This window comes from Rhipicephalus microplus, chromosome 4, assembly GCF_043290135.1.
Source record: "Rhipicephalus microplus isolate Deutch F79 chromosome 4, USDA_Rmic, whole genome shotgun sequence".
Taxonomy (NCBI): domain Eukaryota; kingdom Metazoa; phylum Arthropoda; class Arachnida; order Ixodida; family Ixodidae; genus Rhipicephalus; species Rhipicephalus microplus.
This window is the reverse complement of record NC_134703.1, coordinates 112,851,808-112,995,986: the sequence shown is the minus strand read 5'-3', so window position 1 is coordinate 112,995,986 and position 144,179 is coordinate 112,851,808. Positions and strand designations below refer to the sequence as shown.

General features: G+C 43.9%; 1 protein-coding gene and 1 non-coding gene across 2 annotated transcripts; one reads left to right on the top strand and one right to left on the bottom strand.

Moving 5' to 3' along the window:
* The first annotated feature begins 35,702 nt into the window (after window positions 1-35,702).
* On the top strand, window positions 35,703-116,591 carry LOC119172281 (microtubule-associated protein tau). The gene is made up of 8 exons (XM_037423331.2): window positions 35,703-35,881; window positions 83,000-85,965; window positions 90,261-90,292; window positions 92,222-92,354; window positions 106,008-106,126; window positions 109,610-109,789; window positions 112,357-112,551; window positions 116,048-116,591. Exons 2-8 carry the CDS (start codon window positions 83,013-83,015, stop codon window positions 116,216-116,218), a joined length of 3,783 nt encoding a protein of 1,260 aa, XP_037279228.2. The 5' UTR covers window positions 35,703-35,881; window positions 83,000-83,012; the 3' UTR covers window positions 116,219-116,591.
* On the bottom strand, window positions 48,531-48,603 carry TRNAT-CGU (transfer RNA threonine (anticodon CGU)). Its single transcript has one exon. It is a non-coding gene; the product is annotated as a tRNA-Thr (tRNA).
* Window positions 116,592-144,179: the final 27,588 nt, after the last annotated feature.

Sequence of the window (144,179 nt, the reverse complement as noted above, 5' to 3'; positions counted from 1 at the left end):
ATATTGTGCAAACAATTGAGAACGAGAAAAAATCTATTTTTTTTTCACGTGGTGTTGTCGCGTTCATAAAGAACACTCACTGCTAACCAGTTCGTGTTACCTTTATTGCTGATTTTTTTAAGGGGAAAGCTCCTTCGCCGTGGGTCGTTTGTCCCATGTCGGCGTAGTCGTCGTAGTTGCATTGCATTGCATATCAATAAAAACGGTGTCACAGCGTATCCACAGAGTGAATGATGATGCGTGGGACGAAGCGTCTATCCGTGCGTGCGTTCATGCGTTCATCCGTCCATCCGTCCGTCCATTCATGCGTCCATGCGTTCATTTTGGGTGGTATGGCCTCGCACTTCCGAACGATGTTGAGCTTCCAGACGTTGGTGGACGAAGCACTTACGTTTACCGATTCCTCGTTGCTCTTGCGCACACGCACTCCTATTGCCACGAGGACGGATTGCGGAGAGCTTCGCCCCACTCGTCATCATTCACCTGGTGGATATGCTGTGATATTTTTTTTTATTTTGTGAGCACCTCGAGTGAAAACAACTCGATGCTTGTTCGTGAAAGTATGTGTTTACGCATAATGTTAACGTTCCTCTTTTTCTTCTTTTTCTTGCGTATATAAAAGTTACGAATAATTTAGTATAGGCATGAGGAGTTTGCGCGCAGCAACCGACTTTATTATAGAATGACTGCAGAGTTCTCTCTCACTAATCTTTTTAATCACTTGAGTTTTTTGCTTTCATAGTTTTTTATTTCTTTTGTCTCCACGAGATTTGTGAGTGAAGTGCGATTGAAAGCGGGGCAACTGCCTTGAATGCAGCACAATAAATACCTGCCGGCAACGTAGATAACATAGAATAATCTAATATGATCTGCCTCTTCGAGCCGCGCGCGCCACGTCCAGTTAATCTGAGCGTTCATGACTCTATGCGCTGTGTAGGTTGTGTACCAGCGGGAAAAAAATGAGACGCTATGGGAAAGATTTACTGAAATAACAAAAAAAAGAGTAAGAGAAAAAATTTGGTGATCTTCCAAGCTTCCTGCATCGTGAGAAGAACACCAATTAAGCTAACAAAATTAACTGTGAGTATACCCAACCTTTTCTAATCTTGGCTACGAAAGAAACACACGCAATCGTATTTGTACCAGCAAGAGTTCTTCCGTGTTGTTTGGCGGCTCGTGTGATGACATAGATTAGCAAGATTCTGAGCAGCACATTTACTGCGTTACGGTGTCTGCGAAAATAAGCTGCGCATCACTTCAGTAACCTCCGGTATTGTATTTTTTGTTTATTGGTTTGACCTCAGGAATACTGCAACTTCTACCTCGCTATACATCTTTAATTTTCTCATTTATGCTCTGAATCAAATGACGCGTGCTACCTAATGTGCTACCACACACACACACACACACACACACACACACACACACACACACACACACACACACACACACACACACACACACACACACACACACACACACACACACACACACACACACACACAGGGTGTCTTAGATTCATTTTATTTTTATTTTTTCTCGTTATACATTGTGTGCGAACCAGGCTCATAGCCAGAAGTCTTGAAACCTTGAAGGATAGGGTTGTTTTCCCGTGCACAAATGAAAACTGTAGTCGTTCTCGAATAGTGAAGGCCTTGGATAGGCGCACCACCCCCCCCCCCCCGCTCCCCGAGAAAATTTCCATACTGCACGTTCAGTCAATAAACGTATATTTTTTTTAGTGTTCGGTGCTAAATAATGAGCACCCAAATACAGTTAGGTTATTTATAGGTTAGGAGAGAAATTTTGCTTACAACATAAACCTGCCAACATTTAAGCTTTTAAACTTGATAACGATTCAGCACTTAAAGCTGCTCGCCATTTAAGGTTTGTGGGTTTTGCACCTGCAGTTTACCATGCACGATACAGCTCTAGCACACTTCTTTTTGTGGTTGAGGGCATACAAAGACTTCGCAAAGTTCTCCACGTTGAATTGAATTCTATAATAACATGAATTGAAGCGGGCTTACCGGTGGCCGCAAAACTAAGCCACCCTAAACCTTGCGTGACAATACGGTTTCTTCTAGAAATTTTCACCCGCATCTATCGAACGAGCCTCTATATCCAACTTCTTTAACAGCACTAAACAGACCCATAAGCATCGCAGCTTCCATAAGTGGACTGGGACGTCTGTGCCGCTAACGAAGTCGGCTGTGTGATTATGGAAGGAGCGACCTAAGTAAAGTGAGTGTGGAAAAGAGAAAAAATGAATCAGTGCCCAAGCGGAAGCGTGGTGCGGCTTTTATCGCCCGTTTAGCCTGAATAGTTCATTCATGTCTTTTTTCAATCATTGCTTACGTTTGTCCAAAAAGAAAAAAACATTCTGTATTTGGCACCTTCGTCTTCCCTTCTTTATTCTAGAGTGTATGTGTTCAGTAGTGGGAATTGTCAAACTTTTGTTGCGCGTACGCGCCACAAATTTTCCTTTTTTTTCGCGCATAATATGATCGTAGTTTGGTTGCGGAAAACGTTTGTGTTTTGAGCATCGGGTGCGAGTTAAGGAACTTCATAATCGGTCTACACTAGTCCAGTGTGCGCCCTTATGAGATACCGGTCTTCTATCCTACATCATCCAAAGATAGCTGGAGTCATACTCATCCTTCGTCTCAAAGAGCCATTTATTTACAAACCAATGCAAGGAGCAGGCTCTTTGTCTCAACCCTAAATGCAAATGTAATTACTACTACTGTTGAAAGTTGGCAACGCACCTCAAAAAGTCAGCAACTCACTCACTAATATGAAACCTACGAAATCCCTGCTTTACGCGCCTCCTAGCACTTGGACGTTATCGTTGTTGCTGAGAATATTAAAATTGCTACTACTACTACTACTACTACTACTACTACTACTACTACTAATAATAATAATAATAATAATAATAATAATAATAATAATAATAATAATAATAATAATACGGGAGTACAGAGAGTAGTAGTAGTAGTAGAAGTAGTAGTTGTAGTAGAAGTAGTAGTTGTAGTAGTAGTAGTAGTAGTAGTAGTAGTAGTAGCGGTAGTCACCGCTATTGCCATTGTTGATGTTTTTTATAGTTTCTATTAGATTTTTTCTCTATGTGTGCCTGTATATTGCACACTGGCTGCTCCAAGACTAATGATCTTGATTGATTGACAAGTTAATTTAATGGATTCATTTTTAAAGGTACGTGAGGCGGTGACAGTCACAATGCTAACAATAGCAACGGTACTCTAGGAAAGGGTCACGCCCAGCTTGTGATTGCGAATCCTTTTTTAATTTATAAATTAAAAAAACATGTCACCTAAAATACTACTCACTGTAGTGGGCAGCACGATAAGCAAGCGATGCGAACGTGACTTGTCACTACCAAGGTTTAGCGTAAAAATTTATGTTATACTCTCTGTCGAAGGAAAGAACAATTTCTTTCTTTCCGTCATCGAGGGCGTCACCGAGGGCGAAACGCTCACTGTCGCGCACCAAAAGGAGATAAGCGTACTCATCCATCGAAATCTAAAGGGTCTAACACTTCTTTTCAATTTTAGCTCAGTTTCAGAAAAAAATATTTCGAAAAAAGTGGGCAAAAGCTGACAGGGAGGCGGAGCTGATCTAATGGAAACCTTGAAGGTTTTTGAGCATGAGACCGACGGGCAAGTTTAGAACCAAACATGTATGTAGAAAAAAGGTCTGACTTATCGTGTTGCTAAGGTGAGTGTCGGAGAAAGTAAAAAAAAAAAACGACAGTATCCTAGAAGAAAGAACAAACGAAGCTCTGAAGAACGGGTAGGTTGAAAACTGTTTTGGGATTCTTCGGAAAAAATGACACGGGGTAAGCCGAAGAGCGATGGAGGGGACGATAAATTGGATGCAAGAAACACGGCATAACGTGGATCGGGGAAAAAAGTCTTCTAACCTTAACGACTTTTGCACCGTCACTATAAAACATAGAGTAGACGAGAAAGGCGGTCGGATCGTGACTTTGGGAGACGTTGGTGCACGGCAGCCGCGCGGAATGCTCCCTAACCATGATGGGTGTGGGAAACAGCAACTGCAAATGTACGGCAAAGAGTGCGGCATAACTTCTCCTGAAAGTAGATTCGGCATAAAGAAATGTCGATGGGACAAGCAAAAACGAGAAAATTCGGGAGGTCTTGTCCTATCGGGGAAATAGGGGCGAATGAAGTCAGGCGCATGCGTGACGTCCTGCATTTCTTTCTTTCTTTCTTTCTTTCTTTCTTTCTTTCTTTCTTTCTTTCTTTCTTTCTTTCTTTCTTTCTTTCTTTCTTTTTTTCTTTCTGTCTTTCTTTCTTTCTTTTTTCTTTCTTTCTTTCTTTCTTTCTTTCTTTCTTTCCTTCTTTCCTTCTTTCTTTGTTTCCTTCTTTCTTTCTTTGTTTCCTTCTTTCTTCCCTTCCTTCTTTTTTTCTTTCCCTCTTTCTTTTTTCTTGTTTTCCTTCCTTCTTTCTTTTGTTCTTTCTTTTTCTCTTTCATTCTTTTTGTTTCCTTCTTTCTTTTTTTATTTCCTTCTGTGTTTTTCTCTTCTTCCTGTCTTCTTTCTTTCTTTTTTTCTTTCTTCCTAATTTTGCAATGCTATACCTCCAAATTTTTTTGCTTCTATCCCGCAGTAAATTGAACCTTCAGCCAAGTGCTTAGCAGCGCAACACTTCTACTGTTACTGCAACAACGACTATTATGTTTCATAACGAGGCAGCAATAAAGTGTGGCAACGTGATATGAAAATTGGCATCGATTAAAGATCACATTACCGCATCAGATAGGAATGATCACCGAGGAGCCCACGATGAAGTGCAGCCGAGCGGCAGAAGACCCCGCATATAAAGCAAGGTCAATGTCAAGATATAGAAAACTTACGCTTGCTGGTATAGTTAAAGAAAAAGCGCACCCGTAATGCAACTGAATATGTAAGCATAATTGTCGTCAGGCTAGGACCGATTCCTCGCAAAACAGTTATGGCGGGTTCCGTTTAGAACAATATGTGTACGCTAATAAAGATAACACACAAGTCATGGTATCTTTTGGAAAATATTTCAAGAATGGAAATAATAAGTGGTCGATTTTTTAGATAACACATAACATTCGTGAACACCACCATTGATTATCTTTCTCAGTTTGGGTGTTATTAATTTTGCTATAAAAGTTTAAACTTCATGCGGGTATTCCTTTCGTTCATGGGCATATATTTTCTCCCTCGGACACTGTTAGGCTTCGGTTTTATTACTGTGTACTGACAATTTACAATTCGCACTAGAACCACGCTGCTCGCACGCAATCTTCGCGTAGCGATGAAACTATTGCACTCTTGAAAGAGCGCCTATTTTGCGAAAACACGAATTTTTGTTTTTTTTCTTTGTTTTACCGACGTTTTTTAACGACCTAGATAATCGATCTTCTCCAGCTCCCGCTGATAAACACTGAATATATAATTGCCGGGACGGCGCTATGCTTCTATTTCTAGTCTTGACGGTGAATTCAGCGGAAAGAACCACCCAATTTCGGTTTACAATCCGGTTCCCACAGAGTGAAATTCGTTTTGCCTCTGGCCATTACGCATGCAGTGAAGAAGGCTTCAGGGCCTTTAGAGCTGTTTCAGGTGGAAGCATTGACTAGGAAATCGATTCTTCTGAGTTAATATATGTAAACCTTCTTTCGCTATCTTTTTTTGTTTCATCTACATTTTAGAAGTATAGCAACTAGCAGACTTTTGGAGTTTGTATAGGGACATATACTCTATATTTGCATATTACAGCAGGTTAAATTCTCGACCGCCACAGATACTACTGCTGCCAAAACTTAAATAAATTTTTGCGTACGTGAGACATCACAGGGAATTGTCTACGACTTCACTCAATCAACACCCGCTGTTTAGCTACGTCCATTACAACGCCATCGTTTAGCACAAAGTCCTGCGCCATGAGTGTACACAACCTGTTTCAAGAAGCAACAATACCAGCGCATGAAGTCACTTTAACAGCTGCGTAAAGTTCAAGTTTGCAGTGCCCATACTTACAAAAAGCAGTCAGGCTAGAGTTGTTTGCGGCAAAAACTGAAGCTGGTGCTTATGCGGCGCCTATCGTTACCGAAGCTGTTTTACCCGTGAGAATAGCAGTTATGGGAGAAAACCTTCAAAATCTCTACCTCATAAACGTTCTTACAAATAGAGCATCGCATGAGTCGTACTTATCGAAGCCGTAGAAATAAAGAACCATGACACCATTTTCAATAACGCATCAAGTTCACTGTTGCCAAAATCCCACGGGTGCTACTGTAGATGCGCTATGCGTGAATAGCCTAAATGAAAAACACCACACTGTTTTCAGTACGGCACAAGAAACGACAACGCAAGCACTACATATAATAGTAAGAATGAAGATAGCGACAGAAACGTCGGCATTGCTTGGGTTTTGTGCTTTCTGTAGGGTACATCGACATGTAAATGTTGGCCACAAAGACAAAGTAAAAACAGAAAAATTAGTTACCTTTTCAGGCTGTTTTATGCTGCTCACTTCTTTTTTGCCCCGATGCTAGCTACAGTTATAATGTTTAAATTAGTTTAAAAACAATGATCTATTCAATATACCATCAGTTAAAAGGAAATAAATTGGACGTATCGTGAAGGCCCGTTTCACTTCCTCGAGATAAGGGTTCGAATACATAGGTGGCTACTCATTTACGTGCCTGGAAACATTCTTGAACATGCATGGTAAAAGACCACTGAATATGCTATTAAAGAAAGAATGAAGTTTACACAAATACTTTGAAGATCTCAAGTAAGACAGGAGGATATTAGTTTTTTTTTTTTCGAAGCGTACTTCAACTTCGTTAAGTATGATACACCACAGTGATGTCTCTCTCGTGGACCTTGAAGTAGATAGCAGTTGAAAATTCAAAGTTAGGCGTGACTAAAGTGCAGACCACCCGCAAATGGCCCGCGAACAATGCATCCGCCTTCGTTGCGGCAAATACCGACGCTCGACAAATCGATGCATGCGAACGCAGATAGGATAGACCCAGTTCGGCCCTAAATGTAAGGCGTTCATGCGACATAATCAGCGTTGAAGGTCGGTTCGAACTTTGCGAATCGATTACAAGGCTCTCGATCAGTGACTACGTTCAGAGCTCGCATTCTAACACGAGATAATGGAAAGCCATTACGACGCTTTGGCGATATATGTTATTGTTTACTGAAAGTAATGCACGAAAACTGTTATGATACCGTCGTTTATCACAAATAGAAAAATAAAACAATATGACGTCAAGGATGCATTCAAGCAAGTAGATATGTTTGACACGCGTTTCTGTGCTTTGCTAGCATTTTTATTGATTGAGGACGCTGAAAAAAAGTGGTAGATGAAAATGCACTTACACCTAAATGGTAGCAAGAACGCAAAGGGTCGTGATGTTAGTCCAACAGTATCTAGACATGTATGAACGACGAAAATCTATCAAAATAATTGAAACCTAAAAAAGGCGTAATCTACAGAAAATTTGGATTAAATCTGCTAATTTCATTTCATTTCATTTTATTTTTTTTTATGTACACACTTGTAACTTGTGAGCAAGCATGAATAGTTTCGAAAAATGGCACAGGATGAAAACTGAAATATGGCGAGACAAAAGAAGAGATGCTTACGCAGAAAAGACATTGTGGCCACACATTAAGAGGAACACAAGGATTAATTTACAAGGTACTGCATAAAACCTTTTCGAACTTGCCATACACTCACTACGTGGCCTTAAATAATAGGCGCAGAAGCGTGTGTGTCTTCTTTGTTGTGGGAGTGCCGGGCTTTACACCAGAAAACTGAACGTAATAGTAGATTATACCCAGTATACTCTAAAGCATTAACCACTTCTTTAAGCACAAGAACAGCGCAACCTAGAAGTAGTTCTTTCGCAACTATGGAAGCGAAAAAACAAAGAGAAAAGAGAACGCTGACTTCCAAGTAAAAAAAACATACATTCAGCTATGCCTACCAACTTGCCGAAGTTTCCACGCTTCATAAACGCAAAGCTATTATGCAAATGTTCTGACGCCTGATAGCAATGGGTGTTTGTACCACGCGATATTATTGAAATAAAACATGTTTCTACGTGAAGCATGGATACAGGACGCGCGCGTTCGTAAAGCATGAAAGCTACTTTCGCTGCGTTTTTAAGCAGAGCGCGTTTTTTTTTTTTCACTGTATTCACATGCAGACACGTGGATTGCATGCTTGACAGACATGCTGAGCCACTTCGCTCGACAAGATCTGTTTTCAGAGAAGCAGCTAATGTGGGTAGTGTTGTACAGACTTTCGACCCTATCTCGGAGTGGCTTGGACTTCTGGACATGTGTGTTTGTTTACCGGACTTTTGAAGGTTCGTTGGGCTGTATAAAACTGTGTCTTTCGCATGTGCGGATGCTAGCATAATTTTAAAACCATCAGTTGTGTACATATAAGAGACAACGTTTCATTGCATTTTTACATTCTATGAATAAGAAAAAAGCAGACGTGTAGCCAGGCGATAGAACACCCGCTTGACACGCAAAGGACCCGGGTTCGATCCCCACACGGACCCAAACCAGCCTGGTTCTCTACCCACTCTGACACAGGATATCTTATATTTGTTTCATTTCCATCGCTTTCAATTTTTCCGTCAAGCATAGGATGGTGATTTTTTGCTCACGACTGCCGACGCTCACGCCAACATTTCTGCGAAACTGGGTTTTTAACGCAGTCGCGTTAAACAAGAAGGTACAACAATAAGAATTGAGTACCAGATGATCTGTTTCTCCATTTGGCGGTTTATCCTAATGCGAGCAGTTGTGTCGACGCACGAAAAAGGTTTCCGACGTATTCAAATGGCCGATATAAATTACCTGCCTTCGGTGCGGACGCTGCTTCACCGCAAGCTAACGCGTGCCGCAAGGCATTACGGGTAAGCACTCCGTGCGGACTCGGCGACAGGGATGAACAATTCCTTTCGCTCTCCGCTGCGATCATTTTATTTTTCGTTTTCCAGAACCTTGTCAGTGCAGCACGCAACCGCAGCTGCGGCACACAATAACAATGGCCTGTCGCCGTGAAGTGAAGAAAGTGCTTTCAATGGGAGCCTATTTTACGAGCTTGTGCGGCAACACGGGCCTCTTATTCCCAAGCAGCAAGCAGTGGGCCGTTGGGTAGGAGCGAGCCGGGACCGTGAAAAGCACAAGAAATAAGTGAGAAAGATAGAGATAGTGTCAAAGGGAACCGCGATAATCCAAACGTTATGGGCCTCTGTTCCCGAGACCAGATGCGAAGAGCGAAGAAGGCTGTAAGGTGAAAAGAGCAACATGGTTGCCTGCGCGCTCCTAGTCGAAGAGGGGACGAAAAATAAGAAAAAAAGAGCGAAAGAAAGAAAGAAAGAAATAAAGAAGGAAGGAACGAAGGAATGAATGAAGGGAAGCAATAAATAAATAAGGAAAGAAGGAAGGAACGAAGGAAAGAAATTAGGAGAGAAGAGAGAAACGAAAGAATGGCACAAAGAAAGAATGAAAGAAATATGGAAAGAAAGAAAGAAAGAAAGAAACAAACAAACAAAAGGCAGCGTCGTGCTTGCTTCCTTCACCAAGCGTGGGGTGGAGTGTTGTTGAAAGAGGGGATCGAAAAGCACGCCAGTGATCGACGTACAGCAGCAGAGCTATAAAGCAAACTGTGGAGAGAGTCATTCGAGTGATGGAGATGAGAAGTGAGCGTGTGTGGACAAAAACCACGTCACAAGGCAATCGTATCTGTACGAATGAAAGAGAAAAAAAATTCTGAACATGATATTGGTTTTTCACTGCACTGTTCGATATCCTGTCTTTTTTTTTTTTTTTCGTCTGTGGTTCGCGGAAGTGCTCTTGTCGTTTCAGCAGTGTTGTTTCCGACACGTCAGTGCACTTGTTCACTTAGTGCGGAGCGCACGTACGCTTAAGTGGGTGGTGTGCGTGTGTGTACTGCGCGATTTGTACTCGCGCTAAAGGTTGCCACAGAGAGAGTACGTGCGTTTGACGATGAGTGGCGTTAGTATCGCGTTACACGCGATTCTTTTTTCCCACCCTGTTTCTCTACGCTCGTAGGACAGGCAAGAACGATCTTATTAAGTTTCAAACTTTTTCATGTATAGCGTTTTTCTTTTCTTCGCGCACCACGATGGTTCAGTGACTGTAGCGTTTCCATGCTAAGCTGGAGGGCGTGGGTTCGAGTTCCTGGCATTGTGGCCGTATCACAATAATCTGGAAACGCAGGCACACATCTGTACTTACATTTAGTTGCCCTTCACACAAGCTCAGGCATTCTGAAATAATCTGGTGTCTACACCAACAAGCGCCTCGTAATTGTATCGCTGTTTCTGGCATGTGTAACCTCCAAACTCAATGTAAGCTTTTTTTTTTGCACGGATGTGGCGGTTGCATACAACAACTGAAGTATATTGACGTTAAAAACAGTCCTGGCCTTTAGTCAAACTGGCTGAATTTTAATGGGCTTTCTGAAAAGTGTTCTTGCAAAGAAAAATGGAATTGACAAGATTTTCTATAAGGCATGTCACATTTCCCCAAATGTTTTACTAAGTCGATTATGTGACCGACGTAGCGACAATAAAGCAGCTTTCTTTCCTTGCGAATAAAAATGCGTTTCCGTTATCTCATGCAACGTTACAGGATTGAAAATCTCCATAGGCGAAGCATCAACAGAGTTCATTAAAGTACCCATGATGTAACAAGCGGCTTACGTTAGTATTTGATTGAGCGGTATGCCTGGCACATATAGCTCATAAAATAAAAATAACTAATAGCGCCAAAATCAACCATAATAACATGACAGCCAAAATCAAAGACGCCATCAAACGTGCAGCTATGCCAAAAATTAGGATTATCACATTTCACATCTGGGAACATTTTAAAATACATCGCCTTTCTTCTCACTGCCTGGACGGGTTGTTCGTAATATTCGAAAACTCCAACTGCGCAAATATCTACTCCTGCTGTTCTTGAAATGAAGCCCAGCGACATGATCCACATGGGACAAATTGAAATCCTATTTTAAATAGACGGCCATTGGGGGCCTATTTAGTGAGCGCTCTTCTGACTACTAGATAATAGAGATTTTGCATATTAGAGATTTTGATTATTTTAAACGACGTGTTGAGAGCTGCGTGCATATTTGAAATTGAAAAGCGCTTTTGTACAATGTGGGTGAGGAAGATTAAGACGACTCCATTAGAGCTGCTCTGGCTCCTTCCCCTCTTTGCTCATTCTGTAACAAGGATTAAAAAAATCCAGCAATATTTTTTATCGCGTAATCGCTTCAAGTCACCCAAGAAAAACATTCCTAAAGTGGTTTTTAATCGAATTAAATCACATTTCATTATTTTTTATATTCTTTCCTTGGGAGCCTCCAAATTAGGCCATTTTCACCGGGATATCTGTTCTGCTGTACAAAGACTATTGATTGAATCAAGGCGGTTTTGATTGCAAGTCTCTCAATTACTAAAATTTAATTTCTTTTAACCATTTTAAAATACATTAGATTTAAAAGTAATATGTGATCCACTTTCTAAATTATTGTTACTAGACCTATCTCCCAGGTGGGTGTGAGCCATTCGTTTCATCCATCATCATCATCATCATCGTCATGGAGGTTTCGGCCAGAGAGGTTTTCAGCTTTAAATGTACGAAATGATTACCTGCGTTGCAGCTTAGGCTATCTTGGTTTTTTAGGGGGGAAGCTCCTTAAGGCGTGGGTCTGTCCATCGTCCGTCGTTGTCGTACGTAGCCACCGGGATGCGAGATGGGAGATGGCGGTACTTGGAGTGTTCACTAGATGGACGCACGGATGGACGGACGCGTTGACGTATGGACGGATGTAAACACGGACAGACGGACGGACGCATGAGTGGTCGCTAGGACAGACGGAAGCAAGAACGAACGAACGAACGAACGGAAGCATGGATGGGCTGACGGACGCTTCGCCCCACTCATCATCATTCACTCCATGGATTTTTAATTCTTTTCTGTGCTACGAACGTAAGTATTAAAGTTTTGAAGGAGAAGATCAATAAAAAAAACCCCTTTTCTTATAGCTCTTCTTATTTACTTTTCTTCCAAGCCTACACATAAGAACACTGGGTAATGGTAGAGCACTGCATGGGCCCGAGCTGGCACGAAAACCCGGGCCGGACTGGGTAAGGAGTTGTTAGATCGGGCCCGGGCCGGGCTCGGGTACGTGAGCTTCGAGCTCGGGCCTAAGTAAAACCTGTATTAGGCACGGGTATCATACATATCGGTAAATGGCGTGTGTACGCTGCTTTGCTTTGTTACTTGAACATACTATTTAACTTATTTTGTCGTTTTAAAAGCTGAAACCTTCTAAAGTGAAGCCTACTGAAGCAATAGAATACGCCTAATTCACGTGAAGTGACCTTTCTCACGCGCGCTAGTCCAGTTGAAAGTTGGCCTTTTCCTAATCTTCTACCTTTTCTTCTCTGCCATAGTCCCAACTTTTTTCCTTGTGCAAGAGATCTCATTCTCCTCCATTTTCGCTGCCGCGAGCTGGCCTGCAACCACAACCGCAAGCCGCAGACAGCCAGACTTGCTTGTTTGCACCGAGGCTTTCGGTCATCGGCGAACCCACTCTCGGATTTTTGCACTCCGCACACCCCACACGCCCCTTTCGATGGAGAGCACTAAAGAAGCCGCCGGCTGGTTCACCTTCTAACATAGAGTTGTTTTCGAAGCCCTTAGTCCACTCTTGCTTCAAGACATAACACTTTCAATGATCGAAGGCTGTTGCACGAAGACGATGCGATAAGCATCTTCAGAGAACAGCGAGAATGGTGGCTTGCTTTGACTGATTTATGGCACTATGGTAGCAGCGACTCGGGAAGAAGGGTGGGTCAGAGAACGTTCTTCTTTTGAGCGTTAAAGCGTAGTGTACGTTGGTTACAGTTGCCTGCCGCTCAAGAGTCGACACGACAGCGTTACTTTATGTAGCGGTACCCAGCCCGGTTCCTCCCAAATGCAATCAGAGTGCGTTTTTGTTGTTGTTGTTGCATTGTGCAATGAATCAAGTTTGCAAAAGACTTGATACTTTTACTCAACTGCCCCCGCACGCATGCAATTTATGAAGATGAAAACTATAAATTTATGGCATTACTTTGCATTTTATGTATGTAATATATTTCGTACTCGTTCTTTGGAATGCAATGCTAACACTGCATGGTTAGCAGTGAGCACGTGAGACAGCCAGCTGTAACTCAGGTTACAGTTTATATTGTCCTGCAAATATTTCGCGAAGATGTTACGGGCGTAATTAGTCGAAAGTATACACAGTATCAGTGAAAGCTGGGACACTGAAAAAAGTTCTTAAAGCACTCCAGTAAATATCCTGTTTCCGGCAGGACAGCCCTCCCTTATGCGCAAAGCATAATTGGCTGAAACGGGCCGGGCCATATAAACAACACTGGGCTGAAACACGAAGTTTTCGGGCCGGAAAGATCGGTCCTCGCAGTGGCCCTATGCGTCCCATGCATTTTTTCTCGTTTTAGTGACTAAACGAGATATATACATATTTAATGCATCATTTTCTTTTAAATTTTCAGCTTTTTTTTTAACAAGCACAGTTATTAAGTTTGACTGTCATTATAATTTTGGTGTTTTTTCTCTAGGACACAGCTTTTGAGTTATTTAGCATCCACGAAACACAGAAACAGTAAAGTGAATAACTTCAATTCTGCTTCCGTAGCTGTATGTATTATGCGCAATAAAAAACAAATAATCAAATTGCCATCCCTAAATATGTAGGAAATCATGGTACATAAGTAATAATACAAAACATGGTTTTGAGATAATTGATTGTAATGTTTAAAAACGGCTGAAAAGCAATCACCCTTTGTCTTAAACACCATTTAAATATTTCATTTAGTAGCTACAAGCTTGGTAATCAATGCCAAAATCAATTTCTCGGATTATAGCTTCAAGTAATGTTTGCGTTGCTTCTTTTGTGAAATGTCAGGCAGCTCTGTCCACAATGTATTGTTGAGTGTGGTCAACTTTTTCTAGCATATTGATTGCAGTTTGGCCAGGCTTCAACCACATTTGAGAATTTGGGTTCGTGTGATACTACCATTATTAAATGCAAGGACATATTCACTGTGGCAATTTTCAAGACACTGAACCTAAACAAAGAAGGCAAAGACTCTGCGACTCAATACCTATTAACTCAACGCTTACACCGGGTTGTCCTCACCCGCTATTCGTTCTAATTGGATCACCAATAATGGTCATGTTCATTACAGACCATACCCGTCGTCATCATGCGCATGATTCGCCTCTAAGAACGCTGAAAACGCTGAGAGGTTCGTAAATAAAAGGCTTGCTGATTTAGCAAGCTCCTAATTGTTGAAGCAAGCCGCTGAGTACGTAGCTGGCATAAGAAGCGCGTACTGCTTAAGCAAATGGTCACAGACAATTCGACCCACAAGGATGCTACCGAAACAGTCCGGCGTTGACAGCGGCGTCGGTGCCATCGTTCGACCTCAAAGACTGTGCAAGCTCGAAACAACTGCGCCACCTCTACTGCTGCAACATTGAGTAAAGCCGCAACAGAAGCGACAAATTCAAAGAAGACTTCGGAGAGGACTATCTCTACAGAGCAATGGCCTATTCTTCCAAGTGTTCCGCTAACTATAGAACGTCAGCAGACCACGCCCACTCAGGGGTCTTCACCAACCGCTGATGACACACATAAGAAAGATGGGCAAAGTCATAACTATGGTTCGTTCTCTCATGTATGCCATCCGGGAGATCTTGTTGGACTTGAGGACAACGTCTGCTCGAAGCGTTCTTAAAGTACTGGACGTCTTAAGCCCAGTACTTGATTCGCTCGTGTATAAATATGGCTAACGATCACCATCATTTCTAAGAAGTCAAGGAAGCATCCATCATTCAGTGCAACTACAGTGGACTAAAACCACGTCTTTTCAGACTTTCGCTAATTAGTGTGCGTCAACATGTTCCAAGTCATCAGCATTTGTGAACCCAACGCGTGTGCGAGCTCTCCTTTCTCTCATTTTTTCCCGTCTTTCAAACTCCCTCATCCCTATCGCCTATGTATGGTAGCATACCGGTTGCTACAGACTGGTTAAAATCCCTGCCTTTCCTTTCGCTCCTGTTCCTCCCCCTCCTACAAGAAAAATGTACGAGTTGCCGTAAAATTTACACTTGCTGAAGACCCTCTTTACCCCGAGTATATAGACTTACCGACAAGCACAACAAACACAAGGTGTAATGAAGCTAGAAGCTGAAAGTGTTCAAACCGATGACCACCGAAGATAAAGTGTAGAAAGAAAGGCAAATAGTGTATTCGGACTGCCTTATAAGTTAGATGGCGATTTTTTATACACAGCTTACTTTATAATCATTTTGATTTTCGTACTTGATGTTTTTTAAGAATGTGACCCTAAACAGTGATCGCACACGAGGGGCTTGAGCTGGGGTTTGTTTTTACTATTTGCGTTCCTAAAAACCGGTCTTGAACCACACACACAAAAAAAGGCTGTTCAGAAGAAGCACGAATGTGGGAAATACACCCGAAGGGACAGCCTTTCAAAGTTGCACAGAAAAGAAAAAAATTCTTTTTTATTTAAAATGTGTTCTAACCTTTGCCCTAAATACTTATCGTTAATAGACATTATGTTTCTATGGAACTATTCTGATAGAGGAAAGAGTGTTCCAAGAATACTACGTTTATTCCCTTTCTTCAGTGAAAGTGAACATCTTTTTGTTAGAAGATGGCAGACGTGCAGAGCAGTGTGGTTCTGTAATACACTTCAGCAATTCAAACGTACATGAATAATAAACTAAATGTATTGCTGCTAAGGTGGTACTTGCAGGCAAGTTGGTTGTACATATTTTTGGAAACAGCACAGCTATACAAAAAAATGGCAGCATATCCATGGAGTGAATGATGGAGAGTGGGGCGATGCATCCGTCCGTCCATTCGTTCTTGCTTCCGTCTGTCCATGCGTCCGTCTGTGTGACCATCCGTGCGTCCATCCGCCCGTCCGTGCGTGCGTCTGTTCGTGCATTCGCACGTCCATCTGTGCGTCCATTCCTGCGTTCGTCCATGCATCCACCCCTGCATCCGTCCGTGCAGCCATCCGTGCGTCCGTCCATGCATCTGTCTGTGTGTCCGTTCGTCCATCTATTCAACACTTCAAGTACCACCATCTCGCATCTTTTCATCATATATTCCCCATATAGAAGCACCGCCATCCAGCGGACATTCCGAGGACTAAATGAGAGGTGTTACACGCACACTTTCTTACGGCTTGCGCTTTGTGTCTACTTCCCAACTTTAGCCACCTCACGTTCATAGTATATACTAGTTCACTGTATTCATAGCACTGTGGTCCAACACTCGCTAAACCTTTCTAAAACCAAGGAGGTTACGCCCAGCGAGTATAACGTAGCAACCCTTTCTTGTCAGGTAGTGCTCAATGTACATGCCAATGGCTGCTAATGGGACATGAGAGATAGGAGAATTCGGCTTTGAGTTAACGCGCACGCTGTGAATTTTTTATTGTTGAACAACGCACAGAAGAAATCTCCCACAGGCACCACCTTGCAGGTCAAAACGTAAAGCTGGTTACAGACTATGACTACGACTACAACGAGGGATGAACGGGTGCCGCTTTAAGAAGCTTCGCCCCTTAAGAAAGGCATGACTAGATAAATACATAGACAACAGCTGTGTTCTGTATATCCCTGTTTCACTGTGAGTGTTTTCTGAAAAAAATCACTGTGGTCGTCAATATCACGTGCACGTGATTGAGGGGATAAACTTCATTTGGTCCGGCAAAACGCGTTGTAACGCGCACCTGGATAATCCCACGACAGAACCGACAGGTCTAGCCTGCCGGCTCTTTCATGGGCACGCTGGACGGCCAGTATTTGATCTTCAAAGACGGGACTTCGCAGGAGCATGTCCCACTTTTCCTTGTTGAACATCGGGTCCAGCGACCCGCACTCCCAGAGCACGTGAGGCAAGGTAGCAACCTCATCATAGCCGCGCAAGAACTATTTGTGTAAATTAGCGGATAGATACTAATAAAGATCACAGGATCAGGGTAAGGGTTGGTTTGCAGGAGTCTGAGCGTGACCGCCTGCGCTCTGTTTAGCTTGGTTTGTGGTGGCGGGAAGAGCCTGCTGTCTAAATAAAAGAATTCCGTTATCTCATTGTGCGTGCTAGGAGCTTCCCTGTGTCCAGGAGGAAAGTCGCCCGATCCGAGGGCCGTGCAGTCGGTAAAATCACGCGCAGCCTCATGGGCAGACTCGTTCATTGTGTGCCGCTGTTCTCAAAAACAGGCTGATTTTTAGGCAGGCGTGAACGCAAGATATCAGTACCTTAATACGCGTTTGCATCACTCAGAACATCATGTACGTTATAGATCGTTCTTCTTGAGCTCAGCCAAAAAAGAGTGACACATGAGAAAAATGAGACACGCGCAATTTGGTATTGTTGCCCTGTCTTCGGGTACTGGCAATGTATTTAGGCTGACGACACCGTAGTTTGAGTGTTCGTTTGGGTCGGTGTTTCAGTAGTCTAACAGGCAGCCATATTTTCTTTTTCATATGCCGAGCTACAGTTGCAAGGCTGAGAATACGTGCATAGAGTGGTGTCATAAGACACGGTATCGTTTTCTCGTGCTGTTTGCCGATGATTAGTAACCTTACGCAAACACTCTGGTGGCCGTATGAGGAAACTTTGTCTTCGAAGAAAAACGAGCACGTTCCTTCGTCTGACATAGGAGGACCGACAGTGTGAAGCAGTAGCACATAAAAATGGGATTGTGTGTCCTTTGGTTCTTTACGTGCACTGCAAAAACAAGTAACCAAGCTACGAAGGCACATATTGTTCTTCCTGCAAAAATCTTTCGGTGGAAGAACAAAAACAATACCTGATTCAAATAAAAAAAAAATACGCCATCTCCCACTGTAGGGATTCATGTGTGGATTGAAGCAGCGGAGAGATGGCGAATGGCACCCACGGAAGCTATTTTGGACCTCTACCTGACTAACGCTGCCGGCGACCATCGCTTGGTGTCGGTGACCACTGCCGGTGACCAACGCTGTCCTTCAGTACGACTATAGCACTACTTAACAGCTGGTCCCTCAACGCACAAGCAAGAGACATCGAACATGATTTCGTGATAACCAAAGCAGACGTGCTCTGTCTCGCGGAAATGTGGAAAACCGCGACACCGACGATCAACGGCTACGAAGGGATCGTGTGTACTGAGAAAACGTCTCGTTGACTTTGCCGTCGACTCGGGAGAGAGGAAGGAGGAGGGGGATGCGCAGTGGGAGAGCGGATGCGTGAGGGAAGGCTGGACACAGCCTGGAACAAAAGCTGATTCGCATCTAAATGCTATTGACCCAAATGAGATTTATGTTCAAATCCTGCCACGGCTTTGGTGAAAGAAAAATGACATCGCACGACCTGCATTTTTTTCAATTACCACTTCTGAATACAGCATAGCAAGTAATAAAATTTCAAAGATATACGGATTGTTAAAAGAAATATAGTTGAATAAACAGATATAGTTTTTAAAAATATGGGGAGGAGTGGAGGATGTAGGGAAGGGTGTTCTAGCTCCACTAACGTGAAACGTAGGGTGAGGCGAATCATGTAGGGCGTTGAGAGAGACTTCTTTGATGAGGCACGAGTGGTACCAAGCTTGAAACTGGTCTTGCAGATAAAACTGGTCGAGCCGGTCAGCCTCCGCTAACGTCGTCGAAAAACTGCGTTGGAATGCAGCTTATAGCTTATTATTCTTCTCTACAAGCCCGCTTTAGGTTTACTACTGCATGTATGGAGGGGGGGGGGGGTGATTGTTCCTGTTTCAGTAACGTCGTCGGCTATTTTTTGGGCTAACTGCGGGCTCTATCATTTTTGATAGACTGGTAGCAGCTAGTATTAGGGTTTGCGCAATCTGGTGGCACATCACCGTCGTTATGATGGACCGTGGCTACACACCCTGAACATTACTCATTTTTATTTATTTATTTAAAATACCCTCAAGGTACATACAGTACATTGTAGAGGGGAGGGACAAATACGAAGAGGTAAAAAAAAAACACACTAGATGCCAACAAGCCGAGACCTAACCTACTTACAGAGTTACGGTCTGTGTCTGAGATCTTCATCTGCGATGAAGGCCAGTTGTGCCACTCCAGAACCCGCCAAGGAAGCTTAGCGACTGAAATTTCCCACTGCTAAACTCGACCGCACGAGCTTAAGCCGAGGCTGCTTGCTCTTACGTATTTCTGAAATGCCGATGTGTCGGTTACTTTTATTTTGAGGCAACACTGTGTTAAGGTGATATAAAGGTGCTAAGTAATGAAGGAGTGGGAACAGCATACGAGAAAGCATACAACAATATTAGAAGAGCGTAGGGTTCAGTGTACGTTAGAAGTCGAACGGATTACGTGACCGCTTCTAAGCATGCAATATACAAGCGAAATCGTACCCTGTCAATGATGTCTTAATTCTTATTTTTTTTCTATTCGCCTCACCCCCTCCACAGCGCAGGGTAACAAACATATACATTTGTACATTCTAGCTAAAGCAGAAATGCAGGAAACATGAAGACATACGTTGCTTTATTTAGAATGGAATACTAAAGGCAACAAACCTTAGTTTTGGCCTTACACCTAGTGTAACTTTTTCTTTGAAGGGAACCAGAGATTAAAATGTGAATTTTTCGTTCCTTCATTCGTTAACAACATCCTGTAACAAACCTACAAGTTGACTATAAGTGTGCCACTACACTTCTTCGTTTTCTCCTCTGTAACATATTTTCAATTTCTAAAGTCGATGTTTCATCCCGACTGTCCATCTCACAAAGCTTTATCACTGAACGCGTCTTACAATTAACTGAAAAGCGAAATTACGTGGCGTGAGGACTGCACTTTTGATATAGCTGCGCCTTTAACCAGTAAGAGAAATAGGAAGGTGGTACTTGAGAAGATAGAAAGAAGACGAAGGCGAGATGGGGGTGCCATCGACGACAGTTCTCCGCTCCAGTTGTAACGCGAGTCGTTACCGAAAACGCGGATGGGTGGGACGGACGAGGCCTGCGTAGACGTGAAACGACCTTCTCTGGTTATTCTTTTTCCTGCGCGATCAACTCTGTAAAAAAGATATTAAGACAGAGCGACGAAGAGGATTCGAATCCGTAACGACAGCCATTTCGATAAAGCGTTCATAGCGATTTTATGGCGAACCTTTCGTCTGGCACCAGGGAGCAATCGATGGAGCCATCGAAATAGAAATTGCGCTGGAAAATACTGAGACGTAAAAGAACAGTTCTTCGTTTCATGCGAAGATAATTGCGCTCAGCGAATCGCAGTTTGGGTCTCATTGTGGCCTCTGCCCCCTTTTCGGCAGAAGGTTGTGGTGAGCCGGTCTTTAAACGGCAACAACAATTTCAATTTTGTAATTATTGTGAATACCGCGCCATACTTTTTAAGGGTAGAGTACGACAAGGGTTATAAATGCATCCAGCATCGTTGTTTTGCAGCGCGCCTACTAAACTGCCAGCGTATTCGAGAAATTTACTAGCAATTTTAGCTAATGTTCTATACTTGCAAGTTATGTGGCGACGACACGGTGAATAAGTGAATGGTTCTTTGAAAAAAAAAGACACTAAAAAAAGGAGCCTTTCGCTTTCCAGCCTTTACTCTGTAAATCTCCACGTTTTTTTTATGTTTATTCACTAGCGATAACGAGAGTGGAAAACGACCACTGTGAGACGGTTCCTTTCCTAGCTTGTCGTTTTTTACTTTTTTCTCTGATTGGGTGATTAATTGTGACCGTTTTGGACCATACGGGTGCGGTCATTTCGACCATGTTCTAGTGACGCCGATATAGTAGTACAGTCAGCCCAATTACGTTGCCGGTTGGGTCGATGTGTCGCCTCGTGACGTTCTGGCGAGTGCTAGGTATTCTTCGGCAAGCGCAAGCGGTCGTGCGTGACCGAATCCTCCTGGGAAGGCGTAACAGCGCCGATCATGGGAGAGACAGTCCTGCTCTCTCTTTATGCTTTTCCACTTAAGCGCAGCACGCATTTGGGCCTACAGCGGAAGACGTCGAAGCATTTCTCTGCAGTTCGCGATGACCCCACGAGAAGCATATGCTAAGCTGTATACCGGCGCTCCAGTTATGTGTTTGGCATACTTTTTATATGCCGTCTTGATAATCTCCATAGGTGGCTATGGAGGCTGCAAAACAGACTGCAGTTATACCCAATTATTTTACCAATGACGACGAAGCACGTGCAAGAAAAGTTGCAAAGCAGCCGCACGGAAACAGCACCAAATTAAAAAAAAACTACATCGGTTGCTCTGGCTACCTGGACAAAATGGCGGCTTCTGTCCGTTTTTTTTCCTTGTCCACTATTTCGCGATGTTTAGTGTTCTGGGAAAGAATAAGAATAGCCGGGACCACGTATAAGCACAAGCCTCTTAAGGCTTGTGCTAATACGTGCAGATTTAACTTGAAAAATTAATATGGCACCTGCGCAAGAGTCTTTGCAACCCATCAATATAAGCAACCTGAGTACATAATATTGACGATATCTGAAGTATTAAGTGCCAAAATCAGGACATGATTATGAGAGACGCCGTTGTGGTCTTTTGCTTAGTCCGCCTACCAGCTGCGGTTTTTAACGTGCGCTGACAGCACACAGTAGGCGTCTCTCTACCGTTTCACCTCCACCTAAATGCGACCACCATGACTGGGACTGAACTCGCGAATTCTGTAGGTGATCAGCCGAGCACCATAGCTACGGTACCAACGAGGCGGACTAACCACTCTCTTTCGTTTTGCACCTAGTGCTACGCTACGTTTCCTACAGGCTCGCACGAAGGAATTTTTTAGCATAGCGTTGAAATAGGTTCTTACCAGCTTGTTTCTGTTAATGCGAAATGGCGGTCGCTCACATGGTTGCTTCTCAGTGGTGTTTTGTCAAGGGTGACAAAATGCCCTTCGTATACATATGCACATAAAAGTTGTACTTGAAGGACCACTTGATAAGCACCGGTCTTACGACTGTTGGCCCATTGCTAGCGCCTGCATGAGATGCACGTGTTCTGTTGTGGGGTGAAAAAAGAAGACGAAGAGGTGAAAAGGAAGGCTCACGTGATTCCCTCTCTCCCGTTCTCAGGCAGCTTTCATCAAATCTCTAGATTCTTTCTGTAAGCGCTCGCGGTGTCATTATCAAAGACCCCCCGTCAAGTCTATGTTAGTGAACTTTCTCGTTGCTCTGTAAAATTGAGCTCCCCAAACTCTGTGTTCGTTGCCACTTGACTAAGATTTTGATGAAAGTTATCAATAAAAATGCAAAGTTACTTCAATAGCATGCTTTAGAGGGCCTCCTTCAAAACCATCTCAGTCAATGTTCCTGCTCACGTGGTAATTTCTTCGAATGCAACGCAAAACCTTCTGACAGCCAGAGAAGGCATTTTTTTCTCGTCAGCCTTATTAGTCTTTTGCGCTGTGACTGTCTGATTTCACACCAGGTTTTCTCGCAGAACGTCTGGCAATTTCATTTGCTGTTGACAAAATATGTTATCAGCAATCATAAGCTATTCTTATTTCAGATGCCTTGTCTGCTTGTACGCATTTGCAGCTGTGATCATGATACTGGTGGGAATGGTAATGCGCACATATTATGCAAAAACCGAATATTGAGAACGAAGTCCAGCTTCACTACTGAGTGAATTGTCCATGATCGCTCGGAGTGCCAGTCATAAATACTGAGCAACCCCGGAAATATAGAAAAGGTGATGTGGTTGAAATTACAATAAAACCACCTGCATTCCACTTAACGGGTTGTTTAAAAATGAATGTACTATGATTTCAGGATGTGCTTATGAAAACGAACCATGATACGTGAATCGCTTATGTATACAATAAGACCAATATTTGAATACAACAACAACTTTCGAGATTTAGCACGAGTGAGTTCGAGAATCTTCTGTTCAGTATGGACCAGCATTAGTCAGGGTCATTTCGAAACTTTTGAATGAAATATTCTTTTTATTGGGCATGCGAACATAGCGGAATATTAGTTACTTTTCATCTAAAGAAGTTCTGCAAGGGGCATGTCCACGGTCTGCCAAATTCATATTGACCCCGACACTCGTGGATTGGAAAATTTGATGCCACGGGGCAAGTGCCTTGAAACAAATAACCTGAGCACATGCTCAGCTAAATTGCTGCCCCGAAATTTCCTATCTAAATAGAAAGCTTTAAAAAAGACTACAATACAAGAATAACAGAGAGAAACGCAAAATAGAAAAGTTGATAGAGTCGGATTGTTCTTCAGATAGAGCCCGCACTAACTGGAAAGGAAGAAGAACTAGAAGTGGCTTCTAAAAAAGGACCGAGTGAATGCAGAAACGATCTGTTATAAGAGTTCTTTAATGTCAATAAACACGTGATTGAGTAGTAATTTCGCTATGACTGCGATGAGAATTTCATGGAATATACAAGTGAATTTCGCTGTAGGCGTTACTGTGATGTGCATAAAGTTCCGATTAGATAGGACTCTCCTTCGCACGCCGTAAGCAGCATGCGCAAGGGGAAATCTTGCGAACATACGCCGTAGAAGGCCCTGGCTCGGGCTTATTGTGCGGCACATTTTGCGCGTTTTTATTTGTTCGGGACGTAGAGAGACAAGCAGCGATATGTAAATGGGTGGGCGTGCATGCTGTGGGCAAAGGGTGGCAGTGAAGCGCACATTTTCAACCAAACAGCGACTGGTCATAGGTCCTATATCTCCGTATGTTTTCACTCTGGGTTGCAGCTTTCCTTTAGGTGAACTTTACAAAGTTGGTTTCACTTATAACAACGATCCCTGCCACAGAAGCTGCGTTAGCTCTAGACACTGACCGAATAGGAGTACCGCGTACTACTTCGTTTCAGATAACATGTGGTGGATGCGACTTACCTAGACGAAAGTGTCCCTTTTCTGGTCCGTATAATATCTCTTTTATTTATTGACTGTGAATATAACAACCGCAAGCTGAAATAAAAAAAGAGGAATAAGGGCTAAAAGGAAAGTCTCCCAGTCTCCTAGACTAGGTATGTGTCAGTGTTCACAGGCAACAAACAAACAAAAAGTATCCCACTCTTTGTTTTCTTTTTCCTGATTCTCAACCTGAACGGTGCCGAGTTTACACTACAAGAAACTAATATTTCATTTCTTTTGTCTTTGTGATGCCTTAATTTTGTTTTGTTTTTTGGCACTTCTATGAACGGATTATCGTAAATTGACAATAAATGCTGCCCCCATTTAAGAACACGTCTGCTTTCTTTCATAAATCTTCACATGAAAGAGATGTGAAAGGCGTTGCCTGATTGACACTGATCGATATAGATTTTGCACGGCGAAATGAACTCCCTGGGCTATATTCGCCACAAAAATGCAGCTAAGATTCGAACCAATGACCTCATAACCAATTTTCATTTCTCCATCAACATCATACCCTCGGGGTGCGTAATGAACACGCTTGACAATTCACTATTTCCTTCTAGTATACTTGGGAGAGTCGGCACAAACGCAAATCAAACGTTGTAACGTCCTAACACTGAATTAGGTTTTATTCGCGGGACAACTTTTATTTATATATGCCTTATTATTTTATTTATTGAATACTCTCTTACATACCGAAAGCATTGATAAAAAAAGTGTTGCAATAAAATTGAAAGTAAACTTGTAAGTGACACGTTTATGGGTAAATGAATAGTAACAGAAAAATGCAGAGCGACAAAGTTAATAGTCCAGTTCGCCAGCTTAACTTAACAATACATACAACAGCTAATCACAGCATGGTAATTAAAACACTGCACTTCATATTAATTAAAGGTTCGAAGGTTAATAGACTTCTGTTTACGCAGTGGCGTTCTAGAGAGTGTACTTGATACTTTAGAGTAACTCTTTATTACATTCATTTTCAAAATAGAACGCCTAATACTAAGAATAATCATACATTGCGCCAATCGTGCTTGCTTTACGTACCCTCATTAGTGCAAATGCAATGCCTAGTACAAGTAGCTCAAACCTCTATGAATGTGCTGGATTAATCCCGAGTCACTACTCATTACGATATGTCCAGTTGCTTTGCTAAACAAGCTAAGAGAAGAAAGAAAGAAATCCTGAGGGCCACGCGTTGTAAATTGATTTTTTATCGGTGCGCCGCAAGGTATAAGCATCTCGTGCTCGCACGACAAGTGGCAGAAACGAAAAGCGTGCAGGAAGCGCGTGATCAGCCCCATCCTCCTGCCATGCGCAGGGTAGCAAACCAGCTGCCTATAGGCTGGTTAACTTCCCTGCCATTCATTTCCTCCTATTTTCCTCTCTCTCTCTTATCTGAGCCTGAATTCGATTTAAGCTCCGGAGAACGGCGTCCCGTATGGCGAAGCTGCGATGAGTGCTCCCTCCGGAACCTCTTCTTGGGCTGGCACTGAAGGCATGGACTCATCGAAGCTCGTGAACTCGGGTAATCATCTTCTCTAGGGCGTCCTTATAGAACGCCAGTTTAAACAGAGACACTCTATACTTGACGAAGTAGAGACGAGAAAAAGAAAGCTGTACGGTCACTATTCCGGCTGTGCGTGTCTGCGAGCTTGTTTTTTTTCCCCCACACCAGTTTCGGATCACCGCGTGAAAATTGAAAACGCGAAGTTCCTCCCGGAAACACGAAAACGAGGCGGTGAGGAACGTACATAAGTAATCTTGGCAATGCTTGCCGCTTTCAAACAAGTTCTTTTTGCAGTCTTTTTGTGGCGTATGTGCTGGGAGAATCGAAGTAAAAATTAAACGAAAAAAAACCCCGGGGAAAGAAAAGAGGTGTTTATCCCAAACGTGTGTACTGATGGAGGAATATTTGAGCAAATTCCATCAGCTACACGCTCTTTTTCAGTGATTCTCAGTGACAACAGAGCTGGACTTATGTTACTAAGTACTGAGGATAAAACCAAGACTAAACAGTCCAGCAACGTATGAGACAAAAAAAACCGACTATTTAATCTTAAGAGGGCAGCATATGTCCATATAGTTTCATTCTAATTGCTAATGCAGATGCTAGCCGCTAATCATAAATTGGTGGAATTTGTAAATCCGATATTTGTTGTGTACGCCATGAAGCCGGCCTTGGCTACGGCGCCACACTTGGCTATTGAAACGCTACAATGAGTGCGACGAAGCATCTATATAAACCCCGACCAGACTTAGTTTAATAGTACAAATATGAAACATTTGCCACAGAAGAAGCAGTTGCAAGAAAATATCTTACTTCTTCCACAAACACAAACACAACATACACTCCCCGTGAAGGAATGCGTGACCGCCTCTGCTTTGTGCGCTGCTGCAAAGATGCCGCTTAGATCTCGGAGAAGTTCGTATAATTTGTAAAACGAGCTTCGCAATCCATGTCCGAGTTCCGCAAAAAGCAGAAGCACTTCGAGATACAAAACGAGCGCTGAGCTGAAAGAACCCACTCGTGCATTGTAAAGGAGAGAGCGAGTACAGAAAGATTATCGAAAAGCAAAAAAAATCGAAATTCAGAGTTAGGTGAAATTCGGCATATACATAGCTGCTTCAAGGCAGGGGCCGTCGTCGTTGCCTTCGTGCCGGCTGCGGTGCCGTGATACTAATTGCAGGCGACGCGGAACGGACACTCATTAGGGCGAGGGGCAATACACGGTGGTGACGAGGGTGCATGAGAGGGTGTCTGATAATGGCGCGCGTTGAGAATTCTTTGATCGATGAAAGAGGGCAGTTCAAATGCCTTCCGAGTGTGGTGCAAAACTTCAGCGCTGGAAAGTTCTGCAGCAGTCACGTCTCCTGTTCCACCCCTTGTTTTCTTTTCGAGCTCTGCAATACCTCTCTCCCTTTTTTTCACTCGCTATCACTTGGCAGTCGGCGATACAATTAACAGAATCTTCCAGCCCTGTCCCACAGGAGGAAAGTGAGCGTATATTGCGGTAAAAGGAAATATAATGAATGGGGAGATGAGACAAAAGAAGGGAGACACAACTAAATACCCCGAGACAACCAGATATAGCCTTTATGGGTCAGTACACGCTTCTCGATGCTCCTTTAGAGAACCCATCGAGGAAAGAGAGCAGCGTGTTCAGCAATTCTACGAACGAAGTCGGTAGTGTATCCACCATGTTACGACTCCTAAACACATTTCTTCCAAGTCCTATGCCGACTGAGTGCCACTTAGTACACGGCGCGTTTTCTTGCCCTAACGAAAGTGTCCCGTGTAGACTTCCACCCGTGAACCACAACCGTATTTTTTGTACACCTGCCCACGGTAGTGAGCGTAAGCATTTACTGTTGACTTTAAAGTAAGAAAAACCACGATAAAACACGTAAGAACAGTTCGTATTTTTAAGCGAGAGGACTTTTAACGACATAAGGTACACGATATACGCTCTTCTATGTTGGTTCATACTTAGCGCAAAAGGGGGAGAGAGACACACACAAAACGTAGTTGATTCCTCCGTAATAGGAATCAGCATAGCACGAAAGTAAAACGGGTCTTCATTAAAGTAGTTGTCTTGGTGTTTGACAGCTATAACGTCATTCGCCTTAGATTCACTCGGGTTCACGCCAAGCTTTGTCACTTAGATTCGATTCCCAGTGACAAAGCTTTGTTCTTCTATCTGTTTTTTTTGTCATCAATCGGCGTATGATTTACTAACGTCATATCCGTTACGGAAAAACATGAGTGAAGTCGTGGTGGCCACAGGCGTAAAACACTGTCGTGTTTAAAGAAAGCAAAAAGGAGGCACATTAACCAACATTTGTCTTGTTTGTCTACCCTAGACGTAGATGGCGTAAATAATATAGAGGATAGTGATGGAACAACAAGAGTAAGTACTAGAAGAATGAAGAACTGGTTTGAGTACGCTCAAAACAAACTCGAGCTGATGAAGTCAGTCGTCTTCAAGTAGCCTAATAGCGCTTTCGTGGTCTTGCGCAAGTGAGTTGTTATATAACCTATGTAGCTTGGTACAATTAAACAGCTGAAGGATGGCGCTCACCTTGCTAATTCCTCCACTTGTTTTCATTGTTTTGGGTTACATGACTATCGCCTCATCGTCAGTCCATAATTGTCAGCTACATACTGCCCCTTACGATGAGGATGAAACATTGGAGCATCGAGTAAGAAAGAAAACCCAAATCAACGGTGACTACAGTTCAACGTTAGTTCTCACGTTTGCTGTGCGTACACAGTGCATGGACTTTTAACTGTGAAATGCACCTTTACTCATTCGCTTTGCAGTGAACATATTTCAGGAATTTACGCTTCTACGCTGCATAACACTCAGGCAGTCACCGTAGCTCAGTTAATTTTAAAATTTTGTATTCTTGGACACGCGTAGCGCTGTGCTTTTGCAAGGAGTATTTTTACATGTTCCTCCATGAACTTACGCTTTGTCTCACTTTGTGTAGTCAGAATCACATGTTTTCGAAGTAGGTGAAGTGAAAGAATGCATATACACGTAGGGCCGGCGAAGAGAGATTTCTGGCCTATATAATCAAAAGATTGCTTCATCAATGCAGACCTCTCGAGGCATCAAAAATCGAAGTCAAGATGACTGGCTTGCAACGTAGAAAAATGAACGTCGTGAAGACAGCTGTGCTCTCTGGTGTTTTCTTTTGTTTCTCTTTGAATGGTGTTTGCTGCTGCGACAAAAATCCCGCATAATAATGTACAAAAGTAATTGACTGTTTGCTTGCAGAGAAGCGCAGGAAAAAACCTAAGTTTTAGGGAAGGCAATCAGACATTTCCAAAATGTGTGAAGACGTCATGCGTAAAATTTAGTGGTGGTTTGATGGCCATTTTAAGAACGCCACAGTGTTTTGCATTTAGCCGCTTTTCTCGCAATGCTCGTGGGTAGTATTTTATATGCGCAAGAGAAATCAAACGCCATGTCGGAACAAAATGTGTAACCACCTTCTGGATTCCTTATAGTACACACTTTGGCGCACATGTCAAACAATCGTCTACCTAAGATTGTTTTGTAACCTTAGTAAATTCTCTAAACTTAGTTTCGGTAAAATACTTTCATTCTTTCCTGTATATATCAAAGTTCGGAAACTATGCAAGACGTAATTTTATAACCATGATATTGTGTGGATAATACATACTATTTTCAGTAAGACGGAGAGAAAGAATTGCCGGGATTTCTAAAACTTGCGATTATTTGGTTTGCCACACTGCACTGAGAAGGTGAAATAGGTTTTTGAAAAAAAGATGAAGGTGAAGAGAAAGCAAACAAATACAAACCTTTATAGTATTGGTGTTTCGCTTATTAAGAATGACTAGGGCGACTGTTTTTGTAGTTAGTTCAAACTGCGGTTAAAACTTCAAACGAAAATTCTTTTAACAAATATTCACAGGAGCTTTCTTTTTGCTATAAATACGAAAAGCTGAGGGGCGCACGAAACATTTCATAACAGCTTTCATAGATTACCGGCACAACGCACTGCACAGGTTTTGAGCTACTCCCGATAAGAAATTAGACGGCTGGGTACCAAATAAAGTAGCGTTTGTGTCCATTCACCACATCTCTGCCGCCTTTCTCGTCATCGAGTGAGCCACGCAACCGGCTCGTCATACCACCGATCGCAACGACCTCGTGATGTAGACCCTTTTTAACGCAGCCCTACGGTTAACGTCAGATTTGTATAAGTATGGTAGCTTGGTCTAGTCGGTAATTCATTACACATGCCAATCACTAGCGCTTGTTTGTATGCTATCACTGCTATTACCGTTTCACGTCCGATGGGACGTCGACCTATATGCATAAACATGCCTCATGTCTTGTTCACATATTAGGTAGACACTCCTTCTCATACATACTTACATACATACATACATACATACATACATACATACATACATACATACATACATACATACATACATACATACATACATACATACATACATACATACATACATACATACATACATACATACATACATACATACATACATACATACATACATACATACACGTTTTATGTCCTCTACAAGACAAATCTCCGCGGTTTTAATTTTGTCCCGATTTTGCGTCAATCAAGTTTAATAGATACTTGAAAGTTGCCCTGTCTTATTCAACTCCTTAATTATTTCGTTTACTGAGTGAATTGTTTCTATTGGGCATTCATTACTTTTTAGGGGCGAGCTTCTTGGTCTGTGGGTCGATCCCTCCTCAGTATGTAGTATGTAGCCACCTCTATATTATGACTTGCTCAATAGATGACGCTCTAAGTATACGTCCTTGGGAATAATACAAAGAAGATGGTGCTAGTGGTTTTCACAGCATATAAGCGAAGTAAATGATGATGAGTAGGCTGAAGCGTCCGTTCGTCCATTCGTGTGTTCAACCGTCCGCACGTATGGACGGACGCAAGCACGGACGAACTGACGGACGCATGGACGGAAACATGGACGGAACCATGGACGGAACCATGGACGGAAGGATTGACGGAAGCACGGAGGAAAGCATGGACGGATGGATGCACGGATGGATGGAAACACGGATTGGTAGACGTATGGACACACGGACAGACGAACAGATAAACAAAAGAATGGAAAGGACGGAAGCATGGACGGACAGAAGCACGGATGGACGCACAGACGGACGGACAGACGGACGGATAGACGCATACATGGAAAGACAGATGGACAAACGCAAGCACGGATGAACCGATGGATGGGCAAACACACGGACGCACGGACGGTTAGATACACGGATGGATGAATAGACGCTTCGCCCCACTCATCACAATTCACTCCGCCAATATATTGTGCTTTTTTATGAAACACCGTAGATTTTAAAATAAATGACTTGTTCCATTCAACCTTGCCCACTGATGGAAAACTTCTACAATCAGACACATAGCTCTTCTCCAAAATTGCGCACTAAGTTCTTCTCATGTCTTCACATTAAAATAATCGGATAAATCTTCCAGTTTAGTAAATCATTCCAGACTACCCTCGAAAACAGTTTCTGAAATATCTATCATATTACGGATCTATTTTATAGCGCTGTTACAGCACACCGGGTGCTATTTTTTTTTCAATGAAGTTACAAGGACGCGATGCTATTTATCAGCCTGCGGTGTATGTTGTAAGACCTTTAGATAAATTTTATACTCCAGGAGGCATCGCTCTTACGATCAGTGCCATCTGGGGTTTAGGGGTCGAAACTTTGAGGCAGGTTCCACTGTCTGATAACTAATCACAAATACTTGATTTTTTAACACGCTACATTACATTTGTGTAGACGTCTGGTATTTTAAAATAAACACTAGCCTGAAGTTCTGATTAATTGTTCCACTAATTAATATCTCATGGCAAGTCGTGGGCCATGTTTCAAACACGACATCTGCAGATTAGAGGTGGCTGAGGTACGTTTATTGATCGTTACTCGTAGAAAAAATTCTATATTTGAAACTCATTACGTCCTCATCTAATTAGCACTGTAGTCTGACAATACTTAATAACTCACCGAAGTTTTTACTGTATTGTAATTCATCACTTGTGAAAAAAGAGGGGTGGGGGTGAGATCGTGTGTTCTTTATTACCGGAGGAATTCTTCACGTTTCGTAGTAATGTGGTTTCTTTGCTCATTTATGTGCATGATTCCGGTTTTAAAACTAACTGACAATACGTTGAACTTGGCTACTATTGCACATCCTTTTTCTAGATGAATAATACGTATTTCACTATTATAGCACGTTAAAAAACAAGTGATGAAATATTGGAGAATGCGCAAGGCTGCACTGGAATCGTTAGACCCCTTATATATTGGTTTAAAGGAGGAGAGGGTACGATGATCATTTGAAAAGCTTGAGTTTCAGCGTTGTCTCGCGTGTTGTGCAACTTTTTTGCTCAAATTTCTTTCACCGATAATATCAAAGCAGATTTGCCTATGCTTGTCAACCAATACGTGGCATGCGTTTTGTTTCTGCCTGTAGAGCGTACTTTGCCGTAAAGTGACTAGGCATGCGGCAAAGCAACTAACACAGGCTAGCAATTTTTGCATCGGAGCAGCTAACGTCACAATTGCTCGATTTTGTGGTATCTGTCCGCATTTGTCTATGAGAATAGAAAGGTCGGGTGACTTCCGAATGAGCGACGACGTCATTTAGTGATCTCACTATACGGCGTTATCTTGCAGTCACATATTTCTACAATTTGCGGCGCCATCATGAAGGCGCCTTCAATTGACAACGTGGCTCGGTCAGTCTAGACCGATCCGACAAGCAGTGCAAGACCGAATGAGGTGCACATATTTTCACGGAATGCTGGTCTCTTCAAGATTGTGTTTTAACATGGTCAGTCTATGTAAAAAAGGAATAGAAGGTGACTCCCGGAATCACAATAATTTGCTGTTTATTAGCAAAGTTATGCTTGATATTTGTAGTGTGTCGTGGCGAGAGTATGAAGCTATATGCACCGAAGTTATATTTTTAACGAGCGTGTCGATCAGTCATTTTCTCTAGAAACCATGTTTTGAAATATTTATTTAGGTTTCCCATTACGCTCTTTTCCTATAACGTTATCATTATTTATTGCTCACATTTTCTCACATGTCATTTCATCACATCTCCTTTATTGACGGACATCTTATCCACCATACGTGGACAAAAGAAGCGGAAAATAATAATTATATGTCCATAAACAGGGTCATTTTCGGAACTGTTCATCAGTAATGGCTTTCTTTAGTTTTGTATGCAATACCTAAATGTACACTATCATGTATCATGTACATCATGCACTATCATGTATCATGTACATCATGCACTATCATGTACACTATCATGTAAAGTACACTATCATGTATCATGTATCATGTACACTATCATGTATCATGTATCATGTACACTATCATGTATCATGTAAAAGTACACTATCATGTACATTTAGTGCAGATCTTAAAGTAGAAACCTAAGAACTTGTCAAACATTAAATTCTGAAATGTCATTCCTTTTTCTTATATAATGTTCGTGTTTTTTTCACCCTGCCCTTGTGTTGCTTTTTTTCATAATCTCATCTGTATGTTGTAAAACTTTACTGTCAGTGTCATCGACACAAAAGCATTAAAGCTCGAAAATACACTGTCAAGTGTAGGTACGAAGGCTCTGATTTCAATTGTAAGACAAAGTGTCTAGACCGTAGTAATTCTGCTGTTTAAATGTTTTACAAAAGTGCAGTGTATTTTCAATGATTTTAGAGGTTCCACGTGCCAAAACCCTGTTGTAATTGCAATGCAGGCCACACTAGAGGGCTCCAAAAATTTCTCTAACCTCGGGTATTTTAACGGGTATTCACATCAAAAAGTACACGGTACCCAAGCGCAATAGATTCTCGAAAAACGTAGGGTGAAATGTCAGCAGGCGATATGCCTTGGTAGATGCTTTCATGTTGGAGGACCTGTAGCTTTTAGGTTTTCGTAACTAAAACACAACAAAACTCTCTTCTCGTGTGTGAAAAAATTAACACGGCCTGTGAGGCCTGACTGCTCAAGAAATATCGTGCAAACGAGGTACAGCCGCAGACATGTCTGTGTAGAGCACGCGAGCAGCCGGTTTTCACCAGGCGGCGCAAAAGCTTGAGCCACTTGCGGGCACTGAAGTGGTGTATCAGGAGCATGCGTGGTATAGTTGTCAGGCTGACTGCGTCAAAGCCCGATACTCTCTCAAGGTTTTGTGCCACAGAGCAAGAACTGACAGCTCGCGTGCTCCATACAGACGCGGCCGCGGCTGTACATGCCCTGCCCCATAAGCGGGAATGAATTATGGAAAATAAGGAGTCATCACGAATATGGACATGATGATGGACCGACATTTCATTGAAGGGGCCATATGATTACAAAAAAATGTGGTGAACTTAGTGTCAGTCTGTACGAGTGGGTTTAACAAACCCAAACGTTTCGCTTCGGGTGCACTCAGCACGATTTTTTGGGACATCTGGCTTCAGAGTGCAAAAAAATGGCGGTAAGCTCAACTCAACCTCGCATAAAATATACAGAGCGCGCGCGCAAGAGTCTATGCTGCATATTCCCTCGGGCTTGCATTAATAAGGTGCACGTTCCACTAATTGCTCAAGCCTGAGCGCGTCAAAAAAATTTTGCAGGAAAGTACCAGTTCTGCGACAAAACTATCTTTTAAAGCGAACGGCAGTGACACTTCTGCGCTTTGAGTCGTCACCATGGCTCTGCTTTCCGAACTTTTCGTCCCAAAATTATTATGGCATATCAAGTCAAACCGACATGCGGCAGGACGTGCGCAGAAGAAATTACGCTTCCACGTCCATAATATATAGCTGGAGGAACACGAGCAGCGGCAGCTTTGACACGTGCCATTTTTATGTGTCATCAAATCTGTGGCACTGTCACTGTGGCTCCTATACCGGTGATGGAACTAATCTTTCCCGTTGCAAATGACTGCGGGATTTCGTAATTTATCACCGAAATTGGCACTCTCAACTAACATATATTTAGTAGCTTTAACACTCTAAGCTATTATAAGATTTTAAGCAACACCGTAATAGGGTGTTGAGGAATAAGTTTTCCTACCTGTGACCTGAGGTTCCCTAAAATTAAGCTCCCGGATGCCCTTTTATTTCACTTCCATCTCAATGGGACCACCATGAGCGGCAATCACAGCCGTGTCCTCGCGATTCATAGCACACTACCTTAGCCGCTGAACTTGCATGGCTGGTCGCGCTGGGCGAAAGTTTATCGGCTATTGGTATTGCTGGTGAAAGAGAATCGACGTGGGGAAATTGTCAGGAACATTGACACATCTTACTTTTTTCGGAGTGTGTGAGTATGTACAGAACCCACCAATCTCACTATAGACAGTTATTTTTGGCCAATTTGTGCATAAAAAATTAAGCAAGGCCCGTCAAGCTACTGCTGCATGGAAAATGTATACCGTCAACAATGTATAAGAACTACTGTCGTTTTGTATAAGTCTGCTGTTGCCAATCAGCTGTACTGGTTGCAGAATATCATCAGCACTGCGTTGACCACGCTGCCAGTTAACTCATTCACTTGAAACGCATGAAAGCACTCTATGAAGCTGACAGTTTTTTTTGCGTATTTAACTTTGCAAATTATGGCTGCAGAAATAGAGCTTTAGTCTTCTCTACCTCACCTCCTTCTAACTTCTCAAACGTTACCCCAAGTTTATCCAACTAAAACCGCTGGCGCTCGCACTCCATCGACCTCGCCACATTGTTGTGCGAATCTTTCCAAGCTGTAGTCGTGGAAGCACTTCTGAAAGTCTGCAGTCACCACGCACATGCGAAACGTGAAGCACACTCGAGCGCGTCGCGTGGCAAGACGCGTCCCATCAGTCGAAACCACGGAGAAGTGGCCGGAGCCCGAGCCCCGGCCGGTGGCACGGGGTGGCGCCGCTAGCTCGATTAGTTCTGCCGGTTCCCACGCTCGCGAAAGGGGCGCCCGCGGCGCCCTCGTCATTGGCCGCCAACGGCAAAGGGCCACTGCGGCATTCCAAAGCGGCACTGCAAGAGGGGCTAGGCCACGCCGCGCTGCTTGCCGTGCTTTATTTTTCTCGTTTTTTTGGTTGTCGCGCGAAAGCAAGAGGAGGAAGCGCAAGACGCCACCGGCCGCCCCCTCCTGAAAAAAAGCCGGCAGCGTCAAAACTGCGCGCTCAGTACACCGGCGAGAACACCGGCGAACTCCCAGCACGATCTCGGCGGTCGGTGAGTCGGAGAACCCCTCCACCGGCGCCGACAACGCCCGGCTTGCTTGGAGCGAGGGTCCACCGGCTTGCCAACTCTCCCCTCCCCGACTCAACTCGCTTTGTGCTCGTTTCCCCCACCCTCTTCGCACGCCGGCCGATACCGGGCGCGGCCTACAGCGAAGACGCACACTGACCACCGCTTGGGCATAGACGCTCGATTTCATTCACTTTAGAGAAGTGCGTTGTGTTGAGAGCGGCTTCTGTAGATGCCATGCTGTGTTGCCACACCGGTTCTCGTGTGCCGGTCTTCGGCGAGCAGCTGTCACGGTGTTTTGGCGCTCACCCAAGCGCCTTTCTGGAATTTCGGGTCACCGATCAGTGAGGGCTAATTGGGCGGCTCGAAGCAGTGCCAAAATTTGTGGTCTTCCCTAGTGATTGCAGTGTGAGGCTTTTGTAAGCTGTCGAACGGCTGAGTGGGTGTCTTTGTCACTATTGTTGCTGGTCATGGCAACAGACAGGTAAGATAACCGATTACCGTTATCCGATCGCCTTCTCGTCATTATTATCAGGTTGTTCATTTCTACCGGTCTTTTTTAGGGGACAGACAGGCTTGAATGACGACTTGAATGAATTTTTTGCTTTTCAGCAACATCTCTTCAGCGCAGTACAAGTTTTAGGCAATGACTTCTTTTAGTTTCTTTCTATTTTCATGGATATGGCACGTCTTCAAATTTATGTACGTATTTTTCGTTGTTCGAATGGCAATGATGTTTAACGACCCATTGACATAGCGTAGAGTTTCAAATCAAGCAAATAAATTAGTGCTTCCTCCGGCGACAAAACTCATGTTAGCTCTGCAGCGTCCCGCACCTTTCTTAAAACGTTTGTACTCTTAAATGTTGAATTTGATGCGTTGACATTGCCATCAATAGCTTGTTTCTTTTTATAAAGTAAATCAGAAAAACAGCTTTTTATACGGGACGTGAAGCGGATTCTTAAAATAGCAGTAGAAACCTGATGGCGAAAATTCGTGGCGTGGAGTGTCTACAATGCTCAAAGCGCAAAAATTATTTCTTAGTATGTATGTATATATGTGGGACACATTTTGAGTAAGTATACTTCTATTAACAGTTCCATGATTAGGTGTAAAATGGACAAAGTGCGCTCACTACGAAGAGCCATCGATGATTTTGTCAACAGCAAAGTAATGTCGAGTAGCATCGTGCTATTTACAAAGACTACGGCTTAGCGAAACATTTCACCTAGAGGTTCTTTATTTGCAACGTATTTCACTGAGCGGTGCACGCAACTTCAACTTTACCCAGTGGTATCATAACTGGGTTTTCAAACAACATAGCTCTAAATTGATGTCTGCTTGTCCTCAATTTCGAGGAATTTATGACGTCCTAGATAAACTGCAGAAATAAACATTCATAAGAGTCTTCTCAAATGTTGTTCATTTTGTCATTTCTGCGTGGTTGGCACACAAACATTGCCTTCTCCTTACCTCTTTAGTACTCATTTTCGTTAATTGCAAAACGTATACAGGAGAGTATAGCGGAGGCTATAAAAAAGGCCAAATGGTTGTTATCAGGATATTAAAAACCACCAGCACGCAGAGTTTGAAGATGGGAGTGGAACTTCGTCAATAGCTCTTTGAATCAATCAGAAGCGGTTCCAACTTTCTAGGTTGTTGTGTGCTTCTCTCTGAATAATGAAAGATAAAGTGTCATTAGGAAAGCGTGATGTGCGTCAGCTACAATAAAAGTGCTGACCAGCGAAGCACTGATCGATAGACAATGCGGTCTCGTACCCCTATTGCAAATTGTTTTATGTAGACGGATTCACTGTTATTTTCCGGTGCTCCTCAAACCGTGACCCTGTAACAGCATGAAGGCCGCTCTCAAGCAGCGCTACCAAGCGGTGGTCGGTGAAGCGTGTCGCTTTGCTTTTGCTCTTCAATCTGCATCACGCGCATTACGCTAATTGGTAGCCTGGTATGACTTATTTCCTCGACTCCGCGCTTTTGCGCATTAACAAAGAACCCGTTTAACATGTCTGCTATTTTATGTCATCATACTAGCCTTGTTCGCCAAAAGCGATACCTGCATGCTTTTCATTGTGAATCCAAAGTGTGCCTGCGTGTACGTGATGTGAACGTATATGAACAATGTTTCATGGAAATGAAAGAAAGTGGCACAGACTTCTGCTATTGCTAATAATGTTATGGAAAATAATGCTGTATCGGTGGGATTAATTCATCTTCACGAACGAACGGAGTATGTTGACCACAAAAAGACACTTTTTTTCTTGCCATAGTGTTCCTATATATCTCAATCTGGAAGCTATTACTTACAATATTTAATCAACTCTACCACATGCTGTAAAGGTTGGTCGAGACTTTAGAATCTGAGACGTGTCGTACTTAATTTTCAGCAAAAGTATTACTCTGCCATGAAGAAAAAAAATATTTGCAGTAGAAATGCACTTCTTTACAACATAAACAGAACTTTTTTTTTTGCGACAAAGCAATGGCATCGCCTTTATTCGAATATTTCAGTTGTATTTTCTCCCTATTTCTTCAAATTCCGGAGCTTGATTTTTTTTCACTAACGTATTGTTAGCTGCAGAAAACAACGTGTATTTTACATTCCTCTGATTTATTTTTGAAAACGTGAATGGTGAAGCAGGGTTCCTGCATATAAAATCAACTAACAAAATCGAGCGGGCTTCCTACTTGTACATCGAATGTCCCTGATCTGGCACCTCATCTCAATGCTCAATATTGAAGTACTAACGAACATGTGTATATCTTGTGCACTTGTTTTACAATATGATGTATTGTTGATTCAGTTTTAAGTATAACTAAAGCACTGCGCGCGCACAACGCACAAGCTCGTTCTGTTTGAAGTAACATTTTCATAGCAATACGTGCTTCTGAAGGTCACGTTCATGCATTCAAGACTCAAATAATATGAGAAAGCAATGTTCACACTAATTTCTAATTTATGGGACTTCTAATTTTTATCGGAGATATTAAACTGAATCACGGCCAACCATAGATTACTATGCGAGAGGCGTTTCAAGAAAAAAAAAACGGGACCTTCACCAATAATCACACCCATCAGTGCCCAATGCCGTATCCTGCGTTTATACGTGCGACAATTTTTTTTTTGGTCAGCCAAGCAGATTTTTAAATTCTGCCGTTGTGGAACAGCGACTACGCTGCTCTATTGCTGACTACGCTGCTCTATTGCTGGCTTGGTCTCGGTTGTGGCGGTCGCATTTTGATGGGGATGAAGTGATCGAGGCCCGCGTACTACGCGAATTCAGTGCATGTTAAATGACACCAGATGGTCGAAATTTCCGCAGACATTTGCTACGGCGTGACTCGTAATCGTATCCCGGTTCTGGCATGCCAAACTTCTGACATTATTATCAGCAGCTTTTTGAAGTACATGCATTTCTGTTTCGCTTTGCGAATACTTGAAAGACTATAGTGCTTGCGTGGCTTTTTTTTTTTTTGCATTGACACCATGCAGGCAAATGTATTTGTGCATGGACGGAATTAGGCGTGACCAGCGCGTATCGATCGTCCCTTCGTTCGTGTAGCGGGCAGCACTTTGGCGCGGCCCGTTTCGAGCGGCCGCTCAGTGTTTCCGGCGCCAACTCGGGAGTCACGGTGACGACATGTAAAAGTCACTTCGGCTGCGACCGAGCATTTGTGTAGGACCACGTCGACAGCGCACATTGCTTCGACCACCGCGCTCTCTGAAGCGGAGCTAAATTGGGGTCGGGTCGATCGCATGACGTCGGCGATGAAGTAACGACTGCCACTGCACCCGCCTTTCCCCTTCCATCACGCACGTAATGTCGCGAAGCACGAGTGACGCGAAAGGAGGAGGACCTATTTAAAACCTGAAGGCCAAGCCTTCTTTAGATACGTGGGCAGTCATTATGCGCACTTCAATGTAGCATAACATTTTGTTCTTGCCAACCTTCATACTTCTCGTTTTCGAAGCGTTAAGCTTCTAAAGTTTCCATTATTCACTCATATGCGTCGTTGGCAGGATTTAGTTTTGGTGGGTGCAAACCTATGTAGCGTGGTGGTCGGTGAAAAGGGGAGTGGGCGCTAGTGTGGCATTGTGTGAAAGAAAAATGTTGGTTTGTTTTGTAAGGAGTGGGAAAGCAAGGGCCTTTTTTCGGACCCCCCTACCGATGCCCAAGTAATCAGCAGTCATCCTTACCAAGTAGCATAAATTCTGTATACTGTCATGCGCTACTGTACGATGTCAGTGCACGTCAAAGAACACCACATCATCAAAATTTCCGGAGCCTTCTACTAAGGCATCTCGCATAACTATATAGTGGTTTGGGAACGTAAAACTCCATGTATTATATTACTCTCATCTACCGTGGTGGCTTAGGAGGCGAGGTGTCGTGATGCTAAGCTCGGTTCACTTGTTCGAACCTTGACCACGACGACGACACTTCGATGTGAGGAAATGCAAAAACACCGTGTTCTTAGATTTTAAAGCGCATTAAGGAATCCCGGGTAGCCAGAAATATTACGGAGCGCCTCATTGCGGCGTGCTTCCTATTCATTCCCTGTTTTTTGAGTGCGATACTCCAAAATTGTTATTATTTTGATAGTTGCCCATGACTGCATTCAACAGCGGTTGCACTACTTGATGAGACAGACAGATGTCCGTGCATCTGTCTGTCTGTCTGTCTGTCTGTCTGTCTGTCTGTCTGTCTGTCTGTCTGTCTGTCTGTCTGTCCGTCCGTCCACCCGTTCGTCCCTTCGTCCGTCGACTAGGGCGATTACCTCCCTGCAGAAAGCTTCGCCCCACTCATCATCACTCACCTCGTGGATATGCTGTGATTTTTTTTTGTTCTATCATTTGTTTTGATTGATGGGTGGTTAAATCCAGCTTTTTTTTCGGTGTTGTGGCCATTCATTTTGTTTGTTCTCGTTACCCACCTTTTGATCACATCAGTTACAACGGCTGAACACGAGAACGTATGCCCGACTGGTTTCCACGAAAACCGGAAAGTCGACAGTTGTTTTTTCTACCGCAAGACGCCACATGCGTTATTAGGCCCTCAGGCAATGTGACGTTATCTGGTCTCCTCAAGGAGCGAAGTTGTGTTATAAAAAGTGTTTAAATATTATGAGTACTTAGTAGTTTGTTCAGAAAAAAAAATGGCCCGAATCTACATGTCACACAGTAAACTTCGTCAAAAGACGATAGTCTTGCGTCTAGAGAGAGTGAACAAAACGTTTATTTGATGTTCTGTGCAAGAAAATCGGTGAATGGTATTCTGAAGGCGCTGCGTTAGAGTGCCTCGAGCGGAGGCGAACAAGCGCATCTAGGCACGTTAGACACGAGCACCATGTGGCGGTTATCTTCGAAAACTAAGGCATGCGTGACCTCGTAGAAAGATGCGCGCAAGATGCGCGCCAGTCGTGGGAGCTGACCGCAACACAGTGATCTGTGTTTTGGAGAACCAAATAAAAGTTTATCCAATCCAATCCGGCGCGCATCAGTTTCCCGGCGCGCATCAAAACTCCGGCGTGACCGGAGTTTTGATCTCATAGCAGCTTTCGCTGTAAAAGTAGTAAGCGATTTAGAGTACTTGGTGCTCAACTATGGGAGAGCGGAAAGCTGTCCCATGGACCTCACGCTTTATGAGGCCGCATTGACAAATATTACGCGTGGCCAGGACGTCTGACTGCCAGCTAAGAGAGCGACAAGCCGAGCTTCACCTTGCAAATGTTCTTTCCTCCGTGGTGCCGACTCAATAGAGGTATTGCTACAAAGGATACGTTGCGAAAGTTACATGTTTTCTCTGATTGATCTGCAGGTTTGATCAACATATGTGCTAAGACAAGTGGGAAAATATAGCGAAATCACCCCAACACTACTTCTAATCAAGCAATTAATGTATTCTTTAGGCTAGCATCTTTTTTGATAAGGTTCTGGACTTATAAAACACGAAGATTTTGCTTGAAGAAGGTCTTACAATGCAAGATGTTATGTCTTTATGTATAAACAGCCTAATGCAGCGACAGAGAGGGGATGAGGAAAGAAAAAAATGGCCCCGTATCTGCATGTTTTACTGCAAATGTCGTCGAAAGACGATTGTCTTGCGTCTAGTGAGAGTGAACGAAACGTTTATTTGATGTTCTGCACGAGAAAATTGGTGAATTGTATTCTGGAGGCGCTGCGTGAGAGATTCTCGATCCGTGCAGCGAAGGCGAAAGAGTGCATCGAGGCACGTTTGACACGAGCCTGTCTTGGAGGCGATAATGTCTAGAACACACAGCGATGGGCAGTGCCACCACCGTGTCGTCTTAGGCGAGCGTTGGAAACAGTTGCTTTTTTGAGCATCGCGTTGCATTGTCAGTGCAGCGTGGTAAACGCTACGGTCCTTAGAGTTACTTATGCATGCCTTCTCTAGTGTAAAGCCACTCATAGACAATATTGATTTGTTGTTTTGGTGGTTCAGATGTGCGCAATACTTTCTTTTTAATTGACAATCGCACAAATATGAACGCTGAAACTTGAGCAATATTGGTGGGCGCTGCGGATAGGATTTGTCGATTGGGATATCGTCTGGTGCCGTTTGGGGTATCGTTACGGCGGACAAACAGACAGACCAACATTTTTGCGTCGAAGGTGCCCAAGAAAGACTATCGTCTTTAAAGAAAAACCTCAATTTCTGCAGACCTAGTTGGGAGCATGGCTCGGTGCCTGTAAGAATCTGGGGTGAGGGTTTTAATGAAGAGAGAAGAACAGAAACGGCGTCCGTGACCCTGGACTTGGCGGGCGGCTTCCAAGTTCTGTAGCCGGTCATGCAGTCTAGTTTCCCCAAAGAAGCGAAGGACCGCCTTGAAGACACGGGTGTAGTGTTATGCAGGGAAAGAGGAGGTCCCTTTCTGTAACCGCAGGCAGACAATGGCGACGGAGTGCGGCGAGCGAGACGGCTCGTTGTGCGCGAAGCGCCCGGCAAACAAGCAACAGGTGGTCGATGATTTTCTGCCCCGCAGGCAGTGCAGGCAGAGGATGAGGCCCCGCTAAGGTGATAACTCCGGGCCGCATAACAGGAGCAGCCGATGCGTAAACGCAGTAGAAGGGACATGCCCCTTCTGGTGAAACCCCGGTCAGGCAGCATGGTTGTTGGTTACAACCTGGTTACACGGTCGTCAGGAGGACAGCGTAGCAGCATCCTCCTCATTGTGAGCCTCGATATGTCTGAGGGGAGCACGGCACGACACACAGATACGTTGGGGTGATGCGCACCTTTCTCCACGGCGTCTACAAGCTCGTTTCCCTAGATTCTCACGTGAGATTAGACCCAGTGCAGACAGACATCGACATCACTGGCAAGAAGGGTATGCAGCTTGGTAATGAGCAGCTGTGTTCCGAAGCCTGCCCGGTACGGTTTCACCGTGACCAGCAGCGTAGCTCTTAATTGAGTCGCACGCGACAGCCACGGGTATGATTGGGGGAGGCTGCTGCCAGGAGGTCAACTGCCAGGTGGAGACCAACCGTCTCGGCAATGGTAGAGCAGACAAGAAACGGAAGTTGACAGGAGGATGTCCAACCGAGCACTGGCAATACACAAGATGCTGTGGCCGAGCATGTGTCTCGGAGGACGGAGCCGTCCGTGTACGCACTAAGACTTTAACGCTGCCGTTGGCTACACTGACGTCTACTCTCTTAACCAGCACACTTTAATTAAATCGTTTCAAGAATAATAAAACTCTGGGTATGTTATGGTATGGGGATATTTTATCTAGGTCCGTCTGACTGTAAGTAGAAATTAAAAGTACTGTCAGTGTGTTTGTTATCATATGTGAAGGTTGAAGTCACATTGAACAGTAGTTTAATAACCTTAAAAAGGCAGTACAATAGTGTTCAGCATGTGACTGAAGCAGAAATGGCCCAAATCTGCATGTTACACTGCAAATGTCGTCGAAAGACGACAGTCTTGTGTCTGGAGAGAGTGAACATAACGTTTGTTTGATGTTCTGCGCAAAAAAAAATGGTGAATGGTATTCTGCAGGCACTGCGTTCGAGTGCCTCGAGCGTGTCTCTAACGCCTCTCTAAGCCTCTAACGTGCCTCGAGCCTCGAGGCACGTTAGACACGAGCGCCATCTGGCAGTTACCTTCGAAAACGAAGGCGTGCGCGTCCGCAGATAAAGCTACGCGCCAGTCTCGGAGGTGATAAGGTGTCGAACACAAATCGACGGGCAGGTGCCACCACCGTGTAGTCGTAGCAAAGCGTTAGAAACACTTACCTTTTTGAGCATAGTGTTGCACTGTCAGCGCAGCGCGATAAACGCTACAGTCCTTAGAGTTACTTGTGTGTGCCTATTCTAGTATAATGGTAGACATTCAAAACATAGACGTGTGCTTTTGGCGCCTCAGATATGCGCAATATTTGTTTTTAATAGACAATCGCACATCTACTAACGCTAAATTTTGAGCAATATTGGTGGGCGCTGCGGATGGGGTTGGCAGTTAGTTGCCGCTTGAGGTATCGTTTAGTGCGGACAAACAGACAAGTGTGCAGACAGACAGACAAGTGTGCAGACAGACAGACAGACAGACAGAAAACATTTTCCGTCGAAGGACCCCAAGAAAGACTATCGCCTTTAAAACAAAAGAAAATAACGTACAACACTGAATTTCTCTTTTTTTATTTGGTGAGGGGGGGGGGCTTTATCCCATCTTCCGCTCCCTCTAAACTTATGGAACAACTTCTTTGCTAGCATGTTCGGTCCGAACGTTAAAACATTTTTATTCTCTCGGGCAGCATATAAATTAACGCAGTTCTCATTCACAAGTTTTCGAAGCTTGCATTTGCAAGCCGCAAATAAAAATAAAAAATCAAGCACACTATCGCATGTGAGTGACCAAGCATTTGAACCGGCAGCAGAAACATGAACAGTGTATGTCTGTGCCGTCACATGGATAACAAAACTCTTCAGCCGAGTGAGCCTGAAATAATTGCGAGAAAGGCAGGGAGGTCCATCACGTTTGCAGCATCCGCTTTACTACCCTGCACTTAGGGAAGGGGAAATAAAGAGAAGAAGTTAAGTGAAGGAATTGTAAATGCACGAAAATAAAGAAAAAAATGGTCCCGTATCTGCATGCAATCTGCCAACGAGAGTCTTGCGTGTGGAGAGAGTGAACAAAACATTTATTCGATGTTCTGCGCAAGAAAATCGGTGAATGGCATTCTGGAGGCACTGCGTTAGAGTGGATCGAACGTGCAGCGGAGGCGAACGAGTGCATCAAGTCACGTCGCACGTGAGACATGAGCGCCATTTGGCAGTTTTTTTTTTTTTTTGAAAAACGAAGCGCGTGGCTCCGAGACGGGTGTGCGCGCCCGTCTTAGAGTTGATAAGGTGTAGAACGCAAGGCGACGGGTAGGTGCCACCACCATCTCGTTTTAGCAGAGCGTTGGAAACACTCGCCTTTTAGTGCAAGCGTTGCATCGTCAGCGCAGTGTGATAAGCGCTAAGGTCTTTAAAATTACCTATGTGTGCCTTTTCTAGTAAAAGATGCACATGCAGAATATGTACGTGTTGTTATGGTGCTCCAGACACGCGCAATAATTGCTTTTAATTGACAATTGCACAAGTATGAAGGCTGAATCTTGAGCAACATTGGTGGGTGCTGTGGATGGGGTCAGCCGTTTCAAGCACCCAATGCCGTTAGGAGTGGACAAGCAGACAAATGTACAGACAGACAAACAGACAGACCAAAATTTTTGCGTCGAAGGTCCCCAAGAAAGACTATCGTCTTTAATAACAAAAGTGGGTGTGCTATAGCCTATAGAACGAGCTACTGCCACACAAGATGTTCAACGAGACGTTGAGTGGTTTCCTGGGCGAAGACAGATCGTGTCGGTATTCCAGCACCGACTCGCTTTGACAAGGGTCTGTCATCAAGTCGGGTAAACGCAGCAGCTAGTGCTCCTGTGTCATATCATGAAAACATTGCCTAAGCAATATAGCATAACATTGATTAGCACTGCTCAGGCAACATGCAGCTTTGTCACACGCTATAAGAATCAGCCGAGCTCTCAACCTTACTGAACATTGTTTAGCAAGGGTAGAGGTGACTGTGCTATACGCAGTCTTCATTACTATACGGATCGTAGGGTTGTGCCGCATGTGCTATGAGGAACTCCTACTAAAGGACGAAGTAAAGTTTATTGATGTTTATTATCTTATGGCTTGCTCTCCCAATATGGTATATAAACAAGTTGTCGCGCTATGTGAAAGATCTATCTTCGGCCTGAGTTTCCGCTTGACTCGTTCATCGGTCGTCCATCGAAGCACGTCGCTCTGGCGCTACTTGATAGGGTCTGAAATTCATTCGCGCACGCACGCGAGCCAAAATTCGTTCTTTCAACCCCCTCAAGTTGTCAATCGATGACATATCGAAGCCGTCCCTTTACGGCCGCACGTAAACTACTATGCGTAAATAGTCGATCGCTTGTAAACGCGTCGTTTTGTTTTTGAAGACTTGGCTTAGCTCGGCTTGGCTCAAGTACAAAAAAAACAACCAGTGTACGACCAAAAGTACTTGCCTAAGAAGCCTCAGAAAAGTTCTGTAACTCCTGTAAAATAATTAAGCACGCTGGGAAGCAGTGGTCGCGGAACTGCAGGCTTGACAAACACAACATTACGTGTCTGCTCAGGGTTTCATTTTTGATGACTGCTGGCGTTACACTGGAGTATAATGGCTATCGCAATCATCCACTGTTTGCAGCATGTCTTCTTAAGACTGCATAATCGCTGCAATTCAAAACATTCTGATTATGAATGTTCTATCGCGTTTCCCGCGTTACCATTCCGTGATTACAAGCGCAGACCGGTAAACTTTCCGTGGCGCTCAAGAAAACAAGTATCCTAAATATTGGTTGCAGGTCCCTTGAAGATTTTCGCAAGCCCTCTCTTGTGCGTACCGCTCGCGAATGGTGTAGCTTTGCTAGCCGTATCTCGTGAACCACAATCAGTGACGGCCTAAAGCCTTCCTTGTTATAGTTATTCCACCCTCTCTCATTACTCTCTCCATTATACCATTCAATCTCCATTTAGTCCTTTCCCAGAGCAGGGTAGCATACCGAATATTTATTTTCCGGTTACTCTTCCTGCATTTCCGCATTACATTTCTCTCTATGTGTTTCTGCTTTTTACATGTTCTGAATAAATAGAAAACAAACAGTAAAATAAATTAGGGGTGCTTCTGTGACTCACTTCAATTTTTTGTTTACTTCAGTATTGTGCTCCTGCGTTACAAAGCAAACGCTCTTAGTTTGTCTACAAGATTTAAACATTTAATTGATTCCAAGAGAATTTACGTCCTTCTCCAAGCAAAATATTTGTGTTTTACAAATCTAGCACCCTATCACCGAACATACTAGCTTAAAGAATACATTAGTTGCTTGATTAGAAGTAGCGTTGGAGAGATTTCACCATATTTTTTTAAATATCTTAGTACAGATCTTCATTAACCCTGCAGATCAATCAGAGAACACATGTAGGTGTCGCAACGTATTTCTTGTAGAGATACATTCGTTTAGTCGCCTCAACGGAGAAAGAAGTCTGCGCATGGTGATACCGTGAATTTTGGGGGACGGCTTTAAGCTCTCCCATAGTAGAGTACTTAGTACTCTAAATCGTTACACACGCTACTTCTAAACACAGGTTGACTTTGATGCCACAAGGCAGGTATAGCCCCACGGGACGGCTTTATGCTCTCCCATAGTTGTTCTAAACACAGCTCGTCTGGAACAGCTTATTGCTCCCATAGCTGGCATTCAGAACCTTCAGGCGACGGACGCCATGGTAAACATGGTCTTCTCTGTGTCACTAAAATGTTTGTTGTGCATGTTGGCTCATATTGTGTTCATAAATTAAATACAAGTAGCATATATATATATATATATATATATATATATATATATATATATATATATATATATATATATATATATATGCTAGCGCCAATGTGATGTGAGGCACGAGTATGCTATTTCCGCGCCCGACATATATTTTGGGCGGCCACTGTATATGCCGATCTCAAAGCTCTGAGGAGAGGCGGGCGTTCGCATTCCATCTTGGCTCGTTGTATAGTTAGCTCCTCGCCAGAGCCCACCCCAACGCGGCCATAAAACCCTCGTGTTTCCTGCTACAGTTTTTTTGCGAGTTCAAGTTGGTGACGTCACCTCGCTACGTCGACAGGCGTGCGAGACGCGAAACGTGAGCACAACTTGGCAGTTCGCCCACTTCCCACGTGCGGGACGAAAACGGAGTTCAGGAATTCGTCGTCTCCCACTCCAGTGTGCGTTCTCTCTTCCCAGAGCATGCATCTGTCCTTAACACGTGGGGTCGAAGGCGTTACTTTTGAAAAAGTATACGTCAACATAAGGTCTCTCATATATATATATATATATATATATATATATATATATATATATATATATATATATATATATATATATATATATATATATATATATATATATATATATATATATATATGAGGTGTAACAGACAGTAATGCCAAGGAATGTACAGGGGAAGTTATTAAAACCAATGGAATGTAAATAAGAAGAAAGAAAAGTGGATGAAGAAATTACCAACTGTGAGCAGGAATCGAACCTACGACCTTCGAATTACGCGTTCGATGCTCTAACCACTGAGCTATCACAGCGGCCCTCCCTCCATCCACTTTTTTGGGTTTATCTGTGAATTTAGAAGTAGGAGCGACAGTCAGCGCCATCTAATGAGGTGCAACTGTCTGTTACACCTCATTAATATTGTGTTAAAACACGAAAAACGAGCCCTTAGGTATACACTTCTTTCCCTTATATATATATATATATATATATATATATATATATATATATATATATATATATATATATATATATATATATATATATATATATATATATATATATATAACAGCCAGGTCTGAATGAAGCACGTAGTAAAGTCACAACGGAAGCTAAAGAAGTGGCTTTTCCAGTGGCTTTTTCAATTACACTTAGAGCAGCTACTACAAACACACTTGCATGGTACCCGCTACGCTATAAACGATAATTTTTGTGTAGTGGGGAAGCATCTACTATATTCATCATTCTTCGGAAAAGCGTGGTATCAACCAAATACTTGTAAGGCCCTATGTGCATTTTGTGCACGCTGTGGCTGACAAAAATGAAAAACTAAGCTTCAGGCTTTTTGGCTTGGGTTGGAGCTTCCGACGATCCCCTCCTTGCGTAACTCGCATTGTGTGGTATCTGTTTGGTGCTTTTACAGTTCTAAAACGCTTTAATACACATGCTAACGCGGTTCTCCAACAGTAAGCATGCATACAATCAGTTCGAAACGAAGTTCCAAGTACCGCCGTAGCACAGCGGTAGAGTATTGACCGGTCACGCAGAGGATCCAGGTTCGGTTCCCGTTCTGTCTACGGTATTTTTCAGTTATTTACTTTTTTTCTTTACTTCGCGTGATAATGGTTATAAACACAGGTGGTGGCGGTGGACAAGTACGGCCCAGAGTGGACCCTTGTTAAGATCTCGGTACAGCTTTTGCAGTAAACGCTCCTACTCTTTGTGCATTCACATAAGGTGGGCCGGAGGTGAAATTAATTTTTTTTCTTGAGATCACGCGCCTTCCACTTTTGTTCGCCGTCCAAAGGAGGGTGCTACAACGTCTGGCGTCACATCACATGACGCCACTTTAATATTTGCAACATCATAACAATGTCATAAGGGGACCTGATCACACGATGATTTCTTGCATCACCCAACCCAGAACCCACGTGACGGTCACCGCCGACGGCCAAATTTTCTTTAATAACCTTAGTAACAAGAGGTGATTTATGACCGTGGTAAGTGCATCGTTACTATACGTTTAGAGCTGCCTAGCCCCATAAACCACTTCGCTGAAGCACGGCAAACGACACGGACTCCACAAAAAGATGTTCAACCACGCACTATAGAAACGATTGATTGATATGTGGGGTTTATCGTGCCAAAACTACCATATGATCATGAGAGATGCTGTAGTGGGTAGCTCCAGAAATTTCAACCACCTTGGGTTCTTCATCGTGCACCCAAATCTGAGCTCACAGGCCTACAACATACTAGCCTCCATCGAAACTGCAGCAGTCGCAGCCCGGATTCGATCCCGTGACCAGCGCGCCAGCAGCCGAGTACCTTAAATTTATTTTTAGTATGTATGTCCTTTGCTGCGCTACTAAGAAGCTTAAGAAATGACCTTCTACCAACAAGCCATGACTACCCCTGTTAACCTATAGAAGGCGTAACTAATGGTTTCTAATTGGTTGATTTTTTGGCATTGACAGTATCGGGACATTTTGTGACTGCAGTGTTTCGAAAACACTGCGTCTATCAAATGGATAGGACCATACAAATTTGCAACCAATGCCAAGTGCTTTCAGTCAAGGTGCTTTAATATATTGTCATGCAGCGGCCAGGTCGATACCCTTGATGCAATGTGCACAGAAATGTTCAAGTTCAGTTAACAAGACACTGAAAGGGCGTTATAATATGAAAAAAATTGTCAACAATATTGCAAATACTGACACTCTAAATACGTATATGATAAACTTGCATAAGTTCGTGCATGCTGGCTGCAAAATACGTGCAAATGAATAAACGATGAATTAACTGAATAGCCTAACTTTACCATAATTGTAAGAAATAAAAAAATTAAACACGTGGCAGTAGGCCATCCCTCACAACATATTTACTGAGCAGACATCTTTAGAAATCCTAAGTAAAACAATTACCGCCAGCAGTAATTGAGAATGTGCGTGATCCGCAGCTTCAGTCATTGACCGATTAAGTGGTGTTAATCTGCACAGCATGGTGCTGGCATTTTCATACTTCCTGTGAAAAAAAAACTGCGTTATAAAATTATGTGCGAATACTAGCAAATAGCAGGAAAGCCTATAGCATAATACTTTTCTAAGATATTTCCTTGGTGACGATATATCTGATCATTCGAATACATGAGAAATAGTAAAAACAAGAAATAAAGCTTCCTGATTTTGTTCTTTCATCAATTGGGTGGTGCAAAGTTTTTTTTTCTGAAAGGTTCGCCTGTTCTAAAATATACATCAATAAAAACACAGATGTAAAAATAAAAGAACTAATTTAGAATAATAACCCTCTCTTTTTTCGGACAAAGAAATTGTGCACCATCAAAAAAACAATTTAAGGGGACATGAAGAGCACGAGAAAACACGTTAGCACAATGGTAAAACAAGAACATTTAATGGAACATCTAGCCCTTGGGTGCGCGCTCATTTCATGCGACGTGTTTTATTACACACCGCCGCAAGCGTTCCATCTTCTGAGAATTCATATTACAATACTGGGAAAAAAAATGGAAAAATTATCCACGCACGCTTGATGTTTTATCAAGCATTATTGCACTTTTTGTAGAAGCGTAGCACAAACGAGATACCTCGGAACGGAGACTTGGAAAAACGTAATATTCCTGCGTCGCCTTCTCTCAATTTGAGAAATATTATATTAGGTGGTGCGTTCAAGACAAGGTACAGAGCGAGTAGCTACGCAAACTAAGCGGACACAATATGAACGGTACAGATTGCTGTGTAAGTGCGTTGGAAAAAGCGTTGTAGCCTTTCTCTCGGTGCAAATTACAACCTTCGTCGTTCTTTTCTAACTCTCAACTAAAACGCATTAAAATGAAGGCGCACGGTGCAATCATCACCAAATTTTGTGCGTGCGAAAAGAAAACAGCGTTAGACAATGCTTCAGAGACTTTCTATTGGTTGCGTTATAACGTCCAGCTTGAATAAGCAGGAACACCAAGAGAGAGATAAAGATGCAAGGAAAGGCAGGGAGGTTAACCAGACGCACATCCGGTTTGCTACCCTGCACTGGGGAAGGGATAAAGGGGAGAAAAGAGGCTGCAGAAAGATGAGAAGGTACACACAATCACGAGCACACTCGGGGAGCACACACAGTTTACAGGCGGTCGCTCAGGTTTGTTGACTTAAGGTAAAGTAGCAGTGCTTTAGTTGCTTTCTGCGCAACTGAGGCAGATGCCCAAGGTCCTAGTATCTTCTGCAAACAAAATGGTCCGGGGTCAAGTCGATTCAAAACCATCCGTAGCTGGCATCGCTGTGTGTCGTAGCAAGCGCAGCTGCACAGGACGTGTTCGATGGTCTCTTCATCTCCGCAGTAGTCACATGTAGGAGTGTCTGCCATACCAATGCGAAAGGAGTACGCCTTTGTGAATGCAACACCCAACCAAAGGCGACATAACAGTGTCGCATCGGAGCGGGAAAGGTGTGATGGTAGCTTTAGCTTGAGCGAAGGATCCAGTTCATAAAATGGACAACTTTGGAAGGTGGTAGACGACCAGAACGTGCGTGTGAGATCTCGAGCCAGCAGGTAAAGTTGTCTTGCTGCATCATTCCTTGATAGAGGAATCAGGACTACACGGGTTTCTTCATGGGCTGAGCGGGCTGCATCATCGGCTAATTGATTTCCGGTAATACCGATATGTCCAGGCAGCCATTGATATATAATATCATGCCCTCGTGCTAGAGCTTCATGATGGCAATGTCTTATTTCTTCTACCAGTTGGTCATGGCTCCTCCTACGAATTGTAGACTGCAAACTCTGAAGCGCTGCCTTCGAATCACAGAATATGACCCATTTTCCTGGACGTTCTTTAACGAGATATTGTAAAGCAGCCCTTATAGCAGCAAGCTCTGATGCCGTAGATGTAGTCATATGCGACAACTTAAACTTGATTGTCATTTCTGCAGCCGGAATTACAGCGGCACCTGATGAGCTGCTGGATGAGACGGACCCATCAGTGTATATCTGCGTTCGGTCTAAGTACAACTCATGTAATAATAGCAGTGTTGCTTGCTTCAATGCTACTCTGGAGTGACTGCTTTTCTTTTTGATTCCCGGAATTTCTAGACGTACTTGCGGCTGGTCGAGGCACCACAAAGGGCATGCCGTTCTCGCAGCTGGCGTATATCCTGATGGAATGCTGTTTAGGTGCTTGGCTATGACGTCTGAAAACGTAGCACGTGGTCTTCCGGAAGGTAGAAGGGCCAAGTGGTGGTCGGGGATACGGCTAGCATGTCGAACGTGCGCTCTGAGGCAATCCACAACTATATATGTCCTGACCGGATGGTCTTTGGCAAGCATGATTGTGGCATAAGTAGAAGCGCATCAGGGCAGTCCTGGGCAGATACGCAGTGCCTGACCCTGCAAACTCTCTAATGAATGAGTATTCGATTTGCAAGTGTTAGCACCGGCAAGCTGTAGCGCAATAGACCCAGAAATAGGGCCCTATACAGCTGTAGCATGGAGGCCACAGAAGTTCCCCATGCTTTACCGCACAAGAATTTCATAATATGCACAATAGATAGCAGTCTCTTCTTCAAGTACGCACAATGTGGGCTCCACGAAAGACTTCTGTCGATAATTATGCCCAGGAAACGATGCGTCCGTGCATATTTGACACTCTGCCCATTGATGTAAACAGTGTATGGCGTCATTGGTTTGCGTGTAAACGCCATCAACGCGCACTTCACAGTTGATATATTTAGGCCTTGTTTCTGAAGGTAGGCTGTTGTGAGGGTTGCTGCCCGCTGTATTCGTGCACGCACCTGAGGGCGAGTAACTGCAGCACTCCAGAGGCAAATATCATCGGCGTATATGGATAGGCACACCGACTTTGGCAGAACTTTCACCAGACCAATGAGGGCCACATTGAACAATGTGGGGCTTAAAACACCTCCCTGATGTACTCCGCAGTAGGTGTAATGTTCAGCAGTTTTACCCTCATCTGTTTGCACAAAGAAACCCCTCCCAGTTATATAGTCTTTTATCCATTGAAACATTCGTCCACCAATGCCCATTGCTGCGAGAGAAGTGAGGATGGAATCGTGAGCTACATTATCATATGCACCCTTCACGTCAAGAAAGAGTGCCACTGATATGCGCTTGCGACTTTTTTCTTGTTGAACAAATGTCGATAAATCAATGACACAGTCAATGGAGGAGCGGCCCCGACGAAAGCCTGCCATGCAAGAAGGGTATTTGGTGTATCGTTCCAAGTACCACTCGAGACGAAATAGAACCATTCTTTCCATCACTTTTCCGAGGCAGCTTGCGAGGGCAATAGGGCGATATGCTGTCAAGTCCAATGGTGATTTTCCCGATTTCAAAAGTGGTATTAATCGACTTATTTTCCATTCTCGGGGAACACTGCCGCTGAGCCAGGAGTTGTTGAAGCATGTTAAAAGTTCTTTTCTAGCTTTTTGTCCAAGGTGTCCCAACGCACTATAAGTAATACCATCAGGACCTGGCGATGACATGCGCTTAGAAGCGACTAACGCACCTTCCAGTTCTTCCATGGTGAACGGAGTGTCCATTTCTGGTAATCGCGTCTCAGGAACGATCACGGCGTCGATGCTCTCATTCATAATATTCCCGGCAACTCTCGTGCAAAATTCTTCAGCCACCTCGAGTTCTGTTTTTCCATGATGGAGTGCCAAAGCCTTAGAAGGGTGCCGTTGTTGTGGAGAGGAGCGAAGACCACGAACTGTTCTCCAGATATATGACAGCGGTTTATGAGGGTCTAGAGATTCGCAGAATGTTTTCCAGCGTTCGCTCTCCAGTTTGTAAATGCGTCGTTGAATCTTTTTCTGGAGCCGCCTTGCTTCCCTCAGATCGTAAATTGATCTTGTGCGTCTGTATTGTCGTTCCGCACGCCTTCGTATAGCTCGTAATTTTTCCAGTTCGATGTCAAACTGTGTTACTTTAGACGAAAATGGTAATTTGCGTTTGGACGCTTGCATAGCTTCCACTATGGTATTTTCCAGGCTGCAGGCGAGGCCTTCTTGGCAAGCGTTCTCAACACGCGATGCAAACATCGACCAGTCAGTGCCAATTGCAACACCGGAAGATAATTTTTTATGATACCATCGATCGTCACGTAGGTGGGTATGTGATCACTCCCATGAGTCTCAATATCGCAAAACCACTTAACTTTGTGAGAGAAGCACCGTGACACCAATGTCAGGTCAAGGCAACTGCCATACGTGAGACCCCGCAGATATGTGGGGGTACCATCGTTCTTGATGGAAAGGTCGTAATCGGAAGCGAATGTAACAAGGTTCCGGCCCCTGGCATTCATCCTAGTGCTTCCCCAAAGCATGTGATGGGCATTGAAGTCACCGGTGATGATCCAAGGCCCATCGGTTCTCATTAGGATGTCTTCTAATCTGTCGCAGTCAAATCACGATGACGGACATATATATCCACCAATAAGCGTGAACGAAACTGCATTCTTCTTCACACGAAGACACACGTACTGATTGTCGTCATTTGAACTTATTGGGTGCGAAAGATAAGTCAAGTCTGTGCTAATGTAAACAATTACTTTGCTTCGTTCTTCGCAAGCGGCTGAACAAAAAGCTTCATAACCGGACAATCTATAAGGCGTTGATACATTTGGTTCACATATGACAAGTATAGGGAATTGATTGGCCCGAACAAATTGGCGAAAGTCCGAGATACGGGACTTCATGCCTCTGGCATTCCACTGAAAAATCGACGCACTTTTAACTTTAGTGCGGAAGATGAGATTTTGTTGAGCCATTGTGCTTATACGAAGTTAGCAAGAACTGGATTCAGTGCATCTAGTATTTGCAGTGCACTCTTAGCAGACGGAGACTGTATGCTGCTCAGTAGCGTGCGAATCGTGGCAATTAATGATTGCACGATTGCAGCCACTTGCCTGTCTTGGTTGGAAAGATCTCGAACCGGCACGATTGCAGTCACTTGCCTGTCTTGGTTGGAAGGATCTCGAACCGGGAGCGCGGACTGGCCGTCATGAAGCTCCCTCGGTTCGCTTGATGCTGCTTCCCCTTGAAGTGCAGGGCACTCTGTCGCAGTTAGGGTATGCTCACTGGCTTTGTCCTTTACAGCCTTTCCCACGGCATGTGGTCTGGGAGGCAAAGGAGGTGGTACTGATGAGGGGTCACGCAAACGTGTCGAGGAGGTAGCGGGCGTCCTCGAAGACCGACGTCGACGTGAACGACGCCTTCTGACTTTAGCTGCGGCTTCTCGATGAGATGAGTGATCGCGCAACCATCTCCTTCAAGATGGCAATTTCCTTCTGAATCCGCGGGCAGTCCTTCGATGTGGCTTCATGGGATCCATTGCAATTAGAGCATTTCTTAACAGTTGCGACGCACTTATCCGCTTCATGGTGCTCGGCGCAGCGGTGGCATACCACCGAATTCTCGCAGACGCTGCTCACATGTCCAAGTTTCATGCATTTACGGCACTGGAGAGGCTTCGGAATGAAAGGCCGCACAACATGTCTGAAGTACCCCACCTTCACATGAGAGGGGAGTGATGTGCTCTTAAACGCAATCTTCACACAGCGAGACTTGCCTAGCCGGGTGACATCAACAATTGGAGTATCAGATGTTGACTTGACAAGAAGTTGTAAGTCCTTATTGGAAATAGCGACATCAATGTCGTAGATCACGCCGGTTACTACATCACATCCCAAGGGAACATGAGAGCGCACCTGGTTGCCGTCCAAGTCAGTTACAGTGCGCAGAACGCCCAACGCACTTCCGTGCAAAACGTCAACAGCCAGTATATTCTTTCTGGCGTTCACTCTTATGTCCGTGATCTCATTTGGCACGAGCGTTTCCAGAGACCTCGACACAGACTGTCTGTTAAGGCGTTTCATGCTGACGGTAGGAAGTGCAGGCAGAAACAGGATGGTATAAGTGTTCGATTTTGGCGCTTCACTTACAGTTTGAATAGTTGAGGATGAGGATGTCCTCATGTTCCTTCTCTTCGCCTTGCGGCTCAGCACAGGTTGAAAACCGTCATCTGAGAAGTTCTCACTGCTGAGATAGTAAGCATGAGTATCTTCACTGTCGCTGTCGCTCGCTTGTCTCATCCGCTTCCTGGAGGCGGTCGCCGCTGACGCCGCTGGTGCCGGCAGGCGCCCGGGGTGGTCTACTTCCATCCCCTCCAAGGTAGCAGCGGAAACTGATCAACAGACTTAATTTACAACTGAAATACGCCGGAGTTAGCAAAAGTAGCTCCTATTCAAAACACACTTCTTCGTCTTCACCAAAATGCGGCAGTAGCAGGAACACCAAAATGCGGTAGTAGCCTAGGTAGCGACATTTCTAGAGCGCTTTCGGGACAAGCTTGCTGCTTAGGAAGGTAATTATGTAAGACCGTAGGATGTTTAATTAACCCCACAAAATGCTACCGTATCCTATATTGCAACATGAAGGTTTGTAAGGGGTGTTTCCATGCTTTTGTTTTGTTTAGGTATTCCCCATTAAGAATATCTTTAGAGTGAACTAGTATGCCAGGTTCGTTTTACGGGCGAAGCACCTTAAAATCTCGGCTTGTTGGCGTGTCATGTTACCGTCATGGTTCATCATAAATGGGTAGGGGTCATAAAAGTTGTGTAAGTCCCATTACTGGCCACCGGTCTATACAAACATATCATGAGTATAGGAATTGTCGTTACTGCCTGAAACACTATGTTCGGCTTAGCAGCGGGTGTCAGAAACCGCGATGACATTTACCAAGGCTCACAAGCTTATCTGAAACCAGAGACACACACGTGCGTATCTAAGCCAAAATGATTCATTTCAAACAACACTTCTTGAAATATATTTGGTGCTTTGGTGCATCGGTGGCAAGTACAGCCATGAAAAGAAAAGGTTTTGCAGTGGGAAACATCGGCGCACACTGCTTTCTTGTTCCCAGCCCAGGTGTCACGTTAGGGGGGCTGTAACAACCTGTCTTTTTATTGAACACTGCTTCCTATTATCCCCCTCCCCTTTTTTTGTAACTTACCTTGTCATTGTAGACTTACGCGAGTGATTCATTGACCGATGCTGTATGCTTTCCATGTTGGTGAGCGGTCGGGAAATACACATCGAAATAGGACTTCTTAGAGAGATTTCTTATTGGCCATGGTTAAGAGCTTTGGTCACCAGCGTTGAATGCTCGACCAGCTGGATCAGCTGGCACAGGAATGAAAGCGTATGTACAGTGAAAAAAAAATGATGGGACGAAGCTCATTCTATGAGTCCTGAACGCATTAGGTTATACTGCTTGCTATACATCGCATTTGACTGAGAGCATGTAAATATTCTGTAGCACTGTTGCAAAATCCGCGGTTCAGGAAGACGCATGCACGGCACTTTTCCGATATAATGTATGCCACGGATTCCTTACAACCGCGCAGTTAAGATATGTACCGCTCTCTGGTCGGATGCTCCGGGTGACCATTGACGTGGAGTAAAACAAATAAATGTAATGCTGCCACCTGATTGCCAGATGAAGTGCTTATTCACTTACGCAAATTTTTCTAACAAGATTTCAGGTTTCCTCGTAAATCAAACCTTCGCAACCTCAATGTTTTGAATAACCCTGCACAAAGGATCAATGTATCGCGCAAGTGAGTTTCATATGTGCAGTTGTGCGTTACGTTACGAAGTTGTGCAGTTACGAGCAGCCTTGCGTCCCCTTTCACCTACAAAAATATTAACTCTGCAATCTTTACGAGTCCACCTGTTCCCAGTATGCTAGGATTGGAGTTAATCAACCGTCATTAATTTCAAACTACATTTGCCCAGCGGGCTTTCAAACAGGCAGGTGTGTCGGACAGTCTTTAGCGGACAAATGGTGCCTGATGATGGGCTCTCGGATAGTTCCTGTCTTTTCTTTCTTTTTGCTTTGATTCTGGTTAACCCTGTGCTATTCCATCACGTGCGCCTTTCTTTCTCTCTCGCTCTCTCCTTCCGCTGTCTAGAGAGAGAGAAAATAAGCAGAAAGGCGGGGCGGTTAACCAGGGCTGAGCCCCGGTAGGTTACCCTGCGCTAAGGAAGGGGAGGAGGAAGGAAAGTTATAGAGGAGGAGAAAAAAGTCAGTGACTGGGCCGACTCGTAACAGTTTCGCATCACAAACGATGAAACAGGCCGGTGTCTTTGAGAAACCGTAACAGCGCTTTTGTTGCCTCTCGGAATTGGGATGGGCAGTGCCATGGTCCAACCACAAGAAAGGCATGTCGTCGGCACGCTCACCCGTCGCCATAGCAACCACGCGCGTCGCTGCTTCTCGTAGGTGTCATCAGTCGAAAACGACCGTGCTGACTCAGGGGTCATGTTCTTTTTTTTTTCTGCGGAAGGGCTCCACCTTCACTAATATTTACTTGGTCTGCCCAAGCTAGACGTCGCCTCTTCTATCTCATGCAGACACGCAAGCGTGACGAGGCGTTATTTATTTATTTATTTATTTAGTTAGTTAGTTAGTTGTTTTGTTAGTTAGTTAGTTAGTTAGTTAGTTAGTTAGTTAGTTAGTTAGTTAGTTAGTTAGTTAGTTGTTTATTTAGTGCAGACCGCTGTTTGTAACGTCGAAACCTAGCTCCATAGCCAGGGGGGGTTGCTTGTTAGTCACCTCCGAGTAAACAGTCTTTGTTAGCATGAACACAATTCGATGCTATTTTTAGTATTCTACATCGCGTGACGCACGAACTTTAATCTTTGATCCCGTGAACGAATTGGCAATGAAGACAAGCAAACAATTCACGTCATGAGATCCAAACTACACTTCCTTAAGATTGATTAGGCTAATCTTATGTGGGCATAGAGAAGCTTCACCTCCTTTTCCCGACGTGGGAAAACAGATTGCCACGGTACGGGTCGAACCTACAACCTACGGATAACGCGTCCAATGTTCTCATACCACAAGAGCTACTGCAGCAGTGATTGTCTGATCTACTTTATTCGGTATTTCTGTATGCGTGATTCCGAGAGCGTAGGCCATCACCGTTTTTCATAAAAATGTAATCATTCAAACAAGATTGTGCTTGCAGCAGTTACCACGTGTCTGTGTGTAGTCTCTCCTTACTACCATTTTCAGGATCATTTTACCCAAGTTTGAGCAGACAGCAAACAACTTGTGGTTTTCTCAATGGTACTTCTTTCTGTATTTTTCACCCATCTCTCTTGACCAAGTCGCACTTAAAGTGCTAGATATAGCCAGAAAACTGGACATTTTTCGGTTGGTTTCCTGGATATAGCCAGCGTTTAATCCGGACTTGAATAGAAGTGCATACCTGCCCCCCTGGCGCCTTAGCCTGTATATTTCAAAGATGTGCAGGACCACAAACACTCGGCTTTACAAGCTTTCCCAGAGATCCTTTCAATCATGCTCACGTACCAGTCAACCACAAACAGCAACAGGGTTCTCATTATTTGTCTAGCGAAGCAACTGGTTACCTTACTGTATGTGTGTGTGGGTCTCTCCGGATATCCGGCTTATTCTTCCGGCACCTGCGTTCATCTGCTTCCGCCATTGTGTCAGCTCAAAAAACCTTGCTAAGTCTACGATGAGCCACAATTGATTGGTATGCACACCACCGGAAACGTAGGACAAGAACCAATAGAAAAGAAGGCACCTATTCGGTTACGGGCTATTCACTTTCTCTGTTAGTTCCGTGTTTCCTGCCTTGTATACGCATCGATCATTTCATGCCAACAAGGTTCCGGCAGAATATGCTTGCTTGTCATGCTCAGGGCGTGCCGCGTTATTTTCCACCAATCATCGATATGTAGTCCCACCTCTGCCTTTACGGTCTTCTTGTAAGATGCTCTTGCGGCAGCATCTTCCTTTTGGTTCTGTACGCATGGATCATCCTCTGAAGCTACGCCACGCGTGTTCCAGTCTACAAGGCACATGTCGTCTTGCACAGGTGAATGATGCGTTCCTTACACACGTAGTCTTCGTGCAATGCAGCCTGACCAATCCATTGCAAGTAGCCACTTGGCCTAAACCATGTCCGACACAACGGATACATTTGCCACTGCTAGACACGTGTGTCATAGTCACGACTCCATGTTTGCTGACGTCGAACTAGTCAACACTTACTTTTAGCACATTTTTTTCCGGCTCCGTCCAACATTCAGACGTTGAGTATTCTTTTTAAGTGCGGTATTCCGTGGTGATAGCCGAGTTTGTCTCAACCAGGAAGTGTGCACCACCGAACGCGGCGAGCAAGTGAAGTGACCTGATAGTGAGAATACTTCAGAGCAAGAAAGTGCATAATGATGATTTCTAATGTGGAGCCATGTAATTCCAGGCTAAGGCGTGGTGCAGCCGTTATCATCATAAAGCAGAACTTTTCGCAAAATGGTATTTTGTTTGGCAGATCATAACAAACATCCTCAAAAAAGAGAGCAAAGCTTTAGACTATAAGATCTAAGCGCAAGACTAACATTATGAACTTTCCTAATTTTAAGCCGACTCTGGTTCGTTTCCCGCCTGCTGCACAATTCCTAAATGGAAAGCAATGCAAGGTTCCGCGATTATTGAGAGCACGTTGCCAGGAATGAGTCACCTACGGAACGGTGTAAGACAAACGCAGCTAGCGTTGATGGCAATTTTATCAAGCATGACAATGAGAGAAGCACATATAGCCATTCACAAACGGGTGCAATAGACGTGTCAAGTAATGTTTTGTGTCCTGTAGATGTGTAGAGATACAAATAAGCGAACGCGGAGTGTTGCTGGAGCGGACGCTTCGACAAGCGGATTGTCTTGAAGGCTGCAATTTATATATATATATATATATATATATATATATATATATATATATATATATATATATATATATATATAAATTGCAGCCTTCAAGACAATCCGCTTGTCGAAGCGTCCGCTATATATATATATATATATATATATATATATATATATATATATATATATATATATATATATATATATACCTTCTTTTATTGAAACTTCGACGAGCGGAGTTGTCGAAGTTCTGACACATCTCCAGTGACATCCCGCGTTCCCGAATTTTTTTCTCTCTCCAAGCTTCCGTTTTTCCCAGAACTGACGCATTCATGTATTTAGGTTTCTCAATTCTTAGTGGTAGCTATATTCTCGAGCTGCAGCCTACGCATTGCTCTCCATTTTCAGAGTCATTGTTCGGCGCAGGCAGGAAATACAAGGTCGAACAAATGTGATAAAAACTTGCATAGAAAAACTACGTCAATTCTTTTTGTTTCAAGGTGGGTGTGGCCATCTTTATTTATCAAGACGTGTTGTAAATCTTACTGAGTATAATGATGGAGTAAATAAATGTCTAACTTCTAGGCGCTATTGCAGGAAAACATAATAAAAATAAAATCAATGAACAGAGCTATTCGAAATTCAGGTTTCTGGAAAAGGTGATCTGCCACGAAGCACAGAAACCCCACGTGCGGCTTATTAAACGCACGACCGTTCTTACTTTTCCTCCACCTCTTTTTTCCCGCCGGTTGCAGAGTCCCTCCATGTATTCATATGCACTGCCAAGCGACGCGCGTTGCTTCAATTGCGGATATGACTCCCAAATCTCGAGGTGCTGTTGTCGCGCAAGCGCACCATTTGCAGGCTCCATCTTACTTGCCCATGTTGCGGGCAGGTCCACACTATCAATCAATGGGGCGATATATAAGTGAATAGAGGTATGCAGATGCGCTTTGCAATGTGGAAGTCCAAGAGCGCGAGGAAGGGAAGAAGTCTGTGTGTTGAAAGCGGGATCATTGTATCCACAACTGCGCACAAGAGTGTCCACGGAGCAAGGTTATAGTGCGAGGCGCTTTCAAAAGTCCTCGGAATGCTCTGTCTTTCCGTGAATTATGGACCCTGTATTTTCTCGACTTCACCTCGTTTATATGCAGCTGCTGTTGTATTCGCATTGCCTTCCTACGCATTTCAAGCGATTCAGAACAGCTTTGTGGGGACGACTCACTTGTTTGCTTTGCGCAGAGTCGTTTGCCGATGTCTGAAAACGTATAGTGTTGTTACAGCCCTATATGTGTGCACTCTCTCTCTCTCTCACTCCAACTCTCCCTATCTCCTGTACATCGGTTTCCACTTAAGTGACACCGTGTTATATGTGACATCCGCTGCCCCTCGGAATTCAGTCCGAGGGTCAGCGTTCTGACAAAAGTCAAGCATGGGCCGCATATATCGAGTTTGCCTAGACATGCAGGCTTTAGCGATGAGAAAATAGCGTGTGCTTCGCTTTTTCTATGAATGCATGGACTTCAGAGAGTGCCCCGCAGTCCTGTACTGCAGTAAACGTATCTTGCAGGAGGGAGCACACAGACATCCTATATCTGTACGTAATAATGTTCTCATTTGAGTCCCTAATAAAATGAATGATGTCTCTGTGTCGTATGGTTGTAAAGCTGCGGAAGGAAACTCATTTTTTAAGAAAAGAAAAAGAAAATGAACGAAAAAAAATCACAGCATATCCACGGAGTGAATGATGATGAGTGGGGCGAAGCATCCATCAGGCCGTCCATGCTTCCGTCCGTCCGTTCGTTCTTGCTTCCGTCCGTCTAGCCCCTCTGTCCATCCGTCCGCGCGTCCATCTACTGAACACTCCAAGTACAGACATATTCCATCTCGCATTCCGTGTGGCACATACCCGCTTTCGGCGTGAATATGTCCATCCCTTGTATGTATGTAGTAGTGCGTAGCCACCGGAGGCACATACCCGCTCTGGAGCGGTTATGTGCCACCGGTGGCTACGTTCTACTACACACATACAAGGGATGGACAGACCCACGCCTTAAAGAGCTTCGCCCCTAAAAGTATAACTTCTAATGCATATGACAGTGTCCATTGTAGACAGTCGCTTTATAATAATAAAACATCAGCGGTAAAATGTACGAGGGGATGTCACAAGAAAGGACTGCACTATGCAATGTTACTTCTAATAGAATGTAACACTGTATAAACCGCAGGACCTAAGGCATAGAGAAAGAGTATAAGAGGAGGTTAACCAGACTACGTCCAGTTTGCTACCCCACACGTAGGGAGAGGGGAATAAGGGAGTAAAATAGAGAAAGAGAGTTAAGGCAAAAATGTACACTGCGTTAGGAGGTGCGAGTGAGTTCTGATGTTTGACCGCAGCTATTGTGAAATGGTGGGGCATGTGGCTTTAATGTGGGATGTAGAGTTTTGCATTCCATGTGCCGCCGAGTATTCCATTTTTTAAAGACGATAGTCTTTCTTTGGGACCTTCGACGGAAAAATTTTGGCCTGTCTGTCTGTACATTTGTCTGTTTGTCCGCCCTAACGATACCTCAAATGGCATTAAACGGTCAACCCCATCCGCAGCGCCCATCAATATTGCTCCAGGTTTAGCGTTCATAGTTGTGCGATTGTCAATTAAAAAACAAATATTGCGCATTTCTGAGACGCCATAAAAACACGTCTACATTCTGTATGTCTGGCTTTATACTAGAAAAGGCACATACAAGTAACTTTAAAGACTGTAGCGTTTATCGCGCTGCGCTGACAGTGCAACGCGATGCCCTAGAAGGTGTTTCCAACGCTTTGCTACGACGACACGGTGGTGGCACCTGCCCGTCGCTTTACATTCTACACCTTATCACCTCCGAGACTGGCGCTCATCTTTCTCCGCGGTCGCGCTCGCCTTCGTTTTCGAAGATAACTGCCAGATAGCGCTCGTGTCTAACGTGCCTAAATGCGCTTGTTTGCCTCCGCTACACGCCTGAGGCACTCTAACGCAGCGGCTTCAGAATACCATTCACCAATTTTCTTGCGCAGAACATCAAATAAACGTTTTGTTCACTCTCTCCAGACGCAAGACTATCGTCTTTCGACGACATTTACTGCGTAACGTGTAGATTCGGGCCAATTTTTTTTCCTGTATTTCTTTAAGTTTAGCGCGACCTCCAAACCTTTAATACAGTAGTGTACTTGAATACATCTAAACAAGGTGTCCCCCCCTTTCCATTTTCCTCCACAATTCACTATATAGCGTAATTTTATTCTGTGGTACATTTTATTCAGTTAAGCGCATCCACTCTTTTCAATTCTGTACCCCCATTGACGAAATAAACATGATTTAAAATTAGCGACCGTCTAATGAAAGATGTTTTCTACTTTGCGAGGTGTCAGCAATAATCTCTGCTAGGTGCTAGAAAATCTTATACTGCCTGAAATAAACACTGTGACAGAGGAAATGACACGGCGCGTTAGAATCCCTACCCATCAGCCCTCTTCCTATTTCATGCACAATGTCTTGAGCAGCACAAGTGATTATCTGGGCACATACGTGGAAGTATATGCCGCTAAGTATATAAGCACAGTGTACAAGCTGCGGAGACGATGCTAGCTCCTTTTTGCTAACGATAGCTGCAGCTTATGCCGCCAAGTGTAGCTTACAGCTGACAAAGCTAGCTGAGTAGCCACAGAAAATTATATCAGCTATACATATTCACAAACAAAAGCCTTCATTTTTCGCGCAAGACGCAAAAGTGCTAAAACAAAGCACTACATATTTTGCTCTAATCTAGCTATACTGAAATTGTTCTTGACTTAAAAATGCCCCTATTGCTTGAAATTATAATTTTTTTTTTGTTTGGAAACAACACAATAATCGGAACTGTAAGACGTTAACACATCCCTGTTGTTATCGTAAGAACTCCTATTCAATATTTGGCTTGAATACCATCGTCAGATGTGGGGCTTCCCCGGGTAAAGAGAACACGAACAAAACACACAAATAATAATTGATTGATATGTGAGGTTTAACGTCGCAAAACCACCATATGGTTAGGAGAGATGCTGCAGTGGAGAGCTCCGATAATTTCGTTCACCTGGGGTTCTTTAATGTGCACCCAAATCTGAACAAACGGGCCTACAGCACTTTGGCCTCCATCGAAAATGCAGCCGCCGCTGCCGGGATGCAATCCCGCGAATTGCGGGACAGCAGCCGAGCACCTTAGCCACTAGAGCACCGTGGCGATGCACACAAATATTAATGCAGAATTATTACGCGCTCTGTAAAATGGACCGCGAAGTAAATAAAGCCGCCGTAATCGCAGGCTTCCAAAGGATATTAAGAAGTGCTGATTGTATATCACATTTACAAGGCTCTCACAAGGAACAAAAACAAAACAATGTTCTAAGAGTACATAATTGTGAACGTACAAAAAATATCGTAATGCACTATAGGCACATTGCAATAGAGTGAACATTTGCAGCTGGTAAAACAATGCTCCAAGTTCAAATGATAAAAAAAAGGTTTTTTCGACAGCTTAGTATTTTAATGAAAATAACGAGGAAGGTTGATACCGGTGGATCTGAAGAGACACGTTCAATTTTCCAAATACAATAATTATTTGTTCTTTTTGTGACGCCGAAAGGTTGCTCTTTTTGTCGTTTTGTCAGATTGATGTTATAACAGCATCTTTCGCTACTTATTCGCGTTTATGGTGTTTCCTGCATGGTACATTGTTTTTGGTATACTTGGTTTCTTTAGATTTTTTCCTGCGTTGTATTGATCTGCTCCTTGGTGTGGTGCTGATGCCTCTTACCTGCATTTCTTTAGCAGTTATCGGTGCTATTGGATTTTGATGAGTAAACTGTTCTCTCACTTTCCAACAATACTGATTGCTTAAAATGCACACTTAATCAATCTTGAATTACGTAAAGTAAATCGGAGCTTTTTTCTCGCGTACCTCCTGCGTTATCTAAAGTATTGCATGAAGCAAACAAAAGTTTAAAGGATAAAGCTTAAAACAAGCACTACCGTAGAGCTGTCGATAGTGCTTCAAAACTTTTGTTGCGTACTCGTCCCATCCACGCATTTCAACGTACTTAGCACCAAAAAAAGGAGATAAAGGCCATCAATGATAATGTAGGCTAAGCCACATTCACAACATATCACCATGGTGCTGATTTTTGTAGCTTGCGCAACGACTTATGAGGAACTTTTCGAATAAAGGCACCAAAGGAATAGCATCGAGGTTACTGCAACGGGCGAAAGCCAAACAGCGTTTGGGGTTGGGTTGGGCGCGCAAAATTTGCGGGAGCCCCAAAGCTTGCCCTAAATGATTTGCGTCAAGCGAACATAACGGCACCCACTGAAGCGGCGGCCCTCGGTAGGGATTAGTGACCTATACAAAAGGGGGATCGTCCAAAGTGCCGCAAGCACTTTTCGAAAACTCCCATTTTTCGCTTGACCCAATGCTAGCGTACGCAAAGGGTTTTGTGGCCCCAAAAGCTGGAGACCCCTATTCGGGTACTCCTTATTGAAGGAACGCTAACGGCAGGTTTCGCCGCTCTAGATTTGGAAGTATGCATTTGAGAAGCTGCGTTGAATGACACCGAGTAATATAGCTTTCTTGTACGAAAACTCTCTGTGCGTTGAAACGTACCATACCGCGGCGCCCTCAAGTTGCAGCTAACACCACTAGACACCGGATATAATCTGCTTTGTTTTTTACGTCAATATTGCGACTTTTATCAAAAAAAAGCTCCTTAGGCGATTAAATGAGTGCGAGTGACACTCTCGATGAATTATTTCCTAGTTGGGGTGCGATGCTATTTCAACTCACAGCCATTCCTACAGAATGTCTTCTCAGTTTTCGGGGTGTCGCATGCACCATTAACACGAAGAACTAGGTGAAAAAAAAAACACCTAAGTTAAAGCCATGGAAGGAGAAGGAAGAGCAGTTTCCGGGATGGCACCGGGGCGGGTAAAATATTGAATGCCGCGTGAAAATAGGCAGCCGTTCATTTTAGATGGCCGCAATCGAGACGCGGACGACACGCCGTGCTCATGACAGGAAACACAACAAAAAAAGCCTGCAAGGCGCGCGCATCGTGTGTCCCCCTTGCAGGCAATCCGCCTGCTGTGTCGCCGAGAAGCCAACTGGCGCTGTGCTCAGCTGCAGCCAGCGAGGCGCGACGCCACTTTTCCATTATTTATGTTCGCAGAAAAACAGGTTAAAAGAAATGTGCGGCAAGCGACAGAGAGAGCTGCCGGATCAATACGGCTGGCGGCGGTGGTGGTCGGCACGCGTTGCCAAGACTGTAGGACGCGTCCTCCGACGCCCCAGACTGGAGTTAGTGACGCCGGAGATGAAGATGACAGCATGACGTAGCTGATGCACCGTACTAGAGCCGCGTTATATGTAGACATTGTCGAATTTCAATTCCCATTACATTCAAGCATTTCATGCAAAAATATTAATGTAAGGTGCGCGGACAACAACCTCGTCTTAAGGAAGATTCAAGAAGTTCATGCACCGATTGGCATACAGCTCTGAATGAGTGTACACTGAAGACATGAGTAACAAAAAGATCATTTGCATGAGCCAAATTAAGTGCGCAACTAGCATTACCATTGACAAAAAAAAACATGCCTGTGTAACAGTACTGGCAGGAAGTTATAGGTCTTCTGGGTCTTCAGTAGTCTTCTAGTTGTATACTTAGCGGAACCTCAGTGTGGCTGTGCGCTCGCGTGGCTTTATAATGGATGATAAGCATCTTTTAATCCTAGATAAGGAGACTAAAAAGCAAGAGCAAACAGCGAACGGTATCTCGCCTGGATTTACATTGGATGATAAGCGGCTTTTCATCCTAGATAAGGAGACTAAAAAGCAAGAGCAAACAGCGAACGGTATGGACTTATGCCTCCAAAGGTACCGCGTTTTTACATTGTCTTCGCTAATCTTGTGGAGAGATGCAAAAGCGAGTACTTGTTGCATTGGGGTTGCCATCCTTGCAAGCATGGAGTGACTTCACTTCGAGGCTGCGTACCTCGAGGCCAGGTTACATTTTGGGCGGTTAATAGCTCGATCTCTGCGTCTTTCTTTCAGTGTTCGAAAGCATCTTGACGCAAGCATGTTCACTGTCTGATAACTGCGCGAATAGAAGGCGTGAGGGCTCCTCGCAAGCTATTATTGGCCCTTGGGGCAGGATCATCTATTCCAAACACGCGTAGTTAAGGCCTTTTGTTTGCAGCTTGTCATTCAGTGTTCCTTGTAATGTAGAAGAGACTGGCGTCAGGTAACGTGGTGCTGCATAAAGGAATAGGAGGGTGCATTAAAGTAGCGGCTGCAGCGTACGCAAAGAGGCGCTTAAGTTGACGGGAATGTACCCTGTTTAGAAACAAAAAAAAATGTCAACACGTGGAAACACGGATGTACAAACGCTTACACAATGAAAAGCACCATTGTACGCGAAAGTAACTGAAAAAAAAAAGAAGAAGATGCTTCTGACAGGTTTCCAAGCGAACGAAAGTTCAAGCATGTTCCCCATCGTCACCCTTTTTCACTTCTTTTTTTACCTGTTATTCTTTTTCTGTGTAGAGTATAGCAGGCTAAAGGGAACTAGCTCATGACGACTTCTCTGTCTTGTGATAAATCATCCCTCTCTGTCTCAGGCTCAGGCATGTTGTTAAATACAGCCACTAATATACTTACAAGCAACCATGTCAAAGTTGTGCCTTATTCCCTCTAATGAAGGACCGTGAGAAAACTTTGCTAGAATCTTAAGATTACATGAATTACATTTGAAGCACATCTACCACACAGTATGCGCGAAATGAAGCGGAATTATGCATCAGTGCTGGTGTTCATAATTTGTCTGGGTAGCGACACTGACCACGTATCATTTATCGTTCTCGTCACGTAGAGATACGACAACAATACACGCCTGAAAGAGCTCGCGATGAAAAGTGACGCCATAGGGTTTACTACCTAGATATATGCTTACTTTGGGTCTCAGGACCAAATGTTGCACTAAGAACCACGACATGGAAGTTGCTTTCACCGCACGACAATGCTCGGATGATCTGGAAGAAAAATTTACAATGCATTATTAAATACGGGCAGAATGAATAATTGGTGTAAGCAGCAAAAGACCCCCCCCCCTTTCTTCTATTTTCACTAAACGCGTTATGTACGTTCTTTCAGCTCTTGTAAATATTTGTTGGAAATCTATCGTTTAGTAGGCTGATGATGTGAGCAGGCATCGCTTACAGCTTTTTTTTTCTGCTTTTCTCCAGTGATATGAGACCGACCTGAATTAAACCCTCGGGACGACAGACTTCTGTGGGCTTAAAACAGACAAACTCCCGAGATAATACACACGTGTTAATAAGGTCTGCCACGTGGCACTCCTTTGAAACGGTGTTGTTCAACTGGTCGTTATCCTAGCGTGCGAACAATGACAACATTAGCGACGCTTTGAAAATAATCCCGAAATCAGGGCTTCCTCATCTGCTTGGTTTCACAGAGTAGGATTATGTACGCACAGCTTTTTTCTTTGTTTTGCTTTCTGCACAGAACAGAATTATTGCTGTGCGGAAAAATAATAAAAATAAAAAATAAATGTAAAAGCACATCTATAGAATAATAAAAAATAAATACATAAACAGCACAGCTTGTATCCAGTTTGGAACTTGTGTTCCTTCACACTGGCGCTCTCGGGAAAACATCCTTTCTGGTCTGCCTGCTTTGTGCATTTTTTTTGTTTACTGATTTTCCGGAAAAGAAGAGAAATAAAAAAGACCACTCTTGCTTTGCGCAAGTGTGCTGGAGTTTGCTACGGGCTGAAACTGAATGAGTTTAGTTACAAAAATAAACTTTTTTTTCCAAATAAACAAATATCTAGTATTCAGTTCATTTGTTTCTGGAAAAAAATAATCAATAAAACAATATATATATATATATATATATATATATATATATATATATATATATAATTTTTCCCTCTTTTTTATTCCGCAACACAAAGGCTCAAATTCATTATTGTGTGCAGCAGGGTTAGAAGTATACTCGTACTTAGTGATTATAAAAGTACAGCCCCCGTTGAAGAGGCATTCACATTTGTCAACGAACCGTTGCCACTCAATCTTTTTTTTTTGTTACTGTACATACGCTTCGCCACTCCTACTTCCACTGAAGATTTCTTATGACGTACGACATCTAGGGTCGGAAGGTTCCACCCCCCTCTATGCATGATCGGGCGCGTGTTTGTACTTGCGCGTATACATGCACACACAATAATGAAAAACTTTGTTAGGCTTACCCCCCCCCCCCAGCCTTTCTCTGCTTAGTATATGCCAGTGAACTATGCCAGCGTTTCAGTGCTCCAGTACACGCAGCAAGTTGGCGCTCATTCGATTCGAGTCGAGTACGCTCCGGGGACTGTCGAACGAGCGAGGACTTTGACTATCGACCCCTGCGGGCCAATTGCGGCCTGATTCAGGGGTTGCAGCCCCCGGTGTCTCCGGTGTGACCGAGCTGTGTCCCGTCCGAGGTCGAGCGAGGTCGACAACCTGCGCAGCCTTCTGCTCTACAGCTCATTTTCGTTTATTTGCGTGGCGCGGTAGTGGGGTAGCAATGCAAAGAACTTGCAACGACAGCAAATGTAGAAGCTCTAAGGGTCACTGTAGGCTAACACCATTAGTTCTGTGGGCAATGTTGCGAAGCTTTTTTGCGAACACACTGAAAAAAAAGAATGGTTCAGCTCCTAAGCAATGGCACTGTACAGCACCGGCTAATATTGCTCATCCCGTTTTCATTATCCATCAACATTCACCATCTTTATTTTCTCTCTTTTCCACCCTCCCTCTATCTCACTTTCTCACCCCCACCCGCTCCTCTCTCATTATTTTTAAGTGTCACTGACAAGTAATTTTGAACTTAATGTCACCTAATGTTACCATTTGAATGTATGCCCTTCCTATATCCTGTATAAGAGTCATTTTTGAGAATATTCGACGATAGGGTTCGAAATGCAAATGAATAAGGATTTATTCATACAATGTCTGTTTTGATTCTGGGTTTTTGTTCCAGGATACTGTTGGAAATAATTGTGAGCACACGGGGCACCTAAATGTTAATTGCAAAAGGCGAGAAAAAAATACGAGAACTACTTATAGCTAAGTCCGAAAACATTCCGTCTGAAGCTGCAGCCCACTAGCGAATCATCCGCTGGCTGTTTGCCGCTGTAATGTAATGATTACGGTGCTCGGCTGGTCACGGGTTTGATCGCGGCCGTGGCGGTCGCATTTAAATGGACTCGAAATGGTAGAGGCCCTCGTATACTGTGATCGCCGATGTGATTGCACGTTAAAGAACACTAAGTGGACTAATCTTCGGGAGCCCTTCACTACGGCTTTTTTCATTACAAATATCCTGGTTTTGAGACTTCAAAACGCCAAATATTACTATTAAATGTAAGCGGGGTGCACGGTTCAAACTCTAATGTATAGCATGAGCGTGCGGCTCTGCAGCACTCTAAAAGGCCGAACTTGGCACAGGCGTCAAACTGGCGGCGGCAAGCTTTCTCGCAAGTAGGGAACACCAGCAAAGAGATTGGCATGAGCCATATTCAGTGCCAAGTCTAGAGAACATGATGGAGGCACTAATCCTAAAAGCATCTTGTGGATGAATGTAGATGCCTGAGTGGTTCGGCAACAGCGGGCCCTCCTCGGTCACTGACTGTACGTATATGGTTGATCAAGGTCGCATAACGAAAGCAGTTACCACCACTAATATCATAATTGTTGGAGGGTTAACTTCTGAAAACCAAGATATGATTATGAGAGACACCGTAGCGGAAGGCTTCGGAAATTTCGACCACCTGGGTTTCTTTAACGTGCACGTAAACTTCTAAGTACGCGGGACTCAATCATTTTCGCTGCCATCGGATATGCACCTGCCACGACCGAGAATTGATCACGTGACCTTAAGGTCAGCCGCCGTCGCGCACCATAACTAGAACATCGTGGCTGGTAAAAAAAAAACGAACAGAAATACCTCGCATTGTTTTGTGAGGAACTATCTTGCCAGTCTTTTTTCCTATTTTGAAATCTAGAGATAAAAAAAAAACGTAGGGCAGAGTTAACAGCTTGTCATATGTAGAGGCTCAACGACATTTATCGGATGCCACTCCGGATATGATTAGTAAGCACATACGTCGAACGCGCATACGACGAATAAAATAAATTACACACGACAGGACGGGCGCTTTATTGCCATATTCAATGAATTTCAATGAACAATTATTTATGCCCTGCACATCAGACAGATGCGCACGCATCATCATACAAAAGATCACACAGGTGATCAGTTGAAACATTACATAATAAAATTGATCCATTTATGTGTGACTATGACTTGAAAGGAATGCCATTTCTTCATGTTGGGACGCCAAAGACGGACAGCACTTACGTTTATCACCCGCTTCGCTTATGAAAATTCCGTGTTCTTGTTTTTGTAGCGTAAGCTAAACTAGCCGAGTTTAAGCATGCAGTTTCGCGTGGCTTACGGTAAGCGGTTCTGCGCAAACGCGAGGAGATGTGACGTCACGCGGCGCGAAGGTGGCGCGCCGGAGAAGGCCTGGAACCTCCTGAGTTGGGTGTCGCTAGTGGGCTAGCAGTTGACTACCGTGAGCTCGCTTGCTCGTTCGTCCATCCATCCGTCCGTCCGTTCGTAATTCACGCTACGTATATCCTGGCATTGCGGAGCTAAGCCACTGACGCTTTGAAATGCTCGTCTTTCGAAAATTGCTTAGTTAAATAAAAGGGAGCGTGGGCACTCAAACATAACAACCGGCTGAAATGTGCTTACACGAGGCAACTCCACTGTAAGAACGTTTGATGGATACTTGCCCTGGTTTTGTAGCAATAACGCCAAACTGGTCACTACCTCCCCTCTAGAGAAGCTTTCGGCGAATAATGCTCTAATAATAATAATAATAATAATAATAATAATAATAATAATAATAATAATAATAATAATAATAATAATAATAATAATGATAATGATAATAATAATAATAATAATAATAATAATAATAATAATAATAATAATAATAATAATGACGTTCTCAGAACACGTACATGGACCATGGTACATCTGTTATACGTGTCCAGTTAGATTAGTCGAAGCTTTACCGACGATTCTTACAGCTGCTTCATTCTATGAGTTGACGGTCTATGGTTAGGCGATGCAATGCTGGGGAACGCATTTGGAATTCCTAGTGATGGTTACCGATAAGTAGGCGCCAACTGTGCCATGTGGAGGCACGCCAGAATCATTTTTATTGCTTTTAAGAATGTGCGAACTAAGCCTTCAATCAATCTGACTGAAACCAAAGAATACAAAGAAGCGAAAGATTGTTACAGAGCGAGCACCCAATCAAGCTGCGATGCAGATAGGCAGAAACGTTTTCGGCTTGGGGGGAGGGGGGGGGGGGAGCGGGATCTTTTTTGACAGCGCGAGAGGGCCCCTCCTTTAAATTATCTTTTTTCGCTCTGCATGCCTTGGAAAGAAATGTGGGAGAGGGGGACAAGGGCCCGGTGTTCCTTCCCCTGGCTACAGCAGAGCTGCAATCTACCGAATGAAAGAAGTGCTGACCAAGGATAGCCAAAGTATTTCGTTCAAAGGGCACTGCCGAGGCATAAATTGCAGAGTTGCGCTGCGCTGGCCCATAATTGAAGAAAAACGATCGCTTAAATTGGTTACGACGAGCACAGCATAGAAAAAAAAACAGCATTCCTACAAAACTGAGCATAATGCAGTCACTGTCATAGGCACTGCACTATATAGACGCAAAGTGGAAAGAACTTTGTGACCATTTGCGCAATGAAAATGGACGCCATTATCTTGCACGCAAAAAAATGAAGGATTTCTTCAGTCTACGATTCCTCTCGTCTCTGAATGATACTTACGTTATATCCCTATTTACTTTGTTGTCCTGAAAAGAAACAATATACGCGGCAAACTAACACACTCCTTTCCATGCCCCGTTTCTCTGCTAATCACTTCTTAAGCTATTCGCCCTTTTCGCAATAAACAAAAGTGCTCTTTCAAGTTCGAAAAATCAATGCAACCTGAGTTCTTTAACAAAAATTGTGATGACAAATACCTTGTTAGATGAAGGCAAAGAAGTCGCCCTGCTAATTATGAACGATCTTCAGAATCCTTAATAATGGAAAAAATCTCTCGACGAGGAGTCTTACATAAGCGCTTCAAAAATGCAGCATTCGGAATAGCGGCAAAGTGAGTGCCTTTCTCAAATTGCCGCCGGCCCGTCTCGAGACGATGTGCCGCATGCCGCACGTCGTACATTCAGCGGGCGTGGTATATCTCCCGAAAGGAGCACCGCTCATATCCAGAGAGAGGTCCAGTTTTACGGTTGTCGAGTCACTCGAGGCGGGCGCGCAGTCGGGGGGGGGGGGGGGGTATGGGCGAAGTGCACGAGGTTTGGTACATTGATAACGTAACCGAGAAGCTCGGACACGTACGCACACCTGACCCGTTTACGGCACCTTATTCCGAAACGAGCGGGGCTCCGTTTGCGGCGGCGGCACCGCGCCTGAGAAGGAATGGCTGCCTTCACGCGCCGAGCACTCATAAAACCGGGCGCCACGTCAGATTTTTTTACGAGGTGTTCCGAGCCGTGCGCACCACTGAGCAGCTCATTAAGCAAATTCCAGCACCTCAGCACCGGTGCCGCCCAACACTGCAAGGTGGTTGCGTGGTGTGAACTATAGCTGGGCCATTTTTTGGCGATCTCTGCCTTCTTTGCACGCGGCGCGCTCCTCCTGACTAGCAGTTTTACCCCCGTATTCACAAACGCTCCTCGACTAGACTTGCAGCCTTCACTTGACAGAGTTGAGCACTGCGCCGCCGCTCGGCTGAAAATAGCGCTGCGCTACTTAGGAATCGCAGCAGATTATCGCTGATGTGCTGTGACTTGTCATGACTAGAGACGGCGCTCCCATCGGCTTTTTCAAGTGAAGGTGGAGCGTTGAGTGAAGGGGGACGTTCTAGAATACGAGGGTTAGGCGCGTTCCCCAAATGATGAAGTATGGCGGTTTATATGCGTGGAATGGCAGCAGATGAGTGTGCCTTGGCATTATAGTGACACTCGTAATTATGAGCCAGTGACGGTGGCAGGAGATAGCTCTTCGCAATAAAGGCGGCCTTCTAAAGTGCCGCGCACGCATTTTTGAGTGACGGGAGATCCACACTGGTGAATCCTTCTTTGTTCAGTGCTTGTGTATTTTTGTATGTGCGTGCGAGAAGAGGGGGAGAAGGAGGGATGGAAGACAATTTAATGCCAAATTCTTCCCTTCTCAGTATAGCCGCTTTCGTCAATGTTAGGCTACCGACAGCTTTCCTTTTCTGTACATTCTCTTTGAATGCACTTCCCTTCTTTCCCCACGCTCGGCTCATTTCACTGCCGATAGTCTTGCATGTCATCATTTTACTTAAAAGGCTGTGCCTTCATATCCACAGTTTTTAACTGTACTAATTCTGTTATAGTAAAGAAACATTAAAATTTCAAGGCAAGCGCTTGTATGTTCACATTTACAATTATTCTTAATCATCATGTGAAGTATTGTGTATCTTGACCGCAATAAGTCTGTATACATTTTGATGAGGGACTCCTAATTTATGCTAACCTGAAGTGGTGCTGAGATAGACGTATGAATGAGGATGAATTTATTAGCATCACAAATATATGAGACAAAGCGCCTCCGGGCGCCACATCTTCTCCCATCTTAAGGACCCCCAAAAGCGGTAATCACGTTTTTGTGCTTCTTGGTAAAGACTGGTTAACGCCATTAATTAGTGAGACCATCCGCGCGCATGCATCCACTCATCGCATCGCACTCTCTCCTCCTCAGTTCTGTTTCCCTCTCTGCCCATTCTGGCATAGGGTATGTCAACCGTATACGTTCAAGCTTCCAACTATCAGTCTTTGTTTGCTTTCTCATTCTATTCACAGCACAGCGCTCTTAACTATCACCTCGTTAAGTCGTTTAAAGTGTTTCCTCCTTCTGTACTGGAACCTTCTGCATCGTTTAAAGTAGTACACCAGCCCAGTTTTATGTTAGGCCATTGAAAAAGGCACGCTTTTCGTTAACGCGCCTCGACTCGGTTCTGAGACCATGGACGGATGCGTCAACGAACGGGGCTGAATAACTAAGCCTGCCAGGTCGCGCGTATCGTGCATTCAGCCATTAACGCTATACTGACACCTGCTAACGGCTTTGCCATGGCTTTAACCTACGCATGTTTATGCACTGTCGCTGAACTGACGCGGTATACGCGAGTTCCATGGATTCCTGAGCGTTTACCATATCGAGCGCCGGGTCTCGGTTTAGTCCACGTCGCGTTATCGCTTTTTCGTGCACCAATGAGCGCTTTGACGAGGAACGTGAAGTAGGCGCTGAACTTTTCTAAAATTCAGGACATTAGCGCATCCGAGAAGAAGGGGGTGCTTCAATGTTTGATGGGTATATACAGACGCAGACACACAAACTCGTAAACACGCGAACATATATACAGCGTGGTTTGCAATAAGGTTGAATTTGCTGCCACCCCCACGCCCTTCATGGTTCATTGCGAAAAAATTCCGGCAAGGGCCCTTACTCAGAGCATTTTATGTCACAAAAGATACCCCCCCCCCAAGAAAAAAACAATCAAGTTTTAACATCTGCCTATGCGTTCAAAATGTCAGAGATGGCGGATAGGGGAGTACCAACGCTTCCACTGACGCACAAGAAAATAGAAGGAGATTATTATTCGCGGAGATAGATTTCAATATATCAACAATCCTTCATATAGTCAAGTGGTGGCATAAATATTGGCTTCTGGCACGGTTGTCTCTAACGTATACTTTATTCTGCGTGTTTCACGTCATCAAAATAGGCCACGGTGAAGGAAGGATATAAACGGGTAAGCAGTATGCTATCCTTTTAGAATCGCCATTTGCATTCGAAAGTGCAGCGAGGTCAGTGCGCAGTGCTCTGCCTTGCCATAATTGCAGCATTCAACTGATATGGTAAAAACATCATGAACGATTCAATTTAGTGAAGCGGATGAAGTCTAGAGAAGATGTGTAACTTACGGATTAATTGATTTCAGTTATTCATAAATACATTTTATTTATTACCTTATGTATTTATTTATTTTCGACTCAGTATTTCTGCACTTTTTTATATTCAGCGAATCAGTAGTGATAATGGGGTTTGCCCAATTTCTGCTACAATTACACGTTGTCGAAGATCAGAACTTATTGCGTACGTAGGGCCACAGGATTTAATTTAACCTACCTATAGAAAGCTCAATTTGAAAAAAAAAAGACATTTTGCTGCTGACGAGAACTCAGACAGTACTACTCTTCTTAAAACAGGAGGATTGAAAAAAAAAAGACATTTCGCTGCTGACGAGAACTCAGACAGTACTACTCTTCTTAAAACAGGAGTTTTGTGCCACGTGAATTTTTCAAAAACCATCGAACGCTGAATGTTTCTGGAGCCAAATTTCAAACAATAAAATTTGTCTTTATCGCAAGCAGTAAAACGTTGACCCCTACAATATTTCTTGCTGGACAATTTCCGGTAACTTCACAAGCCTCCCGTTTCTGTGGGTCCAAAGTCGTGATTTCAATACACGCTGATACGCTAACGCTGGTCTCAACGCGCGTATCGACAGAACGTTTATACAGTCAAGCTGCTGTAGTCTAGCCTGTGCTGTAACAGTAGCAGTAGTTGGTGTCCGCATAATTCTCCTAGAAAATTTATTGACTGAGACGGCAGGTCATGTGATGTGGCCTTGGCCAACCAGCTGTAAGCGAGTGCATTTGAATTCCATCGGTGGATTCAGATCACGTGATTTCGCTGGCCAATCATATAGACTAGCTCACTTTACATACAAAACACTGCCAAAAATAAGCGTAAAGCTCTTCCATAGTAGTCATAGTACTCCGATTTTTTCCCTTTTCAAAGCGGAAACCTCAGGAGCCTCATCAAACACGAAAAGTTTACCACCGTCATTGACACGAGTTGCGAAATATTCATCACCTGATGACTTCATCATGACACCACATATCCTGAAAAATTGTGATATTCTCATGACGTCACGATAACGCCACAAACGTGACGTCACACGATGGCGTCACCGCATGACATCACCGCTTGGTCAAAGGCGGGACCCGTCACTGAGGCAGGGCGAAAATCGGACGAGCTGCAGAAAGCTTGAAATGGCCCCGATCCGGGAGGCCGTGCAAAATCACGACAGGTACGGAAGCGGTTAGTACAAGTACATCAACGGGGACGAAAGTGAAAACGGCTTGCAGCTGTCCAGTCACCCAAGGTGAATGTGTAAGGGCCTGTACACGCGCTAACTGCACAGACACACCTCACGTATTGGCTGTACACGTGCAGCTCGCATGTGGCAGGTGTCCCGGCACGTGCAGTGCGGCTGTGCGAATAGCGGGTGTAGAAGCCTTAACATACTCTGTGAGTTTCAATGGGATCGGGTAAGCGTAAAGTAAAAAAAAAAATTGTTGATTCATTTCATATAGGAATCACTATCACAGACGAAAGTGAAACGTGTCTTCCGAGAAACAGTTTACTGTTTAATGATTGATATTTGGAATTTAATGTCCCAAAACAACCATATGATTACGAAAGATGCTGTAGTGGAGGGCTCCGGAAATGTCGACCACCTGGGGTTCTTTAACGTGAACCCAAATCTGAGCGCAAGCAGTTCAATGTTTATTACACAATGATATACAATGTTTATTGGTGTTTAGTGGCAACATCACCCTTGAATATTGATGCACCCATGCTGACAGGTGACGCATCTTCTACACCACGAAAACCAACGACTTGTGACCGGTATACACTTTCCGGAGACACTGCACGCACCGAAGCATTGCGCAAGTCACACTTGAACCATAGCAGTTCGCAAACCATGCAAGCAAAAGCAAACAGGTTTTCACTCAACAGTTTTTGAAATCACGGGGCTGCTGCAGCGAAGAATCATGATTTGCGGGTTGGTGACTGTCAAGTGGATAGGCATGCAGCGTCTTGTTTGCGAGCAGCGTTCTCCTGATAGGTGAAGATATAATAATTTCAGTCTTGCATCGCTTTCTATGTTGTAGCCAGTCGGGTCGCCATGCTCACTTCGCCAACACAAGAGACAGTGCTTGGGCCGTGAATGCCCAAAGGCCTCCCGCTCCACCCTGGCATGTCTATCGCTGCACCGATCTCACATGCGCTACATTCACCCTTCGACACCGTTGTACATACGATACGCTTAACGCAACAGTCCTTGTAGTTGGTACAATCGCCGCCCTCCGTGGATGGCGGAGATACACCATTGCTGCATATCGAAGCTGCACTATATACCGCACAGGCTTGCACAACGCGTGAGATGAAGCACGTGACTGCGTCGTCATCACCGAGTCAAATTAGTGCGTAGAGAGCATCGCAATCATCGATTGCGTTAGTGGCCTGCGAAATCAGCCCCTGAAAGCTTTGTCGGAGCTGATTGCGGAGGCAATGCTACAGTTTGTTTAAAGTAGGGATATATGCCACTTTGGCAGCATTGGTAGGCCGCTATGATGCCGACATCCGTTCTAATGTTGGCATCGAGGCAACAAAGGGCTCGTACTACCGCAGCGTTCTCTCTCGGTGTCATAATGCAGTATTTCTACACTCTTAGGCGGCGCCAACACCTCAGCAAATAGAGAGCGTGAGTACACAGTGAAGGAATAGGAGATATATAAGGCGCGTCCTTACAGTGCTCTCGAAACGCGCCGACTAAGCGCTCGCTTCCTATTGCGACTGCTCAGGAGGTCGTGGGTTTGATTACCAAGTCTCATAACTATTTTAGGGGTGAAGCTCCTCTCAGTACAACTTTGTCCTGCGTCAGGCGTAACCGTCAGTATCAGACTGACAGACGGACGGATGTACAGACGAATGGACGGGCAGACCAATGGGCGGACTCATGCAGGAACGGGTGGACGGACACATAGATGGATGGACAGACAGACAAACGGACGGACGGTTGGCCCACTTATCATAATTCACTCCGTGGATATGCTGTGATTTTTTTCTTGTGGTTTGTTCCTTCGCATGCTCTTCATGTAAATTTTAACGACGTCATACTTATGACAAAAATACGTGAGTGACGTCTTAGTGGACCCCCACAGAAACACTTGCGTGTTAAAAAAGAGGTATTTTTGCTCATTCTGTATATATGGATTTAGATTGTTTTCCCCTTCCTTTTTTATATCACGCCTCGTACCATGGTACTTTTCTAAAGCCAGAAAAGACGCGTAAACACCATGAAACTAGCGATGTGACCCCATTCCCGAATGCTGCTTTCGTAGCTTTTATTCATCCCTGGTGAATTGACAAAAAAAGCCATCAATGTTGTATCCGCTTGAGTCAAAGAAAAAGCCGCCGCGCAAGGATGTTTCAGTTGTTAAGTCGTTATGGTTACGTTCTGAAAGCTGCGGTGAGAAATGCAATATATATATATATATAAATATATATATATATATATATATATATATATATATATATATATATATATATATATATATATATATATATATATATATATATATATATATATACTACGACAGTAACACGATAAGCATGGTCCACTAGTAGAGAAGCTGCAGGCAAATCCAACTACACAAATACACAAGCCCGTAGAGTGCACTAATGGGTCTCCTTAGTAATAATTTCTTGCAAAAACTTATGCATATAAATGCATACACGCATTCGCCGTGCCTTTTCATTTTTTAAAGTATTCTCAATATAGAGTGGAGATACGATGATGCGTAACTCAACGTGAAATCGCAGATTCGATGTATCACCGATGGACTACATAATCATGGGCACACGACTCATCGGCACACATGTGTGTGCCTAGCCTTCGTCGCTTTTTCAAGTTTTTAAACAAAACAGTTTGTCCAGACCGCATGGCTACGCCTTCTGATGGTGAAAGCATATCCTGCTAGAAGGATAAAACGTTCTCTCATGTACCGCTGTCTGTTTTCATATAATCTTGTAACTATGAGTGACTTGACTTACTTGTTCATTCTCCCTTCCATTCCTATTCGCAGTAATTGCCAGTCTCGCGAGCAACACGCCGTGAGCCACTCCCATTCTTGAACCATCCTTACCCGCAAAATGTTTAATAATAATAATAATAATAATAATAATAATAATAATAATAATAATAATAATAATAATAATAATAATAATAATAATAATAATAAGAAGAAGAAGAAGAAGAAGAAGAAGAAGAAGAAGAAGAAGAAGAAGAAGAAGAAGAAGAAGAAGAAGAAGAAGAAAAGTGCTAGGGTTTTACGTGCCAAAACCACGGTGAGTCCGAGGCATGCCACGATGCAGGGTCCCAGAAATTTCCACCATCTGGTGTTCATACGCGTGCATCGACATCGCACAGTTCCGGGTCTCTAGCATTCCGCCTCCGCTTAAATGTGATCAGCCAGGAGATCGAAGCCGAGACCTTCAGGTTGCCACCGCGGTGGATTTGGTGGATGGCAGTAAACAGCTAATAGTTTGCTGCGAAACGTGGTGAGAGTTGTCTACAAGGGTATGAAACATCTAAGCGAGAAGTCTATAATGACATCATTTTCCAGCCAGTTGTTTTATACTCCTCTATTGAAGTTGATACACCAGCATTTTCTGAAGAGCGTTCAACTAGACCCGAGTTTCGCCAGCGTGAGACGCAGTTTCGAATAAGCTCATCTCCTTCTTGCCTTCCGCTTCTTGATCTGTTGCAGGCTTCAAGCACTTTACGTACATTCCATATATTCGAAGAGAGTTATATACGAGGGCAAAACCTGCGTTTTATAAAGTCACCAATGTTGTGAATTAGTTAGCTCAGCTCTCCGAAGTTATCTGTGATGTATAGGCCTAACGAAAACGAGCAACAGCGTACTAAAACAAGAAACAATTAATTGTTAGCGTTATGGAAAAGCGTGCCACGCTGTCAAAAAGGTGCCATTTGGGGACAGACATTATGGAAGCAACAAAGAAAAAGTATCGAACTGTTTACTTCTTTCTTTGTTTTCGTAATATACTAAAGAAGCCTGTGCCAGTTTCTTCCCTTTCCACCAAGTGTGTTGCACTAAAAAGTTTGAAGGTGACGCGCAAAGAAAATAACGATGATAAAGGGGGCCGACAAATACTTACGTTTTTGCCTTCCCCCCTCTTCGTGGTTTTTCTTTGTGCCTAATGCTTACGCTTCATGTAGTAACTAGCCCAAACCGCCACCCTTCTGTGAGACGCCATTGTCGTTTCCAGCTTTGGCCTCTGAAAGATGTCCGTGTCCTCATTGCGCGCAGACACCACTGCCGCATGGACAAGGCTAGCGCCACGGAAGTGTACCAGCCGAGTGCCGCCCAGACAGCAGCGAGAAGCGACGACACAGCCTCAGCCGCAGCTAGCGCCAAGCCTCCCACGACAGCGGCCGACCAAGCACAAGGTCATCATGACGTCCTCCAGAAGACAGCGGACGTCGCCACCGCCCCAGACGCCACTCCTGGAGCAACTCAGGAACCAGCGAAGCCTTCATCACCACAGGAGGTGGTTGGTGATTCCGCAAGGACTGCACCGGTACCCCCAGTGATTGCCGCCGGAGGGGGCGAGAAGCCAGTGTCTCCAGCGAAGTGCCCTTCGTCTGACGAGAAGAAATTATCCGGTGACGCCCCCGGTTCATATCTTGAGCGAGAAACAGTCTCTACCGAAGTGCCAGTAAAGACGCCTGTGATGGAGGACAAAGCGGAACGAGTGGGACCAGAAAAGGAATCGCATGATGTGTCTCAGCTGGTCCCAGTGGCCGATCGAGACGGTGCAGTGCCTTCGCAAGAGAAGCAGCAAAAGCAACCCGAAAGTGATAGTACCGTATCTAAGGAACCTGACAAGGACGTAGAAGCAGTGAAAGACAGTGGTGCGAAAGACAAAGCGGCAGAAGCCGACCAAAAATCTCACGAAACATTCGAAGAGAAGACCGCTGCCAAAAGTGCAGACGTCACCGTGGCGGCCGGTGCGGCTCACGAAGAAACCCCAACGGCGCAAGCCAGTAGCGCCGCTCCGGATGCAGCCCCAAGCGAACAGGCAAAAGCCACCTTGAGCGCTGCAGAGGTGGCCGAAGGCAAGACGGAGTACGCAAAGCCATTTCTTACGGCGGCCGGGTTATCCCCCGAGACATGTAAATCTGTCGCGGACGCCGGCACTAAGCCTCCGCAGGAACATGTGAGTCCCAGTGGAGACGTCGAGAGTTTACAACCCGCTGAAGATGCTAAACAGCTGGTTCCGGACGACACTAGGCCCAAATCTTCCATTCCGCCACCACCAGTATACGAGGCGCCACCAAGGACTAGCTCGGGAAAGGATAATGCAAAACAGCGACAGGAAACTGAGGAGGTCAAACGGCAAAAGGCCCAAACACCGGAATCCCCGGTGGAAAGACTAAAAGAAAATAGTCCTCTAGTGGCAACGGGGCTGCAAGAAGTGGACGAATCAATTATGCCAATGACGGCGTGCCATACTGGCATGATGGAGATGACGTACCCGGACGCAATACGGAAAGAATCGGCGCCTAGAGAAGCATACTCCAGAGGCGCCAGTGCATTCAACGATCTACTAGACGAGGAAGCAATCAGAGCGCAGTTATACCCTTCCGATGTGAATGAAACGAAAGCAGAGGAAGCCAGCAAACCGCAGTCCGCAGCAAATAAGGCCGAGAAGAGTGTGGGCGACAGTCATCCGAGGTCTACCGTGTCAGGTGCAGAACCAGACGCCAAAACAGACGCAACGCCCAAAAAAGAGCATGATGAATCTCGAGTTGCTGGTGGTGCTGATGAGAAAGTAGGTGAGCAGCGAAAATCATCAGTGGTGGAAGTTTCCCAGGAAGAAACCGTTATAGCTAGCAAAGAGATCACTAAAGAAGAGAAGTCTGAGAAAATAGAGGCAGAAGTGTTTCCCTCACCTCCTACTACGCAACAAACGGAAGCACCTCAAAAAGAGGACAAAGCAGCCGGCAAAGTCGAAAACGTCGATGACACAACGTCAGGTGAAAATCTTGAAGCTGCTATTCAGGAAAGCAAGGTCGCCGAAATGGCTCCGCCAAAGGATAGTGTCGAACGAAAAGAGGAGAAGGCGATAGATGCCGACATTGAAGAGAAGCAGAAGGGGAAAAATGCAGAAAAAGTCGAGAACGTTGCCATGGACGATGACTCTAAAGAGGTAGGTGCCTCAGACGCTGCAGAGAAGTCCAGCGAGCCTGGTTCGGCGAAGGAAGAAACCACGCAAGTTCATGATGTCGCCGCAGAGAGTGACAAGCCGTTGAAGGAAGCCGAACGTGCTAACGAAGATGATGCAGAAAAAGACACGTCCAAACCTGCGGATTCTCTTGAACCGGGCGTCAGTGAGCAGGTACAAGCACAGGAAACCGGAGACACCTTGTTGAAAGAAAAAGTAGTGGCTGAAAACGTGCCAAAGGAGGTAGCGAGAGAGCCAGATGTGCTCGAAGTTCAAGAGCTCCCTCCAGAAGAAATAGAAAAGAAAGACGAAGGTACTGCAAAAGAACAAGCTGCGGAGCCAAAAGTTGCAGAAGCTGTGTCAGAGCCAGAGGACAAAGAAAAAGAAACTAAGTTGGTGGAAGAAACAGTAGAGGGGCAAGTAGAAAAGGCAGTGTCAGATGCTCCAGAAGATGCTACTCCGGAAGAAGCTCCTGTCACTGCTCAATCCGAAGAAGGCGTTCCAGAAGTGACCAAAGACAAAGCGGAAGTTTCTGAGGAAGCAGTAGTGAAGACAGGCAATGTTTCCTGTACTACAGCAGTCAAGGAAGAAGCAGCCCAACCCGAGTCTACAGATGAGAGCGAAAAAGAAAAGACAGAAAAGGAAGCACCTGAATCTGGCGACAACGAGGCAGAAGAAGCAACAACAAAGAGGGAAGTGGGTGAAAAAGAAGGTGAGGAGCCAAGCAGTGTCATGCCAGAGGATATTGAAGAAGTGACGGAACAGCAACCAAAGAGTGAAGGTGGTGAAGAAGCAGTCACTGCCACCGAAGCTGAACCCGAAGCTACCAATGAAGAAAAGAAAGATTCTGAACCTGCCGAAGAAAGTGAAAAGCCAGCGGTAGAAGCAGCGTCCGAGGCAAAGAGCGAAGAAACCAATGACGGGGCAGCTCCTTCCGAACTCGAGTCAGCGCCGCCTGCAGAAGCAGTGAAAAAGAAGACCGGCTTGCCCAAATCCCCGTCCAAGCGTGCGACGGGCAAAGGTCCGCCCAAGACTCTCGACAAAAAAGGTGGGCCCACGCCATAGCCCGTTCGCCAATCTCGATTCTATTTAGCGCTTACAAGTAGTACTGTTCAGACTGCAAATGACGAGAAAGCGTGGTTCCAGGCTCACGATAAGTTTAGACCAGTTGTCTGGATAGACTGCCAGTTTTAGAGCACATCGTAAATTTCACATGACCAAGTACACCCTGTCCGAATGCACATGTCTGTAGCGGTCACTAAAGTGCCTGTGTGCGCTGACACCATTCGCAGCTGCTACCTTGCGTTAGTTACGAACTTCTATTCGTGGTTTAAATATAGCAGAAGACCTAGCATGCAGTATCACTCTGCTTAGCATCATCATAGCTTTGGCCTCTGTGTATTTTGCAAAAATCAGCCCCGGAAGCAGCCAATTAGTCACTCTAGACTATTGTCATTTAGACTGCACACAAGCACTAGAGTACAGTGTGTGCTAATAGTATTTCTATATACAACGAAACAAATGTGTCGTGGTCTTAGTAGCCTATTGCGCTTTATTGTTGCTGGTCTTTGAAGGGGCTTTCTGCGTGCGACAAAACATATGCCGTGTGCTGCTCACGTACAACTCGGTAAATTAAAAGTCGTATGAAAGGCACGAGAAAATAGAGTAAGCATTGCTTGTCTGTAGTGCTTCTGCTCAGAATACGAATCAATACTTTTGCACAGTATATAGTAGTCAATGTAGGCTTACATGGCGCTGTTAAAAATGATATGAAACTAATAAAGAAAGAAAACAGCGTGTAAAAATGATATGAAACTAATAAAGAAAGAAAACAGCGTGTAAAAATGATAAGGACACCCTTTATACCTTCTCCTAAACACCGCGACTTGGCGTAGCCTGCCAGAAAACTTCAACGCCATGGCCTTGCCTCTGTTAGCGGCGAGGGTCGCACGGCCGGTGGCAGACGCGTGGCCAATGAGGTCCACTCACGACTCTGCCCTTGGTCGTTTAGGATCTCCGCTCGTGCCGGACGCGTCCGAGTTTCAGCTTCCAAACACAAAGCGCGCTCGTGGGTGGAGAATGACACGGCACGTGCGTTCCGGCAGCAGTATACCGCGCGGCGTGGTACACCTAAGCACGACGTTGAACGTCGCACGGCTTTCTCGTCTCCCGAAAGACGCGGTGAGAGTTCTTGTGCCACGATCCTTACCGACGAGTGGTACAGCGCAGGAGGAAAATGCAGGACACCGCGGTGCGTGGCTTGCCCTACTTGCTGGCGTATCCCTTTCAAAGATGGCTGACAAAAGGTCAGTGATTGCCTTAGCGTCGTAAAGAAGGTCGGTAACAGTTTTCCTTGACGCTTGTTTCTGAAGGCGCACTAACCGGAAGATGTTTCGATATTGTTCCAGGAGCCTCAGGTTTATGACATTTGCCGTCTGCTGCACGCGTCTAGTTCCTGAAATTCGGACATTCTTCTCCAAAGAACTAATATTGCACTTAATCTTTGAAGAAACAGTTTGATATGTTGGCCAATTTTATCCCTCGCTTATTTGTTGCGTCAAGTGTACCGCCGAAAACAGGTGCTGTCGTAGCTGAAGCGTAGAGCTGATGAACAATAAAAAGCTTCCTAATTTGGAGACTGCCATACTCAAAAAAGACCGCGATAATTGGTCACTGTTCGCAAAACAAGCTCGTGCATCGAGAACTTTGAATGATTGCTTCTCATCCACAATTTCAATGCAGTGGGCTTTCAGTGAATGCCTGAAATTTTTCGGATCGAGTTTGACAAATTACAAATGGAGTTATATTTACCATACACTTCATGTTCTTTTGTGGCAACATAGCTAGCCATTTTAGTCTAGACATATCAGCATTTTCTTGGATGCTTTGTTTCAGTTTGAGTGAAGCACTTACATATTGCAATAGCGAAGAATGCTCTTACAACAAAGCTCACGTAGATAATGTCGTGAACAAACTAAGCTGCACTAGCACTAGAAGAAAGTGTTTGCCAAACGCGACGCTAGGTAAGCTGCAACTGTCTTTCGCGACTACCTGTCACACTTCGCCAATAATAAAACCTACATCGGGCTAAACAGTTCCCGTTCAAGACAGCATCATCTTAGCTTGTCTAAACGGCGTGCTTTAACCACTTTAAACATTGCCTTAAAAACGTACCTGTGGGTTATAAGAATGCAAACTATTTATAGTATTGTTCCCTTTGATCTTTTAAATTTAGTGCAAGTATCTTAACGGCGAGGTTATATCACTTTTAAACAATAAATGTTGAACCAAGCCCCGAATTATTCCTTAAAACTGAACATTTTCTACGAGAATATCATACCTTATATTAGGTGATATACAAATAAAGATTTCTATGAAAGTAGTTGCTATGGTTCGAACTAGTCTGTACTGCAATAAAAAAAAGCATGCAAAATTTGAGAAAGAAAAAAAAAGATTGATAGGGGGCCTGCGCGCAGCGACTTGTGAACCCTCTAAAACACAACTATAACAATGATCATTGCTGTATGCTCACTGAACAGATCAACGCGGGAACGAATAGGAGATACGGGCTGGCTTTACACACAACTATGGTCAAACCCTACGTCTCAGTTGCATCGCCATCTACTACCTGAACAACACATTTTCACGTTATTTAGGCATGGTGTGAGAGGCAAAGCACTTACGGAGCTGCAAAAATCATCATGCGCTCTTTGTCGTCTATGACACGCCTCCATTCAGGTTACTGCAACCAGCGTATCTTAGTGGTAATGGGCGTTGAAATCGTCATCCTCAACCCGCTTTCTTTGCGTAAAGCCTTTTTCAAAGTTTCACTCGCGTGCCACATCAAACAAACGTTGGCAACTTGTCTGAAGTGTGTGTCGCAGTGCCCGAGCGCAGCTCAGTCCAGTTATGTATTTTGTCAAACATCGCAACTTTTCTTGCTAACTCGTAAATACTAAAACCATAGCAGCTGTTTTCACAACGGTAAAAAAATCTGACACGTCGTAAGGGACTGTACACTTACAGAATATCTAACGTTTACGGAGTTCCTTCTCAAGTGTTTCATTTTTTTATAGGCAATTGCTTTTTATTTCCTTATACGGCACTGAAGAATACTAGCGCGGTTCCACTCTAGTAACGTACATATCCATATTTTACTGGTTGCGACATTAAGTGGAAACACTAAAAAGTCATAGCTTTAAAAAGCATGACAGGCTAGAAAAATATACGGGATATTCCAAGCAAAAATAAATGTCATAGCTGGAAGAAGTAGTAAATGTTTTCATGCCAGCATTGTGATATTTGATAGCAGTAATGAGTTTTGTGGCATACGCTTTCAATGCAAACATCCGTTACTGTTATCTGTTCTGCTTCTGTTGCACAGTTCCGAAGTCCGCTTCAGTTTGACTTCATAGTCACTGCATGTCTTATTTTTAAGATTTAATATGTATATACCTTCGAGGCAATCAGCTTCTAGTGAGAGTATAACAATATTTCTGCTCTGTTACCAAATTTTGGTTATTTCAATCATCACATTTGTACATAGCACACGAATCTTCTACTTCAGCGTTCCATTCCACACGACATCGAAAAAAATTCTTACGTATCACATATCTATGATTAGAAAACTAATTCTCCCGCAGCCAGAAAGCTTTCTTTCAGTGTGATATTTATTTCACGTTCGTTCACTTGAAATGCTTACGCCAGCAAAAAGCAGGGACCTCAACAATAACGGTCATTTAATCCACATTAGCTGGTTCTTACGGTGTGACGTTCATACCTTTTCTTAACTGACTAAATCTAAGGTTAATCATCGTAGTAATAATGGCAAGTCTCAAACTATTAGGCCTAGAGCTTTCTTTCATCCTCAGAGGCAACACTAGTTCATTTTGGCATCAATATATAAAAGTATAAACTACCACTTTTTCTAAGATCCTAACGTCATCTCCATAAAGGCAAGATTTCGTTCAAGAAACGCTGCTCAAGTTTCATATTCTCTCGAACGCCTTAAGTGCCTCCATATTTTTTTCTCTTTTTTTGTCACGTTTGAGAGGTATTCAGTGGAAGCACTGCTTCAGATCGTTTTTGCACAAGTGTAGTTAGGGTCATTTAGGCAATCTTCGCTCGCTATATAGCCTTCCAAATTGTAATCACGCTTCGCATTCCAGCAAAACTTAATCTCACTGAGGTTAAGCGTTCCTCGGTAATCTAAAAGTCTCAAAACACGGACATAAGCAATTATGCCCCAAGAAAGATCACTCCCAAACGAACCTTGAATGCCGCGCTCTTCACTTTTAGCAGCTGGAAGGAAATTAACGTTTTATATTGCGTTTACTTTTGCAGAGACTTCAGCAGCTGCGGATGCAAAGGCCAAGGTGAGTATTGCTTGTTTGATATTCCTGCGTGCCTTGCCTGCGAACCAAACTAGAATGGTGCGTGCTACACAGGAATCAAGTTTGTTGTCTCTGAAACGAAGGCGATTATTTCTTTACTTTTACAAACTGCATAAATCTAGATGGGTGTAAGCGACGGTAATTAAATTTGGTAAAATGCCAGTTCCATGGAGTTAATAAGTTTGCAACTTAGGTTTCACTTTAACGTTCAAACTTTATTCATAGAATTTCACGCTCTATCTTACCTGTATGTTTTTTTTCTTATACACGCACGTGGAAATCCGTACAAAAGTTTAAATTTAAGCGAACTGCTCCTGCTTAGTTTGGTACCGAACTTTCTGTATCGCGTGTACTGAGCGACTCTCGTACTTGAATTTAGACATCTGGGGGGACGCTCCTGAAAGAAAAGGTGAAATACTAAAACACTAATATCCTGCACGGATGAAATCAAAATCTTCAATCGCCAACATGCCCAATTGCTCGCTCTACTGAAGTACAAAGAAGTAATGGAAGGGGTTTCAATATGATATGCAATAAAATACGCTGTTAACAGTAATTGGAAAACTTAGGTGAACAAGCTTGCTACTGAATATACGAAGTGGTTTTATCGCCACAGATTGGGTTGGTATAAATCGTTAAACACAGTGAACAAACGTGCCAATAGGTGGGAACCTTCAAGTTTATTGTTCTAACAAAGCTTCAACTGACAATTGATTTTGAAATGCTACTATATGGCAATGTAGTGCGCATCTCTGATGGCAGATGCCAGCATAAGAGAAATTTTTTTTTCGAAAGGGTGGCGACATGACCAGTTGGCATGTTACAATTATTGCTGTAAAGCGAACTTGGGGCAGGAATAAAAATGCGAGCTAAGACGAGCACTCATCTCGTATGTCACGTGTGTAGTGCTCAGGGGCGTAGCCAAAAGGCGGGGGGGGGGGGGGGGGGCTTAAAAAAATTTTCAATTTTACTTGCGCCTATATACACGCATAATACGACTGCCAACACACATTCATAAAATATGGTTGACCTCCCCTCCTCCTTGACAAAAAATCTGGACATGCTTCTAATATTGATCACCCTCGTGCATCTCTGTCCCAATTTAACAAGAAAACATAGTTCGTGGCCTATGTCCCTGTATTTCTTCTGATAGTAAATCCAACTTACTATCCACTATGAAGAAAGCAGCCTGCTGATTGCGGCCATCACAGACTGTCGTAAGCAGTTTCGTAGGCTAAAGGCCTTCTTTGACCCCACCCCCAAATTTGTATTAAAAGGGTGTTTAACCGAAGAAAATTGATAATAGATGTTTTTCAAGATTTCTGTGGACATGCTGCATGCATGCTGCGTCTTATAGCTACACGGGGTGTGCATCCTTTCTGCAGCAAGTGTGTATATACCGATTGTCCATTGGGGGACTGAACAAAGTTTGTCACATGTCTTGATGTATTGTAAATCCCGCACATCTCTAGCATTTCTGAAGAAAGAAAGGTTGTGTTGCAACTTTTTTCTTTATTTCTTTTTGTGGGGGTACAGAGAACGACACAAAACAGCCACTAGCGTCGTTCTGTGGAGTCTGCATTGAACGGTCACTAGTACCATGGATTCATCAAATCGGTACCAACTAGGCCAGTTAAACACATTGACAAGGCTTTGCATCTCTCATACCGGGCCCTGAAGCTGTACAAATCTTCAAAGGCTTGCGGGTCTCATGCAGCGTTTATTAATAGCCAGGCCAGTGGTGGCTCATATCGACGCATTCCATCAGATCATGCACCCGGGTACGTCGATCAAATCGAACGCTCGCGTAAATGCTGGGGCGGAGTACTTTTGGAAAATGGGTGAAACATTCACTGAGTCGCCATGGAAACGGCTGTTTCCTTAGAGTAGCCCGTCGACGTTCTATTGCAGACGCCCAGCTCTCCCAAGAAGCCCAGCAGCATTCAGGAAAAGGGCGGGCCATCGCCCAAGAAGACTGCGCCCACCAAGAATGGTGTCACCTCGCCATCCAAGACGGCAAGGACACCGGGCTCCGAGCAGAAAAGTGAGAGATAGTTCCGTGCAGTTTTCATAGTGATGCTTTGTCCCACTTATGAAAAACTTGACAATGGGCTTGTTGGTTAGACTAGATCAACGTTTCTTTCACAAAATAAAAAAAGAACTGAAGACATTGATGAAGGGGTGTATACTCGTGGAACCTCTCATCCTGGTGAACCACCAAAATATCTAAGACGCAAGTTTGACAGCGAAGATACTCCGCTCACGCGTTTTGTACGTCCTTCATTGCTGTCTTCAGCTCTCTCTCTCTCTCTCTCTCTCTCTCTCTCATTTTTTTGCAAAATTTATGCGAGAAGCATTTATCTTCGTTTTACAACCTCTAGAGTTTCTGTGACCATGGATATTGTTTCTACGAATATGTCACGGTTTAAAATAAAGTATCACTTGTAAGCCCAGTGAAGGAATTCAACCTGAGTCCTCTGACACAACACCCTACAACGCAGTATAGGCACTTTCGATTAGGACACTAGGTCTCCATCGAATGCGTGTATTCGGGTAAAGTCCATCCCCCATATTTAATTTATGCGTAATCATTAAATTGTTGGCGAAGCTACCTCCGAGCTGTGCACCGAAGTAGTTCATTACGAATGCTAACATGCGCCAACACTGAGCGCTGCTCCGGTTAAGGTAAGTGTGTGGAACATTCCCAGTGGAAGTAGATGGCGGAGCTGAAAGATATCGTACTGACAAGCAGACGTCGCGTCTTGATTCTATGACGTCATCACGACGGCGATTATCAATAAATTAGTGATGCTACTACAACGCCGTCAGGACGTCGCAATGGCGTGACAAGGCGACGTCATCGAATGAAATCGTCAATTGGTCAAAAGTGCGCCGGAGGCAATGCCAAACCAAGTTAAGTGCAGCAACGCAACTTGGAATGCCTCCAATTCTAGAAGCATACAGCGGAAAACCACGTTAGATGCCGAAATATCACAGGTATGTGGTAATATATTCATCTTACCACATACTACTTTACACATCAAATAAGAAAACAAAAAAAGAGAATGACCTTCGCCTTGAAGTTGTTTTAGTTGAAAGCAGTAGGGGCCTCGTGATCGATTTATTTATTTAATTAATTATTTATTTATTTAGATCACAACGCACACGGAGACACATGCTAGTGCATTACACATAATTTTCTAGCCATATAATGTTAGCTATTGTTTTCAATAGTGATTTGCAGCGGGGACTAGTACTGTTGGACCACTACTACACCCGTTGTAAGCTTGTCGAAGGTTTGACCTTCCAAATGAAATCATCCAATTGTAACGACAGCTTTACGAGTGGGATCAAGCTTTTGAGGTAAGTTATGTGCGAGCTCCATCATTTGCAAGAATACATCGCGGTGGTAATACAACCAACGAAAAATTCCTAAGCGAGATATTTTACGTAGCGTTCTAAGTCAAGGTTTAAACTTGAGGTCATTTGTGCGACACTGGCCGTGCGTTAGCAAGTGTGGAAGATGAGACGAACGATAATACGTACTGCCCTATTTCCAGTGCAGGCGCCATTTTTTATGTCATGCGGACCATACCGATGCGGTGATACTCAAGATTGCTTAATATTAACTGTGAGAGTTTTATGTCCTGAAACGAAGACATGATTTTGAGGGACACCGTTGTGGAGGACAGCGGAAAATTTGAGCAACCAGGCTAATTGTAACGTGCAGTTAATACGTACGAGCCAATGCCATTTCGCCTTCCTTGAAATGTGGCCGCCACGACCGGAATCGAACCCGCGACCTTCGTGACAGCAGTTGAGCACTGCAACCACTAGGCTACCGTGGCGAGTATACTCAAGCATATACCTTACCACAGTTTGTTATGAGGTAAACGTCTCATCTTTCTAGAGCATCTGTAAAAGATTACGACGAATATATTCCAGCATGCGGCTAGCCTTGCTAATCACCGTTAATTGTGAATATTTCATATGAGAAACGTATGCAATGGAGACACCCGTACATAGTTATACAAGAATATACTTTTTGGTGAGATGAATACCTAATAGAAGGTATGGTAGCAACCCCCTTACGCGAATCTCCTCACATATGCCCCAGTGCTGGACCTACTTACGGTGCCTGCAAAATTTCCAATCTGTTTAGAGCAGCGCACCATGCATACATGCCGTAGTTAAATAGAAAGGCAAGTATTGTTGCAGCCTTATACAACGGTATTATCGTTAACATTTACATTCGCACTGTTGTCGAAACGCTCGTCGTTGCACTACTGCTTATACTGCATTTTATATTCACACAGGAAAATATAACACACACAACCTTTTCAACAACAGCGCGACTATTGAAGTGGATGTTCGTTCACCTTACACGCCCAATTCGCTTAGTCCATCAGTAGCCAAATCGACTACGTCCTGCTGCTCTGCGTGCATGCGCTGTCGAGTGCCATAGAACATAATTAGGCACAGCCCCTCGATGACATCCGCTTTCACCCCCCGATGTGCCCTAATAGCATTGGTGGGCAAGAAGAGGTTTAGAAAATAGCCCACTGAGTTTTTTACACTTTCTTTTCTATACTTGGCAAAATATATTCAAATAAATGTTCTTTTGAGCTACATAAAAATCATGAGAGATTACCTTGAACGTTACGCACGTTTCTTTTATCTAAAAACTAAAGAGAAACATTTCTTCCATTTAAAAGGAACTTGAAAACGTGCTTTCTGTTTCGACGTTAGGAACCGGTAAGTGAGGTAACCGGATGTTTCTGGGGGACAACGCTTGTGACCTTGCGAAACCGTCTATATATTTGCTCATCGCAAAAAAAAAACGACATCGACTGGCTTCACTTCGTTCTGTACAATCTTAAGTTATTAATAAAAGTTCTGCGGCTGTGCACTTACTTAACAGTTTACAACGTCTGTAGGCAAGCATAACATTTCCTTGACTTGACTGTCGTGAAGCTTCTTTAACGTTTCTTGAGGTGTCGCTTTTCAGCAGTGCCACTGTGGAGTATCTGTAGGCTATGGTTTCACGAGGCACGAGGCAGTGAAGTTGCATTCAGCAACATATTGCATCCGTTTGTCGGGGATTTAGGAGGAATCCTGCACGTTGTGGGTGGGGTTTACGGGACGGCTTTTTGCTCTCCCATAGTAGAGTACCAGGTTTTATATATCATTAAGAACACAGTTCATTATTAATGATAACTGACTGAGTGTAACGTCCCAAAACCACCATATCCTAATCAGAGACGCTGCACGGGAGAGCCCTGGAAACTTCGTCCACCTGAGGTTCTTTTAACGCACACCGCCATTCGATCCCACGACCAGTGAGCCCCATAACCGCTAGACCATCATGGTGGTTGGGATGGCATACTTCACTTCTATAGTAGAGTCACGGCTGCTACAAAAAAAAAGTTCGGCGAGTAGCATCTCGCTATAGAACACACGAGTGTGAACGCTGTGTTCACAGTTCTGACAGCGTCGGCGCTAGTAGACGTACAGCCCCGTACATTTCGGACAAAAAAATATGTGCATCCTTAAGCTTCGCATTTAAAGATTGAACATGCTAGCGATATCCTTTCCCTACAATACATTCTGTTCAATGGGTAGCAGGCTTTAAACCACGAGCTTTTTTATTCGCGGGAAATGTTTTCGAACTTGCTGTGCACCCACTAAGCCCTCTTTCGGTAATACGTGCCAAAACTTGTGTACATCTTGTAGTAGGCGGCTGGCTTTAAAACATGAAGTCATTATGATAATCACATGATCACACTCCCAATAACAACGTACGCATGTACCACCCGTTATTACTGCCTTATTACATGTTGTATTTTGAACCGTTCATGCAGCAAGCGTGTGTTTTTAAAGCACGAAAGTTACTTTCACTGCATTTCAAACACAGGAAATTATTTCCTCTGTATTCCGAAGCGGACGTGTGACTGTGTAACAGAACAGCTGCTTGCCACGCAAACTACCCGGGCTCGAATCTCACTCAGACCCGAAAGGTTTAAAAATTATTTATTTTATTTGTATCTCTCTCAATTTTTCGGCTACGCACAAGATCATGATTTTTCGCTCACAACCAACAATGCCAACTCCAAAAGGTCGTTTCCCAGAATTTCCGGGAAGCGACCTTATTGAAGGCCTAATAAGCTCAATCGCTTATTGTATATGCATAGAATAGAAAACTCTTTGGAGAAGTGGGAGGCACTCCTAGCTGGCTCGTACCTTGAGGTACAACTAGCGCATCTAAACCACTTTCGGCTGGCGGTACAAGTGGAGCCTTGGACATGGGGCCCCGCACACCCATTCACTTTCACCTCATTAAAGTAATTCAACGTCAACGCTATTACCCTACAGAGAGTTTAAAGAAAAAAAAATGGCAGATCCCACTTACAGTGGGAATCGATTATATTCGAAGCACGAAGGATAAAGGTTGATATGTCACTTTAAAATAAGCACTACATTACGAGGTGGAGAAAAATGATGCCGTACATGACTTCCGTATGATTATCATGTTTGGATGTGTAGTTTACCTTTGTCATTTGTTCACGTCACGTGATGCCAAATTTAGTATATGTTAAACTAGCGAAACGGCCACGAGCTCGCTATTAGCATGGTATGTTGTCATGCCCTTACATGTCACGTGTGTAAAGATTATGTTTGCGCCAGTCATATATTTCGTCATCTATTGACGTCACGTAACAAAAAATTTGGTATATGTGGAGCTAGCAAAACGGCCGCGAGAACATCGTGAAGGGCCCAATATACTCCAATGTAGCGTTGATGAATGTGCATGCTGGGCACAGCGACAATATACGTTAACAAAACGCGAGCACTCTATAGTCTGACGCCGAGCGCTACCAGCGTCCGTCGGCGCGGCCCGACGGCAACCGGCGCGAAATGCAGCATGTCGCATTTCACGCCGTTGCGTTATCCAGGCAACGCTGCGTCTCCCTCTTTTTGTGACGGAGGGACGCCGAATGCGCTGAAACGCACATGCGTCAAAGAAACGCAGTGCTGCGCGCATCTGCGAATAATGGCAGGACCGGCGCCTGGGGTGGCAACGCTGGCGTGACGCGGCAAAATGAACGCCGGCGAGCATGCGCACCGCGTCACGTTCAAATGTATTTGCGCCTTGACTGAGGCATGTAGTCATGTTCTCACATGACTCGCATCTCATGATTATCATGTTTGCGCCAGTACCATACCTTCGTCATCCATTCACGTATTGTAATACCGAATTTGGTATATGTGACGCCAGCGAAACGGCCGCGAGCGCATCATGAGCGTGGCATGTAGCCATGTTGTTACATGACAGGCATGTCATGATTTTCATGTTAGGGTCTGTGTTTGTGTTCGCCATGCAATCATGACATACCATACCAGTTTTGCAACATGCCATGGGAACGAAACCACCGGAAGAGCTGCAGGAACATGAAATGTAAATCATGACATTCATGACATGAATATTACGATTTTCTTGTTATGACTACACAAATATGTTCTTCATACAGCCATGTTATGCCATACAGAGTTTGGCAGCTATACCATTATCTAAACAGCCAGGAGAGCTAAATGTCGTAGGCGGATAGATAGATAGATAGATAGATAGATAGATAGATAGATAGATAGATAGATAGATAGATAGATAGATAGATAGATAGATAGATAGATAGATAGATAGATAGATAGATAGATAGATAGATAGATAGATAGACAGACAGACAGACAGACAGACAGACAGACAGACAGACAGACAGACAGACAGACAGACAGACAGACAGATAGATAGATAGATAGATAGATAGATAGATAGATAGATAGATAGATAGATAGATAGATAGATAGATAGATAGATAGATAGATAGATAGATAGATAGATAGATAGATAGATAGATACGCTCAAAGTCGCCGAAGTTCGCTAAGAAATCCTTCGCATTTAAAAAAAATTGGCAGCATATCCACGGAGTGAATGATGGAGAGTGGGTGAAGCATTCGTCCGTCCATTCGTTCTTGCTTCCGTCCGTCCATGCGTCCGTCCTTGCGACCGTCCATGCGTCCATCCGCCTGTCCTTGCGTGGGTCTGTTCATGCGTCCGTCCCTGCGATAGTCCATGAATCCGCCCCTGCGTCCGTTCATGCGTTCATCCATGCACCTGTTTGTGTGTCCGTTCGTCCATTCATTCAACACTCCAAATACCACCATCTTGCATCTTTTCATCATATATTCCCCATATAGAGGCACCGCCATCCCGCGGACATTCCAAGGACTAAACGAGAGGTGGCACACGCACACTTTCTTACGGCTTGCGCTTCCGGTCTACTTCCCACCTTTAACCACCTTGAGTTCATGGTATATACTAGTTCACTGTATTCATGGCACGGTGGCCCAATGCTCGCTAAACTTTTCTAAAACCAAGGAGGTTATGCCCAGCTAGTACAACGTAGCAACCTTTTTCTGTCAGATAGTGCGCAATGTACATGCCAAAGGCTGCTAATGGGAAATGAGAGACAGGAGAATTTGGCTTTTACTTTCTTATGGCTTGCGATTCGTATCTACTTTCCACCTTTAATCACCTCGAGTTCATGGTATATACTAGTTGATTGTATTCATGGCACTTTGGCTCAACGCTCGCTAAACCTTTCTAAAACTAAGGAGGTTACACCCAGCGAGTATAACGTAGCAACCCTTTCTTGTCAGATAGTGCTCAATGTACATGCCAATGGCTGCTAATGGGGATCGCAGCGTGCGCGTTAACTAAAAGCCGAATGCTCCTGTCTCTCATTCCCCATTAGCAGCCATTATTGGCATGCACATTGAGCACTATTTTTATTGCTCAACAACGCACAGAAGAAATCTCTCACCGGCACCACCTTGGAGGTCAAAATGTTTTACTTGTTACATACTACAACGGCTACGAGGGACGAACGGGTAATACTATGAGGAGCTTCGCCTCTAAAAAGAAGGGGGGGGGGGTTGTGGCGTTCGTGAGACTTTGTATCTTTTTATATATGGGCATGCTGAGGGGTCGCTGCGTTTCACGGTGTCCGTAAACTATGGTAAAGGATCGCTACGCCCCATCACTACGCCACGGTGGTCCAGTGGCTAAGGTACTCGGCTGCTGACGCGCAAATCGCGGGATCGAATCCCGGCTGCGGTGGCTCCATTTCCGATCGAGGCGGAAATGTTGTAGGCCCGTGTGCTCAGATTTGGGTGCACGTTAAAGAACCCCAGGTGGTCGATATTTCCGGAGCCCTCCACTACGGCGTCTCTTATAATCATATGGTGGTTTTGAGACGTTAAACCCCACATATCAATCAATCAGGATTTCAACATCGGCTGCGCCGAACTTCCTTAAGAGTCTAAATGGGGTTAAAAGTCCTTATGATAAAATAAGACATCCTCGTCTCCAAAGAAGAAAACAGTGAATCCAGGGAGCGTTGATGACATGATTCAAAAATATATGCGCCAAGATTACGAGACTACCCGAGAAAACCCGCAACAGTAAGACATTCAAACCACCTTGGTGCGTCTCGTCGTCTGGTGTAACAGCTGCAATAAGTTTAACTGTACATGTCTCACTGCTTTTCTCAGGGCGGAGTGTGCTTCCTATTTTTGACCTCCTCGAAAGCTGGAGAATGGTCCATTCAGCAACATGCCTCAACTGCTCCCTACCGGAAACAATTCAGCATCTTGTGAAGCAATGTGTTATCGCTCGTGTTTTGTGGAGGGCCATACGAGCTAGATTTCGCTGTCTCTGCGGAAACCGCTTCATTTCATGTGGGCGTTGTTCTCGAGACCGCTTGGCCTGCCTTCCCATTGTTGCTGGTGCTTACTGTCTTTGGCACAATTGCTGCGAGGCGGTTGCAGCAGGCCGTTGCCGTCGCACTCTCTTTCCGATCTTGGAGCGACACTACACAGAGCTGCTATCTGTCCTGTCGTAAGGTCCCTAGATGAAACAAGGTAGCGTCACTCATTGTTCTCGAGCCGTCCTCCTCACTCTCTCGATTACACCTCTTTTTCTCTGCCATCCGCGTCTGTAATTGGCGCATTACTTGCACGTGATCTTGCAAATGGCTGGTGGTGTTATTTATTATTATGCAAAAGGTTCAAAACGAGTACGCATGCGCATATGGCTCCAGCCGGATTCTCGCCGTGACCAAAGACAAAATCGTAGCCAGAACATAAACTGAAGAGGAGGAGCGTTTCGGTGTGCGCTAAGTCGACCAAGATTGTTTCGCCATGCTCGTTCAATGCAACATCTGCGTTTTTCAGCAATGCTGCGTTGCCGTAAACGACAGAAAATGGTTTCGCTCTCTTCAACTTACCTCGTGCTTTCCGAGATGAAGCGCACCATGAAGTGCAACTATGAACCATTTCACGCGAATGCTTTCGTGCAACTCCGTCAACGTATGTCGACGCGGATCTGCGGAGCGAGTTCACTTGTCGGTTTTTATTGAAACGCCAGGCGCGCGTCTAATGCGTGTCTAGTGCATGCCAGTTGGTACAAATACATGTGGGTATGCACGTATACAGAGCAGCTGTAGGTTGTAAGCAACGCACCTTCAGAAACATTTCACTCTTGACCAGTTCCCGCTTGAGCCGAAACGCGCTGCTTCAAGACACCTCACCAGTAAAACCCTCACTTTTCAGGAAGTTCCCAGCACCACATCAGAATAACTTGGCATCACGATTGTCCAAATGGGCACATTTAAAAAAAACGTCATCGCAGTGCTGCTGGACGAGTGTTCGTACCAGTCTGGTTGTAGTTTTTTTTCTTGCGTGTGCACAAGCCGGTTGTAATCAATCGTCACAACGTCACGCCCTGTGGCCACTTACAGGATCCAGCAAGAAGCACGTTCACTGTGTCACAGCACGAACAAAACACAATCGGAGAAGTGGACTAGTTAGACCTGGACGAAATACCGCGGCCGTGGAAATAAAATGTACTACGCGAGACGCCATGGCTAGTGGTGTAAAGTATGGAACTGCACAACGTTGCCGGTTGAGTAACGCACATCCCGCTTGCTCTTGTGTTGCGCCATTTATGTTCATAAAGGTAACTGTTTATTCTACGTTTTATTTCGTTCCATTTTGTTTCATTTACATCTATTCACTGTAGCAACAGAACCCAAACATTCGCTTTTGAAATGAAAGTTTTAAACCTTCTAGGGGGCGCTTCATGCTAATAAGCGAGGAGGAAAAGGGAGGGTGTCGCTACCTTGGAAACTTGTTTCATCTAGGGACCTTATCCTGTCGGAGGAACTTTTCTTTCTCACTGACGAGGAATTCCTTCGACACTGGTCTTGCTCTTTTGTGTTCGTCTGTGAGCGACGCGTAAAACTTGTCTTTCAGCATGCCTGCTGGTTTTGATAGGCTGATGTCTGTTCAGTACCGGCAGAACTGCCATCTAAATGTGTGAAGTGTACATATTTACGTTTTATTTATGCCTTTTGTTTATCATAAAACTTACATATGTACAGATTTTTTTTTGTCACCGTTTTGTACGTTTGTGCATATTCTGATCTGTTGAAATGCACTGTACAAAAGTAATCGATTTCCATTGTGTGTGTATTAATTCTCTAAACATGCAATGAATCGTACCTTTATTTACTAAATGCGAAGCATTTCTTGGCGAACTTCGGCGACTTTGAGCGTATCTATCTATCTATCTATCTATCTATCTATCTATCTATCTATCTATCTATCTATCTATCTATCTATCTATCTATCTATCTATCTATCTATCTATCTATCTATCTATCTAGCCACTAACGACATTTAGCTCTCCTGGCCGTTTAGATAATGGTATCAATACCAAACTTCGTATGACATAACATGACTGTATGACGAACATAACTGACTAGTTATAACATGAAAATCATGACATGTGTGTCATGAATTGCATGATTTACATTTCATGATTTTGCTGCGCTTGCGGTGGTTTGTTTCACATGACATGTTGCGAAACTGGTATGGTATGACATGACTGCATGGCAAACACAAGTGACAGGCCCTAACATGAAAATCATGACATGGATGTCATTTAACAACATGACTACATGCCACACTCATTATGTGCTCTCGGCCGTTTCGCAAGCTTTGCATATACCAAATTTCGTATAACGGGACGTGAATGGATGACTAAGGTATGTGACTGGTGCAAACATGATAATCATGAGATGCGTGTCATGTAAAAACATGACCACATGCTACGCTCATGATGCGCTCGCGGCCAATTCGCTAGCTTCACATGTACCAAATTTGGTATTCCGTAACGCGAACGAACGACATAGGTAAATGACACGTCCAAAAATGATTGGTATGACATGCGTGTCATGTAACAACATGACAAAGTCCCACACTGATGATGCACTCGCGGCCGTTTCGCTACCTTCACATATGCCAAAATTTGGTATTAAGTCACGTGAATGGATTACGAAGGCATTTGACTGGTGCAAACTTGATAATAATGAGATGCGTGTCATGTAAGAACATTAATACACGCCACACTCAAGGCGCCAATACACTTCGACGTGAGCTATCATTTCATCGCGTCACGCCGGCAATTCCACGCTGCAGGCGGCAATATCCCCCTAGCAGAGATCAGTGGATGTGCCCACTAACCTCCATTGTGAATCTGCCTGCCATGTACTCGCAGGCCCGCGCTGCATTGCTTCGACGCATGCGCGTTTGAGCGCACAGAGTGTCCCTCCGTCACAAAGAGAGGCAGACGCTGTGCTGTCTAAATAACGCCGTCGGCGCGAAACGCAGCATGTAGCATTTCGCGTCGGTTGCCCCCGGGTCGCGCCGACGGACGCTGGTCGCGTCTTGCGTCACACTATTGAGTACTCGCGTTTTGCTAGCGGTACGTCGCTGTGCCCAGCCTGCGCGTTCGTCAACGTCGCGTCGGATTATATTCGTCACCCCCGGAAGCTTTAGACGTTATATTGGGCCCTTCATGCACGCGCTCGCCGCCGTTTGGATAGCTTCACATGTACCAAATTTGGCATTACCGGAAGTGAATATACTACGAATATAAATGATACGTTCAAGCTTGATAATCGTATGCGTTTCTTGTAAAATATGAATACATGCTACGCTCATAGCGTTCTCGCAGCTGTTTCACTAGTGCCACACACACACACACACACACACACACACACACACACACACACACACACACACACACACACACACATATATATATATATATATATATATATATATATATATATATATATATATATATATATATATATATATATATATATGTTTAGAGAGAGAGAGAGAAATTATATGTATATAAATTCTGTACTACGTGTCGTGAATGGACGAAGAATGTAAATGACATGTCCAAACATGATAATCATGATATAGGTGCCATGTAAACATGATTACATGCTACGCTCATAGAACGCTCACGAGTGTTTCGCTAGCTTCATATATACCAAAGTTGTTGTCAAGTGACGTTAATAGATGACGAAGGTAAATTAAACGTCCAAACATGATGAATCATGACATGGAAGTCATGTACGTTATAACTTACCTCCTTCTCGTAACGTTGTGCTGATTTTGAAGTTACCTATTAACCTTCCGCATTCGTGCTTCGCATATGCTCGATTCCCACTGTAAGTGGGATCTGCCAATTATTTATTCATTTATTTATCTATTTATTTATTCACTTTTTTAATGGATATAACCATTGGTTAGGCCGTGGTGGACAAATAGTCACTGAAATCGTTCACCTTTTGTTGTTCTGAACACGTCGTCAGCAAACTAACAAGGATTGTGGTTTCAAGGACTGCTTCTTGCGGCTCTCTCATACTGGTCTTTGCAAAGGAAGTATGCATATGTACAGACGTATAATACAAGATACTCAGAAACGTTTTCGACACAATGAGTTCCTCCTCTGGAGCTGTTCTATAGTTAACAGTTTGCATTGAAACTACACAATATTCGTAGTTTCCTATTGCGCTAAAGATTAGCAAGCAGACAAATAGACGATATAAACAAATTTCATCCGTTATGTTTGGCTCTTTGTGTGGTTCTTGTTTCTAGCGGTAGGAGTAAGTACAAGGTGGATACCATTTAGCCTTATTTAACGCTCTTTTGAACTGCTGCCATACAGAAAGGCTTCCTTAATTTCGATGCTCCTCTTCGAACATGTGTGAATTATTAACGGAATAAGTTATATATGTCTCATCAAATGCAAAATTTGACCGTCGGCATCCCGCGCCAATGGCGTCTCGCGTCCCACGGCGTCGGTGACGAGTGGTGAAAGAAATCATCACGAATTAACATCACGATGACGTCACAGATTACTATCGCCACGTGGTTGCGACATTGACGAAAGCAGCAGTGTGTATGTCCAAGATTAAGCTGTTTATTTAGTCTAACTTGTGGCTGGGAAATAGAAACTCACACTAGAGCAAACAACACTCGTTAGCGAACAGGGCATCGGCCGTCGATGAAACTCATCCACGACAAGGCGCCTCATCCACGGCAAGCCTAAGTGTTTATCCTAAGTCTCTAAGTAATGCGGTGACACATTCTGACGCAGTCTTCGTAAAGAATTATCTACACGTGCAGTAGGTCGGTGACATAAAACACAAAAAGGAAGGGGGCGGGTAATGCGATATCTTATGGCTTCATTGTGAAGTCATCATGGCATCACATGACGTAACTTCTCGTGATGACGTCATCACATAGCTTTCGTAGCTTGGTCGAAGCGCGTCCGATGACGGAGGCGATGCCGAATCTTCGTGTGCTTCCGATCTTCGAAGCCGTGCGAAACCATTTTGGGTACAGGAATCTTTCGATGGGTGGCAGAGCAGATTCAGCACATCGGCTGAGAGATAACGATGGCTTTCGCCTTAGAATAATCTGAGCGAATTCATAAGAAACCCTTTGAGTTTGCTTTTTCTTCTACGTGTAATTAGGTAAAAATTCAATAAGAATTGTTTCCTCCACTAACGCGTGGGACAATAGGTGTGCGCAGAGCTCTCCATAAAGGGGGGGGGGGGGGTGATGGGAGAAGTTTCATAGTCGCCTATCTCTCCTCCCCCGTACACAAATTGATCTAGCCCTAGAAAAACAATCAGGCTGCACAAATTATGTAAAAGCTCAAATGAAGCAATGTGGCCTTTATTCAAAGCTGCCTGCCTTTGGTCCCCTACATGAAGGCTTGATGGTGGGCGTAAATAGTTCTTAAAAGGGAACGTCACAGAGTCTCGACCACCATTATCTTTGGACACCAGCCTGGTCACAACACTACACTTCAAACAATGACGGGGCTGGTCAGACTGATTTAAGGTGTGAGATGACTGTTGTTCCCCACCCCTTCCTTCACTAGGTCACACTTCTGAGTTGTTGCTTTATGTGTTAAATATATCCAGGAAACCGAGACATCTTATGTATGGTTTTTCGGATATAACCAACATTTCACCAGGGTATGATTAAGCATTTAGCTTAAGGGGGGCGGGGGTGAGGGTTTTTCCCCATTGTGCGCAGTCCTATGATGTCTTGCAGGAGACTGTGCATGTCGTTACTCTAGAATATCATGCTGTTTCCGCTTGTCTAATTCGAGCAGCACATCCGCTACGTTTTTCTAGCCTGCACTTGTGCCCGTGCTTCCAAAAAAATTGAGTCATCGTCTCAAGACATTGATTTTTGGCTGCAGAACTGCCTCCGATCAAGGCACCTGTGGGACAGGCACCCAAGCCCGACCTGAAGAACGTGCGCTCCAAGATCGGCTCACTGGAAAACATCAAGCACAAGCCTAAAGGCGGGGAAGTTAGGGTGAGGAGACGCATTCATCTCTCCAAACTACACAGCGAGAATGGTCAAATCATGCGCATAAAGGAGCGATCCGCCCTCGAGAAAAGCGCTTATATTTTTTCCTGGCAAAATGCAGCCGAGGTTTTTATCATTTATGGATACTTAAACCGTGTTTCGTTCTTCAAAGATGCTGTTCACTTTGTGAAAATACTTATCCACTAACTCGGTGCAGCTACCATGCGGTACTATTTATTGAACCATTAGGTCTGCGAACTTTCGCAATTAACTCTTTATTTACTACATGTCCTGGATAACCTATACAATTCTTAGCTCAATATACCTGTTTTCATCAAAAAAATTTCATGCATCATTAAACAAGGAAAGGTTTTCCTTTTAAATTTATTACTAACTAAGACGATTGCAAGTAGTCTGGCCTGGAGCACCGGATCTCACTTTATTAAAGCATATTTTTTACAATTTTTTTTCTTATGTTGAATATATACATGTTATTCGGCTATTACAGCAATTTTTTTCACCTATTTTTATGGATATTTATTGGGTATTGTTCATGACTTTTTGCTTATTACCCTAGACAAGATATGTTGGTGCCTAAGATGTCGATATTGGTAATAGCTTCTCATTTTGTTAGCAGAACATAAAAACAGAAAAAAGAAAGACAGAACGGGTGATTGAACAGAAAGCAGAGCATGGTGAAATGCCCCAAAGCCTTCCCGAACATTCCTGCATTAATAAAGAAGGCATTAAATTGCGTAAACAAATTTATTTTGGCTCCCACAGTACTGGGTGAAACAGGAAATAAAAATAAATATAAGAAAGTGTGTGAAAAAAATGCAGCTAATTCAGCTGACGCACCCACACATACACAATATGATGCAAGAGCGACTCAAAAATGAGACATCTTCATAAACACATAATAAGTCGTATATATTCAATCATAGGATACCAAAAAAACCATAGGATACCAAGGAGTACATAGCATCATCATCATCATCATCATCAGCCTGACTACGTCCACTGCAGGACAAAGGCCTCTCCCATGTTCCGCCAGTTAACCCGGTCCTGAGCTTGCTGCTGCCAATTTATACCCGCAAACCTCTTAATCTCATCTGCCCACCTAACCTTCTGTCTCCCCCTAACCCGCTTCCCTTCTCTGGGAATCCAGTCAGTTACCCCTAATGACCAGCGGTTATCCTGTCTACGTGCTAGATGCCCTGCCCATGTCTATTTCTTCTTCTTGATTTCAGCTATGATATCCTTAACCCCCGTTTGTTCCCTAATCCACTCTGCTCTCTTCTTGTCTCTTAAGGTTACACCTACCATTTTTCTTTCCATTGCTCGCTGCGTCGTCCTCAATTTAAGCTGAACCCTCTTTGTAAGTCTCCAGGGTTCTGCTCCGTAGCTAAGTACCGGCAAGATACAGCTGTTATATACCTTCCTCTTGAGGGATAGGGGCAATGTACCTGTCATAATTTGAGAGTGCTTGCCGAATGTGCTCCACCCCATTCTTATTCTTCTAGTTACTTCAATCTCGTGGTTCGGCTCTGCGGTTATTACCTGCCCTAAGTAGACATAGTCTTTTACAACTTCAAGTGCACTATTACCTATCTTGAAGCGCTGCTCCTTGCCGAGGTTGTTGTACATTACTTTCGTTTTCTGCAGATTAATTTTAAGACCCACCTTTCTGCTCTCCTTGTTTAACTCCGTAATCATGAGTTGCAATTCGTCCCCGAGTTACTCAGCAATGCAATGTCATCGGCGAAGCGCAGGTTACTAAGGTATTCTCCATTGACTCTTATCCCTAACTGTTCCCATTCTAGGCTTCTGAAAACCTCCTGTAAGCACGCGGTAAATAGCATTGGGGAAATTGTGTCCCCCTGCCTTACACCCTTCTTGATTGGTATTCTGTTGCTTTCTTTATGAAGCACTATGGTAGCAGTTGATCCCCTGTAGATTTTGTTGTGACGTCAGTCGCGGGGTTTGTATGCATGCTCTCAAGCTACTGCCAGTTGCGCATGTGCCGAGAGATAGAGTGTGTACATATACTGTCCACAGTATCTGGAGGGGGTTATTCTGTTTTGTGCTGCTTGTGTTGAGGCTGGCAGTGTGCGCCTCAGTAATAAAGATGTTATACCATGTGCCTGGTGTCCGGATATAACAGATTTCTTCCAGAATGTTTATATATACTTCATCTACGCCCTGATTCCGCAATGTTTGCATGACGGCTGATATTTCTACTGAATCAAACGCCTTCTCGTAATCTATGAAGGCTATGTATAGTGGTTGGTTATACTCTGAGCATTTCTCTATTACCTGATTGATAGTATGAATGTAGTCAATTGTTGAGTAGCCTGTTCAAAATCCTGCTTGTTCCTTTGGTTGATTGAATTCTAATGTTTTCTTTACTCTGTTAGCAATTACCTTTGTAAATAGCTTGTATACTACAGAGAGCAAGCTGATCGGCCTGTAATTCTTCAAGTCCTTGTCATCTCCTTTCTTATGTATTAAGATGATGTTAGCGTTCTTCCAAGACTCTAATACTCTTCCCGTCAGGAGACACCTCGTAAACAGGGTGGCTAGTTTTTCTAACACAATCTGTCCTCCATCTTTCAGCAGATCTGATGTTACCTGATCCTCACCAGCAGCTTTGCCCCTTTGCCTGCTCTCCAAAGCTTTTCTGACTTCTTCTATCATTACTGGTGGGGTGTAATCTGGGTTACTGCTAGTTCTTATAGTATTAAGGTCGTGGTTTTCTCGGCTACTGTACAGATCTCTGTAAAACTCCTCCGCTATTTTAACTATCCTATCCATATTGGTAGTTATTTTGCCTTCTTTGTCCCTTAGTGCATACATCCGACTTTTGCCTATCCCAAGTTTCCTCTTCAATGCTTTGACACTTCCTCCGTTTTTCAGAGCGTGTTCAATTCTCTCCATGTTATACCTTCTTACATCGCATACCTTACGTCTATTAATCAACTTCGAAAGCTCTGCCAGTTCTATTTTGTCTGTTCTACTTGACACTTTCATGATTTGACGCTTCTTAATTAGGTTCTTCGTTTCCTGGGAAAGCTTGCCAGTGTCCTGTCTAACTACCCTGCCTCCAACTTCCAGGGTAGTTAGCATAGCAACTTCCAGGGTACATAGCATAGACCGCTAATATTAACGTGTTGTGTCCCTCGAGTCTCTTGGTCTCGTCCAGTTTATTTTCTGACCATACAATATAGGTATGCCTCACTTCTGCAATGCGCTCCAACTGTAGCCTAACTTGCCTGTTCAACACAGTAATGATAAGGATCTTTTGCAAAAACGCATTTTTAAAATAAACCGTGAGTTGCGGGCCAGGGTTCCCTTCCGCGCGTGTCTCGTTTTGTATTTCTTCACCTATCGGGGTTTTTTTTCAATGTTCAAAAGAACATGAATTATCACACCGTGCCCTGGTGGGTGCCTTTGCATTATCTTACTCTGCGTCTTTCTTTGCGACCACAGGTGACGACGCAGAAGCTGGAATGGCGAGCCGCGCCCAAAGTTGGCTCTCTGGACAACGCGGCTCACAAGCCGGGAGGCGGAGACAAGAAGATCCTCTCGCAAAAGCTCGAGTTCAAGGCGCAGTCGAAGGTCGGGTCGCTGGACAACGTCGACCACAAGCCCGCCGGTGGCCAAGTGAAGGCGAGTGCGCGAATGAGTAAAAATGAACCAAAAACGAACAGGCAGCTGAGAAAAGATAACGGGTTGATCTTGTTTGAAATGAAACCAAATCTGTACATCAACTGAAAACTTCTTTTTGTTTTTTGTACTGAGGTGCTTCCACTTAACTGACGATATGGTAAAGCCACCTGCCAAGGTAATCTAATGATTATGGTGGCCCGAAGGAAGGTCGCTGGATCGACTCCCTGTAGTGTGCCGAATTTAATAGGAGACGAAAGGATTGAGGCCCGTGTACATAGAGTTGCACGTTAAAAGAGCCCAGCTGGTCCATATTTCTGTAACCTTCCACTGTACAACATCTCCCACAACCATGAAGCAGTTCTGGAACCTAAAATACCGACAATTATAAATATTTATCTCAAAACAGTTACCTCCTTCAATTGTGCTGACACACTGTGTATTCACGTTTCTGTGCTTCACACTTTATGGCAGTATACAAAATTTAAGAAGGCAGACAGAATAGAACTGACACGAGAGCGAGAACCTTGTAACATACCTAATGGCAATAGGTGTTGCTGTTGAACGAAATTGCGCTTTGTTAGGTAGGTACTCTTCATTTCTTTTGGTGTTATAGCTCGAGAAACGACGCATACACGCGATATGAGACTTTGGCGCCTGTCTTCGCTACATTGTTGTGTTCTCCTCTTCACTGCGTAGTGTTCTCCATTAAAAAACAGAAATTGAATACCAACATGTAAAAAATGCTGTTTTAAGTAAATTCCTCATTGTCTAAATGAGTAGATTTATGAAACACACAAACGAGTAGGTATACGTAATACAGGACATGAAAAAGCGGTGTCTCATTGGTTAGTTGTTATAGAAGTTTTACTCTCCAAACTATTGAAGTAATAATTATGGAAATATGAAATTGGTTGCTCAGTGTAAGTGCGCAAGGCCACTCGTAGAAGCTGAGCCATCTAACGTTAAGTATGTAGCCTGAAATAATGACTTTTTCATTATAAATTCAATTCGATCATGCGCAGCATTATGTACGTGCTATTTACGGTCAGTTGACAGATACTTAACAGACTATGGCACGGTCATTCATAGAAACACAAAATAAGTAGCAAAGCCAGTCACTAATTTATTTGTTGTGAAATATTGACGAGGTTGTGCATTTGCCAACTGCTCCCCTATACAATCTCATGTCCCATGACATAGACCTAAATATTTTTCTCTTCCCAGCATACTTTTTTTCTCTGTATATTGTTCAAGATATAATCTCAAGTATTTGTTTTCTAGTTAACTAGAAAACCAACCAAGTTTCACAAATAAGGATGCACAGAGTATTCTAGTAACAGTTCTTGCATCTTATTGAGGTGTGAACATTTTTATTTCCCTGTAGTGATGCTAACAAAAAAAGCAAGCCTTCTATTTTGACCTAGATGTGGCATTGGTCTTCAGGAAAACAGAATTTACATGTGTGCGTGCGTTACCGGGTAAAGTGAGCACCTATTATAATCTTCAGTTCCTAGTCATGTGTAATAGATTGATCACTCAACCAGAGCTTCGAGAGTGCTTGTTAGTAAAATTCAAACTGCCTCACCATTCAGGATTGAAAAAAGAGAAAAAAGAAAACATCAGATTTGGGGGAATCTTGTTTACTTCCTAAAAGCAAACTAGGGGAATTCGTAATGCCGATGCGTCATATGTATGGGGACGCGATTGGCATTGCGAAGTAAAAGTAGCATATTTAAAAATAGCAAGGAAATGCTGCGACAAACTTCTTACCTGTTTTTTTTTTATTTTAGAGTAGGCTGCAAGCTCGCTGTCTATCTTATGTTACAAACGCCACCTTACGAATGACAAAAGTTATTACCAACAACTTGCCGTCAATTTATGGTACGCATTGTATTTAAAGTGGTGTACTTTGTTGACGTGAAGACGTGCTACACATTTCAAACGTGACATGATTTAAGTGTGAATGCCTCTCACGTCTACATTCATATGCCTTGTTATAAAGGTAAATATCTGCGACCAACAATAGGCATCGTTGCCTTCGGCAGTGATACCTTATATTGATCACTGGAGCAACATTGTATCGTACAGTTATGACCTTTGCGTAGGTGTAGCATAAAGCATTACTGCAGTGACAGTATACCCCATCTTCTGCTGCATGTAAAGCTTGTTCTCTCAAGCAGCAAATAACCAACTTTATCGTTGATAGCAGATATTTTCATGCACAAGTGTATTTAATCACGCACGCTTGGACATGTTTCACCTATCTGCAAGCAGTGAAACCTGCCTCTACAAAATTGGGATGAGTAGTCATTCAATAGGCAATTTTCCTGTAACCGAATTTTACTATTGGTGAGGGCATGATTTCTTTGGTAAATACACGTCCTCTTGTAGAGATAGTGCTCCAGCGATATTTCTTATTTAGCTAGGGCTTATCATTTCAAGCCTCTATTTTCCTCTGAATTTCTGTCGCTGGATTGTTACAAAGCTGGTTTGATGATTGCAAAACACTCTGGGGCATAGATTTACATTCAATTGTAAGATAACCGCGATTTGTATATTGAACGCAGGTGGAGACTCAGAAACTGGACTTCAAGGACAAGGCGTCGTCCAAGGTTGGCTCCTTGGACAACGTCAAGCACAAAGCGGGCGGCGGCAATGTAAAGATCTTGTCGGAGAAGCTCGAGTTCAAGGAAAGGGCAGCTTCGAAGATTGGCTCCTTACCAGCCTCGGATGCGGGAAGCACAAGAGGCTCGGAATCGCTAGTGCGTATTTTGCCTCACTAAGAACACATTGCACCTAAGACACGTGGCAAGTTTTATTAAACCTTTTGTACAGCAGTCATAGACTATGCATAGCCTTCATTGATTTCATGAAGGTGTTTTATTCAGACGAAATGTCAGCAGTCATGCAGACACTGAAGAATCAGGGCGTTGATGAAGCATATATAAACATCCTAGAAGAAATATATAGGGGGTCAACTGCTACCATAGTGCTTCAGAAACAAAGCAACAGAATACAAATCAAGAAGGGTATAAAGCAGGGGGACGCAATCTCCCCAATGTTATTTACCGCGTGCTTACAGGAGGTTTTCATAGGCCTATAATAGGAACCGTTAGGGGTGAGAGTTAATGAAGAGTAGCTTAGTACCTTGCGCTTCGCCGATGAAATTGCATTGCTGAGTAACTTAAGGGACGAATCGCAACTCATGATTACGGAGTTAGACAAGGAGAGCAGAAAGGTGGGTCTTAATATTAATGTACAGAAAACGAAAGTAATGTTCAACAACGTCAGAAGAGAGCAGCACTGCGAGATAGATAATACTACACATCAAGTTGTAAAAGACTATGTCTACTTAGGGCCGGTGATAACCACGGAGCCGAACCATGAGATTTGGGTAACTAGAAGATTGAGACTGGGATGGAGCACCTTTGGCAAGCACTCTCAAATTATGACAGGTATATTGCCACTATCGCTCAAGAAGAAGGTATATAACAGCTGTATATTGTCGGTACTTAGCTACGGAGCAGAAACCTGGAGACTTACAAGGAGGGTTCAGCTTATATTGAGGACGACGCAGCTAGCAATAGAAAGAAAAATGGTAGGTGTAACCTTAAGAGACAACAAGAGAGCAGAGTGGATTAGGTAACAAACTGGGGTTAAGGATATTATAGTTGAAATCAAGAAGAAGACATGGACATATGCCGGGCATGTAGCGCATAGAGAGGATAACCACTGGTCATTAAGGGTAACTAACTGGATTCACAGAGAAGGCAAGCGGGTTATGGGGAGACAGAAGATTAGATGGGCAGGTGAGATTAAGAAGTTTGCGGGTATAAAGTAGCAGCAGAAAAAGCACAAGACTGAGTTAACTGATGGAACATGGGAGAGGCCTTTGTCCTGCAGTGTATGTTGTCAGGCTGATGATGATTATGACGACAGCAGTCCTCCTTGTGTAACGAACAGGAACGCAATATCCCAGCTGAGTAGATGGCTCACTAAGTATTGCGTTTTGCTTGTCCGTACATAAAACAATAGGCTTTAGTGTTAATCATTCACCTGCATTGACGCGGAGGTCTTATAGATACAAGTAATACCATGATCAAAAGTGACAGTTACTCATTTGCATTCTTCGATAGGGTAGTAGAAATAATATGGCTTTTGAGGCAAAGCCAAGCAACCCGTAATGACATTTTCTCAATTTTTCATTTGCCTTTGTGGGTTATAAACCACACCAAGCTCACATTTTGCTCGCATATGCTATTTTTCTACACCTGGATTTCATCTTTTTCAACATAGAAATAAATTATCAATTCATAGCTGAAAATCTTAGATACAACACAGACACTTCGCACCGTCACCATGGTAAACAGTATCCTAAAAAATCATCACCGCCACCGTCGCGGTCCACTGGCTCAGTGAAAACTAATGGTGACATGAGAATAATTTTTTTTCTTCACATTTTTCAGATCTCTTGACGTTATGTTGTTCTGATATGGTCTGTGTATATGTAGATCACAAAATATTGCGCAAAATGGCCCCAGTCACATTAGTCACGTGGCATACTCCTCTGGCTACATTTGATATATCTTTTTAGTACTTTCTCTGCTCGCAATTCAGGCATTTCGTCTTGACATTGTCATCGTAGTGGCAGAAGAACAGTCATAGTTATTGATAATATACCTTGACATATATGGCTATATCATGAACATAACATATATTCATCACTTACCTAACCAGTAGTTATACAAGGCCTTACCTTTGTATTTATTTGTATTTGTCTTTAAAGCAGCCTAAGATTTAATGTCAAATATTCGATCTAAAGGGGGAAAATTAAGGGTATGCAAGTTACTTGCTGTGCATACCATAGAAGCGACCCCCTACGTCAATATACGAGAGTTAGTTGAGTATGAGTATGAGTGACCCCTGCGATAACATTGTTCACTGCGACGCTTTGCATGCACTAAAACAGAGAGATCTCTCGTTAAGTCCCAGATGAAGTGTGCCCAATAATCATGAAGATTGGATACTGCTGCCTGATATGACTTTGTTGACGGCTTCTTACGTGATATAGCGTTATTTTTACAGCTTAATAAGGCCACAGGACTTCAGAAATAGCCACATCTGCGTTAGGTTTCTTCTGCTACAGTACCATTACACTTGAAATCACAAAAAATGTTGAGCTAATTAAAGAAGCTTTAAAGAAGAAAAATTGCACAAATTTCAGCTGCACTTGTAACCAGCAAATATATATATATATATATATATATATATATAAGAGAAAGAAGTGTATACCTAAGGGCTCGTTTTTCCGTGTTTTAACACAATAATAATGAGATCTAACAGACAGTATTGCCAAGGAATGTACAGGGGAAGTTATTAAAACCAATAGACTGTAAATAAGAAGAAATAAATGTGGATGAAAAAATTACCAACTGTGTTAGATCTCATATATATATATATATATATATATATATATATATATATATATATATATATATATATAATTGGTTCACTCAGCAAGTTAACCATATTATGCTTGTTATATGGAGTCACAGTGATTCTTTTTGAGGGTGTTGTTTTATGAAAGCTGGTAGATCAGATGTTTGCTTACAATAGGAAGAAACTAAAATATTTGGTACATATTTGCGGGGTAAAGCGCTTGCCATAAAAAATATGAACATAAAAAGGAAGTCAAGATATTTAGTAGCGCTTATAATAATCATTTTCGTATTCGGGAAGACAAGAAAAAGTAAATCATTGCCTCAAGCGTTGCATAGCATTCATTTCCTAATATATTTACTGCTTCAACACAGTGAATTTCTCTCGTGTTAAATGTAAAAATGTAAGGCACTGCCAGCCCTTTTGTATCTGATGCACCTAACGCTGTCACAGGCGACCATGTTATGCTTCTTGAATGATGCATGCTGTCCGCGAAAAGACTATATAACAAGAATATCAACAAGATCGAATGCAAAGCTACTTGTGCGATTTTGTGCTACTTGAGTGACTTGTTTGTTTTTCTGCGATAGTGAGAATGGCCAAAGCTTCGAAGTGCACTACTTAGCCTATGAAAGAAACTGTAAATATGGGTTTACATGTGCCCTTTGAGAATAGTAGCAAGCGCATGTACGCAAAATATCAAAGCACTAAAAGCATTTACATTCTATTTACCCTATCAATTCATGCCGGGACGTAGACAGAATTTTCCGCGTCTCCAACAATTCGTGTGCGAAATTATTTTCTCTCACTCACTTGCAGAGTCCCACAAACCTGACCAGTCCTCACCCGGCGCAGTCGCAGCAAAGCCAGGAGGACGACGTTGCTGCCAATGGCCATGAGTCGGACATCTCTCCCACCAAGGAGGAAGTGGCAGCGCCATCCAGCGGCGTCCCTGCGTCAGCGCCGCCACCTGAAGTGGCCCAGTGTTGATCCGCCATCGAGGGGCCGCAAGAGGAGAAGACAATTGTAGAGAGCGCGCGGAAATTGCTCGTGGCCCACGCGAACTAGCAGTGTCGCCCACCTACACCTCTGTTCGCCGAGCAGGCGTGCCATCGTTTGCCAAATCCTCTCGCCCAGAGATCTTGCATATTGTAGACTGCACAAGTAGCAGCTACTCACAAACGGTCGACATACCTAGCAGTAGGTTGCATATTTTTGAGCGCAAGTCGTAAATGCGGCTGTTAATGATTTACTCGAACTAAGCGAACGGCCCGTAAAAAGTATCGTGGCTGGGCTTTACGAATGAGAAATAGTAGAGTTGCCAGAGTTGTTCCTTTACAGGCACAGTTGATGGTCATTTCCACAGACGGCTATTGTAGGAAATGTGCAATATAATAGAAAAAGAAATATACTTTGACTGAGTATTTTACTCGTTTCACTGCATGAGAAACGATGTATTGAAAACCGGCCACTACTGATGGCATACGATAGAGGGCTGCTGAAGCCACATCGCAAGAACTGTGCCACTTTAGGCTTGTCCAGTGAGTGCAGTTGGGAACGTGATGAACGGCAACGGTGAAGCAAGGTGCGGTCGGCCCTTAAGGCATTTTTCTCAATTTAAAATAAGTACATACGTACAGACTACCCCTGTATGGTCACTTTACTCAACAATAACAGGAAAGCTGCATGTGAAGCCTACAGGAGAGAAAAACGTCACGCTAATGTTGTGACGATCGTAATATCATACTCTAAGCCCACTATTTTATAACAGATAAGCGAAGACTTCCGTGAAAAAGGTATAAAGCAGATGCAGCGTATTCAAATGAAAAGCCCTGATGATAACAGTCGAAGTAACACGGACGGCCTCATCCTTGTACAATATGATCTCGTATCGCGCAAAAATAAAGAAATGTTTTCAAGATGGACGATGGTTCGAAGAAGTTTGTGTCACAAGAGTATGGGTAGACAATAATTAATGAACTTAGTTGAAATGCAAATTTTTCGTCCTCCCGTAGGTCGGGACAGCTTTTAGTAGTTTCATAAGCGCACATAGCTTCTTACAAATCCTTATAGACCAGAAATTCAAAAGAGAACAAAATATATAGGGAAGAAATGGTCACTCAACCACTTGTGAGAAGGTAGTGAAATATTTGCGAATCTGCCAGAAAGCGTGGCCACGAGCATTTCTGGAAAAGCAACTGGACGATTTACATAGCCGAACAGACAAGCGCCATTCTATATAACAAAGTATACCCGTTATTTTACCTCGTATTCGCGAGTCAGACAAGCAGTAATGATTTTTTCGCCTTTCTATAGAAAAACAACGCATAACGTCGTGGTCCGTGCATGTAAAGGACTTGAACATCCTTGTTCCGTTATGTTCCCACATAATTTATTCCTCTTTATTTCGTGAAAAATTCTTCCGTGTTTGCCCTGATTTCAAGGTGCACAACCTTTTCTCATGTGCCGTGAGATTCAGAGTGACTTGTAAGACTGCCGAAATGAAAAAGAAGCGTCAGTCTGTTTTATCTACTCCCGATAACTCCACTTTACACTTATAGATATTCGTAAACAGCCGCACTGAAGGAGATGGTGTGCCATTACCAAGAAATTGGGTCGGAACTCCTCTATATATACTGTGGCGGGCCAGGTAGCGTTTCAAACGAAACGTTGCGGTTTCATGCTAGAGCATCAAATATTCAGTCATTTTCAAGAGCCTGAAATCCCCACATGGTTCCTCGTGTTTCCTAAAGAATATAAATGTAGTCACTGGAAAACCTCTTATTTTAACGGTTACTTGTTTTCGTGGTGCATACTGTAACGTGTTGTACTTCTTCCACTACCCTATTTGTTCCCCTGGCCTTACGACTCTTATTACCCAACAAAAATTGTGTAACTGTGACGTAGGTATAGTCGTTAACCGAAGTACCGTAGTCACAGAAACTTGCCTAGTGCAGTTTAAAACCACTTTGTGGGGCACACTGGAGACTGAGAAAGGCGCTATTGCTACGGCTACTATAGCAAGACAGGTATGTCCGTTCGTCATAACGACAGATCATCGTCTCGTACAACAGCAGGAGTTTTCGTGTCGTTATAGCGTCATCGCTCATAGGAATACTACGATCGTAAAAACGATGCAGCACAAGTTCTCCTGATTATTTTTCCTGTCTTGTCTAGTCTTTCTTCTGAGAGCACAATAATATACCGTAACAGTTGTTGTACTGTGACTGCCTTTCTAATACAGCTTATATCGGTACTCGCTTATGTGCCCTGTTGGTTATCTAGGGTTCATGACCACCCGGAAGCCTGTTCGTTTTTTTCTAGTAATCAGCCAAGCAGCTACCCCGATTCTGTAGCCTTTCGTCCTCGCATTTATACATACAGACGTATCGAAATGCAGGACGCGCGCTGGTTCAAACTTATCAGAACACAGCGGCAGGGTGCGTGCTCGTTTCTTTGCAGCGGTAAGAGAGACGTTTCACGAGATCAGCGGCTGTAAATGTAATCGGTTGCTTGGCTGATAACACGTATGCGATAAAGAGTGCCTGTGTAAGTCTAGCTGAACGCTGTGGCTTGCTCTGTAAAGGACGTGCTAAATGATTTTTCGAGGCTTAGAAGAAGACTTCGTCGCTAGGAAATAAATATTGTATGTGCGTACGTGGTCTTTAAGTATAACGTAGTACTGAGCATACTATTCACTCTGTTTATTTTCGTAATGTGTACTTATTGCCTAGTTAATAAACCAACATTATTTGAGAGGCTACGCTGCTATCTATAATACACGTGCACGTTCGTGCTTTTAAGGGGATTGTGTATTTGTTAAAGAGCTTTATCGCAATGCCCGTTCCTTCTGAACATGGCGACATTAGCCAAACGTTACGAGAGTAGTATTCCAGATGTCCTGGCTTCGTAGAAGACGTTCCAGGGCGCGTCATTCCGAGTGAATACAAAGTGAGAGCCTCGTCGACCCCAGAATTTACAAAAAAATTTCTATCACAAAATGTCATCTCGTTACGCCATGACGTCATAGCCACGCTCACGCCTCTAACCTCTCCAACGCGTACGCGACAAACGCGCTGAATTATCGCGGCTCTAAGCAAACGGCAGAGGTCCCATACTCCTGGTGTAACGCCCACTTTTGACGTCACAGCGTGGTCTTCGACCCCCGCCATACCTTGCCTATCCCTTCAGCTTAAGCGGGCCTGCTCCACGCAGCTCCGACTCGATTACTGCTCCCCCAAACGTTTAGACGGTGCACTACTCGGCGTCAGGTGTAAACGAACAGATCTGCTAGACTTTGCTTGTATATACAAAAATCTCTGGCAATCTTTAAGGCGTTCAATTTCGAAGAATATACCCGAACTATCTTGCAGAATAAAACTCCTAGTTCTTGTAAGAAATAAACTAATCGTCATGTTCCACCTTATCCGGGTCACAGTCTTAAGTATACCTGGATGCTTCGAAGTTGCTTAAATTGTATGTCACTATCCCGATGTTGTCAATGTAACCAGCGTGAGCTTTTATTGTTGAAAAGCGTGATGAAGCACTGTGTTAATTCGCGAGCCATGCTCTTCTCTTTGTGCGTTGTCTCTTGTGGAAAAAAAAAGCGAAGGCTGAATTGCTGTTGACCTATATACAGCACAACTTGTGGCTGTGCTGTGGAAACAGTCATGGCTGTTTTAAAAGAAAGTGAGCTACATTCCTTTGGCCATTTTCTAAAGCACGCTGATTTTTTGGAGAGCCATGCACACATTTTGCTATACTTGCAAACTGTTACGTGACAATGTCAACATGAAATAAATGGGAATTGTAATAATCATGGGTCAATGGATTCCATTAAGCAAGATGTACATCATTTTGAATATTGCCTGCCATGCTTAGTCGTGCGATGAAGGTTATCTGCTTAAAGAGTGCTGACTGTCATAAAAGATGTAGCGGTGTGAATATGTTAGAATAAAACAAAAATGTCATTATATCTTTCTTCTAGTTCAAACCGACGCTTCAAGTAAGGTTGAGTGAAAGGCGGCTCCCTGTGTGACAAAACACTTATTGAAGTCGGGAAGTTTAGAATTGAGACTGTGTGGTCACACTACGAAATTCGGTTGCACAGGGCAATATTCACGGTGGAATGCCCCTTGCATGATGGACTTCCACGCTCTGTGTAAGAAGTCTGTGCTGCTTTGGTGTGATGCGCTTTGCGTCGTGTAGAACTGCAAAGATAATGTATGAAAATAAGAGTGCACTCGTACTATACATATACACGTAGAACCTGCCCTCAGCAGAGTTCATGTGCCATTTTGTATCAAGTATTTTATAAGAATTGTGCGCAGTGCACTATAGCAAGCTTCTCTTGTGTTCGCTTGGGCACGGCGTTACTGTTGTTGATAAGTTTACGTTTTTTTATTGATGTATAGCTTAATTTATTTAAAAAGAAAGGCGTTTGAGGGCAATACGTAGTGTACACATGCTGTTGACGATCTCTACAGAGTGATGTCAAAGCACTAGCTAAATTTCAATAATGAAAAATCTTACCTTATATACATTTTTAAATATACAAATGTAGCATGAACTTCACTGTGCCTAACTGTCGACCAACTTTAGTTAGAGCTTTATTTTGTTGAATAACTACAGAGAGCCTGTAGAGGAGCTGACTGAAAATGATTGTTGCAACATGCAGTATTGCTGTCGCAAGTTTGCTTGCTTTTAGGGTTCGACGAAAGCAACGTGACTATGTGACGGTTGCGTTTGAACATTTATGTTTCAAGGTATGAAGTGTTACTGCGAGATTTGTTTGTGCTGTTCACTGTCTCCAAGATTTGCCGTGCTTCGAAAGTGATAAGCCTGAATGAATGATAACTGCCAAGAAACAGTATAGCACGTAATGAAAAAACGACGACAATGATTATCAGGTTGAAGCTACTACCACTTCCTTACAACCACATATGATGGGTATTCACCCAGCTCTGGAACTTAAGATCCCAATGGGTGGTCTAGTCTGAACATAAATAAACGTGGTGAAGTTACTTCTCGGTTATACCGTTTGCGTTCTGCAACCAGCAATTTTTTTCTTTGGTTAATCACTCCAGCTCTGCTGTGATGATCAGGTCGTTGTTGAATTTTAAGGCGTGCTATGCATTGTTTGCCAAATTTCATGTGTCGATATACCACCAATATACCTGTATCTAAACAGGAAACTGTATTTTGTAGACCCAATAAATCATAGAAATTAACGATCACTGTGAATCTGTTGTATCTGTTTTACTATAGACGCATCATCGGCACGGCTAAGCTCTCATTCGATCAGCAGTGAACTCGAACTATATTGTTAAGGGGAAGATTTATTCACCGAGAGCTGGTCTTGCTAACGCCTTAAAGAGTGCACAGTCATGCAGGCCAACAGGAGAAACTCGAGAGTCCAACCCACAACAACCACGTTGTCGTCTTCTTCATTTGGGTGCCAACTCAGCTGTGTCGGGGCGACAGTTCCATACTCGTATCATCACCTCGGCCCGTAAAGCACCGTCTCGGTGCCTGTTAAATGAGCGAGTCGGCGTTGTAGGGCTTGAGCCAAGAAACGTGGACTACTTCCGTTCTGGGTGCAGCAGCTGATGAGTTTGTGGTAGCGGCAATCTCGTAAGTCACAGGTGTGACCTGACGAGTGACTCGGTAGGGCCCAACGTATCGCGATAGTAGTTTCTCGCAGAGGCCAACACGTCTAGATGAGAGCCACAGAACAAGAGATCCCTCAGAAAAAAAAACGGCATTTCTATGTCACGGTCATAAATGGACTTCTGTGCTGTCTGCGACGACGATAACCGAGCGCGGGCTACCGCGCGTGCCGTGAGGGCACGGGTGATCGCATCCTGAGCGTTTGAAGTGGGGGATGGGTGGTCTGGTGAAAGCAGTGTGTCGAAGGGCAGTAAGAGATGACGTCCGAAGAGTAGATAAAAGTGGGGGTAGCCCGCTGTTTCATGACGCGTTGAGTTATAGGCGAAGATGACGAACAGCAGAGCTATGTCCCAATCAGTGTGGTCGGCAGATACGTAGATGGAAAGCATGTCTGTCAATGTGTAGTTTAGGCACTCCGTAAGGCCGTTAGTCTGAGGGTGGTAACATGTGGTGAAGTTGTGACGGGTAGCACAAGATCGGAGTAGATGATCAACCACATGACATAGAAAGTAGCGACCATGGTCTGTGAGCAGGTGAGACGGAGCGCCATGCTGGAGAATAATGCCGTACAGCAGGAAGTCGGCAACGTCGGCTGCACAGCAGGTTGGTAGCGCTCGAGTGATTGCATACCGGGTGGTATAGTCTGTGGCCACTGCAATTCATTTATTTCCAGTTGTAGAAGTAGGAAAGGGACCTAGCAAGTCCAACCCCACTCGATATAACGGCTCGGCTGGAACTTCAATAGGTCGAAGAAGACCGGCAGGGCGAGTCGTAGGCTTCTTTCGGCGATGGCAGAGGTCGCAACATGCGACGTAATGGCGAACAGAGTAGTAGAGACCCTTCCAGAATACTCGTCGTCGAATGCGGTCATAAGTTCTGGAGAATCCTAGATGTCCAGAAGTTGGAGCGTCATGGAATTGTTGCAGAACATCCTTTCGCAGGTGATGCGGTACGACGAGCACCTCCACCTCCACTAAAAAGCACCTCCACCAAAAGATGTTACGAGGAAGATTTATTCACCGAGAGCTGGTCATGCTAACGGCTTAAACAGCGCACAGTCATGCAGGCCAACGGGAGAAGCTTGAGAGTCCAACCCACAACAACCACGTTGTCATCTTCTTCATTTGGGTGCCTCAGGGCGACAGTTCTATACACGTATCAATATTAATCAGTGCTGTTGCGTTTGTAGCTGTCACCGTTATCATGCTTATCACCATGGTGTTAGGAACTTGGAAGAATAATTCGCCAGAAAACGATGCTGCTGCAGCCAAAACAATCCCGGGCGAATAGCCAGGTTTCTAATCAGCACTCGTTGCGCTTCAGTTTTCAGGCTGCTGTCATTAATGATGTCGCGAATGTCAGGACCTCTCCATCTTCAACGTGCCATATTGCGAAGCACTTAAGGAGCCCGGCTCTGTAGTATGCTGTCATCTCACATCCCTTCTGAGTCACATAGGCAAAATCTAGTATAACATGGTCATGTATAGTGTGGTATAGTAAAAGTGCGGGAAATATACGCGAAGCTGAGGAGTGATGTGAATTTGAAAAGAAGGGAGAGGGGTAAATCAGTGGGTACACCATACCAGAACTGTGAATAGTATATCATACACTTGTGGATTGCACTATAACAAGGCGTTGGAAAGGGAAGTAAGGGTAAGCAGGAAGAAAATGTGCGTGGAGAAGGGGGGAGGGTGTAAAGCGTACCGTAGTCAATACAGTTTAGCAAAGTCATGCATAGTCATCATTGTCAGCATGCCAACGCAAACTCCCCGGTAAAGGTCTTTTCCGTATTATGCCGATCAGGCCGGTGTTGTGCTTGCTGCTGCTGCCACGTTGGTAGTTGTCACGTTTAGTGTAGCGTAGCAAAGAGCGAGAATGAGAAGTGAGGGTGAGGAGGAAGAAATTAGGGCGGAGGTTAAAGCGCAGCTTAGCTGCACATAGCCCCTTATGAAAATGACTATTGATTTTTCATTGTCGAACTGTGATCGAATAATTGACTTTATTGATCACCAATGGTTCCGCAATACTCATTGACTAGCTTCAATACTTTGTCGACAATAATTCTGTTGAGCATTCTGCAATAAGAATATTATTCACTCTTTTTTATTGAAATGTACCATTGAGGTAGTATTTCGTAAACAACATTTCTGTCGAGCACTTCGCAATCAAAATTTTATTGGCTCATTTCTATCAAAAAACCATGAATGAAATAATTCGTAAACAATATTTCAGTTGATCACATTGCAATAAAAGTTGTATTGTCTCATTTTTATCAAGAAACAATGAACAAATTATTTCGTAAGCAATAGTTGATAAGAAAAATTGAGACGCACGCCCGTTGATTTTCTCCTGCACGTGCGCGTGAAGAAGGGTGAAAAAAATTGACCCCGTATCTGCATGTAATCTGCAAATGTCGTCGAAAGGCGATAGTCTTGCCTGTGGAGAGAGTGAACAAAACATTTATTTGATGTCATGCACAAGAAAATTGGTGAATGGCATTATGGAGGCGCTGCGTTAGAGTGCCTCAAGCGTGCAGCGGAGGCTAACGAGCGCATCAAGTCACGTCACACATGAGACATGAGCACCACCTGCCAGTTTTTTTTTTGAAAATGAAGCATGCGCGCCCGCCTTATCACCTCTGGGAAAGGCGTGCGCGCCCGCCTCAGAGGTGATAAGGTGTAGAACGCAACGCGACGGGTAGGTGCCACTACCGTGTCGTCTTAGCAAAGCGTTAGAAACACCACTCGCTTCCTCTTGCAAGCATTGCATGGTCAGTTCATCATGATAAACGCTACGGTCCGTATAATTACTTATGTATGCCTTTTCTAGTAAAAGACGCACATGCAGAATATATACGTGTTGTTATGGTGCCTTAGATATGCGCAATAATTGTTTTTAAAGACGATAGTCTTTGTTGGAGACCTTCAACGCAAAAATATTGGTCTGTCTATCTATCTGTACATTTCTCTGTTTGTCCACTCTCAACGGCACCGGGTACTTCAAACGGGCGACCTCATTCGCAGCGCCCACCAGTGTTGCTCAAGATCTAGCGTTCATACTTTTGCAATTGTCTTTTGAAAACAATTATTGCGCATGTCTGGGACTCTATAACAACACGTATATATTCTGCATGTGCGCGTTTTACTAGAAAAGACATACATAAGTAATTTTAAGGACCGTAGCGCTTATCACGCTACGTTGACCATGCGACGCTTGCACGAAAAGGCGAGTGTTTCCAACGCTTTGCTAAGGTGGTGGCACCTACCCGTGGTCTTGCGTTCTACACCTTATAACCTCTGAGACGGACACGCACACCCGTATCAGAGCCACGTGCTTCGTTTTCCAAGAAAACTGATAGATAGATAGATAGATAGATAGATAGATAGATAGATAGATAGATAGATAGATAGATAGATAGATAGATAGATAGATAGATAGATAGATAGATAGATAGATAGATAGATAGATAGATAGATAGATAGATAGATAGATAGATAGATAGATAGATAGAGAGAGAGAGAATAAACTTTATTGAAGAATTAAAATTGCGTGACTAATCCCGGGTGGAGCCCTCTTGTTGAGCCCCACTGGCCACAGCGGCTCGCCGGGCCTGGTCTAGGGTCACCAGTTGGCTCCCCAGTGCCAGCTCGGAAAGCCGTGCCTCCCAAGACCACGTTGTGAGTGTTTGTAGTGAGCGCACCAACCTAGATACTGCATTGGCTGGCCGCTCGGTACATTGGTAGGTTATGTGTGTAAGTGTGGCTGTGTGGTTACTACACCATGGGCATACCCCTGTTGTGTATATCTGTGGAAAAATTGCGTGTAGTTTTGATATGTGGGGGTATGTGTTCGTTTGGAGGCGGCGCCAATCCCGGGCTTGTTGGCTGCTTAAGTTCGGATGTGGAGGGGCGTACGTGCGTCTTGTAAGGCGTTGGTTTTCCAATATCTGCCTGCTTGTTACACTTTGCTCTTCATGATGCCCTGTGAGGTGTCCTGAGGAGAGTCCTGCGTCTCGGGCAGTAAGTCCGCGAGCTACGCAGTTTGCCTCCTCGTTCCCCCCCAGGCCCTCATGCCCTGGGCACCAAGTGACGCCATGTGCCTCCATCAACATGCACCCCAAAACATCAGTGACGCACCTTGGAAGTGTGCCTCTAAGGTATAAGCGACATGCAGCTTGTGAGTCTGTCAAAATATACGCTGAGCGCCCCCTTCTTTCGGCTTCTCTCATTGCCAAGACTATGGCTGCTGCCTCTGCGGTGGCACTTTATCTGGTGCGTAGGGACGCGCAGGCCACGACTTTGCTTTGGTTAGTCACTGCCAATGCATATGCTTGTTTTCTGGAGCCTTGTGGTGGCGCGGGATAAAGACTGACGTCGGTAAAGTAAGCGTCTGGATCGCTACTTCTCTGCAGGAGTTTTCGTGCTCGCGCTTGACGGCGCTTTTTGTTGTAGAGCGGGTGCATGTTTTTTGGAACTGGTTCCACGATTATTTGATCACGTATTTGCTTGGGTACAATGACTGTCTCATCGCCACAGTATTGAGGGGTGAGAGGGTATCCCAGCCTCTGTAGCAGTGTTCTTCCCTGGAGCGTAGTGGTGAGTCGTTCTCGCTGTGCGATTAGCGTGGCGGCGGCCAATTCTTCATACGTATTATGCATGCCGAGTCCCATGAGTTTTTCTGTGCTTGTGCTGTTCGGAAGTCGCAATGCTGCTTTGTACGCAATTCTGATGAGTCTGTCAATCTGCTCTATCTCGGGCTTGCGTGTTGATTGAAAGGGAAGAGCGAACGTGACTCGGCTGAGAACGAAGGCCTGTACAAGGCGTACCGTGTCGGCCTCTGTCATCCCATCATTACTTCGCGCAATTCTAGCTATAAGGGATGCAATACTCTTTACGGTGTGTTTGAGTTTGCCTATTGCAGTCTTTACGCTGTTGTTTTCTTGCACGTGCATGCCTAATATTCGAGCTACTGGGGTCCTGTTGATGATCTGTCCGGCAATTTCTAGCTGCAGCGCGGGTGCACGGTTGGACCGAGTGCGTGGGGGTCTTATTTGCAAATATTCCGATTTGTTAGGTGCGCACGACATGCCTGCAGCAGTGAGGTAGCCTTGAATCATGTCTATAGCGGTTTGCAGTATATCTTGTCGTTCTCCATAGGAGCCCTTTGTTGCCCATAGCGTAATATCGTCCGCGTAAAAGAGAGAGAGAGAGACGCTCTAAGTCGTCGAAGTTCGCTAAGAAATGCTTCGCATTTAAAAGACGCTGCTGCCCCAGCCCGCAGCTCGTGGCAGTTTGGGCGTACGAAATGCAAATGTCAGAGTAGGTACGCTAAAATACCCGCGCAACATTTACGTGAGAAAGTGCATTGTCTTCAAACAGCTGAGAACAGGCTGCTGTCACTGAAATGAGTGTAGCTCGCGACACAATTAAGCGAAATCGCTTACAGCACATGCTGTAAACAAAGCACATGCTGTGTTTTTTTCATCTAACCTAACCTGGAAACGTCAGATTGAACACGTGTCCTTTTCTGTTTCCCGCATGCCCAACTTTCTAAAACGCAACTTCAGTGATGCTCCTCCGAAAGTTAAAGAACTTTTATATTTCACCAACGTAAGATCCATTACGGAGTACGCCTGCGCCGTGTGGGACCCACAATTTGAAAATTTATGTACACTGCTAGAACGCGTCCAGAACCACGCCACCCGATTTGTAACTAAAAATTATAGTTTTCGCACTAGCATTACATTACTTAAATCAGAGTTGGGTTGGGAAACACTAACTAAACGTCGGTTGCATCACAAACTTGAACTACTATATCGTATTTATTTCAATAAGACTGGTCTTGATCCTAAAATTTTCTTACTAACCCCGCACTTTGTATCTATCGACGCGACCATGAATGGAAAATTCGTGAAATTGATTGCCGTACTGATGTGTACAAGGGTTCTTTCTTTCCCCATTCCATTGGGGCCTGGAATAAGCTACCAGGTAATATTGTTAATTGTACATCTGATGCTCTGTTTCACACATTTTTGTCGCACATGTAAATTTTTCATTGTGGCACTGCCTGTACATTTGACGCGCTATTGTGCCGATTTGTACCACTTATTCTCATGTCAGTTCTCTTTTTCCTTTTCTTTCTTTTTCTTTCTTTTATTTTTTTTCCCATGTGATAAAACGTATTCATGTATTTGCATATACCCCCCTGCTGTAATGCCTTGTTGGCGCTGCAGGTAAAATGAATAAATATAAATAAATAAATGCACGTGCGAGAAACATACGTAGGTTTCGACAACCGAACACAGCCTCGTCGCGCTGGTATCCGCGAATTTCGGTGAGAAAAACACCCGCGGTTTGCGGGGAAGCACAGAAAAATGGCAGCATATCCACGGAGTGAATGATGGAGAGTGGGGCGAAGCATTCGTCCGTCCATGCGTCCGTCTGTGTGACCGTCCATGCGTATGTTCGTGCGCCCGTCCCTGCGTTCGTTCATGCATCCGCCCCTGCGTCCGTTCATGCGTCCATCCATGCATCTGTCTGTGTGTCCGTTCATCCATCTATTCAACACTCCAAGTCCCACCATCTCGCATATTTTTATCATATATTCCCCATATAGAAGCACCGCCATTCAGTGGACATTCCAAGCACTAAACGAGAGGTGGCACACGCACACTTTCTTACGGCTTGCGCTTCGGGTCTACTTTCCACCTTCAACCACCTTGAGTTCATGGTATATACTAGTTCACTGTATTCATGGCGCTGCGGCCCAGTGCTCGCTAAACCTTTCTAAAACCAAGGAGGTTACGCCCAGCGAGTATCACGTAGCAACCTTTTCCTGTCAGATAGTGCTCAATGTACATGCCAGTGGCTGCTAATGTGAAATGAGAGACAGGAGGATTCCGCTTTTAATTTCTTACGGCTTGCGCTTCGTATCTGCTTCCCCCCTTTAACCACCTCAAATTCATTCATGGTATATACTAGTTCATTGTATTCATGGCCCTGCGGCTCAACGCTCACTAAACCTTTCTAAAACTAAGGAGGTTACACCCAGCGAGTATAATGTAGCAACCCTTTCTTGTCCGATAGTGCTCAATGTACATGCCAATGGCTGCTAATGGGGATCGCAGCGTGTGCGTTGACTAAAAGTCGAATACTCCTGTTTCTCTTTCCCCATTAGCAGCCATTGGCATGTACATTGAGCACTATTTTATATTGTTAAACAACGCACAGAAGAAATCTCTCACCAGCACCACCTTGGAGGTCAAATGTTATACCTATTTCGGGTATGTGCCACTAGTGGTTATGCACTACGAGGGTATAACTTGGATCAGCCTATAGTCTTCGTACTTTACATTCGTTCTGGCTTCGCGTGGCTTGAAGCTGCTTTGTCACGAAACAACAGTCGGCAAATGTTCGGCAGTTACGCCTCACCACCTTGATCTTTTTGGTTTACTACTTCAAACCGAGTCATGAAGTGAAAAACGGTTTGTTGTCTGATTTAAAAACAAAACGAAAACACAGCAATAAACGAAGCGACAAGTGCGTTCGCCACCTTCAAGCACGAAGAGTCGGCAAATCCATGTCATACCCATATTACCATGGTCACTGAACGATCACAGCACCAGTGTCCCCTCTAGCTAACCTTAGGAAACTCTATGACCATTCCTACATCTTACCCCTTGAGCGTAGCTGCCTGCATACACATTTAACGGTGAAGTTTTTAAAAGTGTATGCTTAAATAAAAAAAAAACTATCACCATAACGAACCGGCGGGCGCTTCCTTGGAGTGAATTGCGGCTGTGTTCTTATTGTTAGACAGCACGTAGAGTCAACGCAGACTGCTTAGGAGACAGCACCGAGCCCATGCTGTCCCAGAATCAGAACACGTCTGGACGGCTTTTGCACGACGATGCGCCACCTCGCGTCGAGAAGAGAAAGCCAAAATAAACAAACGAAACAGATGTATTTTCTTTCTTATTTAGTGCTGAATTCTAAAAAAAATGAATAAACGTTACTTACAGTGATTGTCTGGAGAAGCGTCTGCTTGTGTGCAGACGACCATTCCGGTGAGATCCGATTTATCTGAGTGTTTCGCTGTGCTGGCATCTTGTTTAGACAGCAAAGTAGCCTGCATCATATTTGTCTACAATGTGGTCTTCTCAGAGCTGTCTATTTTATCAGCTACGTGAAAATTGCAATGGGACTTAAGATGGCCGCCGTCCATTTATCTGTCTATTTAGCCGTCTACGGTGAGTAATGGAACACACCCTGTGAATCGTCGCAGGTGGTTATGCGCCACAGGAATTCGGCAAACCCCACTATTTTGTACAACTGGCGTAGTTGTCAAATGAAGACTAAAACGTGGAGAGGGGAGAGCGAGAAAAAAAGGCAATAAAAAGAGATAAATAAAAAGAATGAAGAGGAAAATAAAATAGAGAACTACAGGGAGTAAAACCATAACAAGATGGAAGAACTAAGGAACACATAGAAACGAGAGAAAGTTATACAAAGGAACATACGCTGAAACTAAACAATATACAGAGAGCAACATAGAGCAAGAAAGAAGGAGAGAGATAAAACGTAACAATGAAAGTAAGAAACAGAAGCAATGAAAATAGAAGAAAGGGAAGAACGAGAAATGAAGATACGAAAAGCCAGCAAGTAAATAAATAGTTGCCCGCCGCGGTGGTCTTGTGGCTAAGGTACTACTCGGCTGCTGACCGGCAGTTCGCAGGATTGGATTCCTGCTGTGGCAGCTGCATTACCGATGGAGACGGAAATGGTTTATGCCCGTGTGCTCAGATTTGGGTGGACGTTAAAGAACCCCCGGTGGTCAAAATTTCCGGAGCCCTTCACTACGGTGTCTCTCATAATCATATGGTGGTTTTGGGACGTTAAACACCACATATCAACCAATCAATAAATAGTTAAGTTTAAAAAGGAAGAAATAGAACAAGACAAAAATAGAGGTAGGAGAAACAAAGTGAAAGGGAAGGAAGGCAGACAAAATCACAGCATATACACGGAGTGCATGATGATGAGTGAAGTGAAGCATCCGTCAATCCGTCTGCGCTGCATGCCGTCCATCCGTTCGTTCTTGCTTCCATACATCCACGCGTCGATCTGTGTGGCTATCCATCCGTCCGTTCATGCATCTGTCCATGCGTCCGTCCATCCACGCGTCCCTCCATCCGTTCGTGCGTCCTTCTGTGCATCTGTCTGCCTCTCCGTTCGTGCGCCTGTCCATCCATCCGTCAACTAGTGAACACTCCGTGTACCATCATCTCGCATCTTTTCATCATATATTTCTCATATAGAAGTTCCGGCATCCAGTAGACATTCCAAGGACTCAACGAGAGGTGGCACGGCTGGACTAGCCGCACGCACGCACTTTCTTACGCCCTGCGCTTAATGTCAAGATCCCACCTCTCGCGGCCTCTATTTCATGGAACTGTGGCCAACACTCAATAAACTTTGCTAAAACCAAGGGCATTACGCCCAGCGAGCTCAATGTGGCAACCAGATAGGGCTCAAAGTGCGTTCTTCTGGTACTAGTTTTTTTTTTTTTTAAATAAGCATCTGAATTTAAATTCAAGGCAAGTTTTTTTTTTCTGCAGATTGGGTCACCGATACTTGTATCTGTAGGTTATTTAACCAGAAACAACTATCTTTTTTTATAATAAACGTGCATGGGTTTCCTTCTCAATTCATATGAGTGCGCTCTCCGCCCCTTTAGTCCGGCTGTGGAGGTGGCTACGTACTACTACGACGCACTACTACTACTACTACTACTACTACTACTACTACTACTACTACTGCTACTACTACTACTACTACTACTGCTACTACTACTACTACTACTACTACTACTACTACTGCTACTACTACTACTACTACTACTGCTACTACTACTACTACTACTACTACTACACATCGCGGACGCATGACCCATGACTTAAGGAGCTTCGCCCCTTAAAAAATAAAACAAGCAAGGCCTCCCAGCTGCGCTCTTTCATCAGGCTAGGCGCGAGTTAGTGACACCTAGCCTAATGAAAAAAGCGGTGATGAAGAAACTTCTTAGATATATCTAAGAAGTTTCTTTCAACGCCATTTCATGACCTCTTAGACAATATGAACGGTGATTAGCTAACCACTTCACATGTATTCATACACGTCACGTCGTCTGCTCGGCGTCATCATAGCCTCTGCCCACGTGTGCAGGGTGAGTGAAGCCATTGCCTCCTTTCTAAAGCGAACAGATGGCATCTTTGAATGGCTGAACCCATGACAGCTGGTGCCTTCCGCTTTGAATACATAAGGTCATCATCGGGCTCTGTGTGACCTGTTAGTTACAAACTGGCGCTAATATGTATACTGCTCATGCTTCTACATCAATGTATTCGTGCCTATATTGTGCTCCTTTCCGGAATCATCATGAAATTCTCGGCGCGTTAGGCTTAGTACGCGTGGGTAAACAGACAGCGATCTCGCAAATAATGGCAAAATGTATTTGACAATTTGACCTTAGCGTGACAGGACACCAAGCCATATCATTGCACCATTTATTTGTGGCTGCCAGCTTAGGGCTACCATCACAAGCGAAAGTTCAGATCGAAGCTGGTGCTTCCGCCCGCATGCACGCTGCATATGCTGGCATGTACCCGCAGTTAGCGGTGGTTACTGATGCAGAATATCAAGGCAGATGGCATCAGTGCGAAGAATAATTAACATATCTCGCATCGATGTGACTTCAGACATGCCAAACAAGCGCAGATGTCACAACCCTGCCTATTTGAAGGTAACTATACATTTTGCTGCGCAAACGTGTGCCTTGCTTTCACCCCTAGCCTTGGAAGTGTTTGAACGGTGGTTGTGAGAGGGTGTAAATTGCGAAGGTGGCGGGAGTTTTTTGTTCGAAAACAGTTACACCGTGGTTGTGAGTGGTCATGTCTGTACTCAGGGATGTAATTCGTAGCACCGTCTGTCCTTCTGCCCGTGATTTCGTAAGAATTTCACTCCTTTCCTTTACGTAGCTCTCACCACTATTTTAAGTAAATCTGTCTTTACCTCAGTTCTATTTCTCTCCACTTGACCGGGGCCACATTTGTTGATGTAGGCACCCGTACACGTTTACTTGCTGAATTTTGGACCTCTGTATCAACATTTTTTTAAATTGTTTCTTGTGCGTAGATATCTGGGCCACGGGATTATCGGATGCATTCTCGCACAATTACGTTTGCGTAATCCCTCACAATGTCACTTCATTTCTTGCTTTCGCCTTATTCTCTTTCTCTCTGTGTACCGTGTTTGTTTCAAATTCTTCATTATAGGTATATTACAGGAGGAAGTTTTAACCCACACAAACTGGCGTGCATCACTGTGAATCAATGTGCGTGAAATTTCTAAATATGTGTGGATATTTGTAGCACTTCTGTGTAAGCACACCTCTTGTATGTTTTCGTCCTATGCAACTGATACCTTGACTTGCCTCTGTCATCATGAAGCCGCCAACAAAGATCTACAGCCGATCAGACAGCGCAGTCGTTCTACATTGCCACAGCGACCCTGCTAGATCAACCAAACGTAGTGGTACTTACATTCCACCATTGCGTAAAATTTATGGGTGCTTTTTTTCAGGGAACAAAATTTAATGATAAGAATGTTGACAGCCATGTTTAACAACAGTAGTGTCACACATAAGTGTGCGCATATTACATTCTGCACGATTCGTGCACAGCATATATACACCGAAATTAGCCAAACGTTACCAATGTGGTTTCCACTTCACGACTTCTTGGGAGTCTCTTTTCAATTGGCAAGTGAGAACTTGTTTTCGTATAATAAACCAAGCGAAAAATACAGAGGCCAAACGCCCTGTTTTCCATTCCTAAGATTTCCTCGCCCCCGGATGTTTTCGCCTGTAATACGTCACTCTCACTGTTTGTGGGAATCTGAGTTATTTCTGAATATTCTCGTCATGCTGAACCAACTGTCTCTGTAATGTGAACGAACACGAAAGCAGAGGAAATGCAGCGAACAGGGTGAAGTTTAGCACCAGTAGTGCCCACATGCCCCTCAATTTCACGGCATCAATTTGTGGTTTTCTAGATACCTTGGTTCGCAATGAGGAAGGTAAGGTTGCTGGGGCCGTTATACCATGAATAGCAGTTGGCAGGGGCGGATTTCTGGAGCTCTTTTTATACGTTATTGATGCATAAATCAAATTCATGGTATCTTAAAGCGGTCTTTTCTGCATGGTCATAGCGCATGGGGTTTGTGTGACCATGTGCTATTGTAACTGAATAATCTGAAAGAAAAATAATTTTTTCAGACGTATGATGCCTCTATATTAGACTTCTCTTGATTTTAGCTGTGTTCGTTACACATAACAACTTTTCAACCGAACTCGCGCGAGATGTGCTAACCCCTGCACCTAAACCGAGACTCTCTCTGATCTGAGCCCTCAATTTCATGCTCCATTTCACACTTAATAAACGCGCAACCTCTTAACCTAGTTCCGCCGTAGCTTTGACAGGCTACACAATCAAAGGATGCACGTGTTGTCGTTAAAGGCAAACGGATAAGTGACACGTGGGAATGATGTGGCGCGTACGTCTCCTCATCATGTCTTGACATATCACGAATTGTCCGCAGTGCAGGCCACCTAATGGTTATTGGCAAACGCCTTTAGGATGGCGCAACCGGCTGAGTGGTCAAACATTGGCACCCTTGTGTTTATGACAGTTTTCGCAGTAGCACAAGGAGAGAGCAACAATTAGTGAGTTCTCTGATATTCAATCATTTATTCTTTTTCACCCATGTACTTCAATACGTGTCTAACTCTCGCCGCGGTTACATCTTGTTATATAATTTGTTTCCGTACATCATGAAAGCAGCGAGGGTTAGAATTAAGATGCTACTTGGGAAAACTGACATAAGTAGAAGAATGTCCTCTCGCAATCGAGCACGGAGTATTAACACTTTAGAAAGATTTCACGTAATCTGCAACGGACGGAAATTATAATCGATGGCCAACGTTGGCCAAAAAAGGTGGCATCAGAAGCAGAGTCCCATGACACCTATATTATGTCCACGAAAGTTTCCGCTAGATTGTCATGAACAACAACACCGTAGATCACGATCAGTCGTTGAAGTATCGCTGTGGAATTCATATATGGTGAAATTTATGTTTGCTAAATTGCGCATCGGTACTGTGGCATCCCGCAAAGTGGCGGAAGGGTTTAGAAAGGGAAACTAACAACCGCCCGTTTGAAGCAAAAACCCACAAATATGAATTGAGAGAGGATAAATTGAGATAAATATGGATAGATTTCCTCCATGACTTATACATTTTCTTGTGGTTATCTACAAGAGTGGCCGGTTCTGCTTTATAATAGGCAGATTGGAGCTTTCTTTTCCGCCCGAGTATCTTACAGAATTTCCAGTATTTTGCAGCGATTCATGGCATTAGCTGCATTTTTAAGCCAATATTATTATTTCAGAGATCATTACTGTCACCAGTGCATCGTTTCTCGATGGCCTTGAGTAGTTGAGTGTTGAAGTCAAAAGTAATACGGTAGCTCAAAGATCGAGTGACCGTAAACATACATTAGAGGAATCGACAAGTAACGTTGATCATGCACTACCAAGCGTGCATTCAACCGTATGCAGCACACTAATTTAAAATAGATGTTATACACGGTAAATGGCTGCTTTCATTTAGAGCTGCGCATGCTTTTGAGGTGAAAATTAATTAATATGGTACTATGAACTCCCGTTCCTAAACGAGTGACAATTTTTTTATTTTGAATGAAATATTTCATAAATGAACAAATTCATAAAACTTTTGCTAATTTGGTCTTTTTCGCGAAAGTTGCACCGCTTTTTCTTGGGGGGGGGGGGGGGTTCTTTTGTAATTATTATTTGCTTGTGAGCTTGATAGCATTGAAAAACAGTACTTCACACTATACGAACGAATGGTCGTCAATATTCATTTCTTGTTTGCTAAATTTCTTCAAGATTTTGAACACGTGGATGAATTCGCCACGTTAGCAATGTTGCATTACGCCACATTACTTCTTTCTTTGGCTAACCATAGTCTGATTTTTAATATTTGAATAACGTATAACCGCGCTCGTTAGTACTCGGTGATACTTAAATAACTGCAATTTCAGCCAGTCGGTTAAGGGCAAACATTCGAAAGGTATGTATATGAATGAATGAAGTGACGAAGTTCAGCCGGAGAATGTTGCATGCCGATTCTTATATTTTGTTCAAGCAGAGGGCGCTGTATATATTGATAAGTAGTTGCATAATGCGTTTCTCTCAATTAAGCCACTAAAGCTGGAATACCTGAAAAACTGGATAGATTGCGACAACGTGGCACGAACTGCAATGGCTCGAGCATAGGGTCACCGGCGAATAGTATTAAATAGGCCTCTCTATTGAACGAAAAGGCTCAATGCATATCTCTCATTTGCGAGATTGAACCAAGCTTGTAACGAATGGCCGTTACTAAAGCACGTGCTTAGGCTGTAGAACTGAGGCCACTCGATGCCCAATAAAGGTTAATTAAAACCTCAATTATCACTTTAGTGTCAGTTACGAGTAGTGAGAGCCATAGGCATCGAGAGCCATATACATGTCAGGGTCCCTCTTCAGCGGGGAGGAGAGAAGTCACTGCAGCACCTCTACTACTCCCATCGGTCGTTTAAAAAAAGAAAAGCTTTGCAGTGGACAGATAATAATAAATTTGAAGTGATGACATAACTCTCACTACGTCCTCCCATAGTAACCCAACTATTAAGGGGTAAAAAGGCCTAATAAACAATTATCGGCTGTCATTGTTGTAAACACTGCGGCGTCATACCCCTTCACATTAAAGAAATATGGGCAGGTAAGACTCAGTAAAGGCATAAAGCAGACTTCGAGCGCCCCGCTTCAGTTGATTAGGAGACGAGGGGGAGGGCGAAGGTGGCTACGGCCCTTTCTGCCCTCTTCGCGCCCATGCTTATCTCTAGAGCCGTACCAATTATTGATTTCGGGACAATGTTATTTATTGCGCGTGGTTATATCTGTTGTTTTGTTCATCTGAGAAGGGCGTCTACAGAAGTGCTGATACAACGAATAGTTGCAAACAATACACCAAACAACACGTGCAACAATAAAAAACTATGAATGCACTGTTTCTTTCACATATATTCTAAGAAGTAATGCAATGGAAGCAATCGACGATTGATATGTGGGGTTTATCCTTCCAAAACCACGATATGACTATGAGAGACGCCGTAGTAGAGGACTCCGGAACTTTTACCCACTTGGGGTTCTTTAATGTGCACCCAAATCTGAGCACACGGGCCTACAGCATTTCGGCCTCCATCGGAAACGTAGCCGCCGCAGCCGGGATTTGAGCCCGCGATCTGTGGGTCAGCAGCCGAGCAGCTTATCCGAAATAGATGCAAGGCCCTAGTCGTCATCGCTATATGACGTTGTACAGCGATAAAACATTGCCAGAAGAGCTTATACTATAAGCCCTTTTAGTTGTTATACTGCTGACAGTGTCGTGCCTGTGTTTTTTTTTTGTTGTATAATATCTCGATTTCTTCCCCGTTTCCAAATTCTAAATGTAGATATAAAACTTCGAAGCGGCACAGTTCGACAATCTTTACGTTAAAGTATGTACTGGTCTCAGTATTCCTGCTCGGGCAATCTGACTCGCAAATGGCCAGCATTATCTGAAACTTCTTAGCTAGTGGGGCTATAGTAATTACTGTCATATATCGTACAGCGTTTCGAATTGTTAAAGAACACGAAAGTTGGCCGTGGTTATGACAGGTAAACATCAATATCTAGAATATGGGTTGGTTTGGAGCAAACGAGATTCTAAAGTTCATTTGCTTTCTAACAGCACGTAGCCACAGCCTGAGGCCCATGTCATTCTACACCAAGAATTAGGTAATCCGGAGCCCCCTACGATGACTAGCTGTAAAATCCCGAATATAGGCGTGTTACTTGGCTTTCGATACGCAAGTTTACATCACGCCTAAATTAATAAGGCCTTAGACGCATCATCAAACGCGAAAGTTCGCGGTTGGCAGCCTCAGCACGAGTGATGCAAAAAAAACACCGCCATTATGCGATAACATTACCCTGTGATGTCATTATGACGTCCTTTATAGCCAAATTTTGTGACGAGATGAAATGATAGAGGTCCGTGTACTGTGCCTTGTCGTGGCCCGTTAACAACTACTAGATTTTTGAAAATTTTGAGCCATACACATCAGCGTGCCTCGTGACCGAATTGTGGTTTTGCCACGTGAAAACCCAGATATTATTAAACTTTGTGGCGCCATCATGACGACACATGACGTCTTCACGTGACGTCATCGCTTGGTCAAAAGAGACCGATCACAGAGTCAATGCAAAATTAACCACGCGAGCAGCGGAAAGCCATCGAAGGGGGATGGTGGAAGATGAAAAAAAAAGCACATTGACAGAGAAGAGATAAAAGATGGCTTTCGTGTCCAAGTCGTCGTATGCTAACTCACAAAGGACCCTAAGATCCTTTGTTCCCTCAAAAAGCTCCTTACATCGACCACTACGTGACAGCTGTGGGCAACGAGGATGTATTTTTACGCACATCTATTGCTGCCACGCCGCTAACTGGCGCAAGTGTTTCGTCATTTGATTAAAGCATGCATATCTGCATGTTGTTCCTAAATACTTGTCCCACTCAAGCAACGCGATGCGTAATAGCGTGTGCTTCAAGGCTTAAAGGGAAACTAAGGTAACTATCCAGTCAACGTTAATTGTTCAAATAGCGGTCAAGAAACCTTGCAGTGCTACTTTTGTGCCAAGGAAGGGTTTATCTTGAAATAAAATCACGTTGTAGTTGCCAGCCTCGAATTAGCGCACTTCAAATTGCCCGCCTCGATAAGCGGACTGACTCACGTCACTGTTGCTGTGCACAACGCTGCCCGGCTTTACTGCGCGGTCACCCACACTAGTAGACAGAACAAAAGCAGCGGCAGCCGCAGCAGCAATAACTGCCATTGATCAATTTCCTGTCATTGTCTTCGAAATTGCAGACGTGTTTTGGTTCAACTGTGCCCCGCTAGATGGCACGACCAGAGCAGTTTAACCACGCGAAAACGGCATTTCTTTGAACCACTCGCGTCATTCCCCATAGTGACGTCTGACGGTTTTTTTTTCCCGAACCAAACAGAAGCGAACAAGCAGCATTTTATTGCGTCTCTTGATTCGCGAAAGGTTTTTTTTTTATTGCAGCTAGATTCATTACTAGTTATTACTTCTGCGCGGTTCGTATCAAGTCCTCGGCATCATTTTGAGAATGTCCTACTGCGGTGCATGTATTTTTGTGCGTTTACCTCATCTTCTCGGTAACTTGGGCACTGCTGTTGATAATAGTGTCGTTTTAGACGTTGTCATAGATTGAGCTTTAACTCTGAAGTTAATTGTTATTTGACTTTATTGTCCCTTTAATTTCGTTAAGACACTCACTAACGTATCTTTTTCCTTCTCCCTGATTTTTCAGCAATGCGCTGGTCTCAAAAAACTTCTGGACCAGTGAAAGGGCAGACACAAAACAGGCCCATCCGCCTGGTGACAAGTTGTACAGGCTTCCTTATCTGGACAAAATCTTTGAAGATTACGACTCGACTGCCTGGCCTATGAACAACAAAGGCACGTGACTATAAAATACCGTAAGGATAATTTAGGCTGCACAGAAATTACAAACTAAGAAAAAAAAATTACATCAGCTTGTGTAGAAGCACTCTCAGTGCAGTAGCAGTAAAATGTTTGTGCCACCGTTATCGATACCTATGCCCTGGCGCTGCAGCATGATATTTATTGAAATAATGACCACCTTTTCTCTATCATGAAATGTAAGCGCACGCTTGCAAAGTGTAAGCGCAGAAAACGCTCCACCATAAACTTTAATCATGGACAATGACTCATCCGTATACGTCGCATGAACTTAGCAATAACATTATAAAACACTTGGCATTGTCCACCAATGCGTTAAATATGGGCTTTCTCATAAGAGTGAGATTATTATTGCTGTGGTTGAAGTCCTACGGGGAAGTTAAATTTCTGTGATTTTGAAGCAGGAAAATATTTCTTGTGTGGTATGCAGCTTCGACAAGTGCATTTCAACAAATAAGCTATATGTTCTTTCGTGTTCGAATATTTCCAAACTAAACTTTTATCATAAAGGTGTCTCAAGCACAATAGAGATGAAAAATAGAGAAAAAAATAACACTGGCGATCTGGCGTGGCTCTAGAACGATTGTTTTTTTGTTTTTATTTTCTTTGGTGGGGACCATAAAAACACCAAATATATTGGAAGCCACAGATGGCTATTGACCATTGACATCCGTGATGGTGTAAAATGTGGTATCAAGATGCTTGAACACCTTTTTGGGTCACGCAAGTTCGATGGCATGATTTAGGAAGCAGACTCTGAAGATGCAGCACCGATGCCTAATCTCAGTATTGTGCTAAAGACAAATAGAGAGCTTGAATTTGAGGCAAATCTGCCCATCTACAAGGCATACGTATCCGTCATTTTCGCCCTTATTTTTTGGCTATATTTATAAAAGAGGAACAAACATTTCTTGAATATCGCGGAAGGTCATAACTGCCGCAGAAATATGACAAATCATATACGGGGCACCCCATGCTAACTTTAGCGAGAGTTTAAGAACATGCCGAAGCACTATATCATGATGCGGCCAAATGTATAGGTTGCTTGCTATTACAAGGAGTAGGTTATAGTAAGTTTTTGTGTTTTTCGTATACGATTAATTGACAAGCTTCTGAATTGTTATTGCAGCTATGATTCTGGCCAAAATGTTCTAATGACAAAGTTATCGACCAGTTTAAAAAACATCTGCTCAAACAGTTTTCAACTTAGTATTTGTTGGGTATTGGTGTTTCTCTGCTTACTACACAAGCCCGCAAAATACAGAACAATACCACGTGACATGTCCATCATCATTTGCAACATTTGCAACAACATTACAACATTTGACATGCTAACATTTGCAACACGTGCATTATCGCACAGCCATCACCTTCGTCGGTCCTGTCATGGCAGTACACTTGGCCAAATGCTATGATTGTTCGCACGCGGACCTTTAGGGAGCATGTAATCACGGCTAGCATTGACGCGCTAGCGGACATTTTAAGTGATATTATTCAGAAGAGAAGCACCTATAAGGTCGGGGCTTCTCCGTCTAGGTCCGTGTCCAGCACAGTGAGATGCGTGAATGCGAGACACACACAAAAAAAGAAAAAAATAGTTTCGGCACAACGTCGAAGCAATGAATGCGATAGGAACACATCTGGCTGTTCTATGAAATAGGACTAGGAGATATAGGCACCATACTGAATGTAGTGAAGATGGTCGATTCTGCTTGAACTGACAGTAATGCATTACCCAAGTATTTGAACAGATGCTGTTGTGAATACTGCGTGACGTCCGACAGGAGGCGAAGTCCAGGTTCGGCATCGAGAAATGTGACAAGCCACTGGTTCTCACGTTGAAGTACATGAGCGTTGAAGTACGCAGTGACTATTATCGGTACATCCTGTAGGCACGCCACACGGAAGTTCTGCAGCAAGGAGTCTATGACGTTAGTGCGCAAGGTTCGTGGTTAAATCTGCACTACTGCGAAGTACTGCGATATTTTAATGGAGGAAGCGTCACCAAACCTGACCTGGGGCACCGAAGTTGAGTTTGTCCGTCTAAAGCAATAGGGGCGGTGCGAATTTTAATGAGAACTGAATTCACAGGCACTGTACTTCATGCGAGTGATTTTTTCTGTTGCTTCAGAATGAAAGTGGAGCCAGAGAATTTTTAGAAAGCCTCTTTCATCCAACTATATGTGCTTCAGTGAACCTGCCTCTCCAGTGATAAAGCCATCGTTCACGTCAGTGTTTGTGAAAAGCATGTATGGTTTGTCCAAACGAAGCACATGCTTTGTTCAAGAATGTTTTTCTTTAATTTCATTGACAGGAAGACATTGGCAAATGGCGTATATATATAGCTCACCGTTCGTGTTATGGAATGTATGAGCAGTCATTATATATATATATATATATATATAACAGACAATAATGCCAAGGAATGCATAGGGGAAGTTATTAGAAAAAATTGAATGTAAATAAGAAAAAAAAGTGGGTGAAGAAATAACCAGCCGTGAGTCCTGCTCACGGCTGGTTATTTCTTCACCCACTTTTCTTTGTTCTTGTTTACATTCAATTTGTTCTAATAACTTCCCCTATACATTCCTTGGCATTATTTATGTTATATCTCATTATTATTGTGTCAAAACACGGAAAAAGAGCCCTCTTAGATATACACTTCTCTCCCTTATATATATATATATATATATATATATATATATATATATATATATATTGAAATAACTTGAAGATAGCACATAAGAAAAGGATCGTATTTACTAACGTTTCGGCCGTGGCACGGCCTTCGTCAGAGTAAGTGGGTGCGGTTAATATATATATATATATATATATATATATATATATATATATATATATATATATATATATATATATATATATATATATATATATATATATATATATATATATATATATATATATATATATATATATATATATATATTGTTAAGGCGTTTACTAGCCGGCAACGAGCGAGAATATACAATGGCGACATTCACAGCCAAGCACAAGCTCTCAGCGCGAGCGGCGTCCTTGTTGGGTAGCCCCACTAGAAGGTACTCAAGAGTTCGACCCATTTCAGCGTTCGGAGGCTTCGCTACAATTACCCCGGGGTCGAAGAGGGAGCCGCCTGGCGACCTAACAGCTTGTTACTATGAGCGGGTCATAATAAGCCTTCAGGCGCTCCACGTTGACGATGTCTCGCCCACGGCGGCGCATGTCCGAAGATTGTTCAACGGGTTCGATCAGATAGTTGACGGGTGAGGTGCGCTCGATGACACGGTAGGGGCCTTCGTATTTGGGACGTAGCTTGGAAGAGAGGCCAGCTGCAGATGTCGGGATCGAGAGCCATACAAGCGCACCAGGAAGGAACGTGGGCTCAGAAGTGGTGGAGCCATCACGAATACTCTTCTGCCGCTCTTGCTCTTGCGTCATAAAAGTCTTGGCAAGCTCGCGACACTCTTCAGCAAGCCTGGCAGTCTCGGAAATCGGTGTACACTCAGATGGATCCGGCGTGTACGAGAGTATCGTGTCCATGGTGTGTGACGGGTGCCTTCCGTACAGCAAGTAGAAAGGTGAAAAACCAGTCGTGCCCTGGGGGCGGTGTTGTAGGCGTAGGTGACGAAGGGCAGTATATTATCCCTATTAGTGTGGTTGGCAGCGACGTACCTAGAAAGCATGTCGCCGAGGGTGCGGTTAAAGCGTTCGGTGAGGCCATTCGTCTGTGGGTGGTAAGCAGTAGTTTTGCGGTGGACAGAATGGCACTCCGTCAGAATGGCTTCGACGACTTCCGACAAGAAGACACGGCCTCGATCGCTGAGAAGCTCTTGGGGTGGTCCGTGGCGCAGTATAAATTGATGCAGCAGGAAGGACGCAACATCGCGTGCAGTAGCCGCAGGGAGAGCGGCGGTTTCGGCGTATCGCGTTAAATGATCAACGGCAACGATGGCCCAGCGGTTACCAGCCGACGTCAGAGGAAGTGGACCATACAAATTGATACCTACGCGCCCAAAGGGACGGTCACGGCAAGGTAACGGTTGCAGACCGGCGTGCGACATGTGGGCTGACGGTTTACGGCGTTGGCAAGTGAGGCAAGAGCGAACGAACTGCTGCACATAGCGGTACATGCCGCGCCAAAAGTGGCGTTGTCGAATGCGATGGTAGGTCTTGAATACCCCAGAGTGCGCGCATTGCGGATCAGAATGGAAGGATTCACATATTTCTGACCGCAGACTGCGGGGTATCACGAGTAACCACTGCCGGCCGTCGGCGTCGTAATTGCGTCGGTGTAGAAGGCCGTCATGGATGGTGAAATGGCGAACTTGACGACGCAAGGCACGCGTGGATGGCGTTGCGGATGGATCAGAGAGCATGTCGATGAGCGTGCCGATCCAATTATCCTTTCGCTGTTCGGTAGCAATGATGTCAACATCAATGGCAGAAACAGCAGCCGTGGATACTGAGCAGAGCACATCACCTTCAGGCAGAGGGGAGCGCGAGAGGGCGTCGGCGTCAGCATGCTGGCGTCCGTTACGGTACAGCACGCGGATGTC

Excerpts from the sequence above, each read along its gene's own strand:
- LOC119172281 (XM_037423331.2), top strand. The coding sequence starts at position 83,013 with ATGGACAAGGCTAGCGCCACGGAAGTGTACCAGCCGAGTGCCGCCCAG. Across the intron at positions 90,293-92,221 it reads CTGCGGATGCAAAGGCCAAG|ACGCCCAGCTCTCCCAAGAA; the intron begins GTGAGTATTGCT and ends GTTCTATTGCAG. Across the intron at positions 109,790-112,356 it reads CCGCCGGTGGCCAAGTGAAG|GTGGAGACTCAGAAACTGGA; the intron begins GCGAGTGCGCGA and ends TATTGAACGCAG.